At 40.6% G+C, this 144,179-nt stretch overlaps 6 protein-coding genes across 8 annotated transcripts in view; 4 read left to right on the plus strand and 2 right to left on the minus strand.

Moving 5' to 3' along the window:
- LOC143028373 (uncharacterized) overlaps positions 1 to 141 on the plus strand; it is a 13,008-nt gene extending 12,867 nt beyond the window's left edge. The window contains exon 2 of the mRNA XM_076190357.1: positions 1 to 141. This exon is cut by the window's left edge and continues 4,397 nt beyond it. The gene's annotated coding sequence lies outside the window, so the exon portion shown is untranslated.
- A 4,567-nt stretch (positions 142 to 4,708) lies between these two features.
- On the plus strand, positions 4,709 to 11,071 carry LOC143028065 (uncharacterized). The gene is made up of 3 exons (XM_076189706.1): positions 4,709 to 4,720; positions 8,911 to 9,684; positions 11,030 to 11,071. The coding sequence occupies exons 1-3, from the start codon at positions 4,709 to 4,711 to the stop codon at positions 11,069 to 11,071; spliced, it is 828 nt and encodes a 275-aa protein (XP_076045821.1).
- A 1,911-nt stretch (positions 11,072 to 12,982) lies between these two features.
- On the plus strand, positions 12,983 to 25,875 carry LOC143028374 (uncharacterized). Of its 3 annotated transcripts, none has more exons than XR_012966727.1 (2): positions 12,983 to 13,329; positions 20,209 to 22,746. XR_012966727.1 is itself a non-coding variant. In XM_076190358.1 (2 exons), exon 2 carries the CDS (start codon positions 22,788 to 22,790, stop codon positions 23,916 to 23,918), a length of 1,131 nt encoding a protein of 376 aa, XP_076046473.1. In that variant the 5' UTR covers positions 12,983 to 13,329; positions 22,762 to 22,787; the 3' UTR covers positions 23,919 to 25,875. The 3 variants fall into 3 exon arrangements, 1 of the variants encoding a protein (XP_076046473.1); XR_012966726.1 differs by lacking the exon at positions 20,209 to 22,746 and adding an exon at positions 13,689 to 15,917; XM_076190358.1 differs by lacking the exon at positions 20,209 to 22,746 and adding an exon at positions 22,762 to 25,875.
- A 12,210-nt stretch (positions 25,876 to 38,085) lies between these two features.
- Positions 38,086 to 79,170, plus strand: LOC143028377 (uncharacterized). The gene is made up of 3 exons (XM_076190359.1): positions 38,086 to 39,600; positions 67,326 to 67,622; positions 77,566 to 79,170. The coding sequence occupies exon 3, from the start codon at positions 77,683 to 77,685 to the stop codon at positions 78,052 to 78,054; it is 372 nt and encodes a 123-aa protein (XP_076046474.1). The 5' UTR covers positions 38,086 to 39,600; positions 67,326 to 67,622; positions 77,566 to 77,682; the 3' UTR covers positions 78,055 to 79,170.
- Positions 79,171 to 80,377: 1,207 nt separating this feature from the next.
- On the minus strand, positions 80,378 to 105,113 carry LOC143028378 (uncharacterized). Its single transcript, XM_076190360.1, has 2 exons — positions 104,953 to 105,113; positions 80,378 to 86,346 (listed from the first exon to the last, which is right to left on the minus strand). The coding sequence occupies exon 2, from the start codon at positions 86,309 to 86,311 to the stop codon at positions 85,190 to 85,192; it is 1,122 nt and encodes a 373-aa protein (XP_076046475.1). The 5' UTR covers positions 86,312 to 86,346; positions 104,953 to 105,113; the 3' UTR covers positions 80,378 to 85,189.
- A 1,450-nt stretch (positions 105,114 to 106,563) lies between these two features.
- LOC143028066 (uncharacterized) lies at positions 106,564 to 109,053 on the minus strand. The gene has a single exon (XM_076189707.1). The coding sequence runs from the start codon at positions 109,051 to 109,053 to the stop codon at positions 106,564 to 106,566; it is 2,490 nt and encodes an 829-aa protein (XP_076045822.1).
- Between the last annotated feature and the right edge of the window lie 35,126 nt (positions 109,054 to 144,179).

Below are 144,179 nucleotides of genomic sequence, written 5' to 3' on the forward strand. Positions count from 1 at the left end.
CAAACAATTTCTTTGAAAGATAGATATGGAGAGACAGAATGATAAAAAGTGTAATCATTCTTTATCAAGATCTTTACTCTTCAAAATTATGGTTGAGCAAATTCATCTGTTGACATTAGTAATGTACCAGAAGTTACAAAGGAAAAGATAGCTTTGTCTAAATCAGGGATGCCCAACTGGTGGGTCGTGACCCCCTGGGGGGTCAAGAAGCCTTGACAGGGGGGTCGTGTAGCCTTGTTATAAGTAGCTTGTATATATCTAGTTGTATTTTATGGGAAGGGGAGCTATGCTCATGGTGTCCCGTCTTCATATCTCATTTTGTAATAGCTCCTAGATTTCCTAGTTTATTTCTGTTGTTGCATTCCTAATGGTACTGATATGGACTAATTGTTTTACTTTCTTGATAACCTTGTAAAAGATAATCTATCTCATCTAAGTCCATTGTTTCTTTAAGATCCCAGTATAGCTTTTCTGTAGTCATCTCGTCACTGCTGTATACCAATAGTGCAGATACTATTAACTTAGTACCCTGAGAAAATTTAGCTTGTCGCTAGATATACTTTCTATCCAATCTGAATCCATACACCATCTGTATATTTTTGCTAGATATTCCCTGTTTGTTTAATATGTTTTTGTTCTCTTTATCATTGTAACCAAAGACCTGATAGAATCCTGATCACACTTTGAGTGTTTAATTAATTTTTCCCTCATATTTGTTATTTTCCATTTGCTGGAAATTTATTATAAGCTCAACCCTGTCCTTCTCATGATCTATTTTTTGTTTTAAAGTTTCTATTTTTTTCTCATCTAGTATGTTTTTGTCACTATTACTGTATCAATTATGTTAATGAATCTATTTACCCCTAATGTATTTTCTTCCCCCGAAAACTTTTGGACATTTCACTGCGAGGTAATAATCTCATGACTGAGAACTTCCATGACCATCCTAACTACATATAATTACGAGTATAATACATGTGACTTTCTACCTTCTCTGTTGACAATGTCGATTTGAATCGACTCTTCTTCAACTTGTAGTCGTCCCTCAATACGTATAGGTGCACACCTCAGCAAAACATCATCCTTGTATTCGGCCTTCTCCTTCATTAGCTCATCTTCATACCAACGCGGGGTTTGCATGCACTACGTTGTTGTTGTTGTTGTTGTCGTTCCCTAGACTGTCTGTCCGAGCAGTCCCGTCTCCCCAAGGAAGGCCACAGCCGAAACTGGGTTTTCCCACAAATCCTTTATAGAGTGTATGTTGTGTTGTTTGCGTGTATGATTGTGTATAATGCAGTCTTCCATTATGTGTTGTATGGTATGGGGTGAAGTGTTACATCCTGGGCAGCTGTTCACAACACGGTCGTCCAGCCTCTTCTGGTAGCTTAGAAGTGCTGGGTGGTGACCGCATCGCAGTCTGGCCAAGTGGACTCTGTCCTTTCGTGGGAGAGAGGATTCAGAAGGGTGGATATCAGGGGGTCTGGCATGCAGCAGTGTGTTGTCTTTCAGTGTGTTAATGGAGCGGTGAGTGATATGATTATGAATATGTTTCCGGAGGCTGGTATTTGGTGGTTGTGGAGGAAGAGAAGAGAGTATCTGTGCGTAATAAAGGTCTTTGGGTGTAGTTTTAATGTTTCTTGGTGTGTGTGGGTGTTCTGCTATGTAGTGTAGCGGGTGTGATGTGTTTGTGGTGGCTGCAGCAAGTGTTTGTGTGCCTCTCATGTCGAGGTGGTCCTTGACTTTGAGGACTTTTGTTTCATGGTGTAAATGGTCTGTAGGTGATGTATTTGTGCAGCCTGTAATTGTTTTTAGGGCTTTGTTTTGTATGATTTGAAGGGTGTTGTGGTGTGTCTCACTGAGATTAGGAGCCCATGCAGGACTCGCATAATTCATCACTGAGCGTATGCATTGTTTGTATATTGTTATATTAGTTTCTTTGTTTTGTCCAAATGTTGTTCCTGTGATTGACTTAAGTGCGTTAAGTCTAGGTGTGCATTTGTTTTTTATGTTTGTGAGGTGTTGTTTGAAAGACATGGATGTATCGTATGTTACACCAAGAATTTTCGGTGTGTTTGTGTGTGGTATTAGAGTGTTGTTGATGTAGAGATGAGGTACGTATTTGTGTTCTTTTGTCCAGTTGGTGAGAAGTGTTGCTGTAGATTTGGTTGGAGCTATTTTGAGTCTGTTTGTGATGAACCATGTGTTGAGTGTGTCAAGGTAAGGCTGGATTATTTCTGCAGCTTTGTCTGTGTTACGATGTGTGCATGTGATTGTTATGTCGTCTGCGTAGGAAGAGATTTGTATTTCTGAGGTGTCTGGCGTGGGTAAGTCATGCATGTATAGATTAAATAATGTGGGGGATAGAACTGAGCCCTGTGGTACTCCATTCTTAATGTTTCTGATGTGCGATGATTGGCCATTATATGACACATGAGCATTCCTGCCTGCCAGATAATTGGCCAGCCATCTTTTGGTGTTATTGTGCATGTCTGTGTTATATATTTTATTTGTTAGGTTGTGGTGGGGGATAGCATCAAAAGCTTTACTAATGTCCAATGTTATAAGAAGTGTTCTGTGGTGGGGCCTATCTGAATTGATGCCATCAAAAATTCTTTGTGTGAGGTTTGTCAGAAGAGTGTTTGTGGAGTGTAGTGGCCTAAAGCCGTGTATTAAGTGTGTCACGTTGTCTGATGAGGTCTTGGATTTCTGGTGTGAAGTTGGGGTTGTGTGATTTTCTGTTGCCTCTAGGGATGTATCTCTTGTCTGCGTTTTGTATGATTGTATTAAAAGCGTGCACAGCATTGTTTATGTTTGTGATTGGTGTACTGTTAAGTGTTTCAAAATGTTGTTCTGTCTCTTCAGTAAAGGCTTCCCAGTTAGCTCTCTTGTAATTGGTGTAAGTGTGCCTGTGGCCAGCTGGGGTGCATCTTGTTTTGGTGGTGATGATAATTGGAAGGTGGTCAGAGCCAAGGGCTCCGACCACTCTCCATGATGTTGTTGGGGTTAGGCAGGGGGAGCAAAAGGTGATATCAGGAGAGGAGGGAGTGTAGAGGGCTTGGTATGGGATATGTGTATGATTATGCGTGTTGTTCATGATAGTCAATGAGTCGAATTGAGTCTGTATATCAAGCCCTCTGTCTGTGTCAGGGTTGTCGACAAACCAGGCAGACGACTTGGCGTTGAAGTCACCACCCATGATCAGGTTGGGGATTGAGGTTAGTTGGCTGAGTTGAGGTCTGAAGGTGTTTGGAACTGTGGGGGATGATTGGGGGGGAATGTACATGTTAACTATTGTTAGTGTTGAATTGTTGCCTGTGCAGATACGAATGGATTGGGTTTCTGTTGTGTTATCTGTGGTAGGGAGGAGAATTTTGGTTGTGGCACTTGTGTCCACAAAACAGATTGGCAAAACAGATCTACGTTGTTCCGTATGTTGCTTGGATATCATGAGTTGTTGCTTGCGTTTTCTTTGTAGAAGACTTTTTTTTTTTTTTTTTCTTCGAGGACAATGCATTTGATAATTGTTTGGCTACACCAATTTTCTTCACATGTACTTGTGTAGTCCTCTTTAATTTGCGTGTGTTGAGTGCTTCTCTTTGGTGACGTTTTATTTGAGTGTGTTGAGTGCTTCTCTTCGAAGACGTTTTATTTGCGTGCGTTGAGTGCTTTCCTTCGAAGAGGTTTTATTTGTGTGCGTTCTTTCACTCGCTGCTGCCACTATGCATTATCTCACTGCTGCCACAACTGTCGCCGCCCTTGTGGTTTTCATTTATGGATATGACGACTCACGTCTTTAGTTGTTATTTTCTGTCTAGGAAATTGAAACCGCCGCGTTCTCCTACACCTTTCTTCTGTTAAGTCAAATAGTGCACATTGCTCTCCGATGTTCTTCCAAGGAATCCCCCGAGAGCAAGTATACAAATCCTACGTGAGCTTTGCAGTGACGTAGTGATTTCCTTAGTCCAATGATCTTTAACTTTATAATTAAGATCCTCCCCATAGGGCGTAATGTTAGATTCATTAACCACTTGAATTTTCTCCTACACCCTTTCACCAATCAGATTCTTTGTTGCAAGTCTACGGTAATATTGTGTACTTAGAATAATCTCGAGTCTCTGCATAATTCTCAGATTATGAATGAATGTCATATCAGCAAAAATGCAAATATGCCTTCAAGCTCCCGGGCTGTTATTTACAATCTTTATTATCTACACCAGACGGAAAATAGACTCAAGCAGCAACCTACCTATAAAATGTAACAACCCGTCTTCTACCCCTCTCTCTGCCATCCTTTCTACCAGTTTTTTACAGGTATTTGAGGTTACATGCAGCAGGTAAGGGAGTAGTAGTAGTGTAGGTAAATTATATATTGAGAAGCAATTAAATGTCTTGGGGGAAAGATAAGTGTTATGAGAAATAGGCAACTGGTAATGGATGCAAAGAGGAGATTGTATGTAGGGGTGATTGTGCCGACAGTGTTGTATGGGGTAGGGACTTGGAATTTAAGAGAGGCAGGGAGGAAAAGTTGAAATGTGTTTGAGATTAAATGTCTGAGAACTGAGGAAAGGGGGAAGAGAGTAGGAGTGTGTGTGTGTTATATTTTGTCATACTCTGAATCGTTTGTTTGGCTGTGTGTCATACTCTGTAAACAGTTGACGAAACCGTTTGGCTACGTCGTCACAGTTTGGGACCGGTTGGACTAACAGTCATGACTCCCTTTGTAAGTTAATCCATTTCCCCTACTCTTTCAATCATTGTATGGATATCATATAATATGTCTAATATATTATGTTGTGTCTACTCATATAATGAGTTCTGTATGTTCAGTAAATGATATGTAAGAAATATTGTATAAACTGTGGCATTTTCTACCTTCACGTATATTATATTGTGTAAGTTACACTCTGTAACGTATTTTCATGTCTATTGGTGTTTCAGTTCATTAAAACTTGGGAGCAGCAGCCAAGTCTCTTGCTATTTCAATATATATATACATATATATATATATATATATATATATATATATATATATATATATATATGTATATATAATATATATATACATACACACATACATATACCAAGGCTTTTTTCCCCCTTACAAGGGAGGTAGCCAAAAAGGGAAAGGCATAAAATCATTTCCACCCATACCATCCCGGAATACACTCAACACCCCTCCACCCTCCCTCTTATCTGAGCACCTCCTGGATGACGGTTCATCCCTGCACCTTGTCCACTGCCCTGGGTTAGAAGCAGTGTCGCAAGACACAGCACATTAACAGCAAGGCCGCTTCATTAAATCGGCGACCCCCCTCTTCCCCCCCCCCCCCATTGCATAAAAGGAGAGGACGGGGAGAAATCCCTTCGGGCTGTGTCAAATTTTGCTCACACATACTACCTCACCCCCACCCCCCCGCCCCATGCCACCTCATGCAATCACATCATCCATATGCAACCATTCTCCATTCACCCCTGTCTTCTGTCCTCTCCCGTCCTTCCTCAACAGACATTCCCCTCTTCCTCAAAACCCCCTTCACCCCATCCATCCACCTCATCCTAGGACGTCCCCTCATGTTCACTCCCTCCACACCTGCCTTCCATACCTCTTTTACTAGTCTTTCTTCACACATTCTTTCCATGTGTCCAAACCATCCTAATATTCTTTCATCAACCCTATCTCCCAGCTCCTTTTCCACCCCTGTTCTCCTCACCTCCTCATTTCTCACTCTATCTAGCCTAGTAACCCCCATCATACTTCTCAGACACCTCATCTCAAACACATTCAAACTCCTCTCTTCTTCTCTTATGTTCCATGTTTCTGCCCCATACAGTGCTGTTGGCACAATCACTCCTTCATACAGTCTCCTCTTAGCATCCATTCCCAAATGTCTATTCCTCATTACATTCTTTTATCCACCAAGGTATTTACTCGCTTCTCTCAATCTACATTCTACCTCCACCTTCACTCCACCTTTTCCTGCCACATTTGCACCCAAGTATCTAAAACTATCCACTTCCTCCAGTCGCTCTCCCTTAATGCTCACTTCCAGTCTACTGCCATTTTCACCCCTTGTACATCTCATCATCTTACTTTTACCCACATTTATCTTTAGCTTTCTTCTATCACATACTCTCCCAAACTCTGTCACCAACTTCCTCAATCCCTCCTCTGATCCTGCCACAAGCGCAGTGTCGTCCGCAAACAACAGCTGGCTCACCTCCCACTTTTCTGTTTTCTTTAACCATCTCCAATCCCTTTCCCACTACCCTTGCATATACCTCTCGCACCACCCCATCCATGTAAAGATTGAACAGCCAGGGCGACATAACGCATCCTTGACGAAGTCCCACCTTTACCTCGAACCACTCACTCTCTCCATTTCCAATCCTGACACAAGCTCTACTACTCTCATAAAAACTTTTGACAGCTCCCAGAAGCTTTCCTCCTATCCCGTATATCTGCATAACCTCCCACAGTGCCTTTCTGTCTACCCTATCATAAGCCTTTTCCAGATCCATAAAAGCCCAAAAAACATCCTTCCCCTTTCCTAAAGCTTTCTCACATATCTTTCTTACCACAAAGATCTGATCTACACAACCTCTATCTGTCCTAAATCCACACTGTTCCTCACCAATTACTTCTGTTCCTCTCCTAATCCTCTCAATCAAGATCCTCCCATAAGCCTTCCCAACTACACTTAACAAGCCAATCCCTCTGAAACTACTACACTCACACTTGTCCCCTTTTCCCTTGTAAAGAAGAACTATACAGGCACTCCTCCAGTCCTCCGGCACTCTACCCTCTCTCCAGCAAACATTAAATAACCTCACCAACCAGTCCACCATCACTGTACCTCCCTTTTTCAGACATTCTGCATGGTATCCATCCAGACCAGGTGCCTTACCTGCTTTCATCATCTTAACAACTGCCTTCACCTCATCCTTCCTTATTTCTCCTCCATTCTCCTCACTCATCACTCTCATTTTCTTCGCATTTCCCACTGCAGCTATCTTTCCTTCCCTATCCTCCTTCACATTTAGCAACTCCCTAAAATATTCTGCCCATCTTCCCCTTACTGCCTTCTCTTCCATTATCATTTCTCCATCTGCACCTTTGACCTTTTCTTCTCTACTTGATTCGCCTTCTCTTCCTCTCTTAATTTCTTTCCAAAACATCTTTTTATTACTTTCAAAAATTTCTGTCATACTCTTACCCCATTTCACATCTGCTCTCCTCTTTGCCTCCTTTACCTTTTGCTTTACTTCTCTTTTCTTTTCTTTGTACCTCTCATATGACTCCCTCGTCCTATTTTGTAATCAATCTGTGAAAACTCGCTTCTTCTCTTCTACAACCTTCTTTGTTTCCTCATACCACCATTCACTACCCTTCCTTCTATTTCTTCCTGTCCTTCTTGTTCCACACACCATCCTTGCACACTTTGTGACTCCCTCCTTGAACCATCCCCATTCCTCCTCCACACCCAGCGCTACTCTATCCTTCACTCCCTCCCACTCCTCCTTCAGCTTCTTTCCGTACTCCTTCTCCTTTTACTTTTCATTCAAAGAGTTCACTCTAAGAACCTCCCTACTTATTGTCCCTTTCCTCTTTCTCCATCTATCATCCACTCTCAACTTACCTTCCACCAAAAAATTATCTGATATTCCCCCACCCTCTCCCCTTAGCACATGTACATCCTTAACTCTTCCTATCATAATCCTATTTACCACTACATTATCCATTAGCGCTCTATCTACCACCCTTCCCTCCACCACCCTCTCCCATGTGTACTTATGCTTGACTTTCTTCCGAAACACTGTATTTGCTGTCATCAACTCTCTTTCTAGACACATTTCCACCATCAACTCTCCACTACGATTCTTTCTTTCCCAACCACTCCATCGATTGGACCATTTCCTACCCTAACACTAAGGTCTCCCAGTACTATTACATTGACATTTCTTCCTAAATCCTCTATGCACTCATTTAAATATATCCAAAAGGCCTCCCTTTCTTTTGCACTCTCCTCACTGCCAGGCCCATATGCACTTACAAAGACCCACATCTCCTTTCCCAGTTTCACCTTCATCCACATTATCCTTGAGAAAACCTTCCACTCCACTACCCGTTACCCTATCTCTTCACTTGCTAGAATAGCCACCCCTTCCCTCCCTCGCCCTCTCTTCACTCCTGATAACCTCCCACTTACACTCCCAAACTTACACTCACCCTTCCCTTTCAACTTAGTTTCACTCAAAGCCAACACATCCATCTTTCTTCTCACAAACATACTACCTATCTCTTCCCTTTTACTCTCATCTATACCACATCCACACACATTAAAAGACCCAAACCTTAGGGTGCTGGTCCGAGAACTTCCAGACCCTCTTATGCCTTCTCTTTTTCTTTAGGAATGTCCCCTGTGGGGCTACAAGGAGAAGGATGCCTAGTCCAAATCTCCGTCCCTTTCTTCTCACCTCTTACGATCCAAGTGGGAATACTTGGTGGCAGTATTCTTTTCCCCCACCACAGGGAATTCCCCCATCACAGAAAAAGAATACTCAGAGAAATGGTACAGGACAGCAACAAGGTGTTGGGGGGACAGCATAACGGAGGGACAGTCATAGTGTAAAAGTGTCATCATTTCTCTATGAACAGAGTTTTCCTCTATCATAGACAAAATGATGTGTGGCTATGGTCCGTAGGGATGCCCCATATAGACCCTAAAATATCAACTGCATGCTACTTTGCCACAATAACACGCAGCCAATACCCCAGTCGGGTACATATATATATATATATATATATATATATATATATATATATACATATATATATATATATATATATATATATATATATATATATATTTGAGACCCAGGGACAAAGCCTCGGTTTCCGTGTCCGTCAAGGGCCTGGGTCTCAAGTTTGACACAGGGAATGATAACAAGAGATTTACGGACTACACCTTAAAAAACAGTATTTGGTCGGACACCGAGGCCGAGAAGGGATTCAAACAAGGGGTCACGGCATGCTGCATAGCCCTCTCTGCCAGTATTCCGAGATCCCTCCCGCACAGATACATCTCAGCGCTGAAGGAACTCGGTAAGGACAACAGCATTTTCATCTCACAAGCAGACAAAGGGGGCGGCGTCGTGATCATGGACAAAGCAGATTACGTGAGGAAGATGGAGCAATTGTTGGAAGATGAAGACACGTACACGAAGAAACATCCAGGTCACGCCAAGGAGGAAGCTATGATTTTTAACGGTAAGGTGAGAAAGATTTTGGGAGGCTCAGAGAAGGGACGCAGACTAAAACACCTAATCGAGGAGGACCCTCGCCCGCCAACAATGAGGGGTCTTCCCAAGACCCACAAACCAGGGGTCCCCATGAGGCCTATCACATCAGGGATTGGCAGTGCCCCCCACCGACTAGCGAAGGTTTTGGCCAAGCCCCTATCTAAAGCCATGGGATCCATAAGTGGATCTCATCTAAGAAATTCAGAGGACCTGCCACGCAGATTAAAGGGGACAAGCATGAGGTACAAGAAAATGGCCACCTATGATGAGAAATCCTTATTCACACAAGTTCCCACAGATGGCGCTCTGGAGGCAGTGTGGAGAGTGGTCATCAACATGGACAAGGAGGAGTTGCCGCTACCCAGGGGAGACTTCATGAAGCTGGTATCCATGTGCGTAAACTTTGGTTCATTCACCTTCGAGGGAGAGAAGTTTCTTCAACACAGTGGCCTTGCAATGGGGTCACCTCTGAGTGCCGTGGCTGCTTGCCTCTTCATGGAGGTCCAAGAGAAGGACCACTACTCTCATATCATAGGAAGGAGGGCAATATGGCTCAGGTACGTGGACGATGTTCTTATAATCGCTCCGAACAGGACAGACCTGGATGACGTCAGGAGTCAATTAAATAGAGTGAATCTGCAGATCCAATTCACTATAGAAGAGGAAGAAGAGGGAAAACTTCCGTTTCTGGATACCCTGTTAATAAAGACTACTGAGGGCCTCCTATTCAGGGTTTACAGAAAGCCTACGAACCGTGACGACTTCATACACTACCTGTCGGCACACAATGAGAGGACGAAAAAGGGGGTAGTCATGGGCTTCTTCCTGCGTGCTTACAGGATATGCAGCGAAGAATTCCTGGAGGAGGAAATCGAATACATCATCGCGGCCTTCTTGAAGCTTGGCTACCCCAAGGGCTTAGTCCTGAGCCTAAGACGAAGAGCGGAAGAAATAATCCACACAAGCAGGTTAAGAGAAGGCAACGCCACCACAAAAACATCATACATGGCGCTTCCTAACTCTGAGAAGGTAGGAGACATTATTAGAATGCTCAGGAGCACGGAAGTAAAAGCAGCCGTAACATCGGGAACGAAGATTGGTGACATAATAAAAAGCGGGACTAAGATGAGGGGGAGAAAAGACAGCGTCGTATATAAGATCCCATGCACATCATGCGATAAAGCATACTATGGAGAGACTAAGAGGGGCCTTGACACTAGAATCAGGGAGCATAAGGCCGACCTCCGTCACCATAGACTCACCAACGCAATGGTGATGCATGTTGACGAATCTGGGCACCTCCCACAATGGAACCGAGCCGAGATTCTACACGAAGGTATGGATAAAAAGACCAGAAAATCTATAGAAGCTGCGTACATCACCACTCGTCCGAATATCAACAATAAGGCTGGGAGCTTCACCTGGGCCAAATCTTCAGCGAATATAGCGCTTCGTGATTGGCTGTCTCAGCGGGCCAATCAGAACACAGCGCTATACGCTCGCACACCCCCTTGAGCCATATGGCGTGTTTATAAACTCTGTATGTATCTAGTATGCTCATTCCTTTGAGAAAGTCGTTAGACGAAACCTCAGGAATAAAAGCTTCACCTCCAGTCCATGTTTCCTTTACCGTGTCTATACAACTTGTTCACATGGATTTTCAATATAATGATACAAGCTGCCCAACTATTGGCTACTTGTTAATCTGTTTTCTAATTGATTAATGTAGAAATTCAGTGACTTTGCTGTTATTCGTTTCCAACATCTTTAAGGATTTTTTCTTTTTATATTGATATATATATTTCATTAAAAAAAAGTGGAGGGGGGCGGAACTTGTCTTCCAAATAATCGTTTTCGTCGAATGGTGACATTTTCACTTTCAAGCTTAATCTGAGATAATTGAGGACATTTAAATTCATAGTAACCTAACAGTTTAAATATAAATGAAAAAAAAAATCCCTCAAAGCAACACGAAAAAATTGGAATACTACCAAATGGATGACGGACAGGCTGAAAACTGAGATCGGAATAAAAAATGCACTTTGCGCAAGAATAAATAATGTGGAAACACATCTTAATCAAAATATAATATGGCAAGACTGTTTAAAAAGAAAACGCGCACGGTGAAACGTAACTATTAAAGTTGCCAGACAAACGAGATCCAACCCAAAGAGCTTCTTTCATCTCCACAGAACAAAAAATAGGGAAAGATAGGCCCGATCAAAAACGACCAAGGTGTCACGATAAAATCGAAGGAAAAATGAATGAGACGTTTAACAATTATTTTCTCTCGGTGTTTACAAAGGAGAGGTTAGATATGGTACGTATGACTGCGATCTGATTTACAGTGGGGACGAAGGAAGTAGACTAACATCAGCATCAGCAAGGTAGAAGTAGTCAAAGAGATTGATAGACTTAAAATCAATAAAATCCCCGGGTCCAGTCAATTTTTTTCCGAGAGTGCTTAAAGGTCAACTATGAAGGCTTAAGATTTCTTTATTTTTTTCATGCATGTAAATATAACTTAGAAGAAATTAGAACTCTAAAATGCACATTTCTAGCATTTTATAGTCTCGATTTTATCCAATTAGCATGATCTAAAAAATGCCTGGTAGCAAACAAACTTTTCAATGTCGTAGTGACATTTTCCACCGCTAGGGCAACTGATGACGTCAGTATTGCCAGAGCGCAGCGAGGAACACGATGGTGATTTTACATCGAGTGAAGGAGATTTATCGGATTTGGATACCTACATCGTGCTCCAATGTGGGTGTGGTACAAGAATACATGTACGAACCAAATTCGGATATCCAAACAAGACTCAAATAACAGGTAGTTGTTGAGTGGATAAGATTTTTGTGCTAAGACAGACACGTGAGAAAGTTTTAGGAAGAGGTAAGGATGTTTTTTGGGGTTTTATGGATTTGGAAAAAGCTTATGACAGGGTAGGTAGGAAGGTACTGTGGGAGGTATTGCAGATATATGGGATAGGAGGAAAGATGTTAGGAGCAGTCAAGAGTTTTTATGAAAGTAGTAGAACTTGTGTTAGAATAAAAAATGGAGAGAGTGAGTGGTTTGAGGTAAAGGTGGACTCGCAGTAATGTATTTAAATAGGACAAGTTTAGATTTAAGAAGGAAATAGGCAAAATATTGTTTAACAATAAGGTGGTCAACGAATGGAATAGACTTTGTTACCATGTGATAAGCGCTGAATTTATTGGTTATTTTAAGAAACGGTTAGACACATATATGGATAGGGATGACGAGTGGTAATGGACGTGGAACTACCTAGCATAGGCCTTACTGTCTCTTGCAATCTCCTTCATTCCCATGTTCTTATAGTTTTTGTCCATATTCTATTAATGATCTTTCTAAATTCCGCTTCTTGTAGCTCATTTGTTTGTCGCAAGGTGATGTTTGTAAACAGTGGGTGAAGTTGGGAATAATCAGCAAGGTTATGTGGCACACATATTTTGGTGAGAAAGTTTGAAAGTTGTACTTGTAAATGCTGAATTCTATCTCGTAATGATTTTAGTTTAGTATTTGTATATGTATGAATACTTTTTTATTTTTGCCATTAAAAGTAAGTTTTGGCGTAGTATACGTTGTTTTGGTGCTTACACAATTATTCCGAAGCGAAATTAGTGTACCGGTAGTTTTTTTTCGCGACGTCATCGTCGTCGTGTAGTATCGCCTTTGCCTGAGAATTTGCTGCACTATAAATCTTAACAATTAAGCATTCATTAAGTTCTAATATGAAACTTGGGTTGTCTGATAGTTTGCGGGGCAGCTTGATCCATCGCCAACTCGGCCCATGGACTGCTGTTTCCTTTCAATTTTGTTGGTCAGGGTTAATGCAGGCCACATCATTCGCCACTCCATTGCTCCACAGGTACCTAGGTCTTCCCAGGGGGCGTCTACCCCTTATACTTCCCTCCATCACCATTTTTGATCATCTTGTTGGCTCCATCCTGGCACAGTGACCAGCCCACCTTGGCCTTCTCCCACTTGCAACATTATGCAGCCAAGGTAGCTACCAGCACTAAAATTCCAAGTTTGGTTTAGCCCTTTAATTCTTGTTGCATATAAAAGACCTTTTCCTTATTAACTAAATGCTTTTTAATTTTTGAAATAGCTTGAAAAATAAGGGAGATACAACATTTTTAAATTTTCTGCAATTCTGAATTTTTAGCTTGACTGACTTATAACAAGAAGTGAAAATAAGGGGTGGTAATTTGTAAAGATTTTGGCAAAGAAGTACACACAACCACTGGTCCAATTTTAATGAAATTTTGAATTCATGGGTCAGAGTCAGTGGAATAAGAAAAGATAAATATCAAAAAAGTATTCTAGCAGCAAAACCTGATGATCCAAAATGTATTTTTCAGCAGAAAATGCACCCACATCACTAACAACAAACTTGAAGTTGCTCATTTCCAGGAAAAAATACAACAACACAAATATCACATTGCAAAGTGAATATATAGGTGTCTTAACTTTAGATTTGCACTCTGTACACTAAATTACCACTGCAACTATCCAAATTTACATTTGAATTGGTGAAAATTCTTTAAGTCTTTAAGAACTGAATTTAAACTTCTAGAACAGGAAGATGTTTTGAGTCACCCACATATGAGTTGACAAACACTATCATAGTTCAAACTGCACATTCCTTCACAATGGTGCACCCCCTGCAGACTCATGTACCTAGCTGAGTTGACCTGAATTCAGTACAATTTCAATGTACCTTATAGGCACAAATCCAGGAGCTCCTGTCTGGAAACATGGTAGATTTTAAAAAGTGCACACCTATGCAATATAGAAATAGAAAATTAAGTAATAATTTAGTCAATAATAGTACATCAATGTAATATACATTATTCTTGGCAGAAATCAATAATAGAAATAGTTACTGATAGATAAACACAAACATGGCCACTTTGACTGCTTGAGACACCATCTTTGTTGTGGTAGTTGTGGAGGTTGAAGAAATTAAAGTACAAATTTGTCTATGCTAAGCTAACCTACCCTACCTACCTAACCTAACCTCCATTTGATAATGCGGTATTTGTAATTGTAGAGGTCATTAAGGTTGTCATTGTCATCTTTGGCCTCTGAATTTATAAAAGCAAAGATGGTATCTAAAGGAGCTGATGCGACTTCAGTCGTTTGTGCATAGATTTTAGCAATGTTTTCTGTTATTGATTTCCACCAAGAAAAATATATATTACATTGATGTATTATAATTTACAAAATCAATATTTAATTTCTAATGATCTATCATGTAGGTGTGCACTTTTAAAGAAATACCAAAAATTCAAATTTTTCTTGCAACTTGTGCAACACAAAATCAATCCTTATGCAACAAATATGCTCTAGAGAAGATCCCCATTATTATGTCAAAACAGTTAATTGAGAAAATGAAGATGTATCACTCTGAACATTCTGATCCCTTTTTTTTTCCTAACCAGTGCCACCCCCAACCTCCCCCTAAAGGTATCTAAAGGAGTTGATGTAACTTCATTCGTTTGTGCATAGATTTTAGAAATGTTTTCTGTTATTGATTTCCACCAAGAAAAATATATATTACATTTACAAAATCAATATTCGATTTCTAATGCTCTATCATGTAGGTGTGCACTTTTAAAGAAATACCGAAAACCCAAATTTTTCTTGCAACTTATGCAACACAAAATTAATTCTTATACAACAAATATGTTCTAGAGGAGAGCCCCATTATTATGTCAAAACAGTTAATTGAGAAAATGAAGATGTATCACTGAACATTGTGATGCCTTTTTTTTTCCTACCCAGTGCCACCCCCAACCTTCCCCTACAATCTCGGGGAGATTTTTATTCTTTTAAGTGGTGGGATGGGGAGCTTTGTATGTTGCCTTGTCTGACAAGAAAATATGAAAATGTATGCTTTTGGGGGTCATTTTAAATTGAGGCACCTAAATTCATTCTGTAGAATAAGCACCAGGGTTTTCAATTTAAGATTTTTCACCTGGTTGAAACATAGTATAAAGCACCTATGCTCTGTTAATGATGCAGAAGGTAGCCTTTAAAGTACAAGAAAAATATTTTTAATTGAAATTTTCCTTAACATCTTAAAATATTTTCATAAATTGAAATTTTCCTTAACATCATACGACAAAGATTTAAAGGATAATCTATTTATATTGTCCAGCTATATGGCTGTATAAGCTCACTAATGAGTTAGATGAGGTTTGGTTAGTTTAATCTATTATAGGTTATAAGTAAGTTGCAAATAATAATGATAATAAATAAGCAGCACCTGAGATATTAACAACTCAAGAATAAACACCTGTCTTAATAGTTTTAAGAAAAGGCACTTCAGTTAGTTTATCTTGAATTGATATGCACTAGGAAAAAGCAAGCATAGATTATTAAATTTGAAAATGAAAGGTGCATAGGTCCTTAGAATTGAAACAAACTTTGTTATGATGTCACATGTTATTGTGTGGAAGAATCTTTTGTGGACAAATAAATGTATACACCTTACCTTGCTACATTACTCATTTTCCTGTGAAAAATATCCACATTTATTGGCTAATTTGACAGGATCTGACTGGATCTAACTTTTCAAAATGCCATCTGCTGATATTGATTATGTAATAGTGACTCACATTATGAGGATAGACCACATATAAAGGGTTTTATTTGAATCCATTTTCCCAAATCACATTTGTACATTGAAAATATCAGTGATGGGATTGAGTATGTTGAAGGGAGGATTTTATCACTGAACATATGAAAAAAAAGACACATACATATACAGGAAACACTTTGTAAGTGAATCTGAGCCTACTGATGACCACTCACATCCAATTGTGCCCTCTCAAGCCCAAAGCAAGTTAGTCCACCAAGCACTGAAACAGAATATTGTTTATTCATTCATTGTCAATTAGACAGCCTGAGAGGCTTAAACCAGGTCCACACTGCTTCATGCAGAACTGCATGCAGCAGGTGAGGGTGTTGAAAGTTGAGCTGTTCACACTGAATGGGGGCATAAGGAAAGAATGCCAGTTTCACAAGTGCAGTTCCTATCTATATCATTGGATAGCTCCTATCATGAGTACTTTGCACCCCATAAAAATACTGCTAATTAGTAGTATCATCAGTAGTAATTTGAATTTTTTAGTGTTTAGTGGGTGTGGTAATGGAGACTAGTACAACTGTACCTAACCTATAAATTCTTGTAAAAGTGTTGGTAGTGCTGGGAGCAGGGAAAGAATGAAATTTTGTTATCTGCAGGGCCTACATTTATTCATACTGGCCTATTTCTATTAAAAATTTTGAATATAAAGTTTGGGTTTTAATCCAGTTGTGCACAACTACACAATATAGCATTAGAAAATTAAATATCAATTTTGTAAATTATGATCCATGAAAGTACTATGCAATTTTCTTGGTGGAAATGAAAAAAGAAATACCTGGCTACAAGCAAATAAACTAATGAAGTCACCAGCATAGGATCGGGACACCATCTTGTTGTTTGTCAAGTGTTTATCCCTTAGTACTTCTGCCAGTACCTCATGAAGGAATGCTATGAAGCGGAAATCCATGCATTCCTTCAAGCTATGAGAAAACTTTATACCTCACATTCAGAAAGAGTGATTGAACAGGCTGCCAACATCCATCGCGACGTCGATCATCATGACCTTTAGATTACAGGTACCGATTTACCAAATACAGGTTAGGTTAGAATAGATGAATTTATCATCCTTTCATTTCTTCGACATCGGCATCTATCAAAACAAGCATGGCATACCATTCGTCCAGCATGATTTTGTTGCTTATGAAATATGTTTTAGCTTTTTTTTTCATTTCCGCCAAGAAAACTGCATAATATGTTGATATGATTTACAAAATTAATAATTAATTTCCTATTGCTATGTCGTGTAGTTGTGCACAACTAGACATTTACCATTGTTTGCCAGTCTCACAGGTTCAATTCTTATCTATATTATATAGTTCCTATCATTCTGAGTGTGTTGAACTCCATAAATATCACAAATTAATAGTAATATCAGTATGAGTTTTATAAAGCGTATTTTTGACGGGATGGGCTGGGGGCTACCACACCTAACCTCTCATTTTTAATGTCATGGTTCAGAGTAACCCTTTCCTCATATCAATAGTGTGTGCAAACACCATACAAGAATTTAAGAACAAATTAGATCTTCCAAAATACAAAGACGGGTCACTACGAGCATAGCTCCACTTCCTGTACAATATAATTAGGAAAATACAACTAGGTAAATATTTATGTCACCTTGCGCTTGAAGTTTTATAAGTTAGGATGCTGCTTCATTAACCATACAATATTGGGTGTGGCTTTCATCCAATGAATGGGGCTAGTTAGCAGAAGTGGCCATGACAGAGAGGAAAACTTTACATCTTCTTTTGGTCATGTTTCCATTTTTTTAGTCTTCGACACTCCAACCTATGCTTCAACTGAATGTTAATGTCAATATGTTGAAGAGGTCTTGGCTCCAGGTACATCATCCTCAAACAGTAAAATCTCTGGAAATGGGTCATATGCCAACATAATTTACTCCTATCAGTACCCTTCAGTACCACATGTTGGTAGTTTACCCAACTACAAAGAGACAACCTTGAACAATCAGCATTCTCCCATGGTCAGAGACTATTCAAGAATGCAAATTGCTTTCAGCTTCTATCTGTCCTTTATGTTGCCTTCCCACCTAAAATCTCCCCTTTACCATCTCTGTAATGCTGTCTCTTTAATACAATAAATACAATATTGTCCTGAAAAAAATAATTGCTGGATGTCTAAGCGGAAACAAACATATTGGTACAATGTCTCCTTTACTATCCCTGTAGTATCCCTCTCATTGGATATTGTCCCCAAAAATATAAATGCTGGATATTGACAGAAATACAATACAATCATTAGTATCGCTTTCAAATGCAATCTACTTCAGTTACAACTTATACTACACACATGGTGAATACAGGTTGAATGAAGTTGAATAATGGATTGTTATTACTGACCTGTTATGAAATTGAAACCATACATACATATACCAAGGCTTTTTCCCCCTTACAAGGGAGGTAGCCAAAAAGGAAAAGGCATAAAATCATTCCCACCCATTCCATCCCTGAATACACTCCACACCCCTCCACCCTCCCTCTTATCTTAGCACCTACTACATGACGGGTCATCCCTGCACCTCGTCCACTGCCCTGGGTCAGAAGCAGTGTTGCCAGACACAGCACATCCACAGCAAGGCCGCTTCATTAAATCAGTGACCCCCCTCTCCATCCCCCCATGCACAAAAGGAGAAGACGTGTAGAAATCTCTTTGGGCTGCGTCAAATTTTGCTCACACATACTACCTCACCCCCCATTCCACCTCATGCATCACAGCATCATCCATATACAACCATTCTCCATTCACCCCTGTCTTCTGTCCTCTCCCGTCCTTCCTCAACAGACATTTCCCTCTTCCCCAAAGCCCCCTTCACCCCCATCCATCCACCTCATCCTAGGACATCCCCTCATGTTCACTCCCTCCACATCTGCCTTCCATACCTCTTTTACTAGTCTTTCTTCACTCATTCTTTCCATGTGTCCAAACCATCCTAATACTCTTTCATCAACCCTATTCCCAACTGGTGTTATATTTTGAAACCATAATCAAAATATAACACCAATATAACTTCACCAAACCTAACATTTTGGGGGGATATAATGGCCATCCCAGACCACTTAGCTCACCATAAATACATAATGTTTTGTATTTTACATTTTACAGATATATTTTGCAATACATAGAACATAATTTTGGGTATTTCAATTGTTTCGTATTACCAAATTGAAATATAGTAATATTCAAAGTTGAAAAATTGAAAATTGTGGTATCTATTTCATAAAACACATTTGAAGATAATAAGAATATACATACATATACCAAGGGCTTTTCCTCCCTTATAAGGGAGGTAGCCAAAGTCAAAAGTCATAATTCCACTCCCACCCATTTCACTTCCATTCAACATCCTTCCTTCCCTACCTCTTATGTTGGCTCCTCCTGGATGACAGGCCATCCCTGCTTCTCACCTATTGCCTTGGGTCAGAAGCAACACAGCAAGACACAACATATCCACAGGAAGGCCCCTTTATTCAATCATTGATCCCCCCATCTCTCCTCTCATACAGAAACTTTGAAGACAGGGAGCAATGTCAAAATAACATTCACCCAAAACCACTCCCTAACCCCCCAACTCTCTTCCATGCATTGCAGTATCATCCATACACAGCCATTCTCCACTCACTTTTGCCATCTGCCTGCTCCCTTCCTTCCTCAACAAAGATCCCCTTCCTGCTCAAGACCCCTTTTACCCTATCCATCCATCTCATCCTCAGTTGCCCCCTCATGTTAACTCTATCCAACTATGCCTTCCACACCTCTTTTACTAATGCTTCTTCACTCAGTCCATGTGTCCAAAATATCCCAATAATCTTTCAACCTTATCTCCCAACTCTTTTCCAACCCCGCTATCCTCCATACCCCCTCATTTTTCACTCTGTCCAACCTTGTAACCCTTATCATACTTCTCAGACATTTCTTCTCAAATATATTTAAACTCCTTCTCTCTTATGTTCAATGTTTCTGCCCCATACAATGATGTTGGCACAATCACCCCTTCATACAATCTCCCAAATGTTTATTTCTCATTGCATTTTTTAATCTCCCAAAGCAAATACTTGTTTCTCTCAATCTACAGTGTACCTCCACCATCACTCCTCCCTTCCCTGCCACATGTGACCCCAAGTATATAAAGCTATGCACATCCTCAAGCCTTTTTCCATTAATACTCACTTCCAAAATGCTATCATCCTCGTGTTATTTCTTTGCAGACAACACAAAAATACTAAAGAAAGTAAGAATGGAGGAGGATTGCAACCTATTAAAATGAGACTTGGACAAGATCTGGAAATGGAGTCAAAAGTGGGAAGTGAAATTCAATATCAAGAAATGTAGTATAATGGAATTTGGAAAAGTAAAAATGGAATATCGACAGACTATAAAATTGGTGAAGAAGAGGTCAAAAAAGTAAACTCAGAAAAAGGCCTTGGAGTGATGATCAGCAAAGACATGACACCGGACAAACATATTAATAAAATAGTTGGAGAAACCTACAATTTATTGAAGTCAATAAAAGTGGCATTTGTCTATTTGGATGAGGAAATGATAAAAAAAAGAAAATTAACTACACTAGTAAGAGCAATCGTACTTAGGGATGGAATGGGTGGGTATGATTTTATGCCTTTTTCTTTTTGGCTACCTCCCTTGTAAGGGGAAAAAGCCTTGGTATATGTATGTATGTAATAAGATCAAAATTCAAGTATGCAGCAACACTATGGACACCCAGTACCAAAAAGAATAAAACAAAATTAGAAAGAAAGAGCAACATCAAAACTGGCACCAACTCTTTCCAAAATGACATATGAACAAAGACTGTCCAAATTAGAATTACTAACTCTGGAACAGAGAAGGGAAAGAGGAGACCTACTAAATATCTATAGAATTATGAAAGGAATGGAAATCTTAGATAAGAATGATTTATTGAAATGGGACAATGGAAAAACAAGAGGACATGAAAAGAAACTCAGAAAAGATAATTATAGAAGAGATCTGAAAAAAATATATATATAGCTTCCTACACAGAGTGCTACATACCTGGAATAAATTAGGCAAAGAAACAGCATGTGCAAACACTATTCAAGATTTTAAGAAAAAACTTGTTGCTGAAAGATACAAAGACGGGCCACCATGAGCATAGCTCCCTTCCCATATAATACCTGTAATACAACTAGGTAAATACACACACACACACATGTAAATGTATGTATAAGAAAATATCAGTACATGATAAGTAATACACAAACACACACACACACACACACATATATATACATGTATAAGAAAATATTAGTACCTGATGATTAACATGAAAGCCAATTGTACAGATTATAAGCTGGACTTACAAAGATGTTTAATTCTTTTCAGTTTATCTATCTCATCACTTATCAACAGTGCTACTCCTCTCCCTCACTTCCTTATCACTTCTGATGCCCTACCCACCCCACTCCTAAAATGAAAACCACTCTTTCCTTTCAACATAGTACAAATGCATTCACCTTTTCACAAACATACAATCAATCTCCACTGTTACACTCTGTACCACATCCACACATAGTTATTGACCCAGTTACTAGTGATTTGATTGGTGTCCTTGTCCCAGACCTTTCTATGCCTTGACATTTATCAGAAGAAAAATTTAGAGTGGAGAATCCCTAACCCCATCACTCTGTCCCAATTTCCATCTTCATCATAGATGAGACCATGGTGAGAAAGATAATGAGGAAATCATAGAAAAACTTAATGGGCACATAAGAAATATTTAAGGAGATAATAAAATTGTCATTCTACTACAGAGTAATCTAGAAAGTATCTACCTAATGATTGAATGAGAGCTTCATTCCAACTTATGTGCTTGTGCTTGACTGATCTTCCAGAATTGTACAACACAACCTGAAACCATGACAAAAGAGAAGGAAATGTTGAATTACTGTAAAATTTCTTGTTGAATTGATACCATGAGTAGTTTTTCAGGATTTTGTTTGTGGAATACTTTTGTTTCTTGAGGCACCAATAATGGGAACCTGCATTGTAGTGTATAGCTGACCATTTTCAAAATTGTTGAACCCCTCATCTTCGTTAGGAGGTAAAGCCCTGAGAGGATGTCTCTCGGTCTCTGAACTATGTCCAGTATCTCTATAAACCTCATGAATAAGTCATCCTTTAAGTCTTTCTTTTGTAATGTTCCATGATTAAAAGGAGATTTCCATTTAAAACCTTCATTTGAGTGTTCAGGTTGATTGGCAGCAGACATTGTTGGCCTGTAACCATGTTATTGAACATAAGTAGACTCATTTGGTATTTCTGTTGAGTGTATGTAATTGAAATTGACAGAATCGTTTATTACCTTGGTATCCCATACTTGTATATATAAGAAATAATTAGGGAATTCAGAAAACTAAGTGATAAGTGAGCCATTGTGGATAGGATTAAACAGAAGGAATTCTTTTCATTAGAACAGAATTTGAATCCTAGTCATGTTTTGAAACCACCATATGTCATCTAAAGGCCTTTTACTTAATCTGGTCTTGCAGTCTTTGCTGGAGGACATGAATACCCATGAAGCTCTGAGTAGATAGGTTATGCCATAAGTAATATAAAGACCTCAACACAAGACTAATATTTCATTAGATATGATGTCCAAGACAGATGAAAATCTTTTTCAGCATGACATTTGTGATGCAAGTTTCTCACCAAAGTGTAATCTCAAGTACACTTTAAGAACCAACCCTTGAAAAAGGTTTTACAGTGTGATTTTTGTATTCCAGGTTTCATTCAAAACAGCAGGTTCTAAATGTACATGTTGACTGACACAATAGAGAATCCTTTCCAGTGTGATCCATGTGATGCAGCTTTCTCACAAAAGGGAAAACACAAAAGGTATGAGATGACCCACACAGGAGAGAACCCTTTCCAGTGTGAACTATGTGATACAGTTTTCAGAAGAAAGTGTACTCTCAAGAGGCATGTGATGATCCACACAGGAGAGAAGCCTTTCCAGTGTGACCTGTGTGATGCAGCTTTCAGAGATAAGAGAGATCTCAAAAGGCATGTGATGATCCACACAGGACAGAAGCCTTTCCAGTGTGAACTGTGTAATAGAGCTTTCCCACGAAAGAGTAGGCTCAAAAGCCATGTGATGACCCACACAGTAGAGAAGCCTTTCCAGTGTGACATATGTGATACATTTTTCACATATAAGTGTAGTCTCAAGAGGCATATGATGACCCACACAGGAGAGAAGCCTTTCCAGTGTGACCTGTGTGATGCAGCTTTCAGAGATAAGAGAGATCTCAAAAGCCATGTGATGACCCACACAGGAGAGAAGCCTTTCCAGTGCGGCCTATGTGATGCAGCTTTCTCTCATAAGGGAAAGTTAAAAATCCATATGATGGCCCACAAAGGAGAGAAGCCTTTCCAGTGTGAACTATGTGATGCAGCTTTCTCACAAAAGGGAGATCTCAAAAAACATGTGATGACCCACACAGGAGAGAAGCCTTTCCATTGTGACATATGTGATGCAGATTTCACACAAAAGTGTACTCTCAAAAGCCATGTGATGACCCACACAGGAGAGAAGCCTTTCCAGTGTGACATATGTGATGCAGCTTTCTCACAAAAGAGTAATCTCAAAAGCCATGTAATGACCCACACAGGAGAGAAGCCTTTTCAGTGTGACATATGTGATGTAGCTTTCTCTCGAAAGAGTAATCTCAAAACCCATGCGATGATCCACACAGGAGAGAAGCCTTTCCCATGTGAGCAATGTGATGCAGTTTTCTCACAAAAGAATAAGCTCAAAAGCCATGTGATGATCCACACAGGAGAGAAGCCTTTCCCATGTGAACAATGTGATGCAGTTTTCTCACAAAAGAATAAGCTCAAAAGCCATGTGATGACCCACAGTGTGGCCTGTGTGATGTAGGTTTCTCACAAAATGGTACTCTCAAAAAACATATGGTGATCCACACAGGGAAGAAGCCTTTTCAATGTGGCATATGTGATGCAGTCTTCTCAAAAAAGGGTGTTCACAAAAGTCATGTGATGACCCACACTGGAGAGAGATGCCTTTCCAGTTTGGCCTATGTGATGCAGCTTTTGTATGAAACTGTCATCTTAAAGATCATATGATGACCCACTTTGGAGAAAAGCCTTTCCAGTGTGACCTATGTGATGCAGCTTTCTCACAAAGAAGGGTACTCTCAAAAGCCATGTGATGACCCACACAGGGGAGAAGCTTTTCCAGTGTGGTCTATGTGATGTGAATTTTTCACCGAAGGATTGTCTCAAAATCCACATGATGACTCACACAGGAGAGAAGCCTTTCCAGTCCAGCCTATGTGATGCAGCTTTCTCATGAAAAGTTACTCTCAAAAACCATGTCATGATCCACACAGGAGAGAAGCCTTTCCAGTGTTGCCTATGTAATGCAGCTCTTGAACAAAACAGAAATCTTAAAGCTCACATGATGACCCACACAGTAGAGAAGCCTTTCAAGTGTGGTTAGTGTGATGCAGCTTTCATACAAAACTGTTATCTTAAAGTTCATGTGATAAACCACGCAGGAGAGAAGCCTTTTCAGTGTGGTAACTGCAGTACAGCTTTTTCACAAAAGAGTAGTCTTAAAAGGCATGTGATGATCAACACTGGAAAGAAACCTTTTCAATGTGGTAATTGATGCAGATTTTTCAGAAAACTGTTCTCTCCAAATCCATGTGACGATGATTCATACAGGAGAGAAGCCTTACTAGGGGGGTGACTTTATTGTACTGTGCTGCTGCTTTCTCATGAAAGATTCATCTCAGGAACCATGTTATGACCCATACTTGAAAGACATTTTCTTGTCAGTGTAAGATAGGGAGCTTTCACAGGTGACAAGATCTCCTGCATTAAAACCATACTAGGTAGGGAAGCCTTCTCAGTGTGACTTTTTCTCTTCATCATTCTCATGTAAGAGTATCCTAAAGATAATTATTAGTATTGTGGTCAGTGGCTTACCAGCACTTCTATCCATGTGATCAATATGAAATCACTGTCAAACATTATATCTCACATATTGGTCTAGTTAGTCAAGGTGAGTTCATATATGAGTATGTATATAGTTTTCTTTGGCTGTTCATGTTGGTGCCCTGTGTCAAGTGTTTTTAAGATATTTACTATAGTTTTGTTACTTCACTTTTTATAACTTTGGATGGGTGGGTTGCCCAATATTTGGTGTAATGTGATTATTGTTTGAGGGAGCAGATGAGAGAAGTGTTTTGTAAACTGACCATTCTGATAATATATGTAATATTGTGAGGGAGCACACGTAAATGATAGAAACAAAATTTTATGCCAGAACCTAAATGCCACACACTCATGTCACAATATCACTCAAGGCACCGCCAGGTTCATGATCTGAGTACTGTTTGTATTTGTTTAGAATTAGCAGACTGTATTCCAACAATGTATTATAAAACAAAATTAGTATTTGTTATACAACTGACAGTATATAATGAAAAAATATAAATTAGGCTATTGTAAAGATATAAAGAATACGATTAACTCCTGACAACTTGTATAGAATTTGTTTATTCATATGGAAATCAAAGTTTCTCCTTTGGTTTGCTTAGTACAATGAGGCTGCATTAAATAAACATAATATCTTTTAAAGCTACAAAATAAGTACAGTATATCACTTGTACCATGAATGTAAGTACAGTAATATGTTTTACGCATTAATGAAAAAATGTAGAAAAACATTAAATGATATTCAACTTGTATGAAATCCAAATGTACTGATGGTAAATTGTGACTTGAGTGAATATACTTTTCTTGTTTATGGTTTAAATTATACTTTATCAATTGTATCCCCTTTTCAGTAAAATGTTTATCACATTATAACTGTATTATGTTTCCACATATTTCTTCATATCTTACTACTTATAAGTACTATTTCATATTTGATATATATTTTCACAATACACAAAAATAATCTTGGGAATTTCTTTGGTTTGTTCAGCATTACCAGATTCTATTATAGCAATATAGTACTGTTCAAACTTCCAAATTATTTTAGTATCTATTCAATAAAAGACAATTTTTTTCTAAGATTGTGAAAAGACAAGAAATAGTGCCTGAAAAATCAAATTGTGTGAATGCTGGCCTACCTGGGCTCCTAGCTGTTTTTTTTGTTTTTTTTTTAGCACTATCAAAGTAAACGGCATAGAAATTAAGAAAATGAACAAAAGGGACTGTGCATATTTTTAATATACAAGAGGGACTGGATGGAAAACTGAACAAGATTATTGACAAAAGACAGAGATCAGAGAAAATAAAGGGAATCATGGATCATGTAGAGGAAGCTATACAGTTAAGTAAAAGTATTAAAGGGGACACACACAGACTAGCTTTAGAGGCAGCAAACAATTTCTTTGAAAGATAGAAATGGAGAGACAGAATGATAAGGGTAATATTTTTTTTCAAGATCTTTACTCTTCAAAACTATGGTTGAGTACATTCATCTGCTGATATTAGTAGTATACCAGAAGTTACAAAGGAAGAGGTAGCTTTATGTCTAAATAGTATGAAATGAGGAAGAAATATCCTAAGGGAAGCTTGCATTCTGAGAGACACAAAGGATGAACACTCAGAACAAGGTTAGCATGGTTAGGCCTATGGAATTCATGTCATAGGCATATGAACAAGCAGAAGAATTTTTTATTAAATTGTCTAACATGCTAACATCCTGTATGAACAGGTGAAATATCCATGCCCTATGGACGTGGTCATGGTAGTCTTCTGGATGTTTTTCCAACAAAAAATCAGTACCAGCCCTGTTTGGCATGTTGGGGTCTGGTAGATAGGGCCAGGCCCATCAACATCTACTAGGTATTTGGCCTACTACTTCATGCCTTCAAACCTTCATCCGCACGTCTGATGACAAACCAACGAAAACATGTGTCTGGTGTAGTTGGTGGTGTGCATTTATGTAATGCATTCCGACGAAGTCACCAATCCTTATTTCCTGCTCGTTCCGGGAGTTCATCCTCTGAAGATTCCGCGCTCTCGACTTGTTCTTCGTCAGTTGAGTCTTGTTTGGATATCCGAATTGGTTCGTACCTGTATCCTTGTACCGTACCTGTCTTCTGTTGGGAAAGGTCGTTTACTTGTTTTCTATAGAAATCCCGTCCGGTGGTTGCGTGTGCGGCAGTCCTTAATCCTCGGATACACACCACACGGTCCCTAGGCTAATTCTCCTACCATCTAACTTCTAATACAATCCCCCTCTCGGCGCCTCCCGGCCTTGTTCCACTCACGCACACATGCACACACCCGGGGCCCTTGTTACATTCTTATACCCACACCTACAAGAGGGCATTCCCGCCTCTGGTGGTCACCAAATTTGCTCCCCCCCCCCCCGGGGTGAGAGTGCCAGCTGCGCGTCCCCGTCCGTGCCACATTCACTACATTCACACCACACCCTTGATCTCGAGATCAACTTATTCCTCGTCTTCTTCATCTCCTTCTTCATAGTCCTGTAGCCACCTCGGAGGACGCGTGTCACGGTGGGCTCTCCGTAGCACCGCCCCCTCATTCGCCGCCACGTCGTGACTCTCTTCTTCATCTTCTCCGTCATTCACCACACGACGAAGATCTAAGATATGCCTCGGCACTCCCCTGACAGAGACGTTGTTCCGTGAATTCACCTCCGTTACGATCCCTCTTGTCCACTGTGACGTGCATTTTACATCCTTTGGCCTCACCCAGACCTCCCCCACCTGTAGTGAGGCGGAGCCTTCTTCAGTGTTGGTTGGTAGTCCCGGCCCCTTTTGGGGAGGTCGCCAATCGTATTGAAACAGGGCTCTTTGTGGAATCGAGCCTGACCTGGGGGGTCATGCTATACCAAAAAACTGCCTCCGTGGGTGGTACCAGCGCCCTCTTGGCGATGGACTTAATCGCGCGATGGTGTCGTTCTAGTATTCCATTTCTGCTTGGCCGGTAAGCAGCCCGGAAGAGGCGTCTCGTGTTCCACTTTTCCAACACGTCTTTCAGTACCTCCGAAATGCTGTGTCATTATTCATCAGGATTTCATCCACTGGGCCCCGTTCTAGAAATATCTCATTCATCACCCGTGCAATCCTCTCTCCAGTCTCCGTCTTCAGCTCCCGCCAGACGGCGAGGCGTCCCAGGATGCAATCGACCATTGATAAGTACCTGCCTCGCCGATAGTGGGTTACATCAACCGCTAGCTTCCTCCAGTTTTCTCCCACATTAAATTCCCCGCCAAGTGCGGCCTGAGGGCGGGGTCTATGACATCGGGCGCACGCTCTCACCGTCCGCTGGACTTCTTCCCTCGATATATTCGGGTCAACCTTCCTTTCCAGGAGCAACGACCTATCGACACCTAGGTGGTGAGTTCCATGCAACAATATATCATAAAACACTTCAAACTTCTCGTCATGTTTCTCCATCACTTACAGCAAGCTTTTCTTTACTCTGGTTAGCGCATCTGCTTTGTTCATTCCCGAAATCGTCTATCAACTCCCTCAGGATCCCAAGACAACGCTTCATGAGGACCTCTGCAGCCTCCTTCGTGCGTACTCTCTTCTCAGCCGTCAGCACCGAGTTCCTCCACCCCACTACTGTGGCTGAATCAGTCCTGATTTCAATCTCATATGGGCCCCATTTCATCGCCAAATTGACTCCTTTTATGGCCGCGTCCAATTCCGATACGTTGATGTGGTGGTAGTCATCCTTTTTTCGCTGCCATGCCCCCAATCTCCAAGACTGCGCCAGTCGCTATGATGCTCGCATCGCACAACACTACGCCTCGGCCCTGTTGTTGTGCGTTCCACCGTCCCCTCACTGGGTCATCGCGTCTCCTCCGTCGTATGACGTCACGTATCATCCTTAGCGTCAATACCTCTTCATCGTTTCAGTCTTCTCCAGTACTATCTTCAGGATTCTCGCCATGATCGTCGGGGCCGAGCAGAGCCCAAACCCCAGCCTGGTTAAGCAATAAGTTCTACCTTTCTATTTTACTTGTTGGTATTTCCATAGCTTCTTCGCCACGTGAATTGATAGGTAAGCTGCCCGCAGGTCTACAGTCGTGCATGCCCCCTCATTCGGCGCCACCTGCGTGGGGTCTCGCTACACACGTCTACGAAATCACCGCCAGTGTGACACTTCACAGACTGGTTCAGTTCTCGGAAATCCAACATCGGTCGTACTTTGTTCTTGGTTGGCTGTGCCACTGCTATCAAGGGCAAGATTCCACCCTCCACCGATTCCTCTCAAGGACTCAAAATTCCCTCATCAATCCACTGCTCCACAAGTTGTCTCTCACCCCACTCTCCTAGAGTCATTTTGTAGCAATCGACTTTGTTCTTCAAAAGAGGTGAGCCCTCTTTCGGATATCACTCTACCTCCCACTTCTGGCCATCAAATTTCGCCAGGAAGTCTTCGTCCTCAATCGTACAAGGTACCGCCCTCCACGGCCCTCATTGTCATTCCTACATCCAATTCCGGACTCACCCGGGTCCTCGTCCCCCTTCCGTACTCGAGCCGTGTATTGCTCCAATCCTCACTTGTCCGGCGATAAACGTGACTTCTCCAAGCTGGGCAATTGCATCTATTCCTAGCACCACGTCAATTCCCTCTACCGTCGTTCTAATGACGAGCACTCTTAGTCGTGTCGGGATGCTCTCCACCATCATTTCAATTTCTTGGTCACCTTCTCACTTCGTCTTCCTCCCATCGACTGTCATCAGGGCCACATCTCCCTGTCTGAACTCTTGAACCACGTTGGTCGTTACGATCGTGGTTGAATAACCGGGATCTATTAGCGCCTTCGCGCGTTCTCCTCTCAGCCAGACACCCACGATCGGCATATAGCTGAATGGCGTCTTTACATGTCTTTGGCGGCCCCTTGTGTAGAGGCCGCCCTTCTCCCGTTCCCCTGGTTGCAGTGTCGAGCCATATGTCCTGGCTGATTGCATGCGTAACAGACGAGCTCCACCTCTTTACAACCCCTCGCGGGGTGTCTCCGACACTTGTAACAACGGACCCGAGACGGCCCCTGCCATCCGCTGTAGTCACCCCTGGACTCCCCCGTTTTCCCTTCTCTCGCTGCGGCCCCCGGTGGCTCTTCATCCTTTGTGCACGTCAGCGGCCCTTCTCTCGCCGCGGAAGCTAATTGCCTTTCATTCTATGTCCTCGTCAGCAGCCTAGCTGGGGTTACCAAGTCGTCCATACTCGCCGTCACCGCATTATCTATTTCCTGTGGTCCAGCAGATATTCAATCAGAAGAACCATTCACAAACACCATCCTCACTAGTTTTCTCCAAGCCTTCGCCCTCGAACGTCGACAGGCCTGCTAACCTTTTGATTTCGTTGGCGAACATATCAACCTCTTCACCCGCCCACCGCATTCTTTGCAGCTGAGAAAACGCATCAAACGGACTTTCACCGAAAGTTTCCTTTAATATTTTCTTCACCTTCCCCGCATCCGCTTGGGGAAGGTGAAGGAGGGGGGGGGGGGTTGCCAACCGAGCGTTCCCGTCCGTGCCACATTCACTTCATTCACACCACAGTACCCACATTGGAACTCGAGAGGGCATCCAAATCCGATAAATCTTCTTCACTCGACGTGAAATCGCCATCGTGTTGCTCACTTCTCGCTGGCAATACTGACGTCATCAGTTGGCCTAACGGTGGAAAATGTAACTACGACATTGAAAAGTTCGTCTGCTACAAGGTACTTTTAAGATCATCCTATTTGGGTAAACTCAAGACTATGAAATGCTAGAAACGTGCATTTTAATTTTCTAACTTCTTCTAAGATATATTTTCATGCATAAAATAACGAAAAATAGAGATATTTAAAACCTTCTCAGAGTGTAAATTTGAAATCGGCGACCAGTTAATGGAAATATCCAATAAGTCGGTAGACACTGTTTTTTTGCCAATTGCTTGGGGGCAGGCAAACGTTGTTCCTGTTTTCAAAAAGGGAGATAAATTGTTTATATGCAACAGCCCAATCAGTTTGACATCACGTATAGGTAAAATGTTTGAATCAATAATAGCTAATAGAATCAGTGATCACATCGAGAGACATGATTTGATTTGTAACTCACAGCATGGGTTCTCCAGGTATCAGATAACAATGATAATTACGATGCTATTTGTCTTGAATTTAACAAAGCGTTCGACAAGGTGGCCCACCAGAGACTACCAAATATAGTCAAAGCCCATTGTATGAGGGAAAATTGTATGGACGGATCAGAGTTTGGATCAATGATAGAAAACAACGGGTCACCATAAACGGTGTAAAACCCAAATGGGGGAATGTTTCTAGTGGAGTTCCCTAGGGCTTGGTTTTTGGGTCCCTTATTATTCATCATGCATATAGACATGATGTATATAGACTTGACCCCATCTGAAGTATCTGCATGTTATTGTGGGGTAAGTTGCTCAGTAGCGTGCGGCTGATACTTTAGGGTCTATATGGGGCGTTCCTACGGACCTGAGCCACACATATTTTTTGTCTGTGTTAGAGGATTCTTCTATTCATAGAGAAATGATGATATTTCATAACACTAAGAATGTCCCTCCGTTATGTTGTCCCCCCCCCACTCCTGTTACTTTCTTGTACCACTTCTCTTAATGTTAATGTGGCGGGAGGAAAGAATACTGTCACCAAGTATTTCCACTTCAGTTCTATAAGGCGACAAAAACAGGGCGGGGATAGGACTAGGTATCACTCTCCCTGTAGCCCCAAAGAGAACACGCCTTATATATATATATATATATATATATATATATATATATATATATATATATATATATATATACATATATATATATATATATATATATATATATATATATATATATATATATATATATATATATATATATAAAGCATAAGAGAGTATGGGAGGAGTTTTCCAACTAGGACCCAAAGGTTTGGGTCTTTAAAATGTGTGTGAATGCAATACAGATGAGAGTAAAAGGGAAGAGATAGGCATTATGTTTGTGAGAAGAAAGATGGATGCGTTGTCAATAAGTGAAACAAAGTTGAAAAGAAGGGGCGAGTTTGAGTTTGGGAGTGTGGTTGGGAGGGTCTCAGGAGTGAAGAGAGGACAAGGGAGAGAAAGAGTGGCTATACTAGTAAGTGAAGAGATAGGTGGGAGTGTGGTGGAGTGAAAAGAGGTTTCCTCAAAGTTAATGTGGATGAAGGTGAAACAGAGAAGGGAGATGTTAGTTTTTGTAAGTGCATATGGGCCTGGTAGTGAGAAGAGTGTAGAGGAAAGGGGGCTTTTTGAATAGATTTGAATGAGTGCATAGAGGATATAGGGAGAAATGTCAGTGTAGTGGTATTGGGAGACCTTAATGCAAGGGTAGGAAAAGAGCCAATAGACGGAGTGGTTGGGAAGTGTGGAGTTCCGGAAAAATCGAAATGGAGAGTTGATGGTGATGTGTCTAGAGACTTGATTATAGGAAATGCAATATTTAGGAAGAAAGCCAATGGACTATATAGTGGTAACTAGAAGAATAATAGGAAGAGTTAGGGATGTACATTTTCTAAGGGAAGAGAGTGGGGGAATGTAAAAAAAAATTGTGGAAGGTAAGTTGAGAGTGGAGGGTAGATGGAGAAAGAAGAAAAAGACAGAAGGTAGGGAGGTGCTTTAAGTAAACTGTTTGAATGAGAAAGAAAAGGAGAAGTACAAGAAGAAGCTGAGAGGGGAGTGGAGGATAGAGTAGAACTAGGAGTGGACGAGGAATGGGGATGGGTCAAGGAGGGAGTCACAAGGTGTGCAAAGATGGTGTGTGGAACAAGGAGAACAGGAAGGAATAGAAAGAAGGATAATGAGTGTTGTGATGAAGCAAAGAAGGTTGAAGAAGAGAAGAAGCGATCATTCATAGATTTGTTACAAAATAGGACTAGGGAATCATATGAGAGGTACAAAGAAAAGAAAATGGAAGTAAAGTATAAAATAAAGGAGGCAAAGAGGAGAGCATATGTGAAACGGGGTAAGATTATGACAGATTGTTTTTAAATAATGAAAAGATGTTTTGAAAAGAAATTAGGAGAGGAAAAGGAGGCAAATCAAGTAGGAAAGAAAGGGTAAACGGTGCAGACGGAGAGATGATAATGGAAGAGACGGCAAAAAGAGGAAGATGGGCAGAGTATTTTAGGGAGTTGCTTAATGTGGAGGAGGATAGGGAGGGAAAGGTAGTTGCAGTGGGAAGCGCGAAGAAGATGACAGTGATGAGTGAGGAAAATATGGAGGAGAAATAGAGAAAGATGTGGTGAAGGTAGTTGTTAAGATGATGAGAGCAGGTAAGGACGTACTTGGGTTGGATGGGTGCCATGCAGAAAGTCTGAAAAAATAAAAGATAAAAAAGGAAGTACAGTGATGGTGACTAGTTGGTAATGTTATTCAATGTTTGTTTAAGAGAGGGTAGAGTGCCGGAGGACTGGAGGAGTGCCTGTATAGTTCCACTTTACAAGGGAAAAGGGGACAAGTGTGAATGTGGTAGTTTCAGAGGGATTAGTTTAAGTGTAGTTGGGAAGGCTTGTGGGAGAGTTTTCATTGAGAGGATTAGGAGAGCAACATGGAGTAATTGGTGAAGAACAGAGTGGGTTTAGGACAGGTAGGGGTTGTGTGGATAAGACAGGCATAAGAGAAAGCTTTAGGAATAGGTAAGGATATTTTTTGGACCTTTATGGATTTGGAAAAGGCTTATGACAGGGTAGGCAGGAAGGCACTGTGGGAGGTATTGCAGATATATGGGATAGGAGGAAAGCTGTTAAGAGTAGTCAAGAGTTTTTATGAGAATAGTAGAGCTTGTGTTAGAATCAGAAATGGAGAGAGTAAGTGGTTTGAGGTAAAGGCGGACTCGCAGTAATGTATTTAGATTGGACAAGTTTAGATTTAAGAAGGATATAGGCAAAATATAGTTTAACAATAAGGTGGTCAACGAATGGAATAGACTTGGTTACTATGTAGTGAGCGCTGAATTTATCGGTTATTCAGAGAAACGGTTAGACAAATTTATAGATGGGGATGACAAGTGATAATAGAAATGGAACTGCCTAGCATAGGCATTAGTGTCTCTTGCAATCTTCTTCATTCTTATGTTCTTATAGTTTTTGTTCATATTCTATTGACGATCTTTCTAAGTTTCGCTTCTCGTTGCTCATTTGTTTGTCGCAAGCTGAAATTTGTAAACACAGTAGATAAAGTTGGAAATAATCAGGAAGGTATGTGGCACGGATATTTTGGTGAGAAAGTTTGAAAGTTGTACTTGTAAAGGCTGAATTCTATCTTGTAATGATTTCAGTTTAGTATTTGTATAGGCATAAATATTTTTATTTTGTAATTAAAAGTAAGTTTGGTGCAATATATGTTTTTTTTTGTGCTTACACAATTATTCTGAAGGTAAATTTGTGTAGTTTTTTTCTCTACATTGTGTAGTATCGTCGTCTGAGGATTTGCTGAACTATAAATATTTACAGTTAAGCATTCATTGGGTTCTAATATGAAACTTAGGTTGTCTGATAGTTTGTGGGGCAGCTTGATCCATTGCCAACTTGGCCCATCAACTGCTTGAGATGCCATCTTTTGTTTCAATAGATGCGAAGGTTGATAGAAATTAAAGTATGATAAAAGTGTGTACACAACCTAACCTACATAACCTAACCATGGTGGGCTAACTTGGTCGAGTAGATGGACCAAGTTGGTGTTACCCTTTAATTTTTTTTTTGCACATAAAAGAACATTTCCCCCCCAGATCGTTCGGGAGGAGAGGTAGGCCAAAGTGCATTACTTTAACAATTAATATCTATAAAACTACGCACTTGCGAAGGAAATGAAGTACACCATGGTTCATATCACAACATTTATCACTAGAAACACATGAGCCATATCTCAACTTGTACCATTGTGTGCATATATAAATTGTCCCTTTTTATTAATAACAAAATGTTTTTTTAATTTTTGAAATAGCTTGAAAAATAAGGGAGATACAACATTTTTAATTTTTCTGCAATTCTGAATTTTTGGCTTGACTGACAAGAAGTGAAAATAAAGGGTGGTAATTTGTAAAGATTTTGACAAAGAAGTTCACACAACCACTGGTCCAATTTTAATGAAATTTTGAATTCATGGATGTGTCAGTGGAATAAGAAAATATAAGAAACTGTCATTAAAGTATTCTAGCGGCAAAACCCGATGATCCATAATGCATTTTTCAGCAGCAATCTTAAAGTTGCCTTACCTTTAGATTTCCACACAGTACACTAAATTACCACTACAACTATCCAAGTTTATGTTTAAATTGGTGAAACTCCTTCAATCTTTTAAGAGCTGAATCGAAACCTCTAGAACAGAATCACTCACATATGAGTCAAACACTACCAGAGTTCAAACGGAGAAGAACCCATTCATATGAGTCGCTCAAAAAGGCAGTGGAAACATTCCATCCATGATGCAGAATCACATGTACCTAGCTGAGTTGACCTGAATTCAGTACAATTTGAATGTACCTTATGGGCACAGGAATCCCAGAGGTCCTGTCAGGAAACATGGTCAATTTTAAGAAGTACACACCTATGCAATTTAGAAATAAATGATAATTTTGTAAATTATGATACATCAATGTAATATCCATTATTCTTGGCAGAAATCAATAACAGAAAAAGTTACGGAAAGATATGCACAAAGATAGCCACTTTTACTGCTTGAGACACCATCTCTGGGTATTATTTTAGTTGTGCACACCTATGCAATATAGTATAAAAAATTAGATATCAATTTCTTGAATTATAATACAGAAACATAATATGTGATTTTCTTGGTGGAAACCTTGCTACAAGCAAACCTATTAATGAACGAAGCCACTAGGATATGGTCCAGATGCCATGTTGTCTGTCCAGTTCAGTTACTATCAATTAGACGATGGCTTTCATGTTGTAGATCAGGTGTTCTCCAACTTCAGGTGACATTAATAAGTGCTGTTACAAATACAGTAGGGCTTCTTTGTACTTATTGAGAAATCATGGGGTTCTGCCATTGCCTGTAAATTGCCTGAGGTACAATAATAATCAGGCCATCAACATCTATGATGACGACTTGGATGATCTTTAGAATTTGAAGTACCAAATTAATAAATATAGGTTACATAAGTTAGATTAGGTAGGTTAAGTTAGGTATGGTAGGTAGGTAGGTAAGTTGGTTAGGTCGATAGGTAAGTTGGTTAGGTCGGTAGGTTGGTTTAGGTGAGGTAGGTTAGGTTAGAATAGACAAATTTATCATCCTTTAATTTCTTCGACCTCAGCATCTATCAAAACAAACTTGGCATATCATTCAACTGCCACGACTTCGTTTCTTAGTAAATAGGTTTTAGCAACTTTTTTGTTATAGATCTCTGCCAAGAAAATTGCATATTACGTTGATGCATTATAATTTACAAAATTAATTATTATTTTTCTATAGCTCTATCACGTTGGGGTGCACAACTAAAAATATACCCATCTTTGTTGTGGTAGATGTGAAGGTTGAAGAAATTAAAATACTAATTTGTCTATGCTAACCCAACCTACCCTACCTACATAACCTAACCTGCATTTGGTAATGTGGTATCTGTAATTCTAGAGGTCATCAGGGTTGTTGTCATCTTCAACCTCCGAATCTATGAAAACAAAGATGGTATCTAAAGGAGTTGATGCAACTTCAATTGTGCGTAGCTTTTAGCAATGTTTTCTGTTATCGATTTCTGCCAAGAAAAATATTACATTGATATATTATAATATACAAAATTAGTATCTAATTTCTAATGCTCTATCATGTATGTGTGCACTTTTGAAGAAATACTGGAAACATAAATTTTTCTTGAAACTTGTACAAAACAAAATTAATTCTTATGCAACAAACATGTTCTTGAGGAGATCTCCATTATTATGTCAAAACAATTTGTTGAGAAAATGAAGATGTGTCACTGAACATTCTGATCCATTTTTCTTTCCCAAACCAGTGTCGCCCCCCCCCCCTCCCCCTACAGTCTTAGGGGTACTTTTATTTTTCAAAGTGATGAGATAGTGAGCTTTGTATATTGCTTTGCATGACAAGAAAGTATGAAAATGTATGCTTTTGGGGGATCATTTCAAGTTGAGGCACCTAAATTCATTCTATAGAATAAGCACTAGAGTTTTCAATCTAAGAATTTGCACCTGGTTGAAACACAGTATAAAGCACTTATGCTCTGTTAAGGATACACAAGGTAGCCTTTATATTATAAGAAAAATAGGTCAATTTATAGTTTCATTCAACCATAGAATTTGATATGTGGCTTATGTGTTTCTGGTGAGAAATGTTGTGATATGAATGATGGTGTACATCATTTCTGTCGCAAATGTGTACTTTTGAAGTAATTAAGTATTGAAGTTATGCACTTATGTCTACATCTCCTGAACGATCTGGAGGGATGTGTGGGAAATCGGGGTTTTTGGGTGGGGGAGACTAATAAATGGAGTAATGCGCATTGCCAAACAGGTGTAAAATGAAGAAAACTAAAGAAACCCATAAAAAACAAAAATACCCCATATCGGCGGGTACCGCGCACGGCACTATGTTTGTTTACTAACGATTGTAAGTATAGATTGAAGTGCTAGATTGAGGGCAGCCGATGGCGCAAGACTTGGTAACTGTAAAGTAAACTAACCTAACCTAACCTAACCTAACGGAGGTAACATTAGTTTACGGTTAGGAAGTCTTGTGTGGCTGGAGTGGACTTTGCTAAGTGTAACTATTTTAGTGAGACATTTTTCGAGTTGTTGGTAAACACAAAGATGGCTACCGCTGGACTCCGGACCTAACATGTGTGTTTTTTTGTTTTTTGTTTTTTTCATTTTATACCTGTTTTGCAACACACATTACTCTATTTATTAGTCTCCCCCACCCAAAAACCCCGATTTCCCACACGTCCCCCCAGATCGTTCAGTAGATGTAGGCATAAGTGCATAAATTCATTACTTAATTACTTCAGTAGTACGCATTTGCAACGGAAATGGTGTACACCATCGTTCGTATCACAACATTTCTCACCAGAAACACATAAGCCACATATCAAATTCTATGGTTGGGTGAAACTATAAATTGTCCGAAAAATATTTTAAGATATTAAAGAAAATTTCAATTTATGACAACAAATTTAAAGGATAATTTATATTGTCCACCTATATGATTATGTAAGTTTTCAAATAGTTTACATTAGGTTAGGTTATTTTAATCTATAAATAAGTTGTGAATAATAATGATAAATAAAAATGAAACAGCACCTTAGATATTAAGAACTTGAGAATTAGCACCTGTCTTTTAATAATTTTAAGAAAAGGCACTTCAGTTGGTTTATCTTGAATCGATATGCATTAGGAAAAAGTAAGCCTAAATTATTAAATCTGAAAATGAAAGATGCACTGGTCCTTAAAATTGAAAAAGACTTTGTTATGATGACACATATTATTGTGCGGGAAAATCCCTTGTGGACAAATATATACACCTTGCTACATTATTCATTTTCCTGTGAAAAATAACCACATTTATTGGCTATTGTGACAGAATCCAACCTAATTTAACTTTTCAAAATGCCATCTGCTAAACACTTCTACTATGGATTATGTCATAGTGACTCACATTATGAGGACAGACCGCATATGAAGGGTATTACTTGGATCCATTTTCCCAAACCACATTTGGACATTAAAAGTATCAGTGATAGGTTTAACCCCATTACTCCATCACACCATGATCGTGACATTTCCTGTACACTTTGTCACGCCACAATCATGACATTTCCTGTACGCTCCGCCACGCCACGATCATGACATTTCCTGTACACTCTGACACGCCACGAATGTGGTGCAGTTCAAACTTCCCGGTTCATTAGAGTCTTATTTTTTGTTTACACAAGCCCATAGCTAATGCATCAAGAACTACTATTGGCTCATCATTTCCACCCTCTTGAAACAATAACCAATCAGTGCCTGTTTTTGAATAGCTGTTTGAAGAGAGGCAGTTTGAAGTGCAATTTCTTCGTAAGTGCATTGATAGTTATATTGACAGCAACTTTACTATGTTTTTAGTGTTTAAAAGTAAAAATATTATAAAATATGTGTTTCTAATGATAAATAAATGTTTCATGCTATATAATATAGCAAAAGAAAATAGTGACAGTACTAACTGTGCATAAAAGTGAAGTGAAAATTAGGAGTCTGTAACAATGGCACAGGAGGCAGACTCAGAGATCATACTGGACGTTTCTTATTGAGTTGGTATAATGATTATATATTATTGATTGTGGTATGAGTGATGATGAGATTAACCATGACCATGAAGAAGTGAGTGATGATGATTCGGCAACAGAAACCGCTGAAACTGCTGAAATTAATGGTGAAAATGAAAATGATGATAGTGAGGATGATGGGAGTACAGCACCTGTTGCATGGGCCTCTTCAAGTGCCATTTACAGGTGTCAGTGGGTTGCGCCACAATCTTTCTAGTTCTGCATTATGATATATGTAGACTCCAGAAGATTTCCACACAATTCTTCATATTATAACTGTAAGTGTAATGTTCACACTGATTCATTACAAGTTCCATTTTTGTTTGTCAAGATTGGAATTCATTTTTTTTTTTTTTTACTTTTAAATGTGCTTACCCATGTTCATTATAGTATTTTATATGTATATCAATGTGAAGTACACTTTTTAAGCTTTAAAAATATATATATTTCATTATGGTTTGTTTCAAAAGTATGCAAGTTAATGATATGTTAATGAAACAGGTAAATAGCTGTGCTAGCTTTTGTTGTTTATGTACGTAAGCCTAGACTGCTCCATTGTTATTATCAACGGAGTAAGGGGGTTAAGTATGTTGAAGGGAGGATTTTATCAGTGACCATATGAAAAAAGACATAAATATGCAGGAAACACTTTGTAGGTGGATCCGGGCCTACTGATGACCTCTCACATCCAGTTGTACCCTCTCAAGCCCAGAGCAAGTTAGTCCACCAAGTACTGAAACAAAACAATAATGTCCAGTTCCAATTGAAATATTGTTTATTCATTCAGTCAATTACAGAGCCTGAGAGGCTTAAGCCAGGTCCACACTGCTTCATGCAGAATTGCATGCAGTAGGTGATGGTGTTGAAAGTTGAGCTGTCCACGCTGAATGGGCATAGAGAAAGAAGGCCAGTTTCACAGATGCAATTCTTATCTATATCATTGGATAGGATAGCTCCTATCATTATGAGTATTTTGTACCCCATGAAAAATACCACTAATTTTCAGTGTTTGGCAGGGGTTGTAATGGGGATTAGCGCAACTGAACCTAACCTATAAATTCTTGCAAAAGTGTTGCTAGTGCTGGGAGCAGGGAAGGCATTAAATTCTATTGTCTGCAGTGCCTACAATTTTTCTTACTGGCCTATTTTCATTAAAGAAAATTTTTGAATATAAATTTGTTTGCCAGTCTCACAGATTCAATTCTTATCTATATCATTATATAGCTCCTAGCATTCTGAGTGTGTTGAGCTAAAAAAAAAATCACAAATTATTAGTAACATCACTACGAATTTTTTAAAGTATATTTTTGACAGCAGGGTTGACCCACCTAACCTCTTATTTTTAATGTCACAGTTCAGAGTAACTCTTTCCTCATATCAATAAGGTGTGCAAACACCAAACATGAATTTAAGAACAAACTAGATCTTGTGAGATACAAAGATGAGTCACTACGAGCATAGCTCCCCTTCCCGTATAATATAATTTGGTAAATACAACTAGGTAAATACTTATCTCACCTTTCACTTGATGTTCTATAAGTAGGGATGCTGCTTTATTAACCATGAAATAATGGGTGTGGCCTTTCATCCAATCAATGGGGCTAGCAGAAGTGACCATGACAGAGTGGAAAACTTTCCATCTTCTTTTGATCTTGTTTCCATTTTTTAGTCATTGACACTCCAACCTATGCTTCAGTTGAATGTTGGAGTTAATGTCGAAATGTTGAATCTGTCTTGGATCCAGGGACATCGTCCTCAAACAATAAAATCTTTGGAAATGGATCACATGTCAACATGATTTACTCCTATCAGTACCCTTCAGTACATGTTGGTAGTTTACCCAACTACAAAGAGACATCAAGGTAACTGATTTCAACTTTGCTGTTTGCCATTGTTAAAAAGAAATGTAATAGAATAAATGCATAAGAAAGATTGTGACATAATAATGTACAAATAGACAAGGCCCACAGAGAACAAGGATGCTAAACATAATTCAAATAATGTCAAGCAAAGCAAAATAGGAATGACCCCAACCACACACTGTGACAAAAGTTGATGAATAATAGAAATATTGATTATAATATGGTATATTTAATCCTGATGACTGAAAATATAGTTTGCCAGTTTTTTATTTTCACTGGTGCTGCCTTTGTGACAGTATGAGAATCTGAAAATGACTGGTAACCTTACTCTATGAGAAAACTATAGTATTCCATTATGGAAATGAATTCAGAATGAAGAGCTCAATTCTTTTTTATATTACTGTACAGGTTATTTTACTGGATAAGTCTTGTGTGGTCAATGTGTCATGAAATCAAGTGACAACCTTAGAACAATCAGTATTCTTTCATGGTCAGAGACTATTCAAGAATGGAAATTGCTTTCAACTTCTATCTGTCCTTTATGTTGCCTTCCTTCCTAAAATCTCCCCTTTACCATCTCCATAATGTATTTTCAATACAATATTGTCCTGAAAAATAGAATAGCTGGATGCTTAAGTAGAGACAATTATATTGGTACAATCTCTCCTTTACTATCCCTGTATTATCCCTTTAATTGGATATTGTCCTAAAAAATAGAAATGCTGGATATTGACAATGAAATACAATACAATCATTAATACCTCTTTTATATGCAATCTGCTTCAGTTACAACTTACATTGCACAATAGTAAATACAGGTTGAATGAAATTGAATAATGGTTTGTTATTGTTGACCTATTCTGAAATTGAAACCATAATCAAAATATGATACTAATATAACTTTACCAAACCTAACATATTTGGGGGATATGATAGCCATCCCAGACCACTTAGCTCATCATAAATGATACTGTTTTGTATTTTACATTATACAGGTATATTTTGCAATACATATAACATAATCTTGAGTGTGTATACATTGTGACGAATGTGGATAGGAGGTGAAGGGAACACGGGCTGAGGGAAATACTTTTATTCCTGGCTAGTTTCGCCTGAGTGGCTTCTTCAGAGGAACATAGTTTAAAGTCAAGTTGGTCAATACAGGTACTCCTCGTTTAACAACGACAATTGGGACCAGCGCGCCGTCGTTAACCGAATTGGTCGTTAAGCGAAAGTGTATACATATACGTACATGTACTGTATGTACAATGTCCAGCAATACTTGTATCTTTATTTTCGTGTATTTTCCCTCTTTTATACAGAACATTAAAGCTTTACTGTTTATTTACGGTGGTTAGGTTCCTAAAATTACCGTATATGACCAAATCCGCGTATGCTGACATTCCATATTGAATACCGGGGTAGTTTTTTAGTTTCGACCATGGGCGCAATATAGCAATAGAAAATTAATTATTAATTTTGTAAATTAAAATGTATCAACGTAATATGCAATTTTGTGGGCAGAAATGAAAGTAAAAAATACCTTGCTACAAGAAAATATGCTAATGAACAAAGTCGGTAACATAGGCTCGAGACGCCATCTTGTCGTCTGCCAACGTCTCTCACGACGACGACAATGAGGACGAGCCGGATGACATTTAATTTGCAGGTAATGATTTATTAAACACAGTTTAGGTTAGTTTAGTTTAGGTTAGACGAATTAATTTATCCTTTCATTTCTTCGACATCGGCATCTATCATAACAAACATGGTGTACCATTCGTCCGACATGACTTCGTTACTTACGAAATCTGTTTTAGCATTTTTTTTTTTCATTTCAGCTCTCAAAATTGCATATTACGTTGATACATTATAATTTACAAAATTAATAATTAATTTTCTATTGTTATATTGCGCCCATGGTCGAAACTAAAAATATACCACTACCGGTATACACTGTACCCCAGGTAGTTTTTGCAGCTTGCAGGATGGTAATGTAGACCTAAGCTTCAGAACACTTTACCTCACAGCTAATATCCACCGTACAAGTTCATTTATAACATCATACAAATTTGCCTCAGCCAACTTAATTATCGTACACGACGTCGTAACTTCGGGAGATTTACGTTAAACGACGTCATAAAGCCCGTCGTTACTCCGAGTTGTCGTTAACCGAGTAGGTTGTTAAACGAGGAGTACCTGTATATATGGCAAAAGAAGGAACGTGGCAAAGTGTCAGGTTGGTCCCCCACTCGACCTCATCTGTCGGTGTGGCGGGCTGTCACAGCGGGTGGACTAATTATCCGCCTGTTGTTCGCGTGGCTGAAACGGCCGTCTGGATCAGGGGCTCTGATCCAGACAGACGTTTCAGCCACGCGAACAACAGGCGGATAATTGGTCCACCCGCTGTGACACCCTGCCACACCGACAGATGAGGTCGAGTGGGGGACCAACCTGACACTTTGCCATGTTCCTTCTTTTGCCATATATATTGACCAACTTGACTTCAAACTATGTTCCTCTGAAGAAGCCACTCAGGCGAAACTAGTCAGGAATAAAAGCATTTCCCTCAGCCCGTGTTCCCTTCACCTCCTATCCACATAATCTTGTGTCCTTGGATTGTTCAGTATTACCATATTGAAGTATAGTAATATTCAAAATTGTAAAATGATAAATTGTGGTATCTATTTCATTAAACATATTTGAAGATGATAAGAATATACATATACCAAGGGTTTTTCCTCCCTTACAAGGGAGGTAACCAATGCCAAAAGGCATAATCCCACTTCCACCCATTTCACTTCCATTCAACATCCTTCCCTCCCTCTTATGTTGGCTCCTCCTGGATGACGGGCCATCCCTGCATCTCACCCATTGCCTTGGGTCAGAAGCAACACAGCAAAACACAGCACATCCACAGGAAGGCCCCTTTATTCAATCATTGATCCCCCCATCTCTCCTCTCGTACAGAAACATTGAAGACAGGGAGCAATGTCAAAATAACATTCACACAAAACCACTCCCTAACCCCCCCCCCCCCAACTCTCTTCCATGCATTGCAGTATCATCCATACACAGCCATTCTCTTTTTGGCTACCTCCCCTGTAAGGGGAAAAGCCTTGATATATGTATGTATGTAATAAGACCAAAACTCAAGTATGCAGCAACACTATGGACACCCAGTACCAAAAAGAATATAGAAAATTAGAAAGAATACAAAGAACAACATAAAAACTGGCATCAGCTCTTTCCAAAATGACATATGAACAAAGACTGTCCAAATTAGAATTACAGTACCAACTCTGGAACAAAGAAGGGAAAGAGGAAACCAGAACAAAAAAGGGAAAGAGGAGACCTACTAAATATCTATAGAATTATGAAAGGAATGGAAATCTTAGGTAAGAATGATTTATTGAAATGGGGCAATGGAAAAACAAGAGGACACAAAAAGAAACTCAAAAAAGATAATTATAGAAGATATCTGAAAAAAATAGCTTCCCACACAGAGTGATACATACCTGGAACAAATTAGGCAAAGAAACAGCATATGCAAACACTATTCAAGATTTTAAGAAAAAACTTGATGTTGAAAGATACAAAAGACGGGTCACCACGAGCATAGCTCCCTTCCCATATAATATGTATAATACAACTAGGTAAATACGCACACACATGTAAATGTATGTATAAGAAAATATTAGTACCTGATAATTAATACACAAACACACACACACACACATGTATACATGTATAAGAAAATATTAGTGCCTGATTATTAACACGAAAGCCAATTGTACAGATTATAAGCTGGACTTACATAGGTGTTTAATTCTTTTCAGTTTATCAATCTCATCACTTATCAACAGTGCTACTCCTCTCCCTCACTCCCTTATCACTCCTGATGCCCCACCCACCCCACTCCCAAAATGAAAACCACTCTTTCCTCTCAACTTAGTACAAATGCATTCACCTTTTCACAAAAATACAATCAATCTCCACTGTTACACTCTGTACCACATCCACACATAGTTAATGACCCAGTTACTAGTGATTTGATTGGAGTCCTTGTCCCAGACCTTTCTATGCCTTGACATTTATCAGAAGAAAAATTTAGAGTGGAGGATCCATAACCCCATTACTCTGTCCCAATTTCCTTCTTCATCATGCATGAGACCATGGTGAGAAAGATAATGAGGCAATCATAGAAAAACTCAATGGGCACATAAGAAATCTTTAAGGAAATAGCAAAATTGGATGGATGGATGGGGTGAAGGGGGCTTTGAGGAAGAGGGGAATGTCTGTTGAGGAAGGACGGGAGAGGACAGAAGATGGGTGAATGGAGAATTATTGCATATGGATGATGCTGTGATGCATGAAATGGAATGGGTGGGGGGATGGGGGGTGAGGTAGTATGTGTGAGCAAAATTTGACGCAGCCCGAAGGGATTTCTCCCCTTCTTTTCTGCATGGGGGGACGGAGAGGGGGGGGGTCGCCAATTTGATGAAGCGGCCTTGCTGTGGATGTGCTATGCTTTGTGACACTACCTCTGACCCAGGGTGGTGGACAGGGTGCAGGGATGACCCCTCATCCAGGAGGTGCTAAGAAAGGAGGGAGGGTGGAGGGGAGTGGAGTGTATTTTGGGGATGGAATGGGTGGGAATGATTTTATGCCTTTTCCTTTTTAGCTACCTCCCTTGTAAGGGGGAAAAAGCCTTGGTATATGTATTTATGTATGTATATACTACAGAATGATTTAGGAAGTATCTACCTAATGAATGAATGAGAGCTTCATTCCAATTTGTGTGCTTGTGCTTGACTGATCCTCCTTAATTTTACAACACAACCTCAAACCATGACAAAAGAGGAGTAAATGTTGAATTACTGTAAAATTTCATGTTGAAATGATACCATGGTCCGATTTTCAGGATTTTGTATGTGGGATTCTTTTGTTTCTTGAGGCACCAATAATGGGAACTTGTAAGGTGGAGAGTATATCTGACCATTTTCAAAATTGTTGACCCCCTCACCTCCATTAGGAGGTGAAGCCCTGAAGGGATGTCACTCAGTCTCTGAACTATGCCCAAGATCTCTCTCTATAAACCTGTAGAATAAGTCATCCTTGCAGTCTTTTGTGCTATGCCACAATTAAAAGGAGCTTTCTATTTAGAACCTTCATTTGAGTGTTTAAGTTGATTGGTAGCAGACATTATAGGCTTGTAAACATGTTATTAAACATAAGTAGACACATTTGGTATTTTCTTTGAGTGTATGTAATTGAATTTGACAGAGAATCATTTATTACCTTGGTATCCCATACTCGTATATGTGAGAAATAATTAGGGAATTCAGAAAGCTAACTTCTTATGAGCCATTGTAGATAGGATTATATAGCAGGAATTTTTTTCATTAGAACAATTTGAATCCTAGTTATGTTTTGAGGGTCTAAGTGAACTCCCTGACAACAATTCATCAGCAACAATTCGTTGACAACAATTCATTGACATGCTCAATTCATCGATATACACAATTCATAAGAAAATAAAGATAAAAATGTTCTAATTTGAAATATATAACTAAGTCATATTTTCATCCTTGATTTAGCATATTTTTATCTTTGATAATGAAATAAATACCTTCATAGCCTTTATTTAGGATAGAGTTTCTTTTCATAGTATTTATTATGAATAGTTCAAATTATTAAATGACAGAAATATTGAAAATGGCAAATTAGCATAAACTAAACTTAAAACTATAAATTGGTTTACTTAAAATCAGAAAGCTAGGTTATGGTGTATTGCCCGCAAATAATCAACGACTTTGCTATATGAAGGATAACTTTCTACAATATTTTTTTATCTATTCAAAAGGGTCACAATATTTCTTTCTTTGTGGTTGAGATGAAGTACCAGCCAAGTATTGATCGACTTTGACTTCATTATAGTTTTGTTCTTTCTTCAGGCAGTCGAAAAACTTCCAAATATTAGGGTGGTGTCCAGCAACCTGTGTCTCAAATGTCCTTTATTAAAAACACAATAATGGTGAAAACATGGATAGTAATAATACCAGCAATAAACAGTCATGCTGGCGATCTCAATAATATAAATGTCCATGAAAATGAAAATAATGATAAAAATATATATAAGAATTAACAAGAAAAATATCGACACCAATTGTAATGATAGAAATAATGATGACATAGAAAATAAAAACAACTGAATAAATAAAAATGTAAATAAATATCAACAATGATAATATCACCAGTTATAATGAAAACATAGAAAATGAGAACCACTGATGTAGGGTCTATTGTTGTCAGGTTATCCAGAACTGACTGAACCATCCATGACTGTCTGAACTGTCCGTGGGAGGTTTCACTCATGCCTACATCATCTGGGTCTCCATTCCTTGATTGCGTATGAAGATTTGGTTCTGGTCCATTTTACGTCTGTCCTCTTGTTGATGTTGATGACAGAAAATTAAAACAACTGGACCGGAACCAAATATTCAGAGGATGTAGACGTGAGCAGAACCTCCCATGGACAGTTCAGACAATTGTGGATGGTTCAGTCAGTCCCGGATAACCTGACGACAATATATTGACCCTACATCAGTGGTTCTCATTTTCTATGTTTTCATTATAACTGGTGATGTTTCTGAAAACTGTTTTATATACATACATACATGATATACCAAGGTTTTTCCCCCCTTACAAGGGAGGTAGCCAAAAAGAAAAAGGCATAAAATCATTCCCACCCATTGCATCCCTAAATACACTCCACTCCCCTCCATCCTCCCTCTTATCTTAGCACCTCCTGGATGATGGGTCATCCCTGCACCTTGTCCACTGCCCTGGGTCAGAGGCAGTGTCGCAAGGCACAGCTCGAGATCCAACTAAGAAAAAGCGTGCTATTAAAAAAGAAAAGAAAAAAAAATTGACAAAAAGAAAAGGATATTTTATATATATATATATATATATATTTTTTTTTTTAAATGGCTCAGCAAGAAAAATAACCATATTACAATTTTTCTATGTTAGAATATCAAATAAATCAGTATACCCCTCACTTAAGGTTTTCTATGCTGTTAGGGCACTTCCATTTTCTGTGGTTTCATGTTTTGATGTGTTTTATTTATTTTACAATGTACATTTGCTCCACTTAGTTTTGGCACAGTTTTAAAAATGTTTCGGATAAGAATAGCAGCTTGCCCGATATTCTTGTTTATTACATTTTCGTGTCTGTTCATTTACATGCTCTTTTTTTTTTTCTTTGCTAAATAGTAACTACCTTGAAAAATGTGACAAATAATGAAATACTCAAAATGGTGTAGCAGATAACACATTTTTCTTGACTTACTAATGACATCTACCACTCTTTGACAGGAATCCGTTCACGTAGTGGTCGATGGTAGACTAACAACCAGCTTCAAGCTGTGAGTGGTGTTGAATTCAGTGACAAACTAACCAAAACTAATTCTTATACATAGAAGTTATGTTATAACCCTATTAATAAGTAGATTATTTTAATTTATTCAGCAGAGGGCTTGTGATCCAATTATGTTATGTTAATTGTAATGCAAAAAAAAAAAAAAAAAAATCTGATCGCTGTTTTTTTTTTTATAAAACATTATTTTTGTGATTTTTTTTATCTTGTCCAAATTTGTTCAGATATTGAATATTTAGTATATAAAGACAGGTGCAAGTATGTTATTCATCCCTCCACATATGTGTATCTATCTTATTCAAAGAGGCATTAGACAGAGTATAAGAATAAACAAGTAATTGACCATATAAAGTCACTGTCAGATGCTGCAAGCCTACAACAAGTGTAGATACTGTATATAGGCCAGTATGGCTATTGGCTGGCTACCTTACAAAATTTACCCTTTATCCTAGCATACTCTTCAAAGATTAAACACTCCAATTTCCCATAGTGACCCTGGACGTTGCCTAAACACAGATCCACCACTTGGACAGTGGAAAAGGGTTAACATAGTAATTGGGGGAAACTGTTGTACTCCCTACCACCCATCAAGGCTCAGAGCTTACTTTCTACCTGACTTTTTGCTCGCTATCCCTTAACTTTAACCTACAATCGTACATAACATAGGGTAATTGGATCACACGCCCTCTGCTGAATAAATAAATGAAAATAATTGATTTAATAATAGGGTTATAACATAGCTTACAAGTATACGAGTTAGTTTTTGTTAGTTTGTCACTGCACTCAACACCACTCACAGCTTGAAGCTGGTTGTTTGTGTACCATCGACCACTACGTGAACGGATTCCTGCGTTCTCTCTCATCTCTGCAATGTATATTGATCGTATTGTTAAATAAGAGTGACAGATGTCATTAGTAAGTCAAGAAAAATGTGTCGTCTGCTACACCATTTTGAGTATTTCACTGTTTGTCACATTTTTTAAGGTAGCTACTATTTAGCAAAGAAAAAAAAAAGAAAAAACATGTAAATGAACAGACACGAAAATGCAATAAAAAAGAATACCGGGCGAGCTGCTATTCTTGTCCGAAACATTTTTAAAACTGTGCCAAATCTAAGTGGGGCAACTGTACATTGTAGTATAGATAATACACATCAAAACATGAAACCACAGAAAATGGAAGTGCCCTAACACCATAGAAAACCTTAAGTGAGGGGTATACTGGTTTATTTGATATTCTAACATAGACAAATTATTGTAATATGGTTCTTTTCCTTGCTGAGTTATTGTAAAACAAAATATATAAAAAAATGAAAATATCCATTTATTTTGTCAAACTTTTTTTTTTTTTGCAAAAATATGTAAAAAAAAAAAACACGTTTTTGTTGTTGTTGTTGCATCTCAAGGACTTACGTATGATTGTAGGTTAAAGTTAAGGGATAGCAAGCAAAAAGTCAGGTAGAAAGTAAGCTCTGAGCCTTGATGGGTGGCGGGGAGTACAACAATTTCCCCCCATTACTATGTTAACCCTTTTCCACTGTCCAAGTGGTGGATCTGTGTTTAGGCAACGTCCAGGGTCACTATGGGAAATTGGAGTGTTTAATCTTTGAAGAGTATGCTAAGATAAAAGGTAAATTTTGTAAGGTAGCCAGCCAATAGCCATACTGGCCCATATACAGTATCTACACTTGTTGCAGGCTTGCAGCATCTGACAGTGACTTTATATGGTCAATTACTTGTTTATTCTTATACTCTGTCTAATGCCTCTTTGAATAAGATAGATACACATATGTGGAGGGATGAATAACATACTTGCACCTGTCTTTATATACTGAATATTCAATATCTGAACAAATTTGGAAGAGATTAAAAAAGAAAAAATCATAAAAACAATTTTTTTTTTATAAAAAAAGTGATAGTTTTTTTTTTTTTTTTTTTTTTTTTTTTTTTTCCATCTATAGGCACAGCACATCCACAGCAAGGCATAAAAGAAGATGGGGAGAAATCCCTTCGGGCTGTGTCAAATTTTGTTTACACATACTACCTCACCCCCCATCCCCCCACCCATTCCACCTCATGCATCACATCATATACAACCATTTTACATACTTTACCAAAAACAAATAATTCACTTGAAGGATAACATAGGACATTTGAGACACAGGTTGCTGGACACTACCCTAATATTTGAAAGTTTTTTGACTGCCTGAAAAAAGAACAAAACTATAATGAAGTCAAAGTTGATCAATACTTGCTGGTACTTCATCTCAACCACAAAAAGAAATATGACTCTTCTGAATGGAAAAAATAACATTGTAGAAAGATATCCTTCATATAGCAATGTCATTGATTATTTGTGGGCAATAGCCTATAACCAAGCTTTCTGATTTTAAGTAAACCCATTTATAGTTTCAAGTTTAGTTTATACTAATTTGTCATTTTCAATAGTTCTGTCATTAAAGAATTTTAACTATTCATGATAAATACTATGAAAAGAAACTCTACCTTGTTTTTATAGTACTGTATCCCAAATAAAGGCTATGAAAGTAATTATTTCATTATCAAAGATAAAAATATGCTAAATCAAGGATGAAAATATGACTTAGTTATATATTTGAAATTAGAATATTTTTATTCTTATTTTTCAATGCATAGTGTATATCGATGAATTGAGTGTGTCAGTGAATTGTTGTCGATGAATTGTTGCTGGTGAATTGTTGTTGGTGAATTTGCCAGATCCCATGTTTTGAAAACATTGTCGCATCTGATCTAGAGATCTTTCATTTAATCTGGTCTTGCAGTCTTTCCTGGAGGACATGAATACCCATGAAGCTCTTAGTAGATAGGTTATGCCATAAGTAATATAATGACTTCAACACAAGACTAATATTACATTAGATATGATGTCCAAGACAGATGAAAAACCTTTTCAGCATAACATTTGTGATGCAAGTTTCTCACCAAAGTATAATCTCAAGTACACTTGAACCAATCCAGGAAAAAGGTTTTACAGTGTGATTTTTGTATTCCAGGTTTCTCACAAAAGAGGAGGTTCTAAATGCACGTGATGACTGACACAATAGAGAATCCTTTCCAGTGTGACCCATGTGATGCAGGTTTCTCACAAAAGGGAAAACTCAAAAGGTATGAGATGACCCACACAGGAGAAAAGCCTTTCCAGTGTGAACTATGTAATAGAGCTTTCTTACATAAGGGTAATCTCAAAAGGCATGTGATGACCCACACTGGAGAGAAGCCTTTCCAGTGTGACCTATGTGATGCAGCTTTCAGAGATAAGAGAGATCTCAAAAGGCATGTGATGACCCACACTGGTGAGAAGCCTTTCCAGTGCGGCCTATGTGATGCAGCTTTCCCACGAAAGAGTACTCTCAAAAGCCATGTGATGACCCACACAGGACAGAAACCTTTCCAGTGTGACCTGTGTGATGCAGCTTTCTCAGCAAAGATTAATCTCAAAAGGCATGTGATGACCCACACAGGAGAGAAGCCTATCCAATGTGGCCTATGTGATGTAGCTTTCTCTCAAAAGGGTGCTCTCAAAAGGCATGTGATGACCCACACAGGAGAGAAGCCTATCCAGTGTGACCTGTGTGATGCAGCTTTCAGAGATAAGAGATCTCTCAAAATGCATGTGATGATCCACAATAGAGAGAAGCCTTTCCAGTGCGGCCTATGTGATGCAGCTTTCTCTCAAAAGGGACAACTCAAAAGCCATATGATGACCCACACAGGAGAAAAGCCTTTCCAGTGTGAACTATGTAATAGAGCTTTCTCACTGAAGGGTAATCTCAAAAGACATGTGATGACCCACACAGTAGAGAAGCCTTTCCAGTGTGACCAATGTGATGCAGCTTTCAGAGATAAGAGTGATCTCAAAAGGCATGTGATGACCCACACTGGAGAGTAGCCTTTCCAGTGCGGCCTATGTGATGCAGCTTTCTCACAAAATAGTACTCTCAAAAGCCATGTGATAACCCACACAGGACAGAAACCTTTCCAGTGTGACCTGTGTGATGCAGCTTTCTCACAGAAGGGAAAACTCAAAATCCATATGATGACCCACACAGGAGAGAAGCCTCTCAAGTGTGACCTGTGTGATGCAGCTTTCACACAAAAGAGTGCTCTCAAAAGCCATGTGATGACCCACACAGGAGAGAAGCCTTTCCAGTGTGACCTATGTGATGCAGCTTTCTCTCGAAAGAGTGCTCTCAAAAGCCATATGATGACCCACACAGGAGAGAAGCCTTTCTAGTGTGAATTATGTGATGCAGCTTTCTTACAAAAGAGTAATATCAAAAGCCATGTGATGACCCACACAGGAGAGAAGCCTTTCCAGTGTGACCTGTGTGATGCAGCTTTCTCAGTAAAGATTAATCTCAAAAGACATGTGATGACCCACACAGGAGAGAAGCCTTTCCAGTGTGACCTGTGTGATGCAGCTTTCTCTCGAAAGAGTGCTCTAAAAAGCCATATGACGACCCACACAGGAGAGGAGCCTTTCTAGTGTGAACTATGTGATGCAGCTTTCTTACAAAAGAGTAATCTCAAAAGCCATGTCATGACCCACAAAGATGGAAGACTTTCCAGTGTGGCCTATGTGATGTAGGTTTCTCACAAAATGGTACTCTCAAAAAACATATGGTGACTCACACAGGGAAGAACCCTTTTCAATGTGGCATATGTGATGCAGCCTTCTCAAAAAATTGTGCTCTGAAAAGTCGTGTGATGACCCACACAGGAGAGAAGCCTTTCCAGTGTGTAATGCAGGTCTTGAACAAAACAGAAATCTTAAAGCTCACATGATGACCTCCACACAGTAGGGAAGCCTTTCAAGTGCTGTCAGTGTGATGCAGCTTTCATACAAAACTGTTATCTTAAAATTCATGTGATAAACCACGCAGAAGAGAAGCCTTTTCATTGTGGTAAGTGCAGTGCAGCTTTTTCACAAAAGTTTAATCTTAAAAGACATGTGATGATCAACACTGGAAAGAAACCTTTTCAATGTGGTAATTGATGCAGATTTTTCAGAAAACTATTCTCTCCAAATCCATGTGACGATTCATATAGGAGAGAAGCCATACTAGTGTGACTTTATTGTACTGTGCTGCTTTCTCATGAAAGATTCATCTCAGGAACCATGTTATGACCCATACTTGAGAGACATTTGCTTTTCAGTGTAAGAGAGGGAGCTTTCACAGGTGACAAGATCTCCTGCATTAAAACCATACTAGGTAGGGAAGCCTTCTCAGTGTGACTTTTTCCCTTCATCATTTTCATGTAAGACTATCCTGAAGATAATTATTAGTATTGTGGTCAGTGGCTTACCAGCACTTCTATCCAAGTGATCAATATGAAATAACTGTCTAACATTATGTCTAGTTAGTCAAGATAAGTTCATATATATAGTTTTCTTTGGCCATTCATGCTGGCATCCTGTGTCATAAGTGTTTTTAAAATGTGCTATTCATAGTGTTATGCCTTCCGTGAGGATACATGTATAAGGAAATATGTCTAGGAGGGGTTCGTACTTAGTGGCCTTGATGTGGGTAAGGAAAATCCAAACGGAAGTTAACATAAATAACTAATTTAATGTATAACAAAAAGTCAACAAAACAAATATAAGAACTTTACAACAACAAAATTAATCAATTGACAATTAATTCCTCCACCGAAAACCAAGTCATGAGAATATAGATTACGTGGTGACGCCACGGTACTAGAGCAAAAGCAATATGGGAGAGATAAAGTTACGCGCCGCTCAGCCAACGAAAGTGCGCCCGGTAGGAGCCGGCAGATGCATTATATATACAGTTGGCGAGGACGGGAGGAAGGCGAAGGATGAGCTGGACAGAACTAGTTCACGTCCGTCGGCCTAGAGAGAGTAGATCCCATAAAGTATACAAGCAGTTTTTACCGTACATACGTAATTACCTAACAAGTACAGGATAACACAGATACAGATATTTTTAGATACATGGAGGATGGTGGGCCATCACAACGTATACAAGCAATTTACAGTACATACATAATTATCTTACAATTAAAGATTGACATACAGATACAGACATTTTATATACATGGAGGATGGTGGGCCATCACAACCCCCCACCCCCCAGAACTCATCAACTCAGGAGAACAGACGAGTTGGGAGTTCTAATCAGGACGGCTAAGGGCATCAGCAAGGAGGTTTTCAGAACCCTTGATAAATTTTATATCGAGGAGGTATTGTTGGAGGAACAAGGACCAACGTAATAGCCTCCTATTATTGTTCTTGTTCCGTTCAAGGAATATTAACGGATTGTGGTCCGTGAATATCCGTAAGGGGGTCGAGCTGGGTGTTACGTAGCATTCGAACTTCCGCAGGGCAGAGATGATAGACAGTAGCTCCTTCTCGGTGGTAGTCCGTGCACAGTCGAGTTTGTCCGTTTTCTTTAGGGACCAGAACGCACGGAGCTGTCCAGAGATAGAAATGTATGCAAGAACCATATCTCCCTCCTTGAATTCTCTCTTACGAGATTTCTGATCAAAATTAACCTTCATTTTACTTTGTGCATGTTCAAGGTTCTTCAAGGCAAAGGAATGAATTCTGGCTAGGTTATCCTTAAGGGACTGTAGGGCGCGAAAACACGAAAAATTCTGGAAAATTAACGAATTTTAGGTAAACATTTCAAAAGATTCTCTATGATGGTGGTAACACTTTGGCCAAATATTACAGCTCAATTCCGTTTCTTTTCTTATATATAAAATAAAATAGATAATTTTTTGGCAACCTCTGGCAACCCCATTGCATGAAAAAACATTCTGTATATTGAAATAAAGTCAAAATTTTGATACCCAGTTCTGTTTTGTTTACTATAATATATATGGAGATATCTGGCAACTTGCCCAACACTAATCGTCAATCACCACCACAAGGATCTCAGTATCTCTTCAAAGCTAAAGGAGAAAGGATGTCGCCCTGTCGCGTATCTGTTAGCCTACCAGTCATGCATGCGATTGTACTATCTTTTTTTTCTACCAACAGGTATTCAAAAGATTCTCTATGATGGTTGTAACACTTCGACCAAATATTACAGCTCAATTCCGTTTCTGTTCTTATATATAAAATGAAATAGATAAATTATTGGCGACATCTGGCAACCCCATTGCATGAAAAAATATTCTGTATATTGAAATAAAGTCAAATTTTCGATAGCCAGTTCAGTTTTGTTTAAAGTTTTAAACGGAAACGTAAAAAAATAGACAATGTCACGAGTGAGTACGCGGCCGGAGGATTTTAAATGCCGGTGCGCTCCTTTAAACTTTAAATGCCTCTCCTGAAAAGTTTGTTTTTTATATTTAAATAGCCATATCTCTGTTTCTTTTTGTCCGATTTCATTCATTCTTTCGAATTTGTAAAGAGAAAGAGTAATTCTTTAATTTGATTAGAAAAAAATAAAGGAAACTGTAACTTAATTTTTTTGTTTAATTTATCATAGCAGATTTTCACTGAAGTTTCTACTATTCAAAATAAAAAATCAGAAAAAAATGTGAGAGAGTAGAAAAAAATCTAACTTAACGAAGTTGTTCCCAAGACTCTAATCTTTCATTTCCTACATAATAGGTTGATTACCTATTCCTATGGATACTTCAATGATTACAGATACATACATACATACATATACCAAGGCTTTTTCCCCCTTCCAAGGGAGGTAGCCAAAAAGGGAAAGGCATAAAAACACTCCCACCCATTTCATCCCTACATACACTCCACACCCCTCCTACCCTTCCTCTCATCTGAGCACCTCCTGGATGACGGGTCATCCCTGCACCCTGTCCACCGCCCTGGGTCAGAAGCAGTGTCGCAAGACACAGTACATCCACAGCGAGGCCGCTTCATTTAATCGGCGACCCCCCCTCTCCGTCCCCCTTTGCATATAAGGCGAGGACGGATACTATCATAAAAAAAAAACACGTAATATATACATGTTACTAAAACAATTTAGCATGCAATAATACTCTTTCCGATAGAGTAAGTATACATAAGTTCACCAAAGAAATTGAACAACTTTTATGACACGTTCACCTATAAGCACTTCCCACAGTCCCTTAAGGGAAACAATATACTGGTTAACAGACTGTAAAGGTGAGGTAGAAGAAGATATGATATGGTCCTTGATTACCTTGAGGGGTCCCCTTACCTTCCTTCCATATAACAATTCAAAGGGAGAAACACCCAGAGCTTCGGATGGTGTTTCACGGAGCGTAAAGAGGAGGAAAGGCAATCCCTCATCCCAGTCACGGTCTTCCTCGTAACAGAATTTACGTATCATATTCTTTAACGTTTGATGACATCGTTCTAGAACTCCCTGACTGGCGGGGTGGTACGCTGTAGACAGAGACTGTTTAACATTTAATTCCTTGAGGACTTGGGTAAAGAGTTTGCTAGTGAAATTAGAACCTCTATCTGACTGTATTTCCTGAGGAATACCAAAGGAAGTAAACATGTGAGTTAAACACTTAATTACACTCTTAGCAGAAATATTCTTTAAAGGAAAAGCTTCAGGGTACCTGGTAGTGGGACAAAGAACTGTTAAAATGTACTGGTTACCCTTCTTGGTTTTAGGCAACGGGCCTACTATGTCAATCACTAGTTTCTGAAAGGGTTCACTAGGTACTTTAATGGGTTGAAGGGGATACGGAGGAATAGACTCGTTTGACTTGCCTACTATTTGGCAAGTGTGGCAACATTTAACGAATCTACTTACCTCTGCTTTCATGCCAGGCCAAAAGAATTCTGACAAGAGTCGTAAATAAGTTTTCTTAATACCTAAGTGTCCTGAGTGTCCAGCATGAGCAATCTCTATTACCTGAGTCCTCAAGTTAACAGGTAGAACAATTTGGTGACATTCTGCCCAGGTATCATCATCAGAAAGGTGACGAGGTTTATACAATCTCGTAAGTATTCCTTCGTGCAAATAAAAGGAAGGAGTATGTAGGATATCCTCCTTGGGAATAGCTCTATTAAACAAGGGAGCTAATGAAGGGTCGTTCTGTTGAGCCTATTTGATGCTCAGCTCGGAGGGTAGTGTAAGTGGGGTGGTTGGAGAGGTAAGAGTTGGTTGGTTAGCTGGCGCTTGGGATCGTGTGATAGCACAGGTTGGAAATAGGTCGGGTTGGGTTTGCTCTATGGTAGAAGTTGGGTTATATGGTAGGGGAGAAGTAGAAACAATTAAAGGAGGATGGACTAGTTCTCCTGCTAGATCGTTACCTAGTATGAAATCTGCTTCAGGAACAGGTAGGGTTGCCGTTTCACTTACTCCTACGGAGACAGTATCCTTGATGAGTCCACAGTTCAGGTGCACCTTTGCCAGAGGTACTGAGAAGGGATTGTGGAAGTCCTGCAAGTATACACGTTCTCCTGTATAATTACATTGGACTCCCGGCAGTGCTGACTGAAGTAGCAGGGACTGTGCTGCTCCTGTGTCCCGTACTATTCGGAGGTTGTGTTCTACGTGGTCTGAACCAAGTGATACTGTTCCCGTTGGACGGAAGGGCTGAAAAGGATCTACAGAATTGGCAGTAGAATGGTTAAAGGAAGCTACAGATTGTATATTCTTTTGAGCTACTTTACATTTGGGGTCTGGGAAATTTGCAATTACATGTCCTAGTTTCTTACAGAAGAAACAAACAGGGAAACTAGGGCTATCAATTTTCCCATCTTTACTACCACTAGTTGGTTTTACATGAGGTTGTTGGCGGTTACTGTCCTTTCCAACATTTTTGTGAATCAATGAGAGGGTATCAGTCAATTTGGCTGCTTTCATAAGGTCAAATTCCTCCTTGTCAACAATGTGAATTTTCAAGTAGTGAGGAATTTTACGCACGAATTCCTCTAACGCGATCAAGTTCACTACTTTCTCAAGATTATCGGCTGATGCCGATTTAATCCACTTTCTTAACGCTCGTAGTTTGTCTGACGCGAATTCCATATATGTCTGATGGCTAAGTTTGTTTGAATTTCGAAATGCTTGTCGATAACCTTCGGTGGAAATTTCATAAGCGGAAAGAATTGTCTGTTTGACCGTTTCGTAATCAGTGTTATTTTCCAGATTGTTACATACTTGTAACGCTTTTGTGGACAACTTTGGTTTAATTAACCATATCCAATCTGCTTGGGGAATTGCAAAATGTTTACTTCTTCAAATTCTCGAAAAAATAAGGTTGGATTCTCGTCTGAGAAAGAGGGAATAAGTTTGGTGTACTGCAAAAGATCTAACTTACTTGAATTTGAAACCACTTGTTGACTTGGGGTTGATAGTTCAAGTTGTTTTATTTCGAGTTCGTGTTGTCTTTGAAACTGTTTTTGTTCTTTTTCATGCTGTCTTTGCTCTCTTTCACGCTGCACTTCGAGTTCCTTAATTTGTAGTTCATGCTTCATCTTCCTTTCAAGTATCTGATACTCTAGAGGGTCTAATTGAATCTCTTTCGTAGGGCTAATGTCTAATTTGGCTGTAACTATTTGTTCTAAGCGTTCAAATTCTCCATCTTCGTCTTCCGTTTTCTTTAACTGATCTATGTGACTCAATATTAGTTGAACTAATTCAGTTCTACTAATGTTCGCTGGATAAGTTAATTCCCATCTTGTTGCTATTTCTTTCAGACATTCTTTATTTGGGTTCTGAATTATCAGTTCTTCCACCGAGGGGCTCAACAAAGTTTTCTATATTCAGTTTTGACATCGCGAAATTTTTACTCGCTAACAGTTGCTACTCAGCAAGGTAGAACGCTTGGTTCGCTTACGTGGTATACCGGACAAGAGATACAAGTAGAATTATAATACTCGACTCCCACGAATATTATAAATCTTTGGGACAGAATACATTAACCAAAACTACATGCCGTAAGTAGGATAGAATACACGTATCCTAAACGGATCCTACTTCAGTACTCTTACGAAATTTACAGCTGCAAGAGTTTAACGTGGCCATGTGCAATGGTGTATTTACGATTAACTGAATTACTGTACTGGGGTACTGAGTTGCAAGTTTACCGGACAGATGGACAATTTCGATGGTTGTGGGAATGCAAGTGTAACTTATGTACGTTTCGCTCGAATATCTCACACCTTCTTAGTTTTTGTTCGGGTAAGAGGATTCCGACGGGCCCCCATTATATGTTATGCCTTCCGTGAGGATATAAGGAAATATGTCTAGGAGGGGTTCGTACTTAGTGGCCTTGATGTGGGTAAGGCAAATCCAAACGGAAGTTAACATAAATAACTAATTTAATGTATAACAAAAAGTCAACAAAACAAATATAAGAACTTTACAACAACAAAATTAATCAATTAACAATTAATTCCTCCACCGAAAACCAAGTCATGAGAATATAGATTACGTGGTGACGCCACGGTACTAGAGTAAAAGCAATATGGGAGAGATAAAGTTACGCGCCGCTCAGCCAACGAAAGTGCGCCCGGTAGGAGCCGGCAGATGCATTATATATACAGTTGACGAGGACGGGAGGAAGGCGAAGGATGAGCTGGACAGAACTAGTTCACGTCCGTCGGCCTAGAGAGAGTAGATCCCATAAAGTATACAAGCAGTTTTTACCGTACATACGTAATTACCTAACAAGTACAGGATAACACAGATACAGATATTTTTAGATACATGGAGGATGGTGGGCCATCACAACGTATACAAGCAATTTACAGTACATACATAATTATCTTACAATTAAAGATTGACATACAGATACAGACATTTTATATACATGGAGGATGGTGGGCCATCACAATAGTTTCATTAGTTCACTTTTTATAACTTTGGATGGGAGGATTGACCTAGATTTGGTGCAGTGTAATTATTATTTGAGGGAGCAGATGAGAGAAGTGCTGTGTAAACTGACTATTTTAGTAATACAGTATGTGGTATTGTGAGGGAACACAAGTAAATGAGAGAAACAAAATTCTGTGCCAGAACCCTAAATGCCACACACTCATGTCACAATATCACTTGGGCCACCACCAGCTTTATGATCTAAGTACTGTTTGTATTTGTTTAGAACTAACAGGCTGTATTCCAATGATATAGTATTTATAAAACCAATCAAATAGTATTTGTTATACAACTGACAGTATATAATGAAAAAATATAAATTAGGCTATTGTAAAGATATAAAAGAGTACGATTAACTCCTGACAACTTGTATAGAAATTGTTTATTCATATGGCAATTAAAGTTTCTCCTTTGGTTTGTTTAGTACAATGAGGCTGCATTAAACCAACATGGCATTTTTTAAAGTTACAAAATACTGTAAGTAAATTACTTGTATCATAAATGTAATATGTTATATATAATGAAAAAATGTAGAAAAATATTAAATGTTTTTCAACTTGTGTGAAATCCAAATGTACTGATGGGAAATTGTGACTTCAGAGTATATTTTTCTTGTTTATGGTTTAACTAATACTTTATCATTTGTATCTCCTTTTCATTAAAATGTTTATTACAGTATAACTGCATTATGTTTCCACATATCACTTTATATCCTACTAATCATTAGTACTATTTCATATTCAATTTTTATATATACTTTTTAACAGTACACAAACAACATCTTTGGAATATAGAAATGGAGAGATTAGTAAGTGGAGAAACAGAATGATTAAAAAGTTTTTTTTTTTTTAATCAAGATTGTTACTTTTCAAAATTATGGCTGAGTAAATTCATCTGTTGACATTAGTAGTGTACCAGAAATTACGAAGGAAAAGGTAGCATTATCTAAATAGTATGAAATGAGAAAGAAGAAACCTAAGGGAAGATGGCATGGTTGAGTAAATTCATCTGTTGCCATTAGCAGTGTACCAGAAGATACAAAGGAAAAGGTAGCATTATGTCTAAATAGTGTGAAACGAGAAAGAAAAAAACTAAGGAAAGATGGCATATCGACAGATCATCTGAGAGTTGCAGGGAAAGTCGAAGTTCATTATAGAGGCTTGAGTTGAGTGTTAACCATCACCCTCAGTGGATCTTATTATGCTTTTGTAGTTGTCACATTTCTCACAGAGTAATTCATTGATGATCTTTTTCAGTTTCAACCTATTCTAAAGCTTAAATTTTTATTTAATTAGCTCTATTTTCAGCACATAGTTCCATGCAATTAAATTGGCTAGATCTTTTTCCTAATAATTCGTAATTTCCCTCGTCTTTTATCCTCCTCATTATTCTATTAGTATCTGAAAAAAATGTAAATGTCCTTTGCCATACCTTCCATCATATTTTTTATAGCTCAAGAACAAGGTAGGTGCCAGTGAGGACCACTGTTGGACTCTGCTAGTTGCCGTCTTTCACAATGACATCTAATCCTCCATCGTTTCTACAGGAAACATTTTATCCAATCATACAGATGATCTTAATGTTCTCCTGCAATAGGCTACAGTTTATAAAGTAGCAAATGGGCCTAGTGTTGATCTAAGAACATGCAATCCATCCAACCCTCCCTCCCTCGTTCAGCATATCAGTCACTCTTGAGTAAAACATGAACAGGCTCGATACACGTGATCTTCAAGACGATGTCATGAGAGGCAATGAAGTCACATGTCAATGACGTCATAGGAGTTGATGACCTCTGTTATGTCTTTGTTTTTCCGTGCGTGTCAATCAGTTTCTTTGTAAATATCTGTCCTTAGTAAGGGTAAACTAAACACATGCTTCCTATAACACCATATATTATACACTGTCTATGTTTACATCATGGCGCTTCAAGTGCGCGTGAAAATATCAACAAAAGTAAAAGGCGTGTATCGCCATTAATCTAAACATTGTTTTAATCTGAATACACTACAACTTCATGTAATGACGTCATAATGATCAGTACCAGAGAGTATTCAGTGATGACTTGGTTTCTGTTAATCAGCTGTGCTTAGTCATTCACTTTAATGGGACAACAGCTGAGAATTGTGACGTGAGCAGGTGTTGAAACAAGCACACAACACCAAAATGGTAGAGAAATTGCATCTTTAATTCTAGGAGATGACCCAAATGCGTATGATTTAGTTGAAGATGTGGTTAGGTTAGGTCAGTACAATACACACATGCTGTGTGTGTGTGTGTGTTCTCTCCTGTTCATCCTTTAAAAGATATGATATTGTAGTGGTTTTAGTTCGGAACAACGGCAGAACAAATGAAAATAAACACAAAAGAATATATAACCTCTTTTACTATAGGTTATTAGCCACAAGGTGCGACACTAGAAGTGTCACATGAGAAATATGGGTGAAGCTCGGACTAAGGCCACAGCTTAAGGGAGCTTATTAATTGTAGCTGGACGGGGAGCCTGTCAGAGAGGCGGTAGCAGATGATGACGGCGAGGCTCGATGGAACGGCTAGAAGACTGGACGAGGAGATGTTGTTTCTGCGCTGGTCGGTACTGTTCTGAGTGGTATGGCCGTTGGCTGCCCTATTTAACGGTCGCCCGTAGCTCAGCGAAGTTGGCAAGGATGGTCGCGCGTCTCTCGAGTCCGCTTTGGTGGTTCCTGATTGGCTAGCGCATATTCACCGCTTGCCAACTATGGAAACTATAAAAGGCTAGCTCCGGAGGTTTCTTTGATCAGTGTGTGACGGGTCGTAGGATACGTCACGTCACTACACCACTCCCCCCGCTCTTCGAAAGCGGGCGTCGAGGAGGATAGGGAGCGACGCGCGCGACGTAGTTGAACCGGTCTGGCCTTCGTATCAATCGCCCCGAAACGAGTGGTCATGCCATCAGGGGGCATGTCTGGCGAGGAGGGCCTTGATGGAGGGGGGCTCGAGTGCAGGGTGGTGTTGTCGAGGTCGGAGGCCTGGCGATGGGAGGTCGGTTGAGTATGGAGCTGTGGAGACATAAGGTTGGGTGAGAATTGTTGCATTACTTGGTAGAGCGGGGGCGTGGGGTGGGGAGGATCTTGGGGGGTGCCGGGAACAGTTGTAGAAGGGTGTGGTTGTGGAATAGGAGAAGGATAGGGGTTCGCCGTCGCGTACGCGTGATCTGTGTGAGTTTTGGGGGGCTGCTGCAGGTGCTGTGGTGGTGGGGAGTTAGGGGCAGGAGGGGAGTATTGGTTTGGAGGGGAAAGTGTTTCGGGGTGGGTGGGTGGGGAATGACTTGGTTCGGTGGTGAGGACCATGTTGTAAAAGGTATTGTAGTGGTCCTGGAGGTTTGGTAGTGGGAGTGGTGGGGAGGTGGGCCGGCTTGAGCCTGTCGATGGAGACGCGATCCGGTTTGGGATCTCGGTTGATCACGAAGTGATTTGTTGATCTGGTGAGGACTCGGAAGGGGCCATCGTATGGGCGTTTAAGAGGAGTTCGTTTGGAGTCTCGCCTGAGGAAGACGTAGTCACTTGTAGACAGGGCCGGGGGAAGATGCTCCTGCTGAGGTTGTGGTGGGCGAGGGGGGGGTTGGACGGGTGTTGGCGAATGTCTCCTTGATGAGTTGGAGGAGGGCGTGACGGTCAGGATCACCGACGGCAGGCGTGGCAATTACCCCAGGGAGGCGAAGGTTCTAAGCGTAAAGTAGCTGAGATGGGGAAATGTCGTCGACCTTTGGTGTGACGCGGATCGTGAGAAGCACCAGGGGAAGGGCGTCGACCCAGTCGCATGAGGGTTGTGCCTTAAGCGACTCCTTCAGTTGGCGGTGGAACCGTTCCACGAGTCCATTGGCTTGGGGGTGGTAAGCGGTAGTCTGGTTGCGTTTGGTGCCAAGGAACTTGAAGAGGCTGTACCATAGGTCAGATTCGAACTGGGGGCCCCTATCGGTGACAATGATGAGAGGTGCGCCGAATCTGGATACCCAACCGGAGAGGAAAGCACGGGCGGTCGTCTCGGCGGATATATCCGGAAAGGGGATCGCTTCTGGCCACCTGGTGTACCTGTCGATACACGTAAGGAAGTAACGCATGCCACGAGAAGGCGGAAGGGGGCCCACAATGTCCACATGGACTGACTGGAAACGTGCCGTGGGTGCAGGAAAACGCTGGAGTGGTGCGTGGACGTGGCGCGTAACCTTGGCCGTCTGGCAGGGAAGGCAGGTCCGGGTCCATTGTCTGACATCCTTGTTGATGCCTGGCCAGACGACTCGATCCGTGATGAGGCATTGTGTCGCGCGGATGTCCGGATGACTGTGGTCATGGAAGGAGGAGAAGACGTCCTTACGGTGACAGGCGGGGATGTACGGGCGGGGTTTGCCCGTGCAAACGTCACACCACAATTATACGGGGTTGTTAGGAAGCTGTCTTAGCTGTAAGGATGAGGTGTCGTGCATACGTAGGAGGCGGAGTTCACTGTCGTTGTTCTGAGATGCGGCGATGCGTGTGTAGTCTATGTTGTGGTCAGGGAGGATGCTGGAGGTGATTCTAGACAAGGCGTCGGCCACCTAGTTGTTCTCTCACTTGATATACTCAATTCGAGTATCAAATTGGGAGAGGAATGACAGCTGCCGGGAGACTCTTGGGGAGTGATGGTCGGAGACCCTGTCTAGGGCATGGGCGAGTGGCTTGTGGTCTGTAAGGATAACGAAAGGCCGGCCTTCAAGGAAGTAAAGGAAGTGTTTGACGGCCGAGACTATGGCTGGCAGTTCCCTGTCAAAGGCGCTGTAGCGAATTTGAGGAGGGTCCAGGCGTTTGGAGAAAAAAGAGATAGGCTGGAGCTGGCCGTTGATCCTCTGTTGGAGGACGGCGCCAATTGCTGAGGAGGAGGCATCGGTGGTAAGGAATGTGGGGGCGTGAGCTACCGGGTAGGGCAAGCGGGCGGCCTCAGCGATTGCCGCCTTGACTTGCCCGAATGCTTGGGTCGCTTCGGAAGACCACTTCACAGGTTTGACCGACCGCTTGGAATGGTTCTTGGTGAGGTCGTTCAGGGGAGCGAGTTTTGCAGCTGCGTCGGGGACGAATCTATGGTAATAATTGACGATTCCTAGGAATCGTCGGAGCATTTTGATGGATGTTGGCTGTGGGAAGTCTTTTATAGTATCGACTTTCTGAGGTGTTGGCGGTTCTGGTCATGAGTATTGGAGGCTACGAGGATGTCGTCGATGTAAACGGTGATGAAGTCGAAGTCTCTGAGGGCATGGTCTATGAACCTCTGGAACGTCTGGGCTGCATTCCGGAGGCCAAATTCCATCATCTTCCATTCGAAGAGGCCGAACGGAGTGGATATGGCTGTCTTCTGGACGTCTTTCGGCGCTACAGGGATTTGAAGAAACGCCCTAACCAGGTCGATCTTTGAGAATACCTGCATCTCGTGAAGCTTGAAGTGGAAGTCCTGAGCGTGAGGGATGGGGTAGCGGTCGGGCTTCGTGATGCGGTTAAGTTAACGGCTAGAAGACTGGGTGAGGAGATGTTGTTTCTGCGCTGGTCTGTACTGTTCTGAATTCTGAATCTCTAGGAAAGACCACCCGCTTGCGCGGGATCGGTTTTTGTGGGAGGGGAAGAATGTCTGTAAGAAAATGAAAAGATAGTAGCGTATAAAAGAGGGTTATTGCCACCGGGCGATTTGCGAGCGATTAGGGGTTTATTGGTGGTCGTGGCTTGGGAGAAATGGACCGGGAGCTTGGACGGAGGTGCTGACGCCGGGGTTAGGATTAGGATTAGGATCACCAACGAAAGCTTAGAAAATGGTAGGAGGCGTAGTAGAGAAAGGTGGAAAAAAACGGAAAAATCTTTAGTGGGAGGTAAACTGAAATGAGAAGATGTAGTATAAGAGAAAGTTAGAAAGGAAGCGAATTTCAGTCGAAGAAAAAGTAAGTGTAGATGTTTGTGCGTGTGTTATGGCTCTGTTCGTGAGAGGTGTGTGTGTGTATCTTACGGGAAGTGAGTAGAGTTCACTTCCCGCGTGTAGAGCTCGTTCCTGATGAGCCACAGGTGGGGCTTGAGTTGCCTGATGAGACACAGGTGGGGCTTGAGTTTCCTGATGAGACACAGGCGGGGCTTGAGTTGCCTGATGAGACACAGGCGAGGCTTGAGTTGCCTAATGAGCCACAGGTGGGGCGTGCGTTGCCTGTTTTTCCCCAGGTTGGGTTTGATTTCCAGAAGAGTTGATTCAGTGGCGGTGCGAGGGAGGGGCAGACGGGCGGGTGTTGTATCTCTTTCCTTCCAATCACAACTCTGAAAACTGAGAATTACGCGATTGGGGATTGTGTGTAAATGTCAGAAGTGTAAACTCGCTCACCAGCGTCAGCTAAGAGGCCAGCGTTAGGTTGCGGGCCGGTTGGACAGAGAGGTGTCCCAAGTCTCTCCGTCGACCAGCCTGCGATCAGATTGAGGGTTCTGAGTGAGACGGTTTGGGCCTCTGCTTTGCCAGCGAGCAAGTGTGCGTGTACCTCTTTTCTTCCAAGCACTACTCTGAAAACAGAGAATTACGTGACTTGGGAAATGTGTGTATTTGTCTTGGTGTAAACCCGCCTGCCGACGTCAACGTAGAGGCCGGCCATGCCAATACTCCCCCCCTGCCCCTAACTCCCCACCACCACAGCACCTGCAGCAGCCCCCCAAAACTCACACAGATCACGCGTACGCGACGGCGAACCCCTATCCTTCTCCTATCCCACAACCACACCCTTCTACAACTGTTCCCGGCACCCCCCCCCCCAAGATCCTCCCCACCCCCACGCCCCCGCTCTACCATGCAATGCAGCAATTCTCACCCAACCTTATGTCTCCACAGCTCCATACTCAACCGACCTCCCATCGCCAGGCCTCCGACCTCGACAACACCACCCTGCACTCGAGCCCCCTCCATCAAGGCCCTCCTCGTCAGACATACCCCCTGATGGCATGACCACTCGTTCGGGGCGATTGATACGAAGGCCAGACCGGTTCAACTACGTCGCGTGCGTCGCTCCCTATCCTCCTCGACGCCTGCTTTCGAAGAGCGGGGGAAGTGGTGTAGTGACATGACGCATCCTACGACCCGTCACACACTGATCAAAGAATATAATACAATAATAATGATTAACGACAGGTAAATGAGAAAGTGTGGGAGCAAGAGGGGGGAGGGAGGGGGTGATAGGTGAAGCTGAAGTTTAGAAAGTGAAGGAAGTGTGAGTGTAATAGTGTGGGGCGGACTCTCTTGCATGGTGTTTTTTCTTTACGTTACATGGTCATCCTATCTATGCTCTAATCAGAAAATTTCCTAGCTAGCTAATCATATATATATGTTATGAAGGGAGGACTTGTTTGCTGCTGTACATTTTTATTGGACTTTAAGTTTTAAACGTGGTTTTGATATATTGTGATATTTATTTAATTTAATACAAGTCCTTCCTTCATTTTGCACCAAAAATAATGAATATTGGCATGAGTTGGGAGCAGGTGTGGCTATATAGTGGCAATGTGCCGTGAGTGTTAATTCAAGTTTTTTAGTACGAGTTCTTATTTAATTTATATTTAATTTAAATAATAGTGTGTCACACCTTCTTCCATTTATTATATATATATATATATATATATATATATATATATATATATATATATACACATATATATATATATATATATTTCTTTTTTTTAAGGGAGGTTTCGTTTGATAGTATTGGCTAATGTGCCGTGTGAATTCTATTACTTTAATGTGTTTTAAGTGATACACATATCCTGTGGATATGTGTGTTTGTATGAGGCAATGTGCCTTATGTATTATATATTACTTTATATATTATATACGTAACCTTCCCTTTTTTTTTTTTTTTTTTTTTTTTTTTTAAGCTAGTGGCCGTGTCTGGGGCGGAAGGCCTGGATTTTAGCCTAGTACTGTTTTAATTCTGGGCCAGTTTTTTTTTTTTTTTTTTTTTTTTTTACTGTGGAGGGGGAGGTACATACATACATATACCAAGGCTTATTCCCCCTTCCAAGGGAGGTAGCCAAAAAGGGAAAGGCATAAAAACACTCCCACCCATTTCATCCCCAAATACACTCCACACCCCTCCCACCCTTCCTCTCATCTGAGCACCTCCTGGATGACGGGTCATCCCTGCACCCCGCCCACCGCCCTGGGTCAGAAGCAGTGTCGCAAGACACAGGAGGGGGAGGTATTATGTTATATTCTAATATGTTGTTCCATGCTTTACTGCTCAGTCTTATGAGTCTTGAGTGTATTGTTTCTATGTTTGTTGTTTTGTGGAGTTGTTCTTGTGTTTCTAGGTATGGTGGTTTATGTTTTAGTATTTTCCTTAATGTTTTGTTTTGTAATGTTTGCATGTTTTTGATGTTTGTGTGTGTGCTTGTGACTGTGATTATTGGGGGTATTCCAGTTGTGGTCGTGCTACTGTTTTGTAAAGTTTTATTTGTGTTTTTCTTGTTAGTCCTCTGAAGCGTCTTAGTCTGTTGAGTGTGTTTTTTTTTGTGATATGTATTCTGTTTCTGATGTGTTTTATTCCTTGTGTGTTGATGGTGAGGCCTAGGATGTGTGCTTGTTTATTGTATGGTATCATGTTGTTGTTTATTTTTATTGGTGTTGGTTGACGTGCTGAGATGGCTAGTAGTTGGAATTTGTTTGTGTTTGTAGATAGTTTCCATTGTTTTTCGTATGAGTTGATTTTGTTAATTTCGTGTTCTGCCTTTCAGGCAAGCATGTGTTTTCCTGTAGTGTTAGGGTATGTGATTATCTGTGTGACGTCGTCTGCGTGTTGTATAGTGTAGCTTCCGTGTGAGAGTGGTGGTATGTCTGATGTGTATAAGTTGAACAGCGTTGGAGAGAGAACGCTCCCTTGGGGTACTCCGCTTTGGAGAGGGAAGGCTGGTCCTATGTAATGGTTTATTTTTATTTTTGCTGTCCTGTTGTCTAGGAAGCTACGCAGTGTTTTTGTGATGGTGTCTGGGAGGTGTGTTTGTAGTATTTTGTATTTTAGGCCTTAGTGCCATACTTTGTCGAAGGTCTTGGAGATGTCGCGTGATATTATGTTACATGCATGTTTGTGTCTTCGTGCGTCTGCGATTATTTCATATATAATGGAGAGTGCTGTGTGTGTTCCTTTTGCCAGGTGTGAATCCGTGTTGGATTGGGTTTAACATGTCGTGTTCGTGTAAGTGTGCCATGAGTCTGTTTGTGATTAGTCTTTCGTATATTTTTCCAGGTGTTTCTAGTAGTGATATGGGTCGGTAGTTTTGTATTTGTGTGGTGTCTTTGTTTTGTTTTGGTATGAAAGTAATGATTGAGTTTTTGAATTTTTGTGGAAAGTATCCTAGGCTGAGTGTTTCGTTGTATATGTCTGTGAGTAGTTGTATTGTTATATTTGGTAAGTGTACGAGTGCTTGTTTTGTTATGCCTGATTGTCCTGGGGCTTTGTTTTTAGTGTGTTTGATTATGTTTTTAACGTCTTCTAGTTGTATGGGTTCTCCGATGTAGTTGTCAGTGTCTAGTCTGTCTAAGTCTATATTTGCGTAAGGTTGTGTTTGTTGGTGGTGTTGTGTTATGTATGTGAGTATTTTTGTTTCATGGTTTGTGTCAAATTGTGTGTTTTCTGCTGGAGTGATCTGAAAAATGTTTTGCCATACCTGTTTGAACGAGTTTTCTTTGTCTTTGGCGTCGTGTAGTTTGTCGTTGTTATGTGTTATGTAAGGTGAAGTGTTAGTGTTGGATCCTTGTAGTCTCTTTATTGAGTTCCAGAAGTCTTGTGGCTTTTTGGGGTTGAATTTGATGTTTGATATTAGTTTGTTCCATGTTTCTTCGTAGTTTCTTTTGTATTCTTCTAGTATTTGTGTTTGTAAGTGTTTAATTGTTTGTGTTGTGTGTAGAGTCCAGTTGTTTTCTGTTATGGCTTTATTTTTTTATGTGGTTTGCCTTCCATATTAATTGTTTTAGATGTTTTAGGTGTGGGTAGTTGTTTGTAGTGTGTTGTAGGTATACTCTGTGCGATTGCGTTGTGTATTAGTTTGTACCAGTTCTCTATTTTGTCGTCTGTGAATTTTGTGTCTTTTATTTGAGTGTTTGTGTTGGTTTGTGCTTCTGTGTTGTTATATTCTTCTGTTGTTGTTTCTAGTATTGTTTTAAATTTCTTCCAGTCTGCTTCTTTGTATAGTATTCTCGGTGGTGTGGGGATAGTGATCGCTGTGGTGGATAGTGTGAAGTGTAGTGGAATGTGATCTGATGAAGTTGTGTCGCCTGGGTGTATTCTGTATGTGAGGTGGTGGTGTCGGTTGGTGAATATCATGTCTGGGTTGCTTGTTCCGTTGTTTGTAATGCTTGTTGGGAAGGTGAGGTGGTTCTGTGTTATTAGTTGGTGAATGCTTTTTCCTACGTGATTGTTGTATGTGTGTTTTAGTGTTTTGTGTTTTGCATTAAAGTCTCCTATGATGTATGTTGGTTGTGGTTTTTGTGTGATTTTCAGTATGCCTTGTGTTGGTAGGTATGGTCTTCGTGGTGGGAGGTATGTTGTGGCTATGATTATGGGTCCTTTGTTTGTGTGTATTTCAATGACTAACATGTCTTCATCAAAGTCGTCTAATAGCTTGTATTTTATGTTTTGTTTTATGGCTATGGCTATTCCTGCGTTGTCTTCGTTGTAAGAGTTTTGTGTGTGTGTGTTGTAGTTAAATATTTTAACTGTGTGTTTCCCTATTGAATTGAGTAATATGATGTCTGGCGCTTGTGTTATGTAGTGGTTGCTGAGCTGGTTTCTTCTGTGAAATGTCCAGTGTTGTACGTTGTGTTGTAGTATGCGTATTGTGTCCATGTGTGTTTGATTTATTGGCTGTTGACTGTCCAATGAGGTGTGTCTGTCGGTTTGTATTTACGAGTGTCGTAGTATCCCTGTTGTGTTTTTCTGTATGTTGTTTCTGTCAGTCTTTGTATAGGGGCTTTGGTCAGGTCAATTAGGTTTTGTGTTATCAAAGTGTCTACAGTTTCCTCAGGCATTTCTTTGGTGTAAATGTATTTGATCTTTTTGTTTTGTAGGGGTGTGTGTACGTTTTGATGTATTTCTTCATCTGTCATGTTTGTTGTGTTGGGTGTTATTATTTGAATTGTGTCTGTGTTGTGGTCTGTTTTCTTTGTCGGTTGTTCTGTTACTGATGTATGTTCTGTGTTGTGTGGTCTTTTGTTTCTCTGTTCTTCAGTTTCCATTGCTTTTGATTGTGATTGGGTGTAGGTAGTGTTGTTGATCATGTTTAGTACGGCTGTGGGTTTAACGACAGAGGGTGGGATTATGATTGTGGGGAGTCCATTTGCTTTGTAATAGTCATCTATTTTCTGTTGGTATGTTCCAGGTTGTGCTGCCTCGTTTATGTTGGCGTGTATGATTGCTGTGTTTATGACAGTGAGCTGTTTGAGGGTTATAGGGTTGGGTGTTGGCGTGGGGGAAGACTGAGCATTGTTTCCTGTGGCTATGTTAGCATATGAAGTGTTGGAGTGTGTGTGTGTGTTTTGCATTTTATTTTCTTGTATCTTCTTAATCAAATCTTTTCTTACTTGACATCTAGCTGCGCATGTTGGGTGGTTAAGGCCACAGGCGATGCATTTCTTGATGGCGTTGTGGCAATTCTTGTTCCTATGGTCAGTGGAGCAGCAGCTTGAGCAGATGGTGTATGTGGTTGGTTGTGAACAATGTAGCAGCGTGTGCACAGTGGTAGGTGTATGTATGTTTCCTGGCTTAATGTGTGTGGGAGGAATGACTGGCTGAATAACAGGATGCCTTTGTCTAGGCACTTGGTCACCATTGTTGTATTTTCCAGTTTTTCCTTGAGGATTGTTTTGGTGTTGGGCATCTTGATTATGTTGGTTACTTTCAAGTATGGGTTGAGTCGTGCCATCTCTAGTTTGATCGTTTCCTTGTCTTCATGGTAAATGTGTTCGTCAACTTGTTTTATCACCAGGGTTCTCTTCGCGTTCAGCTCCGGGGGGTCGATAATGTCTATTCCTTCTTTTGTAAATTCCTTCTTGGTTGTTCTTTTTGTAAGTTCCTCTATGGTCCTCTCATCCCCACTCTCCCTTCCTCCTTCCACTACACCCATCACTCTACTTCCACCCTTCCCCCCTCTCCCTCACGCTCACCCTTACTTCTTCCATTCTCATTTCTCCACTCTCCTTCCTCCCCTATCAATCCCCCCTCTTCCTCTCCCCACCTCTCCCACCTCCGCCTGCCCAATCACTACCCTTCCGCTTTCTTGCCTGCTCATCCTGTCTCGATCCCCCGTTCCCTCTATTATCAGCAACAGCAAGAGTGGATGAATCCACGCGCTCTTCAGAAACGAGCGATGACGGTGAAAGAGACTGGGTGACTACTGGCCAAAAAAAGAACAAAAAGAAAGAGCGCGCTATGCGCTCTGGAGATGGGCAGGAGAGACGGGTCCAGACCCCCAGCGAACAAGCGGTAAGGGCCAAGAGGGCGTCGCTCCCTTTGGTCACCACAGGCTATAAAATTCCAAAGTGCCCAGAAGGATTTCAGTCAGCCTATGATCTTTCTCGAGAAATCGAGAAAAGACATAGCAATTGGAATATTACCTTTAAGTACCTGCCGACCGGAGAGATTCTCATCACTCCTAAGGATGAGGCCGCCACTTCTGCCCTTGCCAACCTAAAAGAGGTCAACGGTAGGAAGGTAAACCTCCAGAGGGTGGAAGGAGTGGAGAAGGGGACGAAGATGGTGTTACAGGGATGGTCAACTGACAATACCCTTGACGCCATCAGAGAGCATCCGCAGGTGATCAATGCAGAAAGATGCACCTGGAGGAAAGAGGATACCAGGCAGATTGTGGTTACCCTTCGGGGGCCCACACTGAGGGAACTGGACCTGGGCATGTGGGGCACTTTCCCACTACGCACCTTTGTGCCGGATCCCATGAGGTGCTTCCGCTGCCAACAGTATGGGCATCACCAGAGGCACTGCAGGCGCTCATTTAAGTGCGGCATCTGTAGTGGCCCACACACCACCGACACGTGCATTGCAAAACACATGAACAACGAGGAGACGACGGCCAAGTGCCCCAACTACGGCAAGACCCATCACTCTTGGAGCCTTGCCTGCGGCATCCGCAGAGATGAGGCCAAGGCCCCGCCCCGTCCCTCGGTGTGGAAACACCCTCGGCAACCAAGGGAACCCCGTCAGCAGTCTCCAACACCGTCGCCTGCGCTAACGGAGGCAGAGTTCCCTGGGCTCCCTCAGCGGTCCCGGTTCCATAACAGAGCCAAGGATCGCAGCCCCCTGGCAGAACCTCCTGTCCAAAAGGAGCAGCAACCGGTGCAAGCTCTCTCACGGCTCCTCACCTTTCAGGATGACGAGCTAATGCAGTTCGTCATGGTCACCGCGGCTGCGCTGGCCCGCCACCTAGGGAACTCGGAGGACCAGGTCAAGGAAGCTACGAGCTTCCTCAAGGACATAGCACAGGCGATGGTCTCCATCAAGAAGTGCTCATCCGCCACCAAGCCCTCCATGTCTCAATCTGCTGCACCAGGTACCACCCAAGTGATCGAGAACTCTCCAATGACCCCATCTCCTGCGCGGCCTCCCCCAGTGTCCAGACACACGAGGAGGATCCAGCGCCCTCCCCAGTATGCACAGAGCCACCGACGTCTGACGAACCGGTCCGAAAAGGAAAAGCAGGTACCAAGAGTACAGCAGGAGCCGCGGTCAAGACTGCATCGCCTGAGGGCCCAGTTCGAGTCCAGCGGTATCAGATGAGGCGAGAGGTTACCCTCTCTAAGGCAGGTGGCGCAGCGTTTGTGGCTGGCTTCCCTGACGTACCTAGGGGAAACGAAGGGATGGATACGGACACTGACGTTAGTAGCGAGGGCTCATCTTCGCAGTCAAGCCCGTCATCATCAGCGGAATCATCAGAAGACAACGAGCACCATGGATAGATTGCCCACAGTGCACTTGACCACCCGGACTGTTCGCTTCCTCCAATGGAACATCCTTGGATTCAGAGCGAACCAGTCACTTCTGCAAGCCATCATACGGCAGGAGGAAAAGCAGGCCATCCTCCTGAAGGAGACCCTGGTGGGAGAGGAAGAGATCAGGATCTCTGGATACAACGTGTTCGTGTCACCCCAAACGGACAAAAGTAGAGGTTGTATGACCCTTGTCCATGCGTCCATCCCATGTTCAAGAGTAGACCCACCAATAGAATGTGGGGAAGACGTGGAGGTGCTCGCAGTTCGATTGCACTTCCCCCATGACACGGTCCATGTGTATAATATTTACAAGGCCCCTGGGCGTGGACACTTGGACCTGGGGGAAGTATGCACCGTCGCGGAGGACGAGCAGTACATCCTCGCAGGGGATTTTAATGCGCACCACCCCATTCTTCACTCCGTGTCACCTGCAAACTCGTCCGGGCGACACATTGAAGAAATCTTGAACACCAACCCGGGTGTGGTCCTACTGAACGACGGGTCGCCGACGCATGTACGACATGGTAGGCTCGATCTCTCCTTTGTCTCCTCCTCATTACTGCATCGGATGTCGTGGAGCATCAACGACACGGCTACGAGTGATCATTTTGGAATAGGCATGTCGCTCACCGTAGCCCCGCCACCTCCAGTGGTCCAGAGAATATGAAGGTGGAACCCGCGCAAGGCCAATTGGACGTTGTTAAAGAACAGAGTGGCTCGCGAGGTCGTCACCGACGCTCTGGCCATGGGTGAGTTGGATGATGCGGAGGCCTCACTGGTCTCTGCTATTCATGCAGCGGCAGAGGAGACAATACCTAAGAACGCCCTCAACAGGAGGAGACATCGTAATGGTACTACAACCAGGAGATCAAGGATGCCAACCACAGGGTCAACCGCCTACGAAAGATCCTACGTCGACACCACAACCCTGCCAACCTGGCCAACCTCCGGAGTGCCGTCGAAGAGGCCAGGGAGACAGCTCGACGTGTGCGTAGCGACAAGTGGCTGGAATGGTGCCAAAGCTTTAGCGAGTCCACCACGCTAAAGGAACTGTGGAGGAAACTCCACATAGCGACCAGCCGTACTCCACCTCGGCGCGCTCCCCGTGGACCACAGTGCGAGGCAGAAAATCTGGCACAAGAGTTTGCCAGACGCACGCACACAGCCACGCTACCAGTCGAGCTACAGCAGAGGCAGGCCATGCTACGTGAACCAAGAAAGGCCAGGGTACAAGCCGCCATGGAGTGTCCGGGTGATACGGACACGCCATTCACCGTCCATGAGTTACAAGCCTCACGTAAGAGATCCTCCGACACTGCTCCGGCGAGTGACCTAGTGACGTACTCCATGGTTGCACACCTGGGGGATGCTGGAGAAGAAGCACTCCTCCAGGTGGTAAACAGTAGTTGGTCCTGTGGAAGACTTCCGTCCAACTGGAAGAGGGCCGACATCGTCCCTATCCCCAAGCCCAGGGAGCCCGGAAAGTATCGTCCTATCTCCCTGACGAGCTGCCTGGGGAAGACCATGGAGAAGATGGTTCTCCAAAGACTTTTGTGGAAGCTGGGACCACCACAAGAGAACCTCTATGGCTTCATCAAAGGGGTGGGCACGGCTCAGTGCATCGCAACGCTCTTGAGCCATGTGGAGCAACGTCACGCCATGGTCGTCTTCTTTGACTTAGAGAAGGCATTTGAGCTTGCCAGTCCCGCTGCAATTGTGGACAGTCTGGCTGCCAGAGGAGTACAGGGGAAACTGTTACAGTGGATAGCGGATTACCTCTCTAATAGAACTGCCAGAGTCCGTCTACAGGGAGTGGAGTCCTGCTATCACCCCTTGGGAAATGGTACACCCCAGGGTGGGGTTCTTAGTCCCACCCTGTTTAACGTGCTGATGGCGGAATTAATAGCCACCCATCTACCTACAGGATGCCGCCTCCTATCGTACGCAGACGATGTCGCGCTGGTGGTAGTAGGCAGAGGGACCAAGGTCAGGAGGACGCAACTGTGCCTCGACCGCATTTCCTCAAAATGCGAAGAGCTTGGCCTCAAGATCTCGCAACCAAAGACTAAAGCCATGTGTTTTGGCACTAGCGTGACGCCGAGGGACAGACTCCTGCTACAGGGACATGAGGTAGAGTGGGTCAGCACGCACATGTACCTTGGCGTCTGACTTGACTCCAGGATGTCCTTCCAGACCGAAGTGGCCTACATCCGGGAAAAGGCCCTCGGCCGGATTAACGTACTAAAGTCTTTGGCGACCAGAGAAGCAGGTGCCAACAGCGCTGTCCTCCGGACATTCTACGTCAGCGCAATTCGACCGGTGATAGACTATGCCAGCAGTGCTCTGGCTGGTCTATCCGCAACACGGTTGGCTGGCTTGGAGGCAGTACAGAACCAGGCGCTGCGCGTAATACTGGGCGCGCCGCGCTGGACTCTGGTCGCCAATATGCAGCAAGAAGCGGGACTGTTGCCTATCAGTGCGAGGATCTCAGGACTGGTGGTAGCCTTTGCCATCAGAGTCATTCAGAGGGACCATGACTCGTTCCTGCGGCGAAGGCTAATCAGCGCCCTCCAGCACGATCCGGATCTCTTCCCGCAGAAGAGGTGGTCAGCGAGGGTTGCACACCATATAATGGACCTTCAACTGCATAGTCTTATCCTTCAGAAGAGGAGGGATGTGCCGGTGGAAGGTTATGTGCAGTTTCCCCCCTGGGAGAATCCACCGGCCAGAATCAGTGTGATGGCGTCACGACGCGGTACGCCGCTGCCGCGCCTGCGGGCGGATGCGGAGGATACAATGATATCTGTCGTCCCTGAAAACTGCGTCGTCTACAGTGGATCCTGTACACAACGTGGCAGGTGCAGCGTTTGTCACGAAGGACGTGCAACAGGGAGTAATGGTGTTGGGCACTCGCTGCTCGACGCAAGCAGAGGGTGTTGCAGTAGGTCTAGCATTGACCCATGCTCTCAACACCCACCAACGTAATGTAGTTGTGCACACAGATAGTCTAGCTCTATTACAATTAGTATCTAGAATTTATCACAATGACCACAAACACCTAATGACCTCGTTGCTATTTCAGCTCAAGGCCCTCCGTCAGCAAGGGAGATCAGTCGTCCTCAATTGGGTGCCGGGACACATCGGCATCCAAGGGAATAAAGCGGTAGACAGGGTGGCCAGAAGAGCGGCCACAGGAGACATGGAAGACGGAATCGGTCTCCTCCCGAGCCGAACCGAGATCTTGGCCATTACAACGAGGACGATGGCCAAGAGGGAGCTGCAAACCCACAGGAACCTGGCAGCCCAGAGGCCGTCAGCACGCTGGTATCAAGTTGCCACAGCGTGTGAGCGGCTGACCCCTGGAGTTCGTCTCTCCAGGATAGAGGAAGTCACCCTTCACCGCCTCCGTCTCGGATATCGATGTTTCTCGGAGGTGACGGGACAGCCGGAGGCCTGCATCCACTGTGGAGAGGCGGGGGCAAACGGGCTAAATCATTATGTGGCCCTCTGCCCAGCGACCAGATTTCTGCGTGCGGGCCCCAGGACCTCGGCCGAGGGACTCATCCGTTGACTGTCAAGGACACTTACCTCGTATCAGCTGGGACGCCTCCTTCAAGTGCCGCCCCCCCAGATGATACGGATGGGTTCTGTTTAACTGTACTCACTTGCTGATTTTGACTTATGACACATCACAAACTTAAGCCAAGGACCAATGCCTTCTCTTTTTCACCTAGGTAACTGCGTAGGATGCCTTGAACCGACCGTATGAGACACGACGGGTGCAAAGGATACCAACCACGTCGGCTGGGACGCCTCCTTCAAGTGCCAGCCCCCAGAGGATACGGATGGGTTCTTAACTGTACTCACTTGTGATATTGACTTATGACACACCACAACAATTCAAGCCAAAGGACTAATACCTTCTCCTTTTTCACCTAGGTAACTGCGCATGATGCCTTGGACCGACCGGATGGGACGCGACGGGTGCAGGAAACTAACCACGTCGGCTGGACCGGATGGGACGCGACAGACACAGAGGACACTAACCACGTCGGCTGGACCGTGGGGACCGACCAGGACCGTGCAGCGCTGCAAATATCGACATGATTCTAACTTGTAAAACACATGTACACACAACTTTAATTGTAAAAGGCATACAAAGGATTACAAAGGCGGAGCATGCCGACAGGAGACCTTTTGATCCATATCTAGGTCGGATGAAAAAAAAAAAAAAAATCATAATAATAAATAAGAACTATAATAATGTAAATAACAAATAAAATACATAAATAAATGCATAGGTATAGTTAAAATAATAAACAAAGGTAAATAGTAAATAATAGACATATAACTAATACATACATATACCAAGGGAGGTAGCCAAAAAGGGAAAGGCATAAAAAACACTCCCACCCATTTCATCCCTAAATACACTCCACACCCCTCCCACCCTTCCTCTCATCTGAGCACCTCCTGGATGACGGGTCATCCCTGCACCCTGCCCACCGCCCAGGGTCAGAAGCAGTGTCGCAAGACACAGTACATCCACAGCAAGGCCGCTTCATTTAATCGGCGACCCCCCCTCTCCGTCCCCCTTTGCATATAAGGCGAGGACGGGGAGAAATCCCTTCGGGCTGCGTCAAAATTTACTCACACATACTACCCCGCCCCCCACCCCCCTGCCCATTCCTCCTCATGCAGTCACATCATCATCCATATACAACCATTCTCCACTCACCTCTGTCTTCCGTCCTCTCCCTTCCTTCCTCAACAGACATTCCCCTCTTCCCCAAAGCCCCCTTCACCCCATCCATCCACCTCATCCTAGGACGTCCCCTCATGTTCACTCCCTCCACAACCTCTTTTACTAGTCTTTCTTCACTCATTCTTTCCATGTGTCCAAACCATCCTAATATTCTTTCATCAACCCTATCTCCCAAATCCTTTTTCACCCCTGTTCTCCTCCTCACCTCCTCATTTCTCACTCTATCCAGCCTAGTAACCCCCACCATACTTCTCAGACACCTCATCTCAAACACATTCAAACTCCTTCTCTCTTCTTCTCTTATGTTCCACGTTTCTGCCCCATACAGTGCTGTTGGCACAATCACTCCTTCATACAGTCTCCTCTTCGCATCCATTCCCAAATGTCTATTCCTCATTACACTCTTTAAACCACCAAGGCATTTACTCGCTTCTCTCAATCTACATTCTACCTCCACCTTCACTCCACCTTTTCCTCCTACACTTGCACCCAAGTATCTAAAACTATCCACTTCCTCCAGTTGCTCTCCCTTAATGTTCACTTCCAGTCTACTGCCACTTTCACCCCTTGTACATCTCATCACCTTACTTTTACCCACATTTATCTTTAGCTTTCTTCTATCACATACTCTCCCAAACTCTGCCACCAGCTTCCTCAATCCCTCCTCTGACCCTGCCACAAGCGCAGTGTCGTCCGCAAACAACAGCTGGCTCACCTCCCACTTTTCTCCATTTTCTTTAACCATCTCCAATCCCTGACCCACTACCCTAGCATTCACCTCTCGCACCACCCCATCCATGTATAAGTTGAACAGCCAGGGCGACATAACGCATCCTTGACGAAGTCCCACCTTTACTTCAAACCACTCACTCTCTCCATTTCTAATCCTGACACATGCTCTACTACTCTCAAAAGCTTTCCTCCTATCCTATAAATCTGCATAACCTCCCACAGTGCCTTTCTGTCTACCCTATCATAAGCCTTTTCCAGATCCATAAAAGCCCAAAAAACATCCTTCCCCTTTCCTATAGCTTACCACAAAAATCTGATCTACACAACCTCTTCCCGTCCTAAATCCACACTGTTCCTCACCAATTACTCTCTGTTCCTCTCCTAATCCTCTCAATTAAGATCCTCCCATAAGCCTTCCCTACTGCACTTAACATGCTAATCCCTGAATAATAAATGAAAATCAGACAGACAAATGATAACAAAACAAAAACAAATAATATAAAATAAATTATAATCATTACAGCATCTTACTTAGGTATTTATCTAAATGATTCTTAAAGCTTCGAACTGAACTACATTGCACTACCTGTGCAGGAAGTTTATTCCATTCATTAACTACACGGTTGGCAAAGTTGTTTCTACCTACTTCCAAATTAAATCTATTTCCGGACAGTTTGAGACCATTGTTTCTTGTCTGATTCTCATTCAATGTGAAAATTTTGTCACTTTTGATGTTGTCAATTCCCTTTAAAATCTTAAAGACCTGTATCAAGTCACCTCTGAGTCTACACTTTTTTAGGGAAAACAGATTCATGTGCTTTAGTCGATTTTCGTATGATTTATTTTTGATATTTGGAATCAGTTTTGTGGCTCGCCGTTGTACTTTTTCCAGTCTGTCAATGTCTTTAATGAGATTCGGTGACCATACGGAAACAGCATATTCCAAATGTGGACGAACTAACGATTTATATAGCTTGTTAATGAGTGATGGACTTTTGAAATCAAAAGATCGCGCAATCAGTCCCAGAATCTTATTTGCTTTCTCAGAGGCAGAAATACATTGACATACTAGTATGCCTTCTAGGAGTAGTGGGTAGAGACCCAGGCAAGATGTACTTCTTGTAATCAATAAATGTAAAAAATGGCCATACGACTCAGAACAGTACCGACCAGCGCAGAAACAACATCTCGTCCAGTCTTCTAGCCGGCCCATCGAGCCTCGCCATCATCAACTGCTACCGCCTCTCTGACGTTAGACTCCCCGTCCAGCTACAACTAATAAGCTCCACTAAGCTGTGGCCTTAGTCCGAGCTTCACCCATATTTCTCATGTGACACTTCTAGTGTCGCACCTTGTGGCTAATTACCTAAAGAAAAAGAGATAAGATATTCTTTTGTGTTTATTTTAATTTGTTCTGCGGTTGTTCCGAACTAAAACCACTACAATATCATATCTTTTAAAGGATGAACAGGAGAGGACACACACACGAACATACACACACACACAGCATGTGTGTATTGTACTGACCTAACCTAACCACATCTTCAACTAAATCATACGCATTTGGGTCATCTCCTAGAATTATAGATGCAATTTCTCTACCATTTTGTTGTGTGCTTGTTTCAACACCTGCTCACGTCACAGTTTTCAGCTGTTGTCCCATTAAAGTGAATGACTAAGCACAGCTGATTAACAGAAACCAAGTCATCACTAAATACTCTCTGGTACTGATCATTATGACGTCATTACATGAAGTTGTAGTGTATTCAGATTAAAACAATGTTTAGATTCATAGTGATACACGCCTTTTAATTTTGTTGATATTTTCACGCACACTTGAAGCGCCATGACGTAAACATAGACAGTGTATAATATATGGTGTTATAGGAAGCATGTGTTTAGTTTACCCTTACTAAGGACAGATATTTACAAAGAAACTGATTGACACGCACGGAAAAACAAAGACATAACAGAGGTCATCAACTCCTATGACGTCATTGACATGTGACTTCATTGCCTCTCATGACATCGTCTTGAAGATCACGTGTATCGAGCCTGTTCATGTTTTACTCAAGAGTGACTGATATGCTGAACGAGGGAGGGAGGGTTGGATGGATTGCATGTTCTTAGATCAACACTAGGCCCATTTGGTACTTTATAAACTGTAGCCTATTGCAGGAGAACATTAAGATCATCTGTATGATTGGATAAAATGTTTCCAGTAGAAACAATGGAGGATTAGATGTCATTGTGAAAGACGGCAACTAGCAGAGTCCAACAGTGGTCCTCACTGGCACCTACCTTGTTCTTGAGCTATAAAAAATATGATGGAAGGTATGGCAAAGTACATTTGCATTTTTTTCAGATACTAATAGAATAATGAGGAGAATAAAAGACGAGGGAAATTACAAATTATTAGGAAAAAGATCTAGCCAATTCATCTGCATGGAACTATGTGCTGAAAATAGAGATAATTAAATAAAAATTTAAGCTTTAGAATAGGTTGAAACTGAAAAAGATCATCAATGAATTACTCTGTGAGAAATGTGACAACTACATAAACATAATAAGATCCACTGAGGGTGAGGGTTAACACGCAACACACACATCTATAATGAACTTCGACTTTCCCTGCAACCCTCAGATGATCTGTCGATATGCCATCTTTCCTTAGGTTTTTTCTTTCTCATTTCACACTATTTAGACATAACGCTACCTTTCCCTTTGTATCTTCTGGTACACTACTAATGGCAACAGATGAATTTACTCAACCATCCCATCTTACCTTTGTTTCTTTCTTATTTCATACTATTTAGATAATACCTTTTCCTTCGTAATTTCTGGTACACTACTAATGTCAACAGATGAATTTACTCAGCCATAATTTTGAAAAGTAACAATCTTGATAAAAAAAAAAACTCTTTTAATCATTCTGTATCTCCACTTACTAATCTCTCCATTTCTATATTCCAAAGATGTTGTTTGCTGCCTCTGAAGCTAGTCTGTGCATGGCCCCTTTAGTACTTTTACTTCTCTGAATAGCTTCCTCCACATGATCGATATTTCTCTTTCTTTTCTCTGATCTATCTTTTGTTGATAATTTTGTTCAGTTCTCCATTCAGCCCCTCTTGCATATTAAAAATATCCATAATCCATCTTGCTATTTTTTCTTATTTCCATACAGCTGTAATTAGTCAGATAGTGCTAAAAGACCTGAAGGAGCCCAAGTAGGCCAGCATTCACACAGTTTGAGTTTTCAGGCACTAAAATATTATTTATTTTTCACAATCTTAAAAAAGTGTCTTTTATTGAATAGATACTAAAATAATTTTGCAAGTTTGAACAGTGTTATATTGCTGTACTAGTCTGGTACTGCTGAACACACCAAAGAAAACCCTATGATCATTTTTGTGCACTGTGAAAAAGTATATATAAAAATTGAATATGAAATAGTACTAATGATTAGTAAGATATAAAGTGATATATGGGAACACAATGCAGTTATACTGTAATAAACATTTTAATGAAAAGAAGATATAATTGATAAAGTATTAGTTAAACCATAAACAAGAAAAATATACTCACTAAAGTCACAGTTTACCATAAGTACATTTGGATTTCACACAAGTTGAAAATAATTTAATATTTTTCTACATTTTTTCATTATACAAAATATATTACATTCATGATACAAGTGATTTACTTACATTATTTTGTAACTTTAAAAAATACCATGTTGGTTTAATGCAGCCTCATTGTACTAAACAAACCAAAGGAGAAACTTTAATTGCCATATGAATAAACAATTTCTATACAAGTTGTCAAGAGTTAATTGTATTCTTTATATCTTTACAATAGCCTAATTTATATTTTTTCTTTATATACTGTAAGTTGTATTACAAATACTATTTGATTTTGTTTTATAAATACTATATCATTGGAATACAGCCTGTTAGTTCTAAACAAATACAAACAGTACTCAGATCATGAAGCTAGTGGTGCCCTTAGTGATGTTGTGACATGAGTGTGTGGCATTTACGGTTCTGGCACAGAATTTTGTTTCTCCCATTTACTAGTGTTCCCTCACAATACCACATATTGTATTACTAGAATAGTCAGTTTACACAACACTTCTCTCATCTGCTCCCTCAAATAATAATCACACTGCACCAAATCTAAGGTCAATCCTCCCATCCACAATTATACAAAGTAAACTAATGAAACTATGAAGAGCACATTTTAAAAACCACTTATGACACAGGATGCCAACATGAATGGCCAAAGAAAACTATATACATATATGAACTCACCTTGACTAACTAGACATAATGTTAGACAGTTATTTCATACTGATCACTTGGATAGAAGTGCTGGTAAGCCACTGACCACAATACTAACAATTATCTTCAGGATACTGTACTCTTACATGAGAATGATGAAGAGAAAATGTCGCACTGAGAAGGCTTCCCTACCTAGTATGGTTTTAATGCAGGAGTATTGTCACCTGTGAAAGCTCCCTATCTTACACTGACAAGAAAATGTCTTTCAAGTATGGGTCATAACATGGTTCCTGAGATGAATCTTTCATGAGAAAGCAGCAGCACAATACTATAATAAAGTCACACTAGTAAGGCTTCTCTCCTGTATGAATCTTTATATGGATTTGGAGAGAATAGTTTTCTGAAAAATCTGCATCAATTACCATATTGAAAAGATTTCTTTCCAGTGTTGATCATCACATGCCTTTTAAGACTAAACTTTCGTGAAAAAGCTGCACTGCAGTTACCGCACTGAAAAGGCTTCTCTCCTGCGTGGTTTATCACATGAACTTTAAGATAACAGTTTTGTATGAAAGCTGCATCAAACTGACCACATTTGAAAGGCTTCTCTACTGTGTGGGTCATCATGTGAGCTTTAAGATTTCTGTTTTGTTCAAGAGCTGCATTACATAGGCCACACTGGAAAGGCTTCTCTCCTGTGTGGGTCATCAAACGACTTTTCAGGGCACAATTTTTTGACGAGGCTGCATCACATATGCCACATTGAAAAGGGTTCTTCCCTGTGTGAGTCACCATATGTTTTTTGAGAGTACCATTTTGTGAGAAACCTACATCACACAAGCTACACTGGAAAGTCTTCTATCTTTGTGGGTCATGACATGGCTTTTGAGATTACTCTTTTGTAAGAAAGCTGCATCACATAGTTCACACTAGAAAGGCTCCTCTCCTGTGTGGGTCATCATATGGCTTTTGAAAGCACTCTTTCGAGAGAAAGCTACATCACATAGGTCACACTGGAAAGGCTTCTCTCCTGTGTGGGTTGTCATATGGTTTTTGAGAACACTCTTTCGAGAGAAAGCTGTATCACATAGGTCACACTGGAAAGGCTTCTCTCCTGTGTGGGTCATCATATGGCTTTTAAGAGCACTTTTGTGAGAGAAAGCTAAATCACATAGGTCACACTGGAAAGGCTTCTCTCCTGTGTGGGTCATCATATGGCTTTTGAGAGCACTCTTATCTCTGAAAGCTGCATCGCATAGGCCGCACTGGAAAGGCTTCTCTCCAGTGTGGGTCATCACATGCCTTTTGAGATCTCTCTTATCTGTGAAACCTGCATCACACAGGTCACACTGGAAAAGCTTCTCTCCTGTGTGGGTCATCACATGGCTTTTGAGATTATTCTTGTGTGAGAAAGCTGCATCACATAGGCCGCACTGGAAAGGCTTCTCTCCAGTGTGGGTCATCATATGCCTTTTGAGATTTCCCTTATCTCTGAAAGCTGCATCACACAGGTCACACTGGATAGGCTTCTCTCCTGTGTGGGTCATCACATGTCTTTTGAGAGTATTCTTTCGAGAGAAAGCTGCATCACATAGGCCGCACTGGAATGGCTTCTCTCCAGTGTGGGTCATCACATGGCTTTTGAGAGCACATTTTTGTGTGAAAACTGCATCACACAGGTCACACTGGAAAGGTTTTTCTCCTGTGTGGGTCATCACATGGTTTTTGAGAGTACTCTTCTGTGAAAAAGCTGCATCACATAGGCCGCACTGGAAAGGCTTCTCTCCAGTGTGGGTCATCACATGCCTTTTGAGATTTTTCTTATCTCCGAAAGCTGCATCACACAGGTCACACTGGAAAGGCTTCTCTCCTGTGTGGGTCATCACATGGCTTTTGAGATTACCCTTTTGTGAGAAAGCTGCATCACATAGGTCACACTGGAAAGGCTTATCTCCTGTGTGGGTCATCTCATGCCTTTTGAGTTTTCCCTTTTGTGAGAAACCTGCATCACATGGGTCACACTGGAAAGGATTCTCTATTGTGTCAGTCATCACATGCACTTAGAACCTGCTCTTTTGTGAGAAACCTGCAATACAAAAATCACACTGTAAAACCTTTTTCCTGGATTGGTTCTTCAAGTGTACTTGAGATTACACTTTGGTGAGAAACTTGCATCACAAATGTCATGCTGAAAAGGTTTTTCATCTGTCTTGGACATCATATCTAATGTAATATTAGTCTTGTGTTGAGGTCTTTATATTACTTATGGCATAACCTATCTACTCAAAGCTTCATGGGTATTCATGTCCTCCAGCAAAGACTGCAAGACCAGATTAAATGAAAGACCTCTAGATCAGATGCGATAATGTTTTCAAAACATGGGACCCGGCGAATTCACCAACAACAATTCACCGGCAACAATTCACCGACATGCTCAATTCATCGATATACACAATACATCGAAAAATAAAAATATTCTAATTTGAAATATATAACTAAGTCATATTTTCATCCTTGATTTAGTATATTTTTATCTTTGATAATGAAACAATTACTTTCATAGCCTTTATTTAGGATACAGTATTACAAAAACAAGGTAGAGTTTCTTTTCGTAGTATTTATCAATAGTTAAAATCTTTTAATGAAACTGTTGAAAATGACAAATTAGTATAAACTAAACTTAAGAATATAAAGTGGTTTACTTAAAATCAGAAAGCTTGGTTATAGGCTATTGCCCACAAATAATCAACGACATTGCTATATGAAGGATATCTTTCTACAATGTTTTTTTTCTGTTCAGAAGAATCATGATATTTCTTTCTTTATGGTTGAGATGAAGTACCAGCCAAGTATTGATCAACCTTGACTTCATTATAGTTTTGTTCTTTTTTCAAGCAAAAAACTTCCAAATATTAGGGTGGTGTCCAGCAACCTGTGTCTCAAATGTCCTATGCTATCCTTCAAGTGAATTATTTGTTTTTGGTTAAGTATGTAAAACAGTTGTATATGATGATATGATGCATGAGGTGGAATGGGGGGGGGGGGATAAGGGGTGAGGTAGTACAGGTTAACATTAAAATATCCGACAGCCATAAATCCGGAACCTTCAGAAATCCGGGACAGATTTCAGGAGCGCATTTTCATATTTCCCGCGTTGGTGTGCCACTGTTTTCTGGAGCTGCTGCTTATGCCAGAATTAGCTGTTGGTTCATGCTTCCAAGATGTAACTAATCCTGATGCCAAGGAGCTTTCATCAAGGTTAAAGGAAAATGTTTTAACAGAATGGATGGATGTTGATGATAATGTGCCTACAGTTCATCATTACACTGATTCAGAAATTGTAGATATGGTTAAAAATCCAGAGGGAAATGCCTGTAAAGGTGGTGATAAAGATGAAAGCAGTGACGAAAATGAGAGATTTGAGGGAAAGAATTTCTATTGGCAGGTTAATTGCGTTGACAACTGAACTGCTAGCTGGGCTAGAGCAAAGAAGTTTTATAAGTGAACAAGAAATCATGAATGTTTACTTGCTCCAAGATAAACTTATTAAAGAAAGACCAAAGTTTATGAAGCAACAGACACTGGATGAGATATTCAAGAATATAGCTAGGAAGCAGGAAGCATCATCAGCAGCAGCAGTGTCCACACTAGATAATCCTCTGCCATCAACCTCTAGTCAACCAGATGTGCTGTCACCACAATCAACAGTTCCTTCATTAATTGAAGCTGTTCCTGTTGCCGATGATGTCACTGTCAGTAATGATGAAGATGATCCTGACAGCCCATCTGCTACTTAGCTTCTTTTCTCAAGAAGTACAGGGTACAGTACAGAGTATTTTATTTAGTTTAATTAAAATTCTTAGGAGGATCAGTTTTATTTAGTTGAATTAAAATTGAATTAAAATTATGTGTAAAAAGCCCATCTCCTATTTAGCTTCTTTCCTAAGAAGTACAGTACAGAGTATTTCATTTAGTTTAATTAAAATTCTTCGGAGGATCAGTTTTATATGTTTTATTAAGATTTAATTAAAATTCTGTATCTTTACTGTATTTTATTTAGTTCGTGAATAATAAAATTTCATTTGCTTTTCACTTTGTGTTTATTTTTTCCATTAAAGGACTGTTCAGGTGGTAATTTTCTTTAAATATATACAGGGTACACCATACAAAATTATAAACTTCAATAATCCGGCATTTTAAAAAATCTGGCAGTCCTCAGGTCCCGAGGTTGCCAGATTTTTGAATGTCAACCTGTATGTGTAAACAAAATTTGATGCAGCCCAAAGGGATTTCACCCTGTCTTCTTTCATGCATGGGGGGACGGAGAGGGGGGGTTGCCGATTTAATGAAGCGGCCTTGTTGTGGATGTGCTGTGCTTTGCGACACTGCCTCTGACCCAGGGTAGTGGACAAGGTGCAGGGATGATCCATCATCCAGGAGTTGCTAAGATAAGAGGGAAGATGGAGGGGAGTGGAGTGTATTTAGGGATGGAATGGGTGGGAATGATTTTATGCCTTTTTCTTTTTGGCTACCTCCTTTGTAAGGGGAAAAAAGCCTTGGTATATTATGTATGTATGTAAAACATTTTCAGAAACATCACCAATTATAATGAAAATATAGAAAATGAAAGCCACAGATGTAGGGTCAATATATTGTCGTTAGGTTATCCGGGACTGACTGAACAATCTGCAACTGTCTGAACTGTCTGTGGGAGGTTCTGCTCACATCTACATCCTCTGAAGAATTGGTTCTGGTCCAGTTGCTTTAATTTTCTGTCATCAACATCAACAAGAGGACAGGAGACTTAAAATGGACCAGAACCAAATATTCATACGCAATCAAGGAATGGAGACCCAGAGGATGTAGATGTGAGTGGAACCTCCCACGGACAGTTCAGTCGTGGATGGTTCATTCAGTTCCGGATAACCTGACAACAATAGACCCTACATCAGTGGTTCTCATTTTCTATGTTTTCATTATAACTGGTGATATTATCATTGTTGATATTTATTCATATTTTCATTTATTTAGTTGTTTTTATTTTCTATGTCATCATTATTTCTATCATTACAATTGGTGTCGATATTTTTCTTGTTAATTCTTATATATATTCTTATAATTATTTTCATTTTCATGGACATTGATATTATTGATATTGCCAGCATGACTATTTACTGCTGGTATTTTCATTATCCATGGTTTTACCATTATTGTGTCCTTAATAAGGGACATTTGAGACACAGGTTGCTGGACATCACCCCAATATTTGGAAGTTTTTCGACTGCCTGAAGAAAGAACAAAACTATATTGAAGTCAAAGTCGATCAATACTTGGCTGGTACTTCATTTCAACCACAAAGAAAGAAATATTGTGACCCTTCTAAACAGATAAAAAAAATATTGTAGAAAGATATCCTTCATATAGCAATGTTGTTGATTATTTGCGGGCCATAACCTAGCTTTCTGATTTTAAGTAGACCAATCTATAGTTTTAAGTTTAGTTTATGCTAATTTGCCATTTTCAATAGTTCTGTCATTTAATAATTTGAACTATTCTTAATAAATACTATGAAAAGAAACTCTATCCTAAATAAAGGCTATGAAGATAATTATTTCATTATCAAAGATAAGAATATGCTAATTCAAGGATGAAAATATGACTTAGTTATATATTTCAAATTAGAATATTTTTATTTTCTGATGAATTGTGTATATCGATGAATTGAGCGTGTCGATGATTTGTTGTCAATGAATTGTTGCTGGTGAAGTGTTGTCAGGGAATTCACTTAGACCCTCAACACATGACTAGGATTCAAATTCTGTTGTAATGAAAAAAATTCCTTCTATATAATCCTATCTACAATGGCTCATAAGACCTTAGTTTTCTGAATTCCCTAATTATTTCTCACATATACGAGTATGGGATACCAAGGTAATCAATGATTCTCTGTCAATTTCAATTACATACACTCAAGGAAATACCAAATGTGTCTACTTATGTTTAATAACATGCTTACAAGCCTATAATGTCTGCTACCAATCAACTTAAACACTCAAATGAAGGTTTTAAATAGAAAGCTCCTTTTAATCATGGCAAGTACAAAAAAGACTGGAAGGATGACTTATTCTACAGGTTTATAGAGAGAGATCTTGGGCTTCACCTCCTAATGGAGGTGGTGAGGGTGTCAACAATTTTGAAAATGGTCAGCTATACTCTCCACCTTAAAAGTTCCCATTATTGGTGCCTTAAGAAACAAAAGAATCCCACATACAAAATCCTAAAAAACTGACCATGGTATCAATTCAACAAGAAATTTTACAGTAATACAACATTTCCTCCTCTTTTGTCATGGTTTGAGGTTGTGTTGTACAATTCTGAAAGATCAGTGAAGCACAAGCACATAAGTTGGAATGAAGCTCTCATTCATTCATTAGGTAGATACTTTCTAAATTATTCTGTAGTACATACATACATACATATATCAAGGCTTTTCCCCCCTTACAAGGGAGGTAGCTAAAGAGGAAAAGGCATGAAATCATTCCCACCCATTCCATCCCCAAAATACACTCCACTCCCCTCCACCCTCCCTCCTTTCTTAGCACCTCCTGGATGACGGGTCATCAATGCACCCTGTCCACCGCCCTGGGTCAGAGGTTGTGTCGCAAAGCACAGCACATCCACAGCAAGGCCGCTTCATCAAATTGGCGACCCCCCCCCCTTCTCCATCCCCCTATGCAGAAAAGAAGAAGGGGAGAAATCCCTTCGGGCTGCATCAAATTTTGCTCACACATACTACCTCACCCCCCATCCCCCCACCCATTCCACCTCATGCATCACAGCATCATCCATGTACAACCATTCTCCATTCACCCCTGTCTTCTGTCCTCTCCCGTCCTTCCTCAACAGACATTCCCCTCTTCCCAAAAGCCCCCTTCACCCCATCCATCCATCCATCCAATTTTGCTATTTCCTTAAAGATTTTTTATGTGCCCATTGAGTTTTTCTATGATTGCCTCATTATCTTTCTCACCATGGTCTCATGAATGATGAAGAAAGAAATTGGGACAGAGTAATGGGGTTACGGATCCTCCACTCTAAATTTTTCTTCTGATAAATGTCAAAGCATAGAAAGGTCTGGGACAAGGACTCCAATCAAATTAATAGTAACTGGGTCATTAATTATGTGTGGATGTGGTACAGAGTGTAACAGTGGAGATTGATTATATGTTTGTGAAAAGGTGAATGCATTTGTACAAAGTTGAAAGGAAAGAGTGGTTTTCATTTTGGGAGTGGGGTGGGTAGGGCATCAGGAGTGATAAGGAAGTGAGGGAGAGAAGGAGTAGCACTGCTGATAAGTCATGAGATAAACAAAAAAGAAGAATTAAACACCTGAATCACAATGGTAAAAGCCGACAAGACTGTGAGAATAAACACCTTGTGAGATCGAAACCTTTATTAGTACTACGTTTCGCTTGTTACAGCTTTTTCAAGTACAGACATGACACACACTCTGAGCACATATAAGCCAACAGGGAAGGAACTGGGAGAGGTTATCAGGGAGGGGTGGGTGGTAGGTGGAGGGGGAGGAGGGGGACGGGTGGGTGGTAGGTGGAGGGGGAGGAGGGGGACGGGTGGGACTTGGTGGAGACAAAGGAGGACATTTCGGACAGTTTGTTGAAGTGGACTAAGGGGGACATTTCATACATTTATTTAATGCGGGTAACAGATGGATTATAGGAGGGGCGATGTTAAACATGCCTCTGTTCTGCTCAATGGTTTTGAAGCTTTGAATGGCGGCCGCTTCGAGGCATTTTCTCCTCATCCTGTCTGGTTCACTAAACAGAAGTTCTGCGTTATCCCAATCCATCAGGTGGTCGTTGGTGTTCCGGTGGATAACACAGGCGTTGGTGGTGATGTTGTTCCGGGAATCGTAGCGATGCTCCCGGATCCGGGTCTTCAGGTCACGGGAAGTCTCGCCGATGTATACTTTATCACATCCAGCACAGGGTATGCGGTAGACACCAGCGTTTTTTCCCCACATCTCGTCCTTGCTGTCACTCCTTCTTGAAAGCTCTTTGATAGTTCTGCTGGACTGGCCCACTACCTGAATGTTACAACGCCCAAGTGTCCGGATGAGGGTGGCGGTGACGCTGCTGGCTGGAAGGATAAGCCTCCTAGCTGGATCTTTTGTTGGTTCCCGCCCTTCCATTATTTTGAGTGCCTTTTTCTTACACTGGTGGATGATGCACTCTGGATATTTTAATTTATGAAAAACCTCCTTTATGTGCCTAAACTCAGAGTGTGCTCAGAGTGTGTGTCATGTCTGTACTTGAAAAAGCTGTAACAAGCGAAACGTAGTACTAATAAAGGTTTCGATCTCACAAGGTGTTTATTCTCACAATTAAACACCTATTCAAATCCACCTTATAATCTGTACAACTGGCTTTCGTGTTAATCATCAGGTACTAATATTTTCTTATACATGTATATATATATGTGTGTGTGTGTGTTTGTGTATTAATTATTTGTGGTAAATAGGATTATGATAGGAAGAGTTAAGGATGTACAGGTGCTACGGGGAGGGGGCGGGGGAATATCAGATCATTTTTTGGTGGAAGGTAAGTTGAGAGTGGAGGATAGATGGAGAAAGAGGAAAGGGGCAAAAGGTAGGGAGGTGCTTAGAGTGAACTCTTTAAATGAAAATGAAAAGGAGGAGTACAAGAAGAAGCTGAAGGAGGAGTGGAAGGGAGTGAAGGATTGAGTAGAGCTAGGTGCGGAGTAGGAATGGGGATGGTTCAAGGAGGGAGTCACAAAGTGTGCAAAGATGGTGTGTGGAACAAGAAGGGCAGGAGGAAATAGAAGGAAGGGTAGTGAGTGGTGGGATGAGGAAACAAAGAAGGTTGTAGAAGAGAAGAAGCGAGCTTTCACAGTTTGGTTACAAAATAGGACGAAGGAGTCATATGAGAGTTACAAAGAAAAGAAAAGAGAAGTAAAGCAAAACGTAAAGGAGGGAAAGAGGAGAGTAGATGTGAAATGGGGTAAGAGTATGACAGAAAATTTTGAAAGTAATAAAAACATGTTTTGGAAAGAAATTAAGAGAGGAAGAGGAGGCGAATCAAGTAGAGAAGAAAAGGTAAAAGGTGCAGATGGAGAGATGATAATGGAAGAGAAGGCAGTAAGGGGAAGATGGGCAGAATATTTTAGGGAGTTGCTAAATGTGAAGGAGGATAGGGAGGGAAAGATAGCTGCAGTGGGAAATGCTAAGAAAATGACTGTGATGAGTGAGGAAAATGGAGGATAAATAAGGAAGGATGAAGTGAAGACAGTTGTTAAGATGATGAAAGCAGGTAAGGCACCTGGTCTGGATGGATGCCATGCAGAATGTCTACAAAAAGGAGGTACAGTGATGGTGGACTGGCTGGTGAGGTTATTTAATGTTTGCTGGAGAGAGGGTAGAGTGCTGGAGGACTGAAGGAGTGCCTGTATAGCTTCACTTTACAAGGGAAAAGGGGAAAAGTGTGAATGTAGTAGTTTCAGAGGGATTAGTTTGTTAAGTGTAGTTGGGAAGGCTTATGGGAGGATCTTGATTGAGAGGATGAGGAGAGGAACAGAGGGAGTAATTGGTGAGGAACAGTGTGGATTTAGGACGGGTAGAGGTTGTGTAGATCAGATCTTTGTGGTAAGACAGATATGTGAGAAAGCTATAGGAAAGGGGAAGGATGTTTTTTGGGCTTTTATGGATCTGGAAAAGGCCTACGATAGGGTAGACAGAAAGGCACTGTGGGAGGTTATGCAGATATACAGGATAGGAGGAAAGCTTCTAGGAGCTGTCAAGAGTTTTTATGAGAGTAGTAGAGCTTGTGTCAGGATTAGAAATGGAGAGAGTGAGTGGTTTGAGGTAAAGGTGGGACTTCGTCAAGGATGCGTTATGTCGCCCTGGCTGTTCAACTTATACATGGATGGGGTAGTGCGAGAGGTAAATGCAAGGGTAGTGGGTTAGGGATTGGAGATGGTTAAAGAAAATGGAGAAAAGTGGGAGGTGAGCCAGCTGTTGTTTGCGGACGACACTGCGCTTGTGGCAGGATCGGAGGAGGGAGTGAGGAAGTTGGTGACAGAGTTCGGGGGAGTATATGATAGAAGAAAGCTAAAGATAAATGTGGGTAAAAGTAAGGTGATGAGATGTACTAGTGGCAGTAGACTGGAAGTAAGCATAAAGGGAGAGCGACTGGAGGAAGTGGATAGTTTTAGATACTTGGGTGCAAATGTGGCAGGAAAAGGTGGAGGTAGAATGTAGATTGAGAGAAGCGAGTAAATGCCTTGGTGGATTGAAGAGTGTAATGAGGAATAGACATTTGGGAATGGATGCTAAGAGGAGACTATGAAGGAGTGAATGTGCCAACAGCACTGTATGGGGCAGAAACATGGAACATAAGAGAGGAAGAGAGAAGGAGTTTGAATGTGCTTGAGATGAGGTGTCCGAGAAGTATGATGGGGGTTACTAGGCTAGAGTGAGAAATGAGGTGAGGAGGAGAACAGGGGTGGAAAGGGAGTTGGGAGATAGGGTTGATGAAAGAGTATTAGGATGGTTTGGACACATGGAAAGAATGAGTGAAGTAGGACTAGTAAAAGAGGTATGGAAAGCAGATGTGGAGGGAGTGAACATGAGGGGACGTTCTAGGATGAGGTGAAGGGGGCTTTGGGGAAGAGGGAAATGTCTGTTGAGGAAGGACAGGAGAGGACAGAAGACAGGGGTGAATGGAGAATGGTTGTATATGGATGATGTTGTGATGCATGAGGTGGAATGGGCAGGGGGATGGGGGATGAGGTAGTATGTGTGAGCAAAATTTGACGCAGCCCAAAGGGATTTCTCCCCGTCTTCTCCTTTTATGCATGGGGGGACGGAGAGGGGGGGGTCGCTGATTTAATAAAGCGGCCTTGCTGTGGATGTGCTGTGTCTTGCGACACTGCTTCTGACCCAGATAGTGGACAAGGTGCATTGATGACCCATCATCCAGGAGGTGCTCAGATAAGAGGGAGGGTGGAAGGGTTGTGGAGTGTATTTAGGGAAGGAATGGGTGGAAATGATTTTATGCCTTTTCCTTTTTGGCTTCCTCCCTTGTATGTATGTACTAATATTTTCTTATACATACATTTACATGTGTGTGTGTATTTACCTAGTTGTATTATACGGGAAGGGGGCTATGCTTGTGGTAACCCGTCTTTGTATCTTTCAGCATCAAGTTTTTTCTTAAAATCTTGAATAGTGTTTGCACACAATGTTTCTTTGCCTAATTTGTTCCAGGTATCTATGACTCTGCGTAGGAAGCTATCTTTTTGTTTTCAGATCTCTTCTGTAATTATCTTTTTTGAGTTTCTTTTTGTGTCCTCTTGTTTTTCCATTGCCCCATTTCAATAAATCATTCTTATCTAAGATTTCCATTCCTTTCATAATTCTATTGATATTTAGTAGGTCTCCTCTTTCCCTTCTAATTTGGACAGTCTTTGTTCATATGTCATTTTGGAAAGAGTTGGTGCCAGTTTTGATGTTGCTCTTTGAATTCTTTCTAATTTTTTTATATTCTTTTTGTTACTGGGTGTCCATAATGTTGCTGCATACTTGAGTTTTGGTCTTATTAGTGTAGTTAATTTTTTTTTATCATTTCCTCATCCAAAAAGACAAATGCCACTTATATTGACTTCAATAAATTGTAGATTTCTCCAACTATTTCATTAATATGTTTGTCCGATGTCATGTCTTTGCTGATCATCACTCCAAGGTCTTTTTCTGAGTTTACTTTTTTTACCTCTTCTTCATCAACTTTATAGTCTGTCGATATTCTGTTTTTACTTTTTCCATATTCCATTATACTACATTTCTTGATATTGAATTTCACTTCCCACTTTTGAGTCCATTTTCAGATCTTGTCAAGGTGTCATTTTAACCACTTCCATACGGTAACGCCAACGTAGGCGTCATGAGGAGCAAGTGGGTATGCGATAATGCCGACATCGGCGTCTTGATTATATTTATACCTACGTAACCTCCATTCTCTCTAAACTGGCTTCATCATATTTTCTATGGTTATCAAAATTCACGGGTGAAAGAGAACGAACGATTGAGCACTGACTTTATTTTTTATTATACGATTATTATAACGCAACATCGCAAGTCGGGCAACTAATGCTGCCAGACGTGCGATGTGCCCCGGAGTGAAGAGGTTAATGGGTTGCAATCCTCCTCCGTTCTTACTTTCTTTAGTATTTTTGCATCTTCTGCAAAGAAATAACACAAGGATGACAGCATTTTGGAAGTGAGTATCAATGGAAAGAGGCTGGAGGATGTGCATAGCTTTATATACTTGGGGTTGCATGTGGCAGGGAAGGGAGGAGTGATGGTGGAGGTAGACTGTAGATTGAGAGAAACAAGTATTTGCTTTGGGAGATTAAAAGAATCTAATGAGAAATAAACATTTGGGAGATTGCATGAAGGGGTGATTGTGCCAACAGCACTGTATGTGGCAGAAACATTGAATATAAGAGAGAAGGAGTTTAAATATATTTGAGAAGAAATGTCTGAGAAGTATAATAAGGGTTACAAGGTTGGACAGAGTGAGAAATAATGGGATATGGAGGATAGCGGGGGTGGAAAAGGAGTTGGGAGATAAGGTTGAAAAATCATTGGGATATTTTGGACACATGGACTAAGTGAAGAAGGATTAGTAAAAGAGGTGTGGAAGGCATAGTTGGATGGAGTTAACATGAGGCGGCAACTGAGGGTCTTGAGCAGGAAGGGGATCTTTGTTGAGGAAGGAAGGGAGAAGGCAGATGCCAAAGGTGAGTGGAGAATGGTCGTGTATGGATGATACAGCAATGCATGCAAGAGAGTTGGGGGAGGTTAGGGAGTGGTTTTGTGTGAATGTTATTTTGACATTGCTCCCTGTCTTCAATGTTTCTGTATGAGAGGAGAGATTGGGGGATCAATGATTGAATAAAGGGGCCTTGCTGTGGATGTGTTGTGTCTTGCTGCATTGCTTCTGACCCAAGGCAATAGGTGAGAAGCAGGGATGGCCCATCATACAGGAGAAGCCAACATAAGAGGGAGGAAAGGAAGGATGTTGAATGGAAGTGAAATGGATGGGAGTGGAATTATGACTTTTGACTTTGGCTACCTCCCTTATAAGGTAGGAAAAGCCCTTGGTATGTATATATATTCTTATTATCTTCAAATGTGTTTTATGAAATACCACAATTTTTCATTTTCCAACTTTGAATATTATATTTCAATATGGTAATACAGAGCAATTCAAAGACCCAAAATGATGTTGTATGTATTGCAAAATATATCTGTAAAATGTAAAATACAAAATGGTATGTATTTATGGTGAGCTAAGTGGTCTGGGATGGCTATTATTCCCTTCAAGAATGTTAGATTTAGGAATCTATATTAGTATTATATTTTGATTGTGGTTTCAATTCCAGTATAGGTCAGTAATAACAAACCATTATTCAACTTCATTCAACCTGTATTCACTATTGTGTAATGTAGGTTGTAACTGAAATAGATTGCATTTGAAAGCGATACTAATGATTGTATTGTATTTCAGTCAATATCCAGCATTTTTATTTTTGGGGAAGATATCCAATAAGAGGGAGACATTGTACCAATATGTTTGCTTTCGCTTAGACATCCAGCAATTGTATTTTTCAAGACAATATTGTATTAAAGAGACAGCATCACAGAGATGGTAAAGGGGAGATTTTAGGTGGGAAGGCCACAGGACAGATAGAGGCTGAAAGCAATTTGCATTCTTGAATAGTCTCTGACCATGGGAGAATGCTGATTGTTCAAGGTTGTCTCTTTGTAGTTGGGTAAACTACCAACATGTGGTACTGAAGGGTACTGACAGGAGTAAATCATGTTGGCATGTGGCCCATTTCCAGAGATTTTACTGTTTGAGGATGATGTACCTGGAGCCAAGACCTCTTCAACATATTGACATTAACATTCAATTGAAGCATAGGTTGGAGGGTCAAAGACTAAAAAATGGAAACAAGACCAAAAGAAGATGGAAAGTTTTCCTCTATGTCATGGCCACTTCTGCTAGGCCCATTGATTGGATGAAAGCCACACCCAATATTCTATGGTTAATGAAGCAGCATCCCAACTTATAGAACGTCAAGCGCAAGGTGACATAAGTATTTACCTAGTTGTGTTTTCCTAATTATATTGTACAGGAAGTGGAGGTATGCTCGTAGTGACCCGTCTTTGTATTTCGCAATATCTAATTTGTTCTTAAATTCTTGTATGGTGTTTGCACACACTACTGATACAAGGAAAGAGTTACTCTGAACCATGACATTAAAAATGAGAGGTTAGGTGTGGCAGCCCCCAGCCCATCCCATCAAAAATATGCTTTATAAAATTCATACTGATGTTACTATCAATTTGTGATATTTATGGAGTTCAACACATTAAGAATGATAGGAGCTATATAATGATATAGATAAGAATTGAATCTGTGAGACTGGCAAACAATGGTAAATGTCCACTTGTGCACAACTACACAATATAGCAATAGAAAATTAAATATTAATTTTGTAAATCATATCAACGTATTATGCAGTTTTCTTGACGGAACTGAAAAAAAGCTAAAATAGATTTCATAAGTAACAAAATCATGCCGGATGAATGGTATGCCATGTTTGTTTTGATAGATGTCGACGTCAAAGAAACGAAAGGATGATAAATTCATCTATTCTAACCTAACCTGTATTTAGTAAATCGGTACCTGTAATTCAAATGTCATCCGGATCATTGTCATTGTGACGGATGTTGGCGGCCTGTTGGCTGGCCTCTTTCTGATTGTGAGGTATAAAGGTTTCTCATAGCTTGAAGGAATGCATGGATTTCGACTCCATATCATTCCTTCATGAATATATACCTCATGAGGTACTGGCGGAAGTACCGAGGGGTAAACACTTGACAAACAACAAGATGGCATCCCGATCCTATGCTAGTGACTTCATTAGTATATTAGCTTGTAGCAAGGTATTTTTTTTTCATTTCCACCAAGAAAATCCCATAATTTACAAAATTAATATTTAATTTTCTAATGCTATATTGTGCAGTTGTGCACAACTGGATTAAAACCCAAACTTTATATTCAAAATTATTAATAGAAATAGGCCAGTATGAAAAAATGTAGGCCCTGCAGCGTTTATGTCGTGGGACCACCCCCCAACCCCAAGAGTTGGGGGCCAAACGGTGGCAACCAGCCCTGGCCACCGGCTCTACGCAGGTGGCACCGATCCCCAAGAGGAGCTACAACTGCCTTGGGGAGTACTACAATCCTTTTTTTTTGCAACATGCACTGTTATGGTTTTTCTGCACCAAGGGGTGATTCTCCGTTGATCACCCCTCTTCTACTTTTAGCCGGAGATGTAGAGAGCAATCCTGGGCCCACCACAAAATATACATGCCCAACATGCTCTAAACACATTACCTCGAGCAGACAGACAAAGGGCTCAGTTCAGTGCAATATGTGCAAAAACTGGGCCCACCTCACTTGTACAACTCTTGCTGACACAAACCAATACACAAACACTTGGACATGTTCTACCTGCCCCCAGTAACCCCACTCCCACCTCCCCAACCACAGCTAGCACCCTTACCCACTCCCAATTTCCCTTCGGCCTTATCCCCAATTAGTACTCCCCTTCCTTTGTCCCCAATCTCTCCTTTCCCACCCTCTAACCCAAATCCTATACCTTCCCCATTAACATCCCAACCTCAACCCCAAACGTTAATATACAACATATACAGAACACACAACATCAACATATTACAACACAACATTGATGGTATTAACACAAAAAAACATGAACTCAAACACTTTCTTAAACAACACAACATACACATTGCAATTATACAAGAAACAAAACTAAGACACTCACACAAAGCACCATCATTTCATAATTACATCACCATCAGACAGGACCGGATCGATGGCAATGGCAGTGGACTCATCACCCTGATCCACCACTCCATCTGTTTTGTGGACACAAGCGCCACAACCAAAATTCTCCTCCCTACCACAGATAACACTACAGAAATCCAATCCATTTGAATCTGCACAGGCAACAAATCAACACTGACAATAGTTAACATGTACATTCCCCCCCAATCATCCCCCACAGTTCCAAACACCTTCAGGCCTCAATTTAGCCAACTAGCATCAATCCCCAACCTGATCATGGGCAGTGACTTCAACGCTAAGTCGTCGGCCTGGTATGTCGACTACCCTGACACAGACAGAGGGCTTGAAATACAGACTCAGCTTGACTCACTGACTATCATGAACAACACACATAATCATACACATATCCCACACCAAGCCCTCTACACTCCCTCCTCTCCTGATATCACCTTTTGCTCCCCCTGCCTAACCCCAACAACATCATGGAGAGTGGTCGGTACCCTTGGTTCTGACCACCTTCCAATCATCATCAACACCAAAACAAGATGCACCCCAGTTGGCCACAGACACATATACACCAATTACAAGAGAGCTAACTGGGAAGCTTTTACTGAAGAGACAGAACAACATTTTGAATCATTTAACAGTACACCAATCACAAACATAAACAATGCTGTGCACACTTTTAATACAACCATACAAAACGCAGACAAGAGATACATCCCTAGAGGCAACAGAAAATCACACAACCCCAATTTCACACCAGAAATCCAAGGCCTCATCAGACAACAAGACACACTCAAACACAATACCCCCACACCTATCCCTCAAAACATAGCAGACCAAATACAAACACTAAACACTGTGATTGCCAATAAAATACACAAACAAAAAACACAAAATTGGCAAAGTTTTATCAATACACTTGATCACAAAACAAACACCAGCAAATTGTACAAAACACTCAACAGCATTACACTATCCAACAGTAACACAACATGCTCTCATGCAGCAATAATCACAACAACAGAGTATACATTTATTTGTCCACAACATATTCTTTCACACAATAATATGTGACATCATAACAAAGTTTGTTTCAATTTTAAGAACCTGTGTCTTTCTTTTTCGAATTTAATAATTTATGCTTGCCTTTTCCTAATGCATATCAATTCAAGATAAACCAACTGAAGTGCCTTTTCTTAAAATTATTAAAAGACAGGTGCTTATTCTTGAGTTGTTAATATCTCAGGTGCTGATTATTTATTATTATTATTCGCAACTTATTTATAACCTATTATAAAGTAAACAAACCTAACCTCATCTAACTCATCTGAAAGCTTATATGACCATATAGCTGGACAATATAAATAAATTATCCTTTAAATCTTTGTCATAAATTGAATTTTTCCTTAACATAGGTGCTTTACTCTGTGTTTCAACCAGGTGCCAAATCTTAAATTGAAAACCCTGGTGCTTATTCCATTAAATGAATTTAGGTGCCTTAAATTAAAATGACCCCCAAAAGCATACATTTTCATATTTTCTTGTCAGACAAGGCAACATACAAAGCTCCCCATCCCACCACTTAAAAGAATAAAAATCCCCTTGAGATTGTAGGGGGAGTGGGGGGGCACTGGTTTGGGAAAGAATGAGGGATCAGAATGTTCAGAGTGATACATCTTCATCTTCTCAATTAACTGTTTTGACATAATAATGGGGATCTTCTCTAGAACATATTTGTTGCATAAGGATTAATTTTGTGTTGCACACGTTGCAAGAAAAAGTTGGGTTTTCAGTATTTCTTTAAAAGTGCACACCTACATGATAGATACTTAGAAATTAAATACTGATTTTGTAAATTATAATACATCAATGTAATATATATTTTTCTTGGTGGAAATCAATAACAGAAAACATTGCTAAAATCTATGCACAAACGACTGAAGTCGCATCACCTCCTTTAGATACCATCTTTGTTTTTACAGATTCAGAGGCCAAAGATGACAATGACAAGCTAAATGACCTCTAGAATTACAAATACCGCATTATCAAATGGAGGTTAGGTTAGGTAGGTACGGTAGGTTAGCTTAGCATAGACAAATTTGTACTTTAATTTTTCAACCTCCACAACTACCGCAACAACGATGTTGTTTCAAGCAGTCAAAGTGGCCATGTTTGTGTTTATCTATCAGTAACTTTTTCTGTTATTGATTTCTGCCAAGAATAATGTATATTACATTGATGTACTATAATTTACAAAATTATTACTTAATTTTTTATTTCTATATTGCATAGGTGTGCACTTCTTAAAATCTACCATGTTTCCTGACAGAAGCTCCTGGATTTGTGCCCATAAGGTACATTGAAATTGTACTGAATTCAGGTCAACTCAGCTAGGTACATGTGAGTCTGCAGGGGGTACACCATTGTGGAGGGAATGTTTCTGCTGCCATTTTGAGTGACCCCTTTGAATGGGTTCTCCTCAGTTTGAACTCTGGCAGTGTTCAATTCATATGCGGATGATTCAAAATGTCTTCCTGTTCTAGAAGTTTTGATTCAGTTCTTAAGGAATTGAATCCAAATAAAAATTTGGATAGTCGCAGTAGTAATTTAGTGTACCGGGTGCAAATCTAAAGGAAAGACACCTAAATATTCACTTTTTAATGTGAGATATGTATATATATATATATATATATATATATATATATATATATATTATATATATATATATAGATATATATAGATATATATATATATAGATATATATATATATAGATATTTATATATATATATATATATATATATATATATATATATATATATGTGTGTGTGTATAAATATATATATATATATATATATATATTTTTTTTTTTTTCCTGGAAATGAGCAACTTCAAGATTGTTGTTAGTGATGTGGGTGCATTTGCTGCTAAAAAATATATTTTGGATCATCAGGTTTTGCTGCTAGAATACATTTTTGATAGTTTCTTATATTTTCTTATTCCACTGACTCTGACCCATGAATTCAAAATTTCATTAAAATTGGACCAGTGGTTGTGTGTACTTCTTTGCCAAAAGCTTTACATATTACCACCCTTTATTTTCACTTCTTGTTTTAAGTCAAAGCTAAAAAATCAGAATTGCAGAAAAATTCAAAATGTATATCCTTTATTTTTCAAGCTATTAAAAAAAAACAAAAAAAAAAACATTTTGTTGGTAAGGAAAAGGTCTTTTATATGCAACAAGCAAGGGCTAAACCAAACTTGGAATTTTAGTGCTGGTAGCTACCTTGGCTGCATAATGTTGCAAGTGGGAGAAGGGCAAGGTGGGCCGGTCACAAGATGACCAAAAATGGTGATGGAGGGAAGTATAAGGGGTAGATGCCCCCTGGGAAGACCTAGGTACCGGTGGAGCGATGGAGTGGCGAATGATGTGGCCCGCATTAACCCTGACCTACAAAATTGGAAGGAAACAGCAAAGGACAAACTGGTCTGGAGAGGCATAGTGAAAGTGGTGAAGGGACTGCAGTCCTGATAGCCACTGGAGTAGAGAGAGAGAGAGAAAGAGAGTAAAGCTACCTCAACCCATTGTCAACTTGGCCCACCTACTTGACCAAGTCGACCCATCATGGTTAGGTTACATAAGTTAGGTTGGGTTAGAGTACACAACTTTATTATACTTTAATTTCTTCGACCTTCGCATCTATTGAAACATGAAATGGTGTCTCAAACAGTTGATGGGCCGAGTTGGCGATGGATCAAGCTGTCCCGCAAGCTATCAGACAACCCAAGTTTCATATTAGAGCTTAATGAATGCTTAATTGTAAAGACTTATAGTGCAGCAAATTCTCAAGCAAAGACAATACTACGCGACGACGATGACGTAGCGAAAAAACTACACTAATTTCGCTTCGGAATAATTGTGTAAGTACCAAAACAACATATACTGCGCCAAAACTTACTTTTAATGGCAAAAATAAAAAAGTATTCATGCATATACAAATACTAAACTGAAATCATTACGAGATTGATTTCAGCATTTACAAGTACAACTTTCAAACTTTCTCACCAAAATATCCGTGCCACATAACCTTGCTGATTATTCCCAGCTTTGTTTGCTGTGTTTACAAATTTCAGCTTGCGACAAACAAATGAGCAACAAGAAGCGGAACTTAGAAAGATCATCAATAGAATATGGACAAAAACTATAAGAACATAAGAATGAAGGACATTGCAAGGGACAATAAGGCCTACGCTAGGTAGTTCCACGTCCATTACCACTCGTCATCCCTATCCATATATGTGTCTAACCGTTTCTTAAAATAACCAATAAATTCAGCGCTCACTACATGGTAACCAAGTCTATTCCATTCGTTGACCACCTTATTGTTAAACAATATTTTGCCTATTTCCTTCTTAAATCCAAACTTGTCCAATTCAAATACATTACTGTGAGTCCACCTTTACCTCAAACCACTCACTCTCTCCATTTCTGATTCTAACACAAGTTCTACTACTTTCATAAAAAATCTTGACTGCTCCTAACAGCTTTCCTCCTATCCCATATATCTGCACTACCTCCCAAAGTACCTTCCTGCCTACCCTGTTATAAGCCTTTTCCTAATCCATAAAACCCCAAAAACATCCTTACCTATTCCTAAAGCTTTCTCACATGTCTGTCTTAGCACAAAAATCTTATCCACTCAACCCCTACCTGTCATTTGAGTCTTGTTTGGATATCTGAATTTGGTTCGTACATGTACTCTTGTACCGCACCCACATTGGAGCACGATGTAGGCATCCAAATCCGATAAATCTTCTTCACTCGATGTAAAATCACCGTCGTATTGCTCGCTCTGCTCTGGCAATACTGACGTCATCAGTTGCCCTAGCGGTGGAAAATGTCACTACGAAATTGAAAAGTTTGTTTGCTACCAGGCATTTTTAAGATCATGCTATTTGGATAAAATCAAGACTACAAAATGCTAGAAATGTGCATTTTAGAGTTCTAATTTCTTCTAAGTTATATTTTCATGCATGAAAAAATAAAGAAATCTTAAACCTTCATAGTTGACCTTAAGCACTCTCGGAAAAAAATGACTGGACCCGGGGATTTTGTTGATTCAAGTCTATCAATCTCTTTGACTACTTCTACCTTGCTGATGCTGATGTTAATCTACTTCCTTCGTCCCCACTGAAAATCAGATCGCAGTCATACGTACCATATCTAACCTCTCCTTTGTAAACACCGAGAGAAAACAATTGTTAAACGCCTCACTCATTTTCCCTTCGATTTTACCATGACACCTTCGTCATATTTAATCGGGCCTATCTTTCTCTATTTTTTGTTCTGTGGAGATGAAAGAAGCTCTTTGGGTTGGATCTCGTTTGTCTGGTAACTTTAATAGTTACGTTTCATTGTGCGCGTTTTCTTTTTAAACAGTCTAGCCATATTATATTTGGATTAAGGTGTGTTTCCACATAATTATTCTTGCGCAAAGTGCATTCTTTATTCTGATATCAATTTTCAACCTGTCCGTCATCCATTTGGTAGTATTCCAATTCTTTCGTGTTGCTTTGAGGGATTTTTTTTTTTTTTAACTGTTAGGTTACTATGAATTTAAATGTCTTCAATTATCTCAGATTAAGGCTGAAAGTGGACATGTCACCATTCGACGAAAACGATTGTTTGGAAGACAAGTCCCGCCCCCCCCCTCCACTTTTTTTTAATGAAATATATATTTCAATATAAAAAGAAAAAATCCTTAAAGATGTCGGAAACGAATAACAGCAAAGTCACTGAATTTCTACATTAATCAATTAGAAAACAGATTAACAAGTACCCAATAGTTGGGCAGCTTGTATCATTATAATGACTGGGATGGAGGATGTGGTTGCTTATATATATTGTGATTCAAAAGTACTTACTTGTGCGTCGATGACGTCTTCGGTTTCGGTCGCTCCTGGGTGGGCCCTTACATTCCTTTGCGGCACTTAACTCTCCACTTCTCTAGCCTAATTCCCTACCTCCTAACCATTAATGCTAGCTTATCGTATCCCCCCTTTCCGGGTACTGTACACTCCACTCACACTCGCATTCACCACCACCCACGCGCGGTCCTTGTTCGGCACTGTGCCACCCAAGCCAACGTGAGGCCACCCCCCCCCCCCCGCATTCGGGTGGGAAGGGGGATACCAGCGCTCATGCCCTTTGACCCCTTCTCCCCCCCTCCCAGAGAGGGGGAGGGGGTGCCAACCGTCCGTCCCCATCCGCGCCATACACACTCACGCTCACACCACACCCCCCCTTGATCTAGAGATCACCCTACTCCTCGTCTTCTCCTTCCTCTACATCGTAGTCCTGTAGCCACCTTGGCGGGCGTCTTTCGCGCTGGGGTCTCTGAGACACCCCATCCTCTTCTGTTGTCGCCCCGTGGCCTTCCTCCTCATCTTCTCCTTCACTCACTACCCGCCGTATATCCAAGATATGTCGCGGCACTCCCTCAACAGAAACATTGTTCCGGGAGTTCACCTCCGTCACTGTCCCTCTCGTCCACTGTGACGTGCACTTCCTGTCCTTTGGTCTCACCCATACCTCGTCCCCCACCTGCACTGAGGCGGGGCCTTCTTCGGCGTTGGCCGGCAGTTTCGGTCCCTGCAGCGGATGGCGCCAATCATATTTGAACACAGCCTTTTGCGGAACCGAGCCGTCGTCTTGGCCTGACCTGGGGGAGATATTATACCAGAAAACTGCCTCCGTCGGCGGTATTCGCGCCCTCTCAGCTATGGCCTTAATTGTACGATGGTGTCGTTCTACTATCCCATTTCCGCTCGGCCGGTACGCTGCCCGGAAGAAGCGTCTTGTGTTCCACTTGTCCAATGTACCTTTCAGTGCCTCCGACCGAAACGCCGTGCCGTTGTCCATCAGGACTTCATCCACTGGGCCCCGCTCCAAAAATACCTCGTCCATCACCCGCGCGATCTCTTCTCCAGTCTCCGCCTTCAGTTCTCGCCAAATGCTGAACCGCCCTGGGCCGCAGTCGACCATCGATAAGTATCTGGTGCCTTGATAGTGGGTTACGTCAATTGCCAGCCGCCCCCAATTCTCTTCCACGCAGAGCTCCCCCGCTGAATGCGGTCTGGGGGCTGGGTTTATGGACTGACAGCGGGCACACGCCCTCACCGCATGCCGCACCTCTTCCCTTGATATGTTCGGGTTAACCTTCCTTGCCAGGAACAATGACCTATCGACCCCTAGATGATGCGTTTCGTGCAACTCTTTCGCACGAAAGGACCCAGCGGCGCACATCTCGAGCTTCTCTTCCTGTTCTTCCTTCGCTTTCAGCCAGCTCTTCTTTACTCTGGTAATCGCGTCCGCTTTGTTCGCCTCCGACGATACCTTCCTCACCCTTATCTTCATGCCGAACTCGTCGATTAACTCTCTCAGGATCCCGAGGCGGCGCTTCACCAGGATCTCTGTAGCTCCTTTCGTGCGTACTCTCTTTTCAGCCGTCAGCACCGAGTTCGTCCACCCCTCTACCGTGGCTGAGTCCGTCCTGATCTCGATCTCACGCAGCCCCCATTTCAGCGCCAAATTTGTTCCTTTTATGACCGCGTCCAACTCTGACACGTTAATATGGTGGTAGTCGTCCTTCTTCCGCTGCCACGCTCCATCTTCGACTATTACGTTCCCTATCTCCAAGACGGCGCCGGTTGCGATACTACTCGCGTCGCACCATACTACGCCATGGTTCTGCTGGGGCGCGTTCCATTGTCCTCTCACAGGATCATCGTGCATCGTCCTCTGGACAACGTCGTGCATCATGGTTAGCGTGTCCTCATCAACCTTCTCTCCCCAATCTTTCGATCCCGCCCTCCTCTTAATGTAGCTACATGCCGTACGAAGCCATCCGGCGATCGGGTAGTGGCCCACTAATTTGCCACACAGGGAGAAAAGTTCTCGTTTACACATTTCGTCCGTCACCTTTGGGATCTCGTTCCCTCGCTTGAACATCAGCGTTCCTGCCGCGTTCCTTTCCAGTCGCAGTCCCAACACCGCTCCTCCCTCCAACGGCTCCGGTTTCTTAGCTGTCAATCCGTATCGAGCCAGATGTTCCACCACGTTCGACGTCGATACTATGCCATCGTCCACCAGTATGTCGTCTAGGTACGAGTCAGTGCCCTTCTTCATCGCTTCAGTCTTCCCCAGTACCGTCTTCAGGATTCTCGTCATGATCCTCGGGGCCGAGCTGAGCCCAAAACCAAGTCTGGTCAAGCAGTAAATTCTCCCCTTGTATTTTACTAGCTGGTACTTCCATAACTTCTTAGTCACGTGAATTTGCAAGTAAGCCGCCCGCAAGTCTACAACGGCGGACGCCCCCCTCCTTCGGCGCCACCTGCGTAGGGTCTCACTACATACATCTACAAAATCGTCGCCAGTATGACACTTCACGAACTGGTTCAGCTCTCGGAAGTCCAGCACCGGTCGTACCTTTCTCTTGGTTGGCTGCACTACCGCCATCAAGGGCAGGATTCCGCCCTCCACCGGTTCCTCCCAGGGACTCAAGATTCCTTCCTCGATCCATCGCTCCACTTCGAGGTCAAAGTCCTCCCTCACCCCCTCTCTGAGGGTCCGTGTGTAGCAGTCGACTTTATTCTTCAAGACGGGCGAGCTTTCCTTCGGATACCACTCCACTTCCCACTTCCGGCCGTCAAATTCCGCCCGGAAGTCCTCGTCCTCAATCGTGCACGGCGTCGCCCTCTCCTCAGGGTCGAGCTTCGGGCCAGCACCGCCCTCCGCGGCTCCCATTGCCATTCCTACGTCCTCACCCGGCCTCGGTCGGTTCTTCTTCCTCTCTTCCGAGTCCTGCCTCATTCCAATCCGTACGAGCCCACCGATGAACGTGACTTCTCCAAGCTGGGTAATTCCGTCCATTCCCAGCACCACGTCAATTCCCTCCAGAATCGTTCTAATGACGAGCACTCTTAGTCGTATCGGGATACCCTCCACTATCATTTCAATTTCCTGGTCGCCATCGCATATCGTCTCTCTCCCGTCGACTGTCGTCAGGGCCACATCTCCCCGTCTGAACTCTTGAACTATATCGGTCCTCACGATCGTGGTTGAACAGCCAGAGTCTATCAGCGCCCTCGCGCGTCTCCCTCGCACCCAAATATCCACGATCGGCATACGACTGAACGGTGTCCTTACATTTCCTCGGCGGCCCCTCGCATAGTGGCCGCCGATGTCCCGTTTCCCTGACTGCAATTTCGGGCCATGTGCCCTGGCTGATTGCACGAGTAACAGATAAGCTCTACCTCCTTACAGTCCCTTGCCAGGTGACCCAGTCTCCGGCACTCGTAACAACGGACCCTCGACAGCCCGCGCCATCTGTTGTAGTCACCCCCGAGCTCACCCGTTCTCCCTTCTCGGTTCGTGGCCTCTCTCACCCGCGCGCCTTCTCCTGCCGAGGGCATTCTCCTTTGTGTCTGTTCGTTGGCCACGGCCACCATCGGCCCTTCATCCTTAGCCTTAGTCAGGAGCCTGGCGCGGGCTATAAGTTCGCTCATGTTTGCCTTTGCTGCATTTTCCATTGCCTGCAGCCCAGTCGATATGTAATCCGGAAACCCATTCACGAAAGCCATCCTCACTACCATCTCCAGGGAGTTGCCTTCGAGATTAATTAGGCCTGCCAATCGCCTAATGTCATTTGCGAACACGTCAACCTGTTCTCCCGTCCACCGCATTCGCCGTAGTTTGCAGTACGCTTCGAAGGGACTCTCGCCAAAAACTCCCTGTAACCTCTCCTTCACCTTTTCCACTTCCTTTTGATCTTCGGTTGTCATCTCCATGTAGACGGATAAAGCCGCGCCCTCTAAATTTAGCGCGATGTAACTCGCCACATCCCTCACTCCCGTTAGCCGCGCGACCAAGGCTGCCTTTGTTAGCCACACGGAGACATCTCCTGTCCCGTCAAACGGCCTTAAGGTGACACTATTCACCTTGAACGGTTCTTTTTCACTCTCAGGTCCGGACATTGACGGCCCGTTTCCACTTGCGGCCGTAGTCATTTTTGCAGTGCCTAGATAGCTTGTGATTCAAAAGTACTTACTTGTGCGTCGATGACGTCTTCGGTTTCGGTCGCTCCTGGGTGGGCCCTTACATTCCTTTGCGGCACTTAACTCTCCACTTCTCTAGCCTAATTCCCTACCTCCTAACCATTAATGCTAGCTTATCGTATCCCCCCTTTCCGGGTACTGTACACTCCACTCACACTCGCATTCACCACCACCCACGCGCGGTCCTTGTTCGGCACTGTGCCACCCAAGCCAACGTGAGGCCACCCCCCCCCCCCCCGCATTCGGGTGGGAAGGGGGATACCAGCGCTCATGCCCTTTGACCCCTTCTCCCCCCCTCCCAGAGAGGGGGAGGGGGTGCCAACCGTCCGTCCCCATCCGCGCCATACACACTCACGCTCACACCACATATATATATGTATATATATATTATATACATACATATATACATATATATATATATATTCATATATATATATATATATATAATGCACTAAAAATCCACTATTATTTGGATTTAAGAAAAGAAGGAAGTAACGAATTTCCGTATATTTCGATCACTTACTGTGATCCTCTTCAAGCGGAATACATAGACATGAGAACATACATATCTTATATACAGATGAGAGAGGTAAAGTTAGGGAACATGGACAAGACATCTCATGTGACATCTATATTGTTACGCGGGTCATTTGGTAAATCGTCCGCTTTTACAATGTAAGGAAATAATTTATTAACTGCCAAGGTGGTTCTGTAATCTGGTGATTACATAACCACCTTGGCAGTTAGTAAATTATTTCCTTACATTGTAAAAGCGGACGATTTACCACATAACCCGCGTAACAATATAGATGTCACATGAGATGTCTTGTCCATGTTCCCTAACTTTACCTCTCTCATCTGTATATAAGATATGTATGTTCTCTTGTCTATGTATTCCGCTTGAAGAGGATCACAGTAAGTGATCGAAATATACGAAAATTCGTTACTTCCTTCTTTTCTTAAATCCAAATAATAGTTTTTTTTTTAGTGCAATTACTAATGTGTAACGACATTACTGGACAGTGATATATATATATATATATATATATATATATATATATATATATATATATATATATATATATATATATATATACATATATATATGCTCCCAAGTTTTAATCAACTGGAACACCAGTAGACCTGAAAATATGTTACATAATGTAACTTACATAATATACATGAAGTCAGAAAATGCCATAGTTTATACAATATTTCTTATACATCATTTACTGAACATATAGACCTCATCATATGAGTAGACACAATATAATATATTAGGCATATTATATGATATCCATATAATGATTGAAAAAATAGGGGGAAGGGGTTAACAAAGAGAGTCATGACTGTTAGTCCGACCCAAGGTCTATATATACCAGGTCTAACCACTTCCGACCGAATTTCGAGAGTGTTGGCGCAGCGGGCTCTCGACGTCACCTGGCTGTTAGCTGTAGCTGATTTGTTGCACGGGCATGTCTCTGCCTCCGCTCGCACCGCTCCACGCAATTAGTTATATTCTGACAATGAAGACCTATATATACCGGTATATATAGATCTTGCCAATATGGCTTATTGTACCATTAAGGGTTGTGGCTCAAACCAAAGAGGAATTAAGACAAATGTTAATTTTCATCGTTTCCCTGCAAATACACGAACATGTGAACGTGTACACACATAAGCACACACGACGATATCTCCCCTTCCCGTAAAATACAAGTATATAAACACACACACACACACACACACACACACACACACACACACACACACACACACACACACACACACTAACGCACACACACACACACACATACATGTGAACGTGTACACATATAAGTACACACGACGATATCTCCCCTTCCCGTAAAATGCAAGTATATAAATACACACACATCATAAAGTTCAAGTGACTCGGTGGCGCGATTGGTTAAGAGTCAGACATATAACAATAAGGTATCGGCGGTACCTAGTTCAAATCCTACCCAGGGTGGATTTTTTTTCAGTCTCGCTGCGCTTCGTGTCGTTACTCCAACTCTCGTGGGCGGGGAATTGGAGATGTGTGTGCGTGTAAGTTCATAGATTGGACATACGAGCTCTGAGCTCTGTTCCGGGAGGGAAATAGCTGTCGATCACGAGTCCAATACGTGATCCAAAGGACCAAGATGAATCACAAACACATGTGAACATGTACACATATAAGCACACACGACAATATATCCCCTTCCCGTAAAATACAAGTATATAAATACACAAACACACACACACACGCACACACATACACACACATATGTGAACGTGTACACATATAAGCACACACGACGATATCTCCCCTTCCCGTAAAATACAAGTATATAAACACACACACACACACACACACACACACACACACACACACACACACACACACACACACACACACACACACACATGTGAACGTGTACACATATAAGCACACACGACGATATCTCCCCTTCCCGTAAAATACAAGTATATAAATACACACACACCTCAATATGAACATACGACTCGGTGGCGCGATTAGTAGAGTTTCAGCCTTATTATACCGAGGTATCGGCGGTATCTGGTCCGATTCCTCCCCAGGGTTGAATTTTTTTCAATATCGCTGCGCTTCGAGTCATTACTCCAACTCTCGTGGGCGGGGAGTTGGAGACGTGTGTGCGTGTAAGTTCATAGATCGGACATACGAGCTCTGAGCTCTCTTCCGGGAGGGAGATAGCTGTCGATCACGAGTCAAATACGTGATCCAAAAGACCAAGATAAATCACACACACACATACACACACACATGTGAACATGTACACATAAAAGCACACACGACGATATATCCCCTTCCTGTAAAATACAAGTACACACACACACACATACACACACATATGTGAACGTGTAAACATATAAGCACACACGACGATATATCCCCTTCCCGTAAAATACAAGTATATAAGTACACATACGCACACACACACACACACACACACACACACACACACACACACACACACACACACACACACACACACATACACACTGATAATAGCAATGAGCTAGAGAGAGAGATAACGGGGGGGAAATATAATAATTCCAGTCTTCCCTAGCGTTTCACAGTTTTCTTTGTGTTTCACAAAGAGAAAACGGAAGCAGCCAGATGACGTCAGAAGCTGCGCAGAACGGCTCAAACGGTTAGACCTGGTGTATATAGATCTTGGTCCGACCGGTCCCAAACTGTGACGACGTAGCCAGACACTTTCGTCTACTGTTTACAGAGTATGACACGCAGCCAAACAAACGGCTCAGAGTATGACCAAATATCACACACACACACACACACACACACACACACACACACACACACACACACACGCGCGCGCGCGCGCGCGCGCACGCGCCTCTGCTCTCTTCCCCCTTTCCTCAGTTCTCAGACATTTCATCTCAAACACATTTAAACTTTTCCTTCCTGCCTCTCTTAAATTCCAAGTCCTTGCCCCATACAACACTGTGGGCACAATCACCTCTACATACAATCTCCTCTTTGCATCCATTACCAGTTGCCTATTTCTCATAACACTTATAAATCCCCCAAGACGTTTAATTGCTTCTCAATATACAATTTACCTACACTACTACTACTCCTCCCTTGCCTGCTGCATGCAACCCCAAGTACCTGTAAGAAACTGGTAGAAAGGAGGCAGAAAGAGGGGTAGAAGACGGGTTGTTACATTTTATAGGTAGGTTGCTGCTTGAGTCTATTTTCCGTCTGGTGTAGATAATAAAGATTGTAAATAACAGCCCGGGAGCTTGAAGGCATATTTGTATTTTTGCTGATATGACATTCATTTATAACCTGAGAATTATGCAGAGACTCGAGATTATTCTAAGTAAACAATATGAATTTAACATCACGCCTTTTGGGGAGGATCTTAATTATAAAGTTAAAGATCATTGGACTAAGGAAATCACTACGTCACTGCAAAGCTCACGTAGGATCTTGTATACTTGCTCTCGGGGGATTCCTTGGAAGAACATCGGAGAACGTTGTGTACTATTTGACTTAACAGAAGAAAGGTATAGAAGAACGCGGCAATTTTAATTTCCTAGACAGCAAATAACAACTAAAGACGTGAGTCGTCATATCCATAAGAGAAAACCGCAAGGGCGGCGACAGTGGTGGCAGCAGTGGGATAATGGATAGTGGTAGCAGCGAGTGAAAGAACGCACACAAATAAAACGTCTTCGAAGAAAAGCACTCAACGCACGCAAATAAAACGTCCTCGAAGAGAAGCACTCAACACACTTAAATAAAACGTCACCGAAGAGCACTCAACACACGCAAATTAAAGAAGACTGCACATGTACATGTGAAGAAAATTGGTGTATCCAAGCAATTACCAAATGCATTGTCCTCGAAGAAACAAAACAATTCTTCTACAAAGAAAACGCAAGCAACAACTCATGAATTCCAAGCAACATACGGGACAACGTAGTGCATACAAACCCCGCGTTGGTATGAAGATGAGCTAATGAAGGAGAAGGACGAATACAAGGATGTTTTGCTGAGGTGCGCGCCTATACGTATTGAGGGACGACTACAAGTTGAAGAGGAGTTGATTCAAATCGACATTGTCAACAGAGAAAGTAGAAAGTCACATGTATTATACTCGTAATTATATGTAGTTAGGATGGTCATGGAAGTTCTCAGTCATGAGCTTATTACCTCGCAGTGAAATGTCCAAAAGTTTTCGGGGGAAGAAAATACATTAGGGGTAAATAGATTCATTAACATAATTGATACAGTAATAGTGACAAATGCATACTAGATGAGAAAAAAAGAAATAGAAACTTGAAAACAAAAAATATATCATGAGAAGGGTAGGGCTGAGCTTATAATAAATTTCCAGCAAATGGAAAATAACAAATATGAGGGGAAAATCAATTAAACACTTTCAAAGTGTGATCAGGATCATATCAGGTCTTTGGTTACAATGATAAAGAGAACAAAAACATATTAAACAAACAGGGAATATCTAGCAAAAGTATACAGATAGTCTAAGGATTCAGATTGGATAGAAAGTATATCTAGTGACAAGCTAAATTTTCTCAAGGTACTAAGTTAATACCATCTGCACTATTGGTATACAGCAGTGACGAGATGACTACAGAAAAGCTACACTGGGATCTTAAAGAAACAATGGACTTAGATGAGATAGATGATCTTTTACAAGGTTATCAAGGAAGTAAAACAATTAGTCCATATTAGCACCATTAGGAATGCAACAATTGAAATAAACCAGGAACTCAAGGAGATATTACAGAAACAGAGGATCCGAACGTAAAGTTAAAAGAACTTCAACGAATGGCACATTTTAGTGCTATAATTGCAAGAAATATGGGCATACAGCACGAGTGTTATTACATGATTATTTGTAGCAACTGTATATATGAAGGTCACGATGAGCATCATTGTAAAAGCCCACCTTTCTGTTTGTATCACAATACAGTAGGACATAGAACACAGAACTGCAGAGGAACGCTAACTTTTTATATTCACCTAGAAACGAAAGGGATCCCCCCAAAAAAGAAAAGCACACACACACACACACACACACACACACACACACACACACACACACACACACACACACACACACACACACACACACACAAACAATCACACACACACACACACACACACACACACACACACACACACACACACACACACACACACACACACACACACACACTACACAGCTAAATCTAGAGTGACAGACACTATAGTGTACTGGACAGTGATGAAAAAGAGAACAATAATAGAAGATATAAAAAATAAATTTATTATGGCAATTAGAAGGACTTCTGTAGGACCCATCATATCAGGTAAAATCTCCAATAGACCTATTCAAATGTTGATCGAAACGGGATCTGCAGTAGATGTTATAACCAGTAAGGTTTCAAACCGATTGAAGCCGGGAGTGAAAATCTTGGAATCAATCCATTATTCATTGCAAGGAGTAACACAAAGTCAATTAAAACATTAGCTAAGACTGAGTTAGTTGTTCTTTTGCATAAACATGAACACTTTCACATTCCGGTGATAGTGGTAGAAGAATCTGAGGGTTTATTGAAAGGACTTGCAATAAGAAAAGAGGACATGATCATATGTCCGGGTGAGTTAGGGATTTTAGTGAAATCCTATTTTTAAATCAACTAGATTTAGAGCCAGTATCATGATAAGAGAATCTATTGAGATCGATGGGGAAGATGGCAATGCTAGATTGAATAGCGCTGAGGCAGGGCGGTCTATTCAAGAACAGATATCACAAGAGGAAGACAAAGACACATAGTGAACACAACTCAATGTTCAAGAAATCCCAGAAATTAATCAGAATTCATCATCTCCAAATGAAGCTTTGCTAAATGAGGAAGGTGGCGTAATAAAGTCGACATTATTGCGCACCAGAACAATTAATAGTGTAGAAGGGGAGTTGAAAGGAGTCACCGTAGACTCCAAAATTTTAACCATCCCAGAGAGAGGGTGGTGGATAGAAGGGTGGCAGATAGAGCGTTAACGGACTATATAGTGGTGACCAGGAGTATGGTAGGAAGAGTTAAGGATGCACATGTTCTAAGGGGAGAGAGTGGGGGAATATCAGATCATTTCCTGGTGGAAGGTAAATTGAGAGTGGAGAATAGGTGGAGAGGAAAAGGGCAGAAGGTAGGGAGGTACTTAGACTGAACTGCTTAAATGAGGGGAAAAAAAGGAGAATGAGTATAAGAAGTTGAGAGAGGAGTGGGAGAGAGTAAAGGATAGAATAGAACAAGGAGTGGAGGAATGGGGATGGTTCAAGGAGGGAATCATAAGGTGTGCAAAGATGGTGTGTGGAACAAAGAGGACGGGAGGAAATAGAAGGAAGGGTAGTGAGTGGTGGGATGAGGAAGCAAATAGATGTGTAGAAGAGAAGAAGCAGGCATTCATAGATTGGCTATAAATTAGGACGAGGGAATCGTATGAGAGGTACAAAGTAAAGAGAAAGGAAGTGAAGCATAAGATAAAGGAAGCAAAGAGGAGAGCAGATATGAAATGGGGAAAGAGTATGACAGAAAATTTTGAAAGTAATAAAAAGATGTTTTGGAAGAAAATTAAAAGAGGAAGAGGAGGCGAATCAAGTAGAGAATAAAAGGTAAAAGGTGCAGATGGAGAGATGATAATGGAAAAGAAGGCAGTGAGAGGAAGTTGGGTAGAGTAATTTAGTGAGTTGCCAAATGTGAAGGAGGATAGGGAGGGAAAGGTAGTTGCAGTGGGAAGCTCTAAGAAAATGAGAGTGATGAAGAAAAAGAAGGAACAATAGGGAAGGATGAAATGAAAGCAGCTGTTAAGATGATGAGAGCAGGTAAGGCAAAATGTCTGAAAAAAGGAGGTACAGTTATGGTGGACTGGCTGGTGAGGTTATTTAACGTTTGTTTAAGAGAGGGTAGAGTGCCAGAGGACTGCCTATATAGTTCCACTTTACAAAGGAAAGGGGGACAAGTGTGAGTGTAGTAGTTACAGAGGAATCAGCTTGTTGAGTGTAGTTGGGAAGGCTTATGGAAGGGTCTTGATTGAGAGGATTAGGAGAGGAACAGAGGGAGTAATTGGTGAGGAGCAGTGTGGGTTTAGGACAGGTAGGGGATGTGTAGATCAGATTTTTGTGGTAAGACAGATATGTGAGAAAGCTATAGGAAAAGGTAAGGATTTTTTGGGCTTTTGTGGATCTGGAAAAGGCTTATGACAGGGTAGACAGAAAGGCACTGTGGGAGGTACTGCAGATATATGGGATAGGAGGAAAGCTGTTAAGAGCAGTCAAGATTTTTTACGAGAGTAGTAGAGCTTGCGTTAGGATTAGAAATGGAGAGAGTGGATGGTTTGAGGTAAAGGTGGGACTTCGTCAGGGGTGTGTTATGTCGCCCTGGCTGTTCAATCTTTACATGGATGGGGTGGTGCGAGAGGTAAATGCAAGGGTAGTGGGTCAGGGGTTGGAGATGATTAAAGAAAATGGAGAAAAGTGGGCGGTGAGCCAGCTGTTGTTTGCTGACGACACTGTGCTTGTAGCAGAATCAGAGGAGGGATTGGCGAAGTTAGTGAGAGTTTGAGAAGGTGTGTGAAAGAAGGAAGCTAAAGATAAATGTGGGTAAAAGTAAGGTGATGAGATATACAAGGGGAGAGAATGACAGTAGGCTGGAAGTAAGCATTAAGGGTGAGAAACTGGAGGAAGTGGATAGTTTTAGATACTTGGGTGTGAATGTGGCAGGAAAGGGAGTGGGGTTGGAGGTAGAATGTAGATTGAGAGAAGCGAGTAAGTGCCTTGGTGGATTAAAAAGTGTAATGAGAAATAGACATCTGGGAATAGATGCTAGGAATAGGTTATATGAAGGAATGATTGTGCCAACAGCAATGTACGGGGTAGAAACATGGAACATAAGAGAGGAAGAGAGAAGGAGTTTGAATGTGTTTGGAATGAAATGTCTGAGAAGTATGATAGGGGTTAATAGGCTAGAGTGAGAAATGAGGAGGTGAGGAGGAGAACAGGGGTGGAAAGGGAACTGCGAGAGAGGGTTGATGAAAGAGTATTAGGATGGTTTGGACACATGGAAAGAATGAGTGAAAAAAAAATAGTAAAAGAAGGGTGGAAAGTGGAGGTGGAAGGAGTGAATATGAGGGGGGAGTCCTAGGATGAGATGGATGGATGGGGTGAAAGAGGCTTTACAAAAGAGAGGAATGTATGTAGAGGAAGGACGAGAGAGGACAGAAGATAGGGGTGAATGGAGAGGGGTTGCGTGTAGATAATGCTGTGATGCAATGAGGGGGAGTGGGTGAGGGATGGGGGTGAGGAAGTATGTATGAGAAAAAAATTGACGCAGCCCGAAGGAATTTCTCCCCGTCTTCTCCTTTTCTGCATGAGGGGAGGCCTTGCTGTGGATGTGCTGTGTCTTGCGACACTGCTTCTGACCCAGGGCAGTGGAGAGGATGCAGGGATGACCTGTCATCCAGGAAGTGCCAAAATAGGAGGGAGGGAGAAGGGTGGAGGGGAGTGGAATATATAGGAAATGGAATGGGTGGGAGTGATTTCTATGCCTTTTTCTTTTTGGCTACCCCCTGTGTAAGGGGGAAAATCCTTTGGTATATGTATGTAGAATCAATTAGGATCAAATGTTTGAAATTGGACTCAGGAATTTATCAAACATACAAGAACAAGGTAGAAATATTAATGATTAGTACCTTGAACAAAGACATTGTCTTAAGAAAGGGTACACAAATAGCATGTTTTCAAGTCTGTCAAAGACATGTTAAGATTTTAAATGAGTCCTGAAGAGGTGGAATCGCCAATTTCATAAATCTGTTCAGTTCAGGAAAAAACATTTGAGGGAGAAATATAAGAGTCAGGTAGGGTCTACTTCTTGTCCTGAGTTAGAATTAAGTTTAATTGCATTGCTAGTGAAGTGCAATAAAACGACTGCTTTGCCAGGAGATACCTAGGGCACAGCCTTTTTAAAACATCAGATTCAATTAAAACCAGGGATTCAACTTATCTATGTACCTGCCTACAGACTACCGCATTCCAAGCTAGCCATTGTAGATGAATTGATCACTGAACTGTCATCGCAGTATGTCACAGAACCCAGTCAATGTGAATAGAAGTTCCCATTGATTCTGGTGCCAAAATATGATGGTACCATGCATTCAGTTATTGACTACAGGGAGTTGAATAAACAGACAATACCTTATTAACTACTGTTACTGGTAATAGTAGATATACTTCGCAGTTTGGGAACAGAGAATTTGTATTTTAGCATTATAGACATTAAATCAGCCTTTTGGCAGATTGAATTGCATCAAGATTCTTGAGACTACAAAGAATTGTCTTCAACAACAGGGCACTATGCGTTCAAGCAAATTCCATTTCGGTTATGTAACAGTCCATTAATTTCTAGATTAATGAATACAGTACTAGATGGGTTGTTAGGAAACACAGCCAGTGTTTTTATAGAGGATAATTTAATAGTTCCCCACACAGCAACTGAGCTCTTTAAGGGTCCGTCAGGGGCAATTATTCGAAAAAATCTGGTACATGAACGAATTTTAGGAAAACATTTAAAAAGAATCTCTATGATGTTGGCAACACTCCTACAAAGTTATAGAGCTGTATTTCGTTTCTATCTTTTTATACAGAATAAAATAGATAAATTATTGGCAACCTCTGGCAACCCCATTGCGTATCAAATATTTTGTATATTGGAATAGCGTTAATTTTTTCTATAGCTATTTTGTTTTTTGCTACGGAATTGTGTTTATGGAGGTATTTAGCAACTCCTCCCACAAGCGTAGATCCAGAAATAGCACACATCAGGGCATCAGTACCCATCCAAACGTCAAAGTGAGGTCACGTTCTTTTGAAGCTCTCACCGTGCTTCATATTTTTGATTCCTCACTGTAATTTCTTGCGGTAATCATGGCAAGATTGACGAAAAGCCAGCGAGCAAGGAGGAAGAATGTAGTGAAGGCCCTTGCGTGCCAGATGAAGAAACGAGAAGGAAAAAAAACAAACAAACGAAGAGGAGAGCATCCAACAATGTTGGTTATAAAGAAGGATTTGTTGTTCCTCTTCTTGAAGAACCCTTTAAGAAATTGGATTTGGTAATCTCAAGACTAATTGAAGCAGGGTTGAAAGTGAAATTTGAAAATTGTAAGCTTTTGCAAGGTGTCATTTATTTGGGACATAAGATCATGGACTTAGTGTAGTGAACTCAAAGATAGAGGTAGAGAACTACCCAGTACCAAACAATGTAGAGAAAGAAGTTTCTTGGGATTGACAGGATATTATACCAAGTTTATCAAGGGATATGTAGACATAGCTAATCTATTAAATTCTTTGTTAAGGAAAAATTAAAAGTTCATTTGGGGACCTGGACAACAACAAACTTTTGACAAGTTGAAAGATAAACTTACTAGTTTTCCAGTTCTCATTTTTCCTAATTATGATAAAGAGTTCATTCTTTGTACTGATGCATCAGACATAGGGTTAGGAGGCATACTGATCCAAGGGTTGGAAAATTGCAACCTATAGCTTTCATACCAAGACTCTGTGATAGTGCAGAAACTATTCCATTACAGAAAGGGAAACATTAGCAGTTATATATCAACTGGAGAGTATTAGAGATACAATACTAATATATCCAATCAGTGTGGACTGATCATACACCTATTCAGAACTTGTTCAAGCAAAAGAATATCAGAGGCAGATTTGCCAGATGGTTTACTGCACTTCAATGTTACAAAGTTAAGTTTGAATACATTCCTGGAAGGAAGAACAGTGCAGCAGATGCATTACCAAGGAATATTAGCCAACCAACGACAGGGTTGATCAATTTTATCTGCAGTATTGATAAACTAGTAACATTAGATGAATTGATAATAAGGAAACAAAGAAGAGATCTGAGTTTGGAAAAAAGTGACACAGTACTTGATAAACCCACAAGGTATTCCTCCAAAACTACTTGAACAGGAGAGGGGGGCAGGGAAGGATGGTGGATGGGAGTGGAATGAGTGGGAGTTGATATGTACCTTTGAAGAAAGCAAGAAAATTTTTGGGGACGAATAAAGTGAAATAGGAAGTGCAGCAGCATGATGGTAAAGAGGGGGAATGATTCCCCATGTATATTTATATGAAGTGATCTAAGCTAGCTAGTCAGAGTATTGATATACAATAAACTTCTTTCCCTACATCTCTCAGAAGATCTGTCAATATGCCATCCTCCATTAGTTCTTTTTTTTCACACTATTTAGACCAGGGGTTCCCAACCTTTTTGCACTTGCGACCCCTTATCTAAAAATTTGAAACCCATGTGACCCCCCACTTAGGGCTTACTATCATCAGCTTAATTTTCCTTTAATTTTCTGTTAAGGAGAGGAAAAGTAACATCTAAGAAAATACTGAAAAATGCTGTAATTATTTATTAGCAAATTAAATCACATTGGTCCAACCTGAATTCACACAAAGAACATATATTTCTTAAAATGATATTAACATACGTTTGAACAGCTATCCAACCCAGCTAGTGGGATGCCTGATGTTGCATTTCAGCAGCAAGCTTTGAAATTCGTGGCCGAAAGTTTGTTAGAGCCAGTCTCATGTCATCTCCAACATCCAATCTATTCCTATTCTTTGTTTTTATATTGACAAGAGTGGAAAATCCTGCCCCACACAAGTAGGTAGAAGCAAATGGAACAAGGACACGTAAAGCTATCATGCTGACTTTGGAGTATGACTGATACATAGTGCACCAGAACTGAGTCACTGATTTCACCTTGAAGAGATCATGAGCTGGAGTCATTCCTTAGATCCAGAAATTCATCTTGGATTTCATCTGGGATGCTGGATACATTAAGCTCAGTAGAAAATGGGTTCCTTACCAGGGCCTCTTATTCCTGTGATAGCTCAGGGAAGTAACCCTCGACTTCCTTTTCTAGAGACTGAAGATGTTCAGTAATCTCATCCTTGAGGAACGGATCCAGTTGGCATCAAATTTATAGTAAATCAAAGAGAAAACTAAAACTGTCAGAACAATCAAGTTTATCTTCAATATTTAGGGAGGGAGGGGAGGGAGTGTGGCCACTCGCGCGATTCGTCATCCACCAATCAGCAACGGACATGTGTCACATGTCGACAGCGAGAATGTGCACCCAAACACACACACACACACACACACACACACACACACACACACACACACACACACACACACACACACACACACAGTCAGAAAAAGAGGAATTCTATTGGAGAGTAGTGAATATGAAAATGAGGAAATGGACCATAACAGAGAAAAACAAAAGGGAAACAGTAAATACAATGGAAGTAGCAGAAAATTAAGAATGTCTACACAAATATAGATGGATTAATAACAGGATTGAATGCACTGAATAATTATCTGAAGGAAAAAGAACCGGACATAATGGGAATTGTAGAAACAAAATTAAAAGGTCCACTACCACCCAATAGTGTAGGACATGATGCATATAATTATTGGATTAGAAACAGAGACAAAACAAGGGGGTGGAGTTATGTTCCTGACTAAGAAGGATATAAATGTGAGGAATGTCACACATGGAAAGAATAGAGGAAGAGCAGAAAGTTTGTAATAAATTATGTGCCTTCAAAAACGGCCTCGTGGGAAGAGAGACAACATAAAAGTATGTAAGAAGACACAAGGATAACATTAAATAAGATAGTGGAAGATGGAGGAAGAATAGTTATAATGGGCGACTTTAATTGCAAAGAACTCTGCCGGGAAGAGATGACAGTAAAGGGTGGTGACGACTCATGGGGAAATGTTCTACTTGAGATGATTACTGACCATACAAGACACAATGGATACAAGAGAACACTAGGTATAGAAATGAAGAAGAACCATCGAGACTGGACCTAATAATCACATCAGAACCTGAAATAGTGGAAAAGATTGAATAAAAGACACCAAGTGTAAGAGGACGATAGTTGTACGAATGCTAATAAGATGGGGAAACACCGACAAGCAACAATTGCTTAGTCAGACTCACGTTGGCTCGGCTGTTTTCATAAACAAAGATTTGAGGCGCCGTTCTGGCCGACGGGAGGTGACTGTTTTTAAGTAATCGCTGATGTAATCAAAACTCTGTTAGCGGCAGACCACTTGAGCAATGACGTTATGCTTTTGCTTATATGATTTTGCTTACACAGCAATATTTCTGGAAGGACTGTAACAGCCTCTCGGATTGGAGGTAAATGGCTATGAAAAGAAATATTATTGGCCTAAAGGAAAAAGACACGCCCTTAAGGTGTGTCACTTGTTTTGAGAAGTAAAAGACTATTGGACAAATAAAAAGTGACGTCTGAACGAAGGTGGTCTGGCGTGGAGGAGGGGGTCTCGGAGCAGTTGAGAGAGGGAGATCCTGAGTGTAACCAAGACAGTGTAATTATGGTAGAAGAAAACTAATCCATTTTCCTTAGCCTCAGGACTGGTTAAAGTACATGACAATTACTAGGCATGGGGCCTACTGCTTAAGAACTTGAAAAGTTCATGGAATTGACGTAACCAAGGCAAGGGGCCTTGTGAGTGAAATTTACGAGACTACTATAAGTGTAACGGTCCAGGACCGACAGTGGTGGTGACAGTGGTGACAAAGGAGGTGAAAGTGGTGGCAGCGGTGGGATGAACTGGGTGTTAAACATACCTCCGAAAGAGAAGTGGTGCTAGATAAACTGGTGAACAAAGAACTGGTGCGAGGAAGTCTACGGGAACAAGGCAACCACAACCAAGTGTGTGTTGGTTCAAGGACGAGGTGACGGGACGATCGACTACGGATCGACTACGGATCTACAAACTACAAACAACTACAAACTACGACTGGAACAAGCATTCTTCAAGGTGATCATCATCTACAAGGTGGTCTTCAAGGCAGTGGGTGATGAAGCTGAGGAACAACGTCGCTGACGAATGACAAGGCCGAAGAAGGACGTCAAGATAGAAGTTGACATTGCGAAGTGACATCGCAAGCAGCCAGGCTAAAGCAAGGTATTAGTAATTAGTATGAGTACCGCCCAGAATTCTAACGTGCTAAGACATGAGGTCCATACCTCCAATGTCTCTATCCTAAAATTTACTGGAGAAGCAAATACCATTAATGTAAACAAATTTCTTAATTTAATAGATACTCCTATAGTAAGTAAAAACATTACTGATGAGAACAGGAAGATAGAAATTCTCAAAGAGAATATCGATCCTGAGCATGGGGGGGCTAGGTTTGTCATTAACTTCCAGTTAATGGAAGAGATCAATCAATATGAAGCTTATAAGAAGGCTTTCAATAAACATTTTATGTCCAAATGTGATCAGGATCCTATCAGGTCTTTGGTAAAAATTATTAAAGTTAGAACAAGTGAAACACACACAGAATACTTAGCTAGACTAGATAGGTGGTCAAAAGACATGAATTCTATCTTGAAAGATTCAGACTGGATAGAAAGATGTAGTGACAAAATGAAAATTTCTCAAGTAATCAAATTGATCACATTTGGATTGTTAGCCAAAAATTCTGATGACTTAACGGCAGAAAAGCTGTATAAAGATTTGGAGTCAAATATTAATTTAGGAGAAGTAGATTATCTTCTTCAAGGGTACAGTGAGACCAGAATGATAAATCCATATGTCATGACAGTGGGCCAACATAGGAACTCTAGAGAGTCTAAGAAAACAGAAGTAGGACATAGGCGACATGCTAGAAGTCCATCTAGGGATACCAGAATCCTATGTTTTAATTGTAACACCTGGGGACACAAAGCACAAGAATGTTTTTATGGAATAATTTGCAGAAATTGCAAATACGAAGGACATAGTGAGTATCAATGTAGGAACCCTCCATTTTGTATTTATCATAATAAGATAGGTCATAGGACTCATGAATGCAAAAATTTTCGGGTACCCCCAGGGCTAAGAGGAAAACCCCCAGACACAGAATAAACAAATTCAGAATTCCCTATTTACATACCGAAAGGCGGTGTTAAATATGGGAATGCAAGAGAGATGAAACTGACAAACTGATAATTACTGTCGGAAAAACTTCTGTAGGACCTCTTATTGCGGGTAAAGTGTTCAATAAGCCTATTCAAATATTTATTGATACAGGGTCTGTAGTTAATGTAATTACTAGTAAAGTTTTAAACCAGTTGAACCCAGGAGTGAAAATGTTGGAACCAATCCGTTACTCATTGCAAGGTGTAACTGGAAATCAGTTAAAAACATTAGGTAAGGTTGAGCTAGAAGTTGCCTTACATACAAATGAACTTTGTACATTCCAGTGATAGTGGTAGAAGAGTCTGTTTTTCCAGGAGATTTATTGATAGGATTTGCAACTATGAGAAAAGAATACATGGTAATTTGTCCTGCTGACTTAGAAATTTTAGAGAAGTCACAGTTAATCCCATTTTTAAATCAACCAGACTTAAGACCAGTGACAGGAATCAATGAATCCTTAGATAACATTTCTATCTTAGATAATGAGGCCGAGCGGTCCAAACCAACAGAAGGTAAAGCAACTAGTGAACCCAACTCAAAAGTTCAGGAAATCCCAGAGATTACTAAATTATCAATGACTGAAGCCTTGATAATTGCAGATTACCGAGTAACAAAGTCGACATTGTTACAGCCCATGTCAATTAATAAGGTTGAAGTGTGTTTGAAAGGAATCAATGTAGACTCTGAAATAATTACAGTCCCAGAACCAGTTGAAATTAAAGGATTGAAGTGGGACTCAGGGATTTATTAGTCAAATAAGAACAAAGTAGAAATATTAGTAATTAATACTATGAATAAAGAGATAGTTTTAAAGAAAGGTACACAAATAGGATGTATTCAGGTGTGTACTAAACCTAATAAGATTTTAAATGAGAATAGTGAGGAGATAGAATTACCAACTTCATCAATCTGTTCAGTTCAAGAAGGAATAGACTTAAGAAATAGATATAAAGAATTATTACAATCAACTAATTACCCTGAGCTGGATGAAGGTTTACTTGCTTTGCTTGTGAAACATAAAAAAAGCAATTGCTTTGCCGGGGGACGCCTTAGGCAAAACAACTGTTTTAAAACATCACATTAAGCTAAAACCAGGAACACAACCTATCTACATACCCGCCTACACAGTTCCTCACTCTAAATTAGCAATAGTAGATAAACTGATCACTGAAATGTTATCACAGGATATTATTGAACATAGTAAAAGTGAGTGGAATTTTCTGTTGATCTTAGTACCAAAGTCAGATGGGACTATGCGCCCAGTTATTGATTACAGGGAATTGAATAAGCACACCATTCATGATAGGTTACCATTACCCATTATCGGTGACATTTTGAGAAGTTTGGGAACTGAGAATAGATATTTTAGTACTATAGATATCAAATCAGCTTTTTGGCAAATAGAATTGCATGAATATTCAAGAGAGTTCACAGCATTTTTTACTTCAACAGGACATTATAAGTACAAGAGAATGCCATTTGGGTTATGTAATAGTCCATTAACTTACATGAGATTAATGAATACTATTCTAGATAGATTGTTAGGAAACACTGCCAGTGTATTTCTAGATGATATTTTAATAGTTTCTCAGACTGCAGTGGAGCACTTTAAGAAATTTGATTTGATATTCTCAAGACTTGGAGAAACAGGGTTAAAAGTAAAACTTGAAAAATGTAAGTTCTTGCAAGACAGTGTCATTTACTTAGGACATAAGATAGACAGACACGGACTTAGTACAGTGAATTCAAAGGTTGACGCTGTCAAGAATTTTCCAGTTCCGACCAATGTAGACAAGGTTAGGAGCTTTTTGGGATTGACAGGATATTATAGAAAATTCATTCAAAGATATGCTGACATTGCTCATCCACTAAGTTCTTTGTTGAGAAAGGACTCAAAGTTCATATGGGGACCTACACAACAGCAAGCTTTTGACAAGTTGAAAGAGAAACTCATGAGTTCACCTATTCTAATTTTTCCCAACTATGAAAAAGAATTCATTCTTTGTACTGATGCATCTGACATAGGATTAGGAGGCATACTCATGCAAGAGAGAAATGGAACTTTGAAACCCATAGCTTACACATCAAGACTTTGTAATAGTGCGGAGAGAAACTACTCTATAACAGAAAGAGAAACTTTAGCAGTAATTTATTCTTTGGAAAGTTTTAGGGATATGATACTAGGGTATCCCATCAGAGTTTGGACTGATCACACAGCTATTCAGAACTTATTTAAGCATAAGAATCTTAGAGGCAGACTTGCTAGATGGTTTGCGATACTCCAGTGCTATGAGGTTCAATTTCAATATATTCCGGGTAGAAGGAATCTAGCAGATCCACTTTCTAGAAACATTAGTCAACCTATGACTGAGACTGGGTTAATTAATTTTGTTTGTAGTATAGAAGAATTAGTAACTTTAGATGAGGAAATGCTAATAAGAGAACAGCGAGATAATGAGACATGTGATTCAATAATCAAGCATTTGATGAAACCAAGAGATCCTCCAAAGCTACCAAAGGGGAATAGATAGGGGATAGAGGATAGAGGAATAGAGGATAGAGGGGATAGAGGATTTTCATTTGATTAACGGAATTTTGTATAGGAAAACATTTGTAAGTGGGAAAGATATTTCTAGAGGTCAAGTAAGTCAGTTGGTTATACCACAAACGCTTGTAAATGAGATATTGAAGTTACTTCATGATAGTGATTGTAGTTCACATCCAGGAAAGGATAAAACTTATAGACAAGCACAACTTAAATACTTTTGGCCAGGTATGAAGAAATCTATATATGATTATACAGAAAAGTGTGTAAAATGTGTAAAGGTGAAGGGAAATAGACCAAAACCTGCTCCTATACTCACCTATCCCATTCCACAGAAACCTTGGGAAAGAGTTCACATTGACGCATTAGAATTACCTATGTCAGAGAACAGATTTAAATACCTATTTGTTGCTATTGATTATTTTTCAAGATTCTGTATATTACAACCCATAATCAATAAGCCGAAACTATTGCTTCAGTAATCTATGATCAGGTAATCTGTAATTTTACTACACCTAATATCTTAGTTTCAGATAATGGGACTGAATTTAATATCAAAATCTTGGAAAATTTACATAGTGTATTCCATATAAAGAAAGTTAATATACTCGTTAATCATCCCCAAAGTAACAGGGTAGTAGAAAGGTTAAATAAAAAGATAATTATATGTCTTAGAACCCTAATAAGTCCTCATAGTGTAACTTGGGATACTTGGATTCCTTGTGTTAGGTGTACCCTGAACAATCAAATTAATGTAGCAACTGGTGATACACCTCATTTTATAATTTTTGGGGAGGACAAAACTCTGCCATATGAAATGTTGACTGCAGAGCAGAAACCCATATATAACATGGATGATTATATATCAAATAGGATAAATATTTTTTAAAGTATTTACCAAAGAGATAGGAAACATATGCAGGTGTATGCACAAGAGATGAAAGAACAACACAAAATAGCTCATAAACTAGAATTGAAAATTGGAGATTTAGTAATGGTCAAACTAACTTCACCCAATAATAAACTTTCACCAAGGTACACTGGTCCATATAGGGTGATTGATTCTGCAGGTGGGAACAAATTTAGACCTAAACATTTAGAAACAAGAGAAGAATTGATAGGACATTTAGATGACATGAGGAAAATTAGCTTGCAGATCTATGAAGATAATTATAGTGATATTCTTTGTATCAATGTTGAGAACACTGAAGAGTATAGGGAATATTTTGACTGTATTCTTGATGAGTTGAATATTAATCTTGATGTATTCTACAGATAGTATTGACCATTTGTATGTATTTGGGATGGGAGACCTAAACAACTGGAACTTGGTGTCAAGCAGATACATGGAAACCTAAAACCTAGGATCTGCTGTGGTCAGACTTGGAACCTTAAGGACCTCTCATCTGCATACACACATGAGTATTGTAATAATTTCTAAAGTAATAAGACTGTCTTTGAAAATGAAGTGTGTTGAAAATATATGAATATTGAACAAGAAGAGACACTCAAACTCTAGATTAGTGTGTTTTGCAAATTAATTGCTATTATCTTTGAAAAGATGATAAACCTTTCACAATTGAAAGTTAGTGTTCATAGTGAATTTTTTAATCAATTACATCCTTTCTGTAGACAATCTAAGAGAAAGCATGATCTCTTTTGTGTTCCGAGAAGCTTTACATGAATTCTCTGGTTAGGAATGTGTCTGTTATGAAAAATTGTAATTACATAAAGATTTTTGTAGAACAAATCACTCATTGTAACATACAAGGATCTCATTACTTGTTTTTCCCTAACAAGACAAAGGTATCAATCAATTGTCCCGGGTCGAGTCCTAAATTGGATTTGGTGGAAGGTCTTATCTCTGTATATGATAATTGCGAACTACATGCAGACACAATTTCCACTATTTCTAATACCCTTAATACAATGCATTTAAATGATGACACCTACATTTCAACCTTCAACTTCACATTGCCTGAAAAATCACCTCCTTTGAAAATCAAGAGAAGACCATTGTCAAGATCTCCCTCAAATGATTTTCCCATTACATTGGCTCTGTCAAAACCAATCAACCATGTATCAGCTTAACATCAATTATTCATTTATATGTATTATTTTAGTGTTCTAATGACTTTTATGCCTTATATATTGACATGCATGTTATTCACCATTTATTGCATGAATGATGTATTTTGGAGGGTTGCTTACTTCTTTGATAACCAATTACGCAAGGGTAGATTAGCTTATTCTAGAAATATATTAGCAAGCCCTGTAAGAGGGAAATAAATTGGTCAGGACGACCAAGGGTAGCTGCCGAGCCCTGTAAGAGGCCGATAGTTGTACGAATGCTAATAAGATGGGGAAACACCGACAAGCAACAATTGCTTAGTCAGACTCGCGTTGGCTCGGCTGTTTTCATAAACAAAGATTTGAGGCGCCGCATGACATCATTGCAGACCACTTGCGCAATGATGTCATGCTTTTGCTTACACAGCAATATTTCTGGAAGGACTTTAACAGCCTCTCGGATTGAAGGTAAATGGGTGGGTATGAAAAGAAATATTATTGGCCTAAAGGAAAAAGACACGCCCTTAAGGTGTGTCACTTGTTTTGAGAAGTAAAAGACTATTGGACGAATAAAAAGTGACGTCTGAACGAAGGTGGTCTGGCGTGGAGGAGGGGGTCTCGGAGCAGTTGAGAGAGGGAGATCCTGAGTGTAACCAAGACAGTGTAATTATAGTAGAAGAAAACTAATCCATTTTCCTTAACCTCAGGACTGGTTAAAGTACATGACAATTACTAGGCATGGGGCCTACTGCTTAAGAAGAACCTGAAAAGTTCATGGAATTGACGTAACCAAGGCAAGGGGCCTTGTGAGTGAAATTTACGAGACTACTATAAGTGTAACGGTCGAGGACTGACAGTGGTGGTGACAGTGGTGACAAAGGAGGTGAAACCAAGAAGCAAAAGTGACCACATATTGGTTGAACTGGAACTGAATGAGGAAAAATACATGAAAAGAAATGAGCGATATAGAAAAGGAAGATTGATGTATGAAAAAACAAATTTTGATAAAATAAGAGAATTCTTTCAAAATGAAAACTGGGAAAGAATATACAAAGAGGAAACAACAGTGGAAGAGGAATGGAATATTTTGACAAAAACTTATAAAAAAAGAAGTGGAAAAGTATGTCCCAAGACAAAAACAAGAAAAAGAATATGTAAAGTGCTGGTACAACAAAAGCTGTAGGGAGTTAAAAGACAAAAGAGACAAAGCTTGGACAAAATGGAAAAAAGATAAGACCTGAAAAATGGAAAATATATACTAATTATAGAAATGAATAGAAATGAATGTGTGCAGAGAAGAAAAGAGAAAATATGAAAAAGATGTCATAGAAAAATGTACAGATCAATCAAAACTATTTTACAGATTTGTAAACAACAAACTGAAAAACAAACATGAATTAGAGAAATTATGACAAGAAGGAGTTGAATACACAGAGGAAATAGAAATGGCAGAAATTATGAACAAGCATTTTAAATCAGTGTTTACAAGGGAGAACATACAACCTAGAGATATTGAATGGGAGGAGAAAGTCCCCCCTATGAAAGAAATAGAAATAACAAGGAATGAAATAATGAAACACTTGAGTAATCTTGATGTCAGAAAATTGCATGGACCAGATGAAATAGCAAACTGGATTTTGAGAGAATGCAGGAATGAAACTGGCAGACAAAATACATTGCATAATAAACAGTTCCTTGAAAGAAGGAAAAGTTCCAAAATATTGGAAAAAAGCAAATATAGTACATATATATAAAGGGGGAAATAAAGAAGACCCTACTGACTATAGACCAGTCTCTCTAACAAGTACAATAGCAAAAATTTGTGAAACAATTATCAAAGATAGATGGGTAAGTTATTTAGAAAAAAACGTGCTAAATCCAAGGGAATTTGGATTCAGACAAGGACGATCATGGATCACAAACTTATTGTGTTTCTATTCAAGGCTAATTGATATACAAGAAAGAGATGGATGGGCTGATTGTGCATTTCTAGACCTAAAAAAAGCTTTTGACAAAGTACTACATAAGAAGTTGCTTGAGAAATTAGAAACTGCAGGAGGAATACAGGGCAAACTGCTTAAATGGATGGAAGCTTTGCAAGAAAGAAAAATGAGAGCAGTGATAAGAGACAAACACTCTAATTGGGATGAAGTAATAAGTGGTGTTCCAAAAGGAAGAGTTCTGGCCCCAATAATGTTTGCTATATATATTAATGACATGGATAAAGGAATTGAAAGTTATATGAGCTTCTTTGCGGATGATGCAAAACTGTTGAAAAAAGTGAACACTGAAGAAGATTGTGAGGCACTACAGAGTGATCTCAATAAAGTATGGGAATGGAGTAGGAAGTGGGAGATGGAATTCAATACTAAGAAGTGTAGTATAATGGAATTTGGAAAAAGCAAAAAAAAAAAAAAAAAAAAAAAAGTAGGATTGTATAAATTGGGAGAAGGAATGAAAAAGTAGAAAATGAGAAGGACCCAGGAGTCATTATTATGAATAATATGTCACCTGAAAAACATATAAACAAGATTTTTGGAGAAACATATAATTTAGTAAGAACAGTCAAAGTGGCATTTATGTACCTGGATGAAGAAATGGTGAAGAAAATACTAATCACTTTGATAAGACCAAGATTGGAATACACAGCAACAATGTGGTCACCAAGTACAAAAGAAATGTATAACAAAACCTGAAAGAAACAAAGAGCAATTACAAAATTGGCACCAACACTCTCAAAACTATCATATGAAGAGAGACTAGCAAAACTTGAGCTACAGACATTGGAGCAAAGAAGAGAGGAGATTTGATAACTATTTATAGAATATTGATAGAGAGGACCTAATAAAATGGGATGATAGAAATACAAGAGGACATGGAATGAAAATCAAGAAGGACAGTTATAGAAGAGATCTGAAAAAGAACAGCTTTCTCCAAAGAGTAATAGACATTTGGAACAAGCTAGATGAGAAAGTGGTGTGTGCAAAAACAATACATGAATTTAAAAACAGTTTAGATAAAATGAGATATGAAGACGGGACACCACGAGCATAGCTCCCCTTCCCATAGAATACAACTAGATATATACAAGCTACTTATAACAAGGCTACACGACCCACCGGTTGGGAACCCCTGATTTAGACAAAGCTACCTTTTCCTTTGTAACTTCTGGTACATTACCGTACTAATGTCAACAGATGAATTTGCTCAACCATACTTTTGTCTCTCCATTTCTATCTTTCAAGTTGTTTGCTGCCTCTGGAGCTAGTCTGTTCTTGACCACTTTAATACTTTTATTTCTCTGAATAGCTTCCTCTACATGATCCATGTTTCTCTTTCTTTTCTCTGATCTATCTTTTGTTGATCATTTTTTTCAGTTCTCCATTCAGCCTCTCTTGCATATTGAAAATATGCATAGTCCATTTTGCTATTTTTTCAATTTCTATACAGCTGTAATTAGTCTGACAGTGCTAAAAAAAACACAGAAGGCACTAAAATGTTATTTATTTTCTTTTCACAATCTTAAAAAATTGTCTTTTATTGAATAGATACTAAAATATTTTTGCAAGTTTGAACAGTGTTGAACAAACCAAAGAAACCCCAAGATTCTTTTTGTGTACTGTGAAAAAATATACATAAAATTTAATATGAAATAGTACTAATAATTAGTAATATGTAAAGTAATATGTAGAAACATAATGCAATTATAATATAATAAACATTTTAATGAAAAGGAGATACAACTGATAAAGTATCAGTTAAACCATAAACAAGAAAAGTATACTCACTCAAGTCACAGTTTACCATCAGTACATTTGGATTTCACACAAGTTGAAAATCATTTTATATTTTTCCACATTTCTTCGTTAATGTCTAAAACATATTACTCAGACTCATGATACAAGCAATTTATTTACTTTGTAACTTTAAAAAATATTATGTTTATTTAATCCCTGTGAGGGAAAAGAATACTGCCACCAAGTATCCCACTTGGATCGTAAGAGGTGAGAAGAAAGGGACGGGGCGTGGGACTAGGCATCCTTCTCCCTGTAGCCCCACGGGGCATATATCTTAAAAATAAAAGTGAAGGCATAAGGGGTGCTGGAGGGCCTCGGACCAGCACCCTAAGGTTTGGGTCTTTTAATGTGTGTGGATGTGGTACAGATGAGAGTAAAAGGGAAGAGATAGGTAGTATGTTTGTGAGAAGAAAGATGGATGTGTTGGCTTTGAGTGAAACTAAGTTGAAAGGGAAGGGTGAGTGTAAGTTTGGGAGTGTAAGTGGGAGGTTATCAGGAGTGAAGAGAGGGCGAGGGAGGGAAGGGGTGGCTATTCTAGTAAGTGAGGAGATAGGTAAACAGGTAGTGGAGTGGAAGGAGGTTTCCTCAAGGATAATGTGGATGAAGGTGAAACTGGGAAAGGAGATGTGGGTCTTTGTAAGTGCATATGGGCCTGGCAGTGAGAAGAGCGTGGAAGAAAGGGAGGCCTTTTGGATAGATTTAAATGAGTGCATAGAGGGTTTAGGAAGAAATGTCAATGTAATAGTACTGGGAGACCTTAATGCTAGGGTGGGAAATGGTCAAATCGATGGAGTGGTTGGGAAGTGTGGAGTTCCAGGAAAGAATCGTAGTGGAGAGTTGATGGTGGAAATGTGTCTAGAAAGAGAGTTGATGATAGCAAATACAGTGTTTCAGAAGAAAGTCAAGCATAAGTACACATGGGAGAGGGTGGTGGAGGGAAGGGTGGTAGATAGAGCGCTAATGGATTATGTAGTGGTAAATAGGATTATGATAGGAAGAGTTAAGGATGTACATGTGCTAAGGGGAGAGGGTGGGGGAATATCAGATCATTTTTTGGTGGAAGGTAAGCTGAGAGTGGAGGATAGATGGAGAAAGAGGAAAGGGACAAAAGGTAGGGAGGTTCTTAGAGTGAACTCCTTGAATGAAAAGGAAAAGGAGAAGGAGTATGAAAAGATGCTGAAGGAGGAGTGGGAGGGAGTAAAGGATGGAGCAGAGATGGGTGTGGAGGAGGAATGGGGATGGTTCAAGGAGGGAGTCATAAAGAGTGCAAGGATGGTGTGTGGAACAAGAAGGACAGGGGGAAATAGAAGAAAGGGTAGTGAATGGTGGGATGAGGAAACAAAGAAGGTTGTAGAAGAGAAGAAGCGAGCATTCACAGATTGTTACAAAAGAGGACGAGGGAGTCATATGAGAGTTACAAAGAAAAGAAAAGAGAAGTAAAGCAAAAGGTAAAGGAGGCAAAGAGGAGAGCAGATGTGAAATGGGGTAGGAGTATGACAGAAAATTTTGAAAGTAATAAAAAGATGTTTTGGAAAGAAATTAAGAGAGGAAGAGGAGAGTAATCAAGTAGGGAAGAAAAGGTAAAAGGTGCAGATGGAGAGATGATAATGGAAGAGAAGGCAGTAAGGGGAAGATGGGCAGAATATTTTAGGGAGTTCCTAAATGTGAAGGAGGATAGGGAAGGAAAGATAGCTGCAGTGGGAAATGCGAAGAAAATGAGAGTGATGAGTGAGGAAAATGGAGGAGAAATAAGGAAGGATGAGGTGAAGGCAGTTGTTAAGATGATGAAAGCAGGTAAGGCACCTGGTCTGGATGGATGCCATGCAGAATGTCTGAAAAAGGGAGGTACAGTGATGGTGGACTGGTTGGTGAGGTTATTTAATGTTTGCTGGAGAGAGGGTAGAGTACCGGAGGACTGGAGAAGTGCCTGTATAGTTCCTCTTTACAAGGGAAAAGGGGACAAGTGTGAATGCAGTAGTTTCAGAGGGATTAGTTTGTTAAGTGTAGTAGGGAAGGCTTATGGGAGGATCTTGATTGAGAGGATTAGGAGAGGAACAGAAGGAGTAATTGGTGAGGAACAGTGTGGATTTAGGACAGGTAGAGGTTGTGTAGATCAGATCTTTGTGCTAAGACAGATATGTGAGAAAGCTATAGGAAAGGGGAAGGATGTTTTTTGGGCTTTTATGGATCTGGAAAAGGCTTATGATAGGGTAGACAGAAAGGCATTGTGGGAGGTTATGCAGATTTATGGGATAGGAGGAAAGCTTTTGGGAGCTGTCAAGAGTTTTTATGAGAGTAGTAGAGCTTGTGTCAGGATTAGAAATGGAGAGAGTGAGTGGTTTGAAGTAAAGGTGGGACTTCGTCAAGGATGCGTTATGTCGTCCTGGCTGTTCAACTTATACATGGATGGGGTGGTGCGAGAGGTGAATGCTAGGGTAGTGGGTCAGGGATTGGAGATGGTTAAAGAAAATGGAGAAAAGTGGGAGGTGAGCCAGCTGTTAATTGCGGACGACACTGCACTTGTGGCAGGGTCGGAGGAGGGACTGAGGAAGCTGGTGGCAGAGTTTGGGAGAGTATGTGATACAAGAAAGCTAAAGATAAATGTGGGTAAAAGTAAGGTGATGAGATGTACAAGGGGTGAAAGTGGCAGTAGACTGAAAGTGAACATTAAGGGAGAGCGACTGGAGGAAGTGGATAGTTTTAGATACTTGGGTGCAAGTGTAGCAAGAAAAGGTGGAGTGAAGGTGGAGGTAGAATGTAGATTGAGAGAAGCGAGTAAATGCCTGGGTGGATTAAAGAGTGTAATGAGGAATAGACATTTAGGAATGGATGCGAAGAGGAGACTGTATGAAGGAGTGATTGTGCCAACAGCACTGTATGGGGCAGAAATGTGGAACATAAGAGAAGAAGAGAGAAGGAGTTTGAATGTGTTTGAGATGAGGTGTCTGAGAAGTATGGTGGGGGTTACTAGGCTGGATCGAGTGAGAAATGAGGAGGTGAGGAGGAGAACAGGGGTGAAAAAGGAGCTGGGAGATAGGGTTGATGAAAGAATATTAGGATGGTTTGGACACATGGAAAGAATGAGTGAAGAAAGACTAGTAAAAGAGGTATGGAAGGCAGATGTGGAGAGAGTGAACATGAGGGGACGTCCTAGGATGAGGTGGATGGATGGGGTGAAGGGGGCTTTGGGGAAGAGGGGAATGTCTGTTGAGGAAGGAAGGGAGAGGACGAAAGACAGAGGTGAGTGGAGAATGGTTGTATATGGATGATGTTGTGATTGCATGAGAAGGAATGGGCAGGGGGGTGGGGGGTGAGGTAGTATGTGTGAGTAAATTTTGACGCAGCCCGAAGGGATTTCTCCCCGTCCTCTCCTTATGCAAGGGGGGACGGAGAGGGGGGGTCGCCGATTAAATGAAAAATGAAGCGGCCTTGCTGTGGATGTGCTGTGTCTTGCGACACTGCTTCTGACCCAGGGCGGTGGGCAAGGTGCAGGGATGACCCGTCCTCCAGGAGGTGCTCAGATGAAAGGGAGGGTGGGAGGGGTGTGGAGTGTATTTAGGGATGAAATGGGTGGGAGTGTTTTTATGCCTTTCCCTTTTTGGCTACCTCCATTGAAAGGGGGAAAAAGCCTTGGTATATGTATGTATGTATGTTTATTTAATACAGCCTCATTGTACTAAACAAACCAAAGGAGAAACTTTGTCATAGGAATAAACAAATTCTATACAAGTTGTCAGGAGTTAATCATATTCTTTATATCTTTACAATAGCCCAATTTATATTTTTTCATTATATACTGTCAGTTTTATAACAAATACTATTTGATTTTGTTTTATGAATACTATCATTGGAATAAATTGTGCTAGTTCTAAACAAATACAAACAGTACTTGGATCATAAAGCTGATGGTGCCTGAGTGATGCTGTGACATGAGTGTGTGGCATTTAGGGTTCTGGCATACAATTTTGCTTTCATCATTTATGTGTGTTGCTTCACGATACCACATATACTATCAGACTAGTCAGTTTACAAAACACTTCTCTCATCTGCCCCCTCAAACAATAATCACACTACACCAAATCTTGATTGAACTAATAAAACTATAAATATCCCATATTTTAAAAACACTTATGACACAGGAAGCCAACATGAATAGCCAAAGAAAACTATATGCATATATGAACTCTGACTAACTAGACCAATATGTGAGATATTATGTTTGACAGTGATTTCATATTGATCACATGGATAGAAGAGCTGGTAAGCCACTGACCACAATACTAACAATTATCTTCAGGATACTCTTACATGAGAATGATGAAGAGAAAATGTCACACTGAGAAGGCTTCCCTACCTAGTATGGTTTTAATGCAGGAGTATTGTCACCTGTGAAAGCTCCCTATCTTACACTGACAAGAAAATGTATTTAGGGTATGGGTTATAACATGGTTCCTGAGATGAATCTTTCATAAGAAAGCAGCACAGTACTATAATAAAGTCACACTAGCAAGACTTCTCTCCTGTATGAATCATTACATGGATTTTGAGGGAACAGTTTTCTGAAAAATCTGCATCAATTACCACATTGAAAAGGTTTCTATCCTGTGTTGATCATCACATGCCTTTTAAGACTACCCTTTTGTGCAAAAGCTGAACCACAGTTACCACACTGAAAAGGCTTCTCTCTTGCGTGGTTTATCACATGAACTTTAAGATAACAGTTTTGTATGAAAGCTGCATCACACTGACCACACTGGAAAGGCTTCTCTACTGTGTGGGGGTTATCATGTGAGCTTTAAGATTTCTGTTTTGTTCAAGAGCTGCATTACATAGGCCACACTGGAAAGGCTTCTCTCCTGTATGGGTCATCATATGACTTTTCAGAGCACAATTTTTTTGGAAGGCTGCATCACATATGCCACATTGAAAAGGGTTCTTCCTTGTGTGAGTCACCATATGTTTTTTGAGAGTACCATTTTGTGAGAAACCTACATCACACAGGCTACACTGGAAAGTCTTCTATCTTTGTGGGTCATCACATGGCTTTTGAGATTACTCTTTTGTAAGAAAGCTGCATCACATAGTTCACACTAGAAAGGCTTCTCTCCTGTGTGGGTCGTCACATGTCTTTTGAGATCACTCTTTCGAGAGAAAGCTGCATCACATAGGTCACACTGGAAAGGCTTCTCTCCTGTGTGGGTCATCACATGGCTTTTGAGAGCACTCTTTTGTGAGAAAGCTGCATCACATTGGCCGCACTGGAAAGGCTTCTCTCCAGTGTGGGTCATCACATGCCTTTTGAGATCTCTCTTATTTCTGAAACCTGCATCACACAGGTCACACTGGAAAAGCTTCTCTCCTGTGTGGGTGGTCATATGGCTTTTGAGAGCTCTCTTTCGAGAGAAAGCTGCATCACATAGGTCACACTGGAAAGGCTTCTCTCCTGTGTGGGTCGTCATATGTCTTTTGAGATCACTCTTTCGAGAGAAAGCTGCATCACATAGGTCACACTGTAAAGGCTTATCTCCTGTGTGGGTCGCCATATGGCTTTTGAGAGCACTCTTTCGAGAGAAAGCTGCATCACATAGGTCACACTGGAAAGGCTTCTCTCCTGTGTGGGTCGTCATATGGCTTTTGAGATCACCCTTTTGTGAGAAAGCTGCATCACATACGCCGCACTGGAAAGGCTTCTCTCCTGTGTGGGTCATCACATGCCTATTGAGAACACCCTTTTGTGAGAAAGCTGCATCACACAGGTCACACTGGAAAGGCTTCTCTCCTGTGTGGGTCATCGCATGGCTTTTGAGAGAATTCTTGTGTGAGAAAGCTGCATCACATAGGCTGCACTGGAAAGGCTTCTCTCCAGTGTGGGTCATCACATGACTTTTGAGATCTCCCTTATCTCTGAAAGCTGCATCACACAGGTCACACTGGAAAGGCTTCTCTCCTGTGTGGGTCATCACATGCTTTTTGAGAGTAGTCTTGTGTGAGAAAGCTGCATCACATAGGCCGCACTGGAAAGGCTTCTCTCCTGTGTGGGTCATCACATGGCTTTTGAGATTAATCTTTACTGAGAAAGCTGCATCACACAGGTCACACTGGAAAGGCTTTTCTCCTGTGTGGGTCATCACATGGCTTATGAGAGTATTCTTTCGAGAGAAAGCTGCATCACATAGGCCGCACTGGAAAGGCTTCTCTCCAGTGTGGGTCATCACATGCCTTTTGAGAGATCTCTTACCTCTGAAAGCCGCATCACACAGGTCGCATTGGAAAGGCTTCTCTCCTGTGTGGGTCATCACATGGCTTTTGAGATTACCCTTTTGTGAAAAAGCTCTATTACATAGTTCACACTGGTAAGGCTTCTCTCTTGTGTGGGTCATCTCATACCTTTTGAGTTTTCCCTTTTGTGAGAAACCTGCATCACATGGGTCACACTGGAAAGGATTTTCTATTGTGTCAGTCATCACGTGCACTTAGAACCTGCTCTTTTGTGAGAAACCTGCAATACAAAAATCACACTGTAAAACCTTTTTCCTGGATTGGTTCTTCAAGTGTACTTGAGATTACATTTTGGTGAGAAACTTGCATCACAAATGTCATGCTGAAAAGGTTTTTCATCTGTCTTGAACATCATATCTAATGTAATATTAGTCTTTATATTACTTATGGCATAACCTATCTACTCAGAGCTTCATGGGTATTCATGTGCTCCAGGAAAGACTGCAAGATCAGATTAAATGAAAGACCTCTAGATCAGATGTGGTAATGTTTTCAAAACATGGGATCCGGCGAATTCACCAACAACAATTCCCCGGCAACAATTCATCAACGATAATTAACCAACACGCTCAATACACCAATATACACAATACTGTACATCGAAGAATAAAAATAAAAATATTCTAATTTTAAATGTATAACTAAGTCATATTTTCATCCTTGATTTAGCATATTTTTATCTTTCATAATGAAATAATTACTTTCATAGCCTTTATTTAGGATACAGCATTACAAAAACAAGGTAGAGTTTCTTTTCATAGCATTTATCAAGAATAGTTAAAAAAAATTAATGACAGAACTATTGAAAATGACAAATTAGTATTAACTAACTTAAAACTATTAAGTGGTTTACTTAAAATCAGAAAGCTTGGTTATAGGCTATTGCCCACAAATAATCAACGACTTTGCTATATGAAGGATATCTTTCTACAATGTTTTTTTTTTCGTTCAGAAGAGTCATGATATTTCTTTCTTTGTGGTTGAGATGAAGTACCAGCCAAGTATTGATAAACTTTGACTTCATTATATCTTTGTTCTTTTTTCAGGCAGTCAAAAAACTTCCAAATATTAGAGTGGTGTCCAGCAACCTGTGTCTCAAATGTCCTACGCTATCCTTCAAGTGAATTATTTGTTTTTGGTTAAGTATGTAAAACAGTTGTATATGATATGATGCATGAGGTGGAATGGGGGGTGAGGTAGTACAGGTTAACATTAAAAAATCCGGCAACCATAAATCCGGAACCTTCAGAAATCCGGGACAGATTTCAGGAGCGCATTTTCATATTTCTCGCTGTTTTCTGGAGCTGCTGCTTACGCCAGAATCAGCTGTTGGTTCATGCTTCCAAGATGTAACTACAAGGAGCTTTCATCAAGGTTAAAGGAAGATGTTTTAACAGAATGGATGGACATTGATGATAATGTGCCTACGGTTCATCAATACACTGATTCAGAAATTGTAGATATGGTTAAAAATCCAGAGAGAAATGCCTGTAAAGGTGGTGACAAAGATGGAAGCAGTGAGTGACGAAAACGAGGAAGATGTGAGGGAAAGAATCTCTATTGACAGGTTAATTGCGTTGACAACTGAACTGCTGGCTGGGCTAGACCAAAGAACTTTTATAAGTGAACAAGAAATCATGAATGTTTACTTGCTCCAAGATAAACTTATTAAAGAAAGACTGAAGTTTATGAAGCAACAGACACTGCACGAGATATTCAAGAATATAGCTAGGAAGCAGGAAGCATCATCAGCAGCAGCAGTGTCCACACTAGATAATCCACTGCCATCAACTTCAAGTCAACCAGATGTGCTGTCACCACAATCAACAGTTCCTCCATTAATTGAAGCCGTTCCTGTTGCCGATGATGTCACTGTCAGTAATGATGAAGATGATCCTGACAGCCCATCTGCTATTTAGCTTCTTTTCTCAAGAAGTACAGGGTACAGTACAGAGTATTTTATTTAGTTTAATTAAAATTCTTAGGAGGATCAGTTTTATTTAGTTGAATTAAAATTGAATTAAAATTATGTGTAAAAAGCCCATCTGCTATTTAGCTTCTTTCCTAAGAAGTACAGTACAGAGTATTTCATTTAGTTTAATTAAAATTCTTCGGAGGATCAGTTTTATATGTTTTATTAAAATTTAATCAAAATTCTGTATCTTTACTGTATTTTATTTAGTTCATGAATAATAAAATTTCATTTGCTTTTCACTTTGTGTTTATTTTTCCATTAAAGGACTGTTCAGGTGGTAATTTTCTTTAAATATATATGGGGTACATCATACAAAATTATAAATTTCAATAATCCGGCATTTTAAAAAATCTGGCAGTCCTCAGGTCCCGAGGTTGCCCAAAGGGATTTCTCCCCGTCTTCTCCTTTTATGCATGGGGGGACAGAGAGGGGGGGTTGCCGATTTATTGAAGCGGCCTTGCTGTGCTTTGCGACTGCCTCTGACCAAGGGCAGTGGACAAGGTGCAGGGATGACCCGTCATCCAGGAGGTGGTAAGATCAGAGGGAGGGTGGAGGGGTTGTGGAGTGTATTTAGGGATGGAATGGGTGGGAATGATTTTATGCCTTTTTCTTTTTGGCTACCTCCCTTGTAAGGGGAAAAAAGCCTTGGTATATTATGTATGTATGTAAAACAGTTTTCAGAAACATCACCAATTATAATGAAAATATAGAAAATGAGAACCACTGATGTAGGGTCAATATATTGTCGTCAGGTTATCCGGGACTGACTGAACCATCTGCAACTGTCTGAACTGTCCGTGGGAGGTTCTGCTCACATCTACATCCTCTGAAGATTTGGTTCTGGTCCAGTTGCTTTAATTTTCTGTCATCAACATCAACAAGAGGACAGGAAACGTAAAATGGACCAGAACCAAATATTCATACGCAATCAAGGAATGGAGACCCAGAGGATGTAGGCATGAGTGGAACCTCCCACGGACAGTTCAGACAGTCGTGGACGGTTCAGTCAGTTCCGGATAACCTGACAACAATAGACCCTACATCGGTGGTTCTCATTTTCTATGTTTTCATTATAACTGGTGATATCATCATTGGTGATATTTATTTATATTTTTATTTATTTAGTTGTTTTTATTTTCTATGTCATCATTATTTCTATCATTACAATTGGTGTCGATATTTTTCTTGTTAATTCTTATATATATTTTTATCATTATTTTCATTTTCATGGACATTTATATTATTGAGATTGCCAGCATGACTATTTATTGCTGGTATTATTATTATCCATGGTTTTACCATTATTGTGTTTTTAATAAAGGACATTTTAGACACAGATTACTGGACACCACCCTAATATTTGGAAGTTTTTCGACTGCCTGAAGAAAGAACAAAACTATAATGAAGTCAAAGTCGATCAATACTCGGCTGGTACTTCATCTCAACCACAAAGAAAGAAATACCGTGACCCTTCTGAACAGATAAAAAAATATTGTAGAAAGATATCCTTCATATAGCAACGTCGTTGATTATTTGCGGGCAATATCCCA

The sequence above is a fragment of the Oratosquilla oratoria genome, chromosome 9 (assembly GCF_046742065.1).
Source record: "Oratosquilla oratoria isolate Oo_2021 chromosome 9, ASM4674206v1, whole genome shotgun sequence".
In the NCBI taxonomy this organism is placed as follows: domain Eukaryota; kingdom Metazoa; phylum Arthropoda; class Malacostraca; order Stomatopoda; family Squillidae; genus Oratosquilla; species Oratosquilla oratoria.

Coding starts and splice junctions, on each gene's coding strand:
- LOC143028066 (XM_076189707.1), bottom strand. CDS start 109,053: ATGGCAATGGGAGCCGCGGAGGGCGGTGCTGGCCCGAAGCTCGACCCT.
- LOC143028378 (XM_076190360.1), bottom strand. CDS start 86,311: ATGACTGACACAATAGAGAATCCTTTCCAGTGTGACCCATGTGATGCA.
- LOC143028374 (XM_076190358.1), top strand. CDS start 22,788: ATGTACATGTTGACTGACACAATAGAGAATCCTTTCCAGTGTGATCCA.
- LOC143028065 (XM_076189706.1), top strand. Junction 9,685..11,029: donor GGGGAGACTTCATGAAGCTG/GTATCCATGTGC, acceptor TGATTAATGTAG/AAATTCAGTGACTTTGCTGT.
- LOC143028377 (XM_076190359.1), top strand. CDS start 77,683: ATGGAAGACGGAATCGGTCTCCTCCCGAGCCGAACCGAGATCTTGGCC.